At 36.7% G+C, this 144179-nt stretch overlaps 2 long non-coding RNA genes and 1 pseudogene across 2 annotated transcripts; 2 read left to right on the plus strand and 1 right to left on the minus strand.

Annotated features, from left to right (window-relative positions):
* The first annotated feature begins 30623 nt into the window (after positions 1-30623).
* On the plus strand, positions 30624-94925 carry LOC140498494 (uncharacterized). The gene is made up of 3 exons (XR_011965109.1): positions 30624-30776; positions 79156-79281; positions 94572-94925. It is a non-coding gene; the product is annotated as an uncharacterized lncRNA (long non-coding RNA).
* LOC140498492 (uncharacterized) lies at positions 50901-62534 on the minus strand. The gene is made up of 3 exons (XR_011965108.1): positions 62427-62534; positions 56522-56585; positions 50901-52014 (listed from the first exon to the last, which is right to left on the minus strand). It is a non-coding gene; the product is annotated as an uncharacterized lncRNA (long non-coding RNA).
* On the plus strand, positions 85460-85880 carry LOC140498493 (DNA polymerase epsilon subunit 3 pseudogene; annotated as a pseudogene).
* Positions 94926-144179: the final 49254 nt, after the last annotated feature.

Raw genomic sequence — 144179 nt, forward strand, 5'->3', positions numbered from 1 at the left:
AATGTAGCTAACAAAATAAGTTGAGATACAATACAACATAGATAATGTTAATTTGAAGTTTTCTAAGTCAATATGCAGCTCCTGGGGACTTATTTCTATTTGAGTCTCACACCACTATTCTGGAACATTATCATTGTTTTGATAACAGGCACTAATAGCATTCAATACTTGGTAAAGTTTTGTAGAGGAATTTCCTCAAGTCATCTGCCATGATGAGCCCCTTCCTATAGCAGGGACATACCTGACTCCCCATGCCTAGGCTGCCACAAAACTTAGATTTTAATTATCCAAGTTCACACAGGGAGCAAATTAGCAGAGTTCAAATTTGACCCTGCTGGTCTCAGATCTGGTCTCAGATTTGGTTTCAGATTTGACTTTCTTGTGTATCTACACTGGAGCTATTTCTACTTTATTCTATTCCATTTCCAGCTTTGGGTAGATCACCTTACTAGTCCATGCTTCATTTTGATGTTATATGAAACAGGTAGAATAAAACTTACAACTCCCAAAGTTAATTAGCCTTTTTAGACTCAGAGATATTAAGAATATTAATGTGAAGTTGTAGAGGGAAGATGGATTTAAATGAAGTATTGGAGCAGATGGATCCTAGAACAAAATCACTGAGGGACTCTGAAAAATGTCCTTCTAGGGAAATTTAAAAGAATAGGATGAATATTAATTTGCCTAGAATAATCCTTCCTTCTTGGATGCCAAGGGATGGGCCAGATGACCTGATAGTACACACTCACTCTTATAAATCATTGATGGGTGTGTGTGTGGTGTGCGTGCATGTGTGTGTGCATGGGTATGGGTGTATGCACATCCATACCCACCCACACCCACACCAATCAACGATTTATATATTTACTTATTACACACACAAATACACATACTTGTACATATACACATCTGTTTGTATTTAACCACTATATATAAAACAGCTGTATATACATGCATACATATGTATATATAGTATGTGTGTACACACACACACACACACACACACGCACACCACTGTACATGTGATTTGGTTAAGAGATGGTCCAACTAGGTGGTACAATAGATTGAGCACTGAATCTGAAGTCAGGAAGACCTGAGTTCAAATTTGGCTTTGGACACTAGCTGTATAATCCAGGGCAAGTCATTTCAGCTCTGTCTGCCTGCCTCAGTTTGCTCATTCATAAAATGGAGGTAATAATATCATTTACTTCCCACAGTTATTGTGAAGATCAAATAAGATAATGTTTGTACCACCTTATAAAACTTAAAGTGTTGAAATCAAGGGGATGCCCATCAGTTGGGTAATGGTTGAACAAATTGTGGTATATGAATGTAATGGAACCCTCTTTTGCTATGAGAAGTGATGAATAGGAGACTTCAGAGAGTCCTGGAAGGACTTACAGGAACTGACACAGAGTGAAAGGAGCAGAACCAGGAGAACTTTGTACACAGGAACAACCACAGTGTGCGAGGAATTTTTTGGGGAGACTTAATCCTTCACAGCAATGCAAGGACCTAAAAAATTTCCAATGGACTCGAGGCAAAACACCATCCACATACAGAGAAAGAACTATGGAAGTGGATCGCAGAATGAAGTGGAACATTTTCTCTTGTGTTATGCTTCGTTTTGTTTTGTTTTGTTTCATGGTTTCTCCCACTCATTTGATTCTTCTATGCAACATGACTAAGGTGAAAATGCATTTAGTAAGAATGTACGTGTGGAACCTATGTTAGATTGTACGCTGTCTAGGGGAGGAAGTGGGGAGGTAGTGGGGAAAGTGGAGGGCAGAGGAAAAAATCTAAGATACATGGAAATGATCATAGAAAACTGAAAACAAATACATTAATTAAAAAACTTAAAGTGTTATAGAAGTGCTAGTTATTGTTATTTTTAACAACCACATTCTGGTTAAGGTCTCTAGGAAGGGAGGAACAAGAGGCTGAGAGGCAGTGTTCTATAATGACAGAAACAGTGGATTTAAAACAAAGAAGACATCCCCTTGAATACCTACTCTGATACTTCCTGTCTATATGACTGAGTAATTCAGTTAACCTCTTTGCCCCTTAACTCTTCATTTGTAAAATGAAAGCTTTAGACTAGCTAGTCTCAAAGGGCTCTGAGGGCCATAAATCTATGATCCCATATACTACAGTAATACTGGCCTTTATATAGTGAGTGCTCTGAGATTACCAAGAACCTGTTGTACATTATCTCATTTGATCCTCAGAAAAATCCTTTGAGACAGGAATGGCAAATGTTATAATCTACATTTTGTAGATAAGGAAACTGCACATGAGACCACAATGAGCAATGGACCACATGACCTCTAATGTCCCTTTCAAATATATCACTCTGTGGTTAAATGAGTAGCCCAAGGTTATGTAACTAGTAAGAGGCAGAAAAAGGGCTCAAACCCAGAGGCCAGACATCTGACTCGAAGACAAATGCTAACTAATGACCCCAGTCTCCCTTTTACCACAGGCCTTGTGGTTGAAGATAAAGTACACCAAGATCAAAATCAAAACTTCATAACTAAGTCCTGCTTCCAACCTTTATTAGAAGCTGTCATCTGATCACTGAGTCTTGGTTTTTTTGTCAATAAAATGGGAATAGTAATGCTTTCACTACTCACCCTATACGGCTGTTTTGAATAAAGTCCTTGATAAATACAGCATGTCCCAGGAGTCTTAGCACTTCTACAACACTTTAAGTTTTTTAATTAAGATGTAGTAGTTTGCAACTGCACTAAGACTCTTGGGACACACTCTATTAAATTGGTACAGAATTAGAGGTACTATTATTACATCATTCTAGGCATTGTAGATAAAACACTAGACTTTGAGGCCTGAATTTGAATCCAGAATCCTACAACTTAGTAGTTTAGGGCTTGGACAAGGCATTTTCCCTCTCAAAGGCCCAATTTTCTCATCTCTAAGATGTGGTTAACATTGAATAAGGATTTGTTCCATGCGAGGCTGTTTGTGAGGAAGACTCATTGTAAATCTTAAAGCACCATACAGATTTGAGTTAGCATTATAATATTTTCATTATTAAGTGTTTTTCTACTTAACTTTAGAGCATCTTTCAACAATATTAAGGGTTATTGACTTGTTTAAGATTCTTAGTGCCTAAGGGTATGTCTGAACTGCTCAGTCCAGTTATGAAATAAAAATATGATTTCATGCCCTAATAAGACCTACCCCAGGAAAAATTCTCATTTAAAACAATTAGACTTCAATACAGAAAGCTGAGCAAAAAGATTAATTTTTTGTGTTTTATAATGTGACCACATTGTAGACATTGGCTAGTGTTCAGACTTTAGTCACAACAGATAGAAGAATTTTTTTTTTCAGTTACTGAAGTCATAGCATTCAGGGGCAGAAAGGATTTTCAAAATCTTCCAATTCAAGCTTTCATTTTATGGGTGGACGGGAGGGAGGTGGACTGAGGACCACAGAGATTAAGTGATGTACCCAAGGTCACACAGCAAACTTCAGACCCAGTGCCTTTTACACCCAATTTTTCCCTAATGTACCAGTGGGATACTTTCCTTGAATCTCAACAAAAGAAACCCGAAGCCACAACTTTGCATTCAACTTTTCTGCCAGTCCTTGAAGTCTCAGCTGATAAAATCAAAAAGTTAAAGAGCGATGGGTCTGTGGAATTAACTGTGTTTGAAGGTCATTCAGTTGTTTTTTAGATCCCTCTGCATGTTGTCACTGCTGCTATAAGCAGGGTCACTGGGTACTGTCCAGCCCAACAAGGACCGAGGAGCAACAGGATGCCACTGGTGGCTGCCAATTTGAGAAAAACAGATGTCTTCTCAAATGGACTCTCACTAGACTCCACTGTGTCTCCTTTGCTCTTTGCCCTCTCCCTCCCCTAAACAAAAATATTTAAAGAGACACTGGCAGTTTAAAACTCAATGCAGTTTAGTTTTTTGCTAATGAAAAATAATCATAATTACTTACGTTTGGAGAAGGCCCTCCCAAGCTCAGCTTAAGTATTACCTGTAATATAAGGCCTTTCCCAGTCCCCTAGCCCTGTTATTACTGATTCTCCCCTTCCAAATAATACTTTGTATTTACTTCATTTACATTTTGTATATATACCCACACACACATACACACATACATACACACACATATGCATATATTAGTTTCCTTGATAGAATATAAGCACCTAGGGGTTAGGGAATATTGAGTTTGTTTGTTTCTTGCATTCTCAGTACCTAGCACAGTGCCTGACATACAATTGGTGTTTAATTAATGCTTGTGGATTGACTCATTTGAAGAGCTCAAATATTTGTCAGAGAACATTTCTCTAAAGACTTCTCTAAGACTTAAAGCAAGGGAATACATAATCGCTATTAAAACCAATAATGTGTGATTTGAAACTCCAAGGAATATAATCTGTACAAGAAAAGAGCCAGCATAGGCACAGGCAAAACCAAATTTCATATTTGAATAGCTTTGAAAAGTTATTTGTCATCCTTTAATAATGTGTTATAGGAAGGATCCTTGTGACTTTATCCAAATGCTTTGCAATATATGTCTAGAGAGGGTCTTAAAATGTAGTGAAGCTTAGAGAGATGCAGGTTTGTTGGCTGACTAAAAATGCGGATGGAATGTAGTAATATAGTGTTTCTGTGATGATGTGAAGGCTATTTATAGGTCAAAGACCTATGGTACATTTGAACTATTCAACACTGGTGGACCCTCACTGATCCCAGACATGATCCTAGAGAGAAGGGTTGAACAGTCCCATAGTGTTTTCAACAGACCATCATCAACCAATGCTGAAGCCATTGGCCATAGACCTCAGGCTGAGGTCAACCTCTCTCTAGCTGAACTTAAAACTGCAGAAAAGGTTTTGAATGTCAGTATGCTCGCCTCCTGTGGCAAACCACCTGATACTGACTCCATTCCAGTAGACATCGACGAGGCAGGGAATCTCTGACTTATACAAAAACTGACTAAATCTTCCATATTTTATGAGAAGGCTATCCCTGAAGGTGATCAAGAATGCTTCTATTGTCCATCTCTATAAAGGAAAAGGAAATAGGTTGTCCTGTGACCCTGTGATAATTATGGTGGGGGTATGTGTGTTTCACTCTTAGTTATTGCAGTAAGAGTCTTGCCAGAGTCCTCCTTAAGAGCCTGATCCTTTATCTGGAAGATGATCATCTACCCAAGAGCCAGTGTGGCTTCTGAAAGGGGCAAGGAATGGTTGACATGGTGTTTGCTGCCTGACAACTTCAGCAGAAATGCCAGGAGCAGATTAGAGGTCTGCACATAACATTTGTCCAGTTGACCAAGGTCTTTGATAATGTCAATCATGAGGGCTTGTGGAAGATCTTGGCAAAATACGGTTGCCCAGAGAAGTTCATCAACATTGTACATCAGTTTCATGAAGGCATACTTACACATGTTCTGGATAATAGATGATGCTTTCATGCTTTCCTAGTCATAGGTGCAGTGAAGCAGGGCTATATCTTTGCTCCCATGTTTTTTAGCATGATGTTTTCAAGGTCAGCTACCACACTGATGGCGACTTTTTTCAAGCCAAGACTAAAGCAAAGGGAGAGTTGATGGGTGACTTTTTGTTTGCAGATGATTATGCACTCAGGGCAGGGCTGAAACATTTTATAGATATGTCCTAGTAGCGATACAATTCATATCCAATGAGTAGATTTGTAGAATCTTTGGTTTGAAAGGGACCTGAGGTTTAAAGGATGATTCATAAAGATCTAAGAAGGGATAGGATTTTTGCTTGGGGGGATGGGGGTCTGATAAATGACAACAGAGAGAGGGCAGAATTGTTCCACTCTTATGGCAGCTTTTTTTTTCCTGCAAAAGGCAATGATTTTACATTGGGAATTACAGAACAAAAATATTAAAAAAAGCTTTTTCAGAATTATAAGACAAATGGTAGAGCAGAAGATATTTTCATTAAATATTGCTGATAAAAGTTTAACATCAAAAATATACAAAGAATGTACACAAATACATAAGCGCTAGAACCATTCACTAATAATGATATGAACAGTTTTCAAAAGAAGTACAAGCTATGTGACCATATGAAAACATGCTCCAAACCACTAATAATGAGTCAAGTACAAATTAAAACCACTCTGAGATTTTACCTTATATTATCACATTAGCAAAAATGACAAAAGATGAAAGTCAATGGAAAGAGATTGAATTGGAAGGTATCTCAGAGTCCATCTTGTTCAATATATTCCTGAATAATGAATAATAAGTTATAACTAATAGTAATAATCATAATATAGTTAAAAATTAATCCCCTTTACAACATGTCAGAAAAAAGAATCATCCAGCCTTTGCTTGAAGATCTTCAGTGAGGCCTAAGATAAGTCATTTCACTTCTGAATGGCTATAATTGTTATTAATTATTTATTTACATCAAGCTTAAATTTGCCTCTTTGCAACTTATACCTACTTCTCTTACATTTGTCTTATGGAACCAAGCAGAATGAGTCAATCCTTTCCCAATGGGAAACCCCTTCAGATGTTTAGAAATAACTATTCTGTCCCACCTAAGTCTTCTCCTATATAGATAAAAAACACCCTTATTTTTTAAAATAATAAATAATTTATTTAAAATAATTTATTAAAAATAATATTTATTTAAATAAATATTTAAAAATAATAAAAATAATGTGCTTATTCTTGAGAACCTTCCTTGTTCTAGTTACCTTCCTGTGAATGATCTCCAGATTACCAATACCCTTTTCAGATTGTGGCAATCAGAATTGAATACTTCAAATATGATCTGATTAGGGAAGAGTACAATGTTATTACCTTCCAATGACTTTATACTGTATGTCTCTCAATGCAACCTATACTTGTCTTAATTTTCTTGGCTGCTGTAGCATTTGATTCACTCATCAATGTTGAATTTGCAACTCTCTAAAAAACCCAACTTTTATTTTCTGATGAACTTTTGTCGAGTCCTACTTCAGGTAGTATTTGTGAAGCTGATTTTTTGAACCCAAGCATAAAATTTACATTTACTCCTGTTAAAATTAATCCTCTTATTAAATTCATCCACTTTGATAAGGACACTTTTGCCTTTTCTGAAAATTGCTGATAAAAATGTTAAACAGCAGATGGCCACTCTTCTCACTCTTCCCTGAATCCAATATTATCATCTAGCCTGTGTATTTCAATCTTTTCAGTAAGTATAGCATGAGTTACTTTGTCAAATACTTTGAAAATATCTAGAGAAACCCTTCCTATAGCATTCATGTGATCTCCTAGTCCAGTCAAAAAAGGAAATAGGGTTAGTTGGCCATAAGCTGTGCTTGATGAAGCCATTCTGACTTCTTGTGATCTCTGTTCACTTTCCCAGATTTTCACTAATCATGTTTTTACAAACACATTCTAGAAAAAGGGTTAAATTCAGCCCCAACTAAGAATGGTTTTTACATTTTTGTATATAACAAAACTTTACTTTAAAATGTTAAAAAAAAAACAGGGGCAGGAGTTGGTCTGCAGGGTATAGTTTGCCTATCTCTGTTCTAGAATATAAACAAAAACGTAATTTAATCTCACTTAGAAGGTTCTATTCTCTTCCTTTCTGAGGAAATGTGTCCTACTCCAATACTTTTGCATTTTTCTATTATTTTATTTTATTTTTGAATTTTGTTCTATTTATTTTGTATTCTATTTTCCCCCAGTTATACATAAAAAGAACTGTAACAGCAAGCAAAGTGGGGTTTGTTTGTTTTCTTTTTGGAGTTCTTTCCCAGGCCTAGGCTAAATTGTGAGCATCTGAGGGTTCAGTCTCCTTTGAGCTCTGATGGTTCACAGCTGTGCTGAGTCATGTGGGTTTCATGTCTACTGAGTCAATCAGGAGCTGCTACTCACTCATAAATTGCTGCATACTGGGAGGTTGGTATTTTACTTTGGGGATTCACTTATGGGAAGGATCTTGTGATTGCTTGGTCAAGACTCTGAGTAGCTGTATGTTCAGAGCCCCCAGCTGCTCATATATAAAAGCTCTCTCAATCCAGAGATGTATGTAAAGTGCATAGCAATATTGCTTTGATTTAGGCAAGAGCCTTTTCTGTTGGTCTTTATCTCTCTGCTTATATTTTTCTATATGGTGAATGTAATTAAAGTTATTGTTGACCCCTCAAAAGTTGCCTTTCTTTTTATAGTTGCAGACAAGAATCTGTGATAGCAATCTCTCCCCTTCCCCCCATGTATGTCAAGGTGCTTACTGATACAACTTCCAACCTTCCTTCTTAAAACTTTAAGGTCCAGATTTTCTATATTTTCCCCTCCCCTTTGAGAAGTTAAGCAATTAGATATGTTATACATGTTATACACGTGTAGTCATGCAAAACATATAATAGTCATATTGTGGAAAAAAAAACATAGACAAGAAAAAAAAACTCAGGAAAAATAAAGTAAAAGACAAGTGTTTCGATCTGTATTCAGACACCACCAGTTCTTTCTCTGGGGATGGATAGTAGCTTTCACCATAAGTCCTATAGAGCTGTCTTGGATTGTTGCATCATTGAGAATAGTGAAGTCATTCACAGGGGATCATATTCCTACATTGCTGTTACTTTGTACATAATACATTTCACTTTGCATCAGCCCATGCGAGTCTTTCCAGGTTTTTCCGAGAGCATCCTGTTTATCATTTCTTATAGTACAATAGTATTCATCATAATCACATACCACAACTTGTTCAGCCATTCCCCAGTTGATGGGCATCCCTTCAACTTCCAATTCTTTGCCCCCAGAAAAGAGCTGCTATAAATATTCCTGTATGTATAGTTCCTTTTCCTTTTTTAAATCTCTTTGGGGATATAGACCTAGAAGTGCTATTGCTAGGTCAAAGGGTATATACAGTTTTATAGCTCTTTGAGTATGGTTCCAAATTATTCTACAGGACTGTTGAATCAGTTCACAAATCCACCAACAATGCAGTGATGTCTTTCTCCCACATCCCCTACAACATCTGTCATTTATCTTTTCTATCCTATTAGCCAATCTAAAAGGTATGAGGTAGTACTTCAGAATTGCTTTAGTTTGCAATTTTGAAATCAATAGAGTATTTTTCCATATGGCTATAGATGACTTTGAGTACTTCATCTGAAAACTGATAGTTTTGATCATTCATTAATTGAGGAATGGCTCTTGTTTTTATAATTTTGACTCAGTTCTTTATATGTTTGAGAAATGTAGGAATGTAAACAGTTTAACCTAAATAAGTCCCTTATGATTTCAATTTCCTGTTTACCTTTTTATGCTTCTCTTGAGTCTTTATTTGAAAGTCAAATTTTCTATTCAGCTCTGGTCTTTTCTTTGAGAATGCTTGAAGGTCTCATTGAATGTCCATTTTTCCCCCCATACTCAGTTTTGCTGGGTAGGTAATTCTTGCTTGTAATCCTAGCTCCTTTGCTCTCCTGACTATCATATTCTAAGTCTTTTAGTCATTTAATGTAGAATCTATTAAATCTTGTGTTATCCTGACTGTGACTCCACCATATTTTAATTGTTTCTTTCTGGCTGCTTTTAATATTTTTTCCTTGACCTGGGAACTCTGGAATTTGGCTGTAATATTCTTGGGAGTTTTCATTTTGGGATATCTTTCAGGAGGTGAGAGGTGGAGTCCTTCCATTTCTACTTTACCCTCTGGTTCTAGAATACCAGTACAATCTTCTTTGATAATTTCTTGAAAGATGATGTCTCTTTTTTTGATCATCGTTTTCAGATAGTCCAATAATTTTTAAATTTTCTCTCCTGAATTTATTTTGCAAGGTCAGCTGTTTTTCTAATGAGATATTTCACATTGTCTTCTAATTTTTCATTTTTTTGGTTTTGTTTTATTGTTTCTTGATTTCTAGTAAAGTCATCAAATTCCATTTGCTCCGTTCTAATTTTGAAGAAATTATTTTCCTCAGTGAGTTTTTTACCTCCTTTTTCCATTTGGCCACTTCTGCTTTTCCACTTTCTCTCGTGGCTTTTGGATCTCTTTTGCCACTTGGTGTAGTCTGGTTTTTAATTTTTTTTGGTGTCTCCTTTACCAAGCTGTTGACTGTTTTCTCATGAGTTTCTTGTATCACTCTCATTTCTCTTTCAATTTTTCCTCTAGCTCTCTTACTTGATTTTCAAAATCCTTTTTGAGATCTTCCGTAGCCTGAGACTAATTCATATTTTTCTTGGAGGCTTTGGATGTAGGAACTTTGATTTTGTTGTCTTCTTAGTGTATGTTTTGATCTTCCTTGTTATCATAATAGCTTTTTATAGACAAGTTTTTTTTTTTCCATTGCTTTCTCATTTCCCCAGCCTATTAGTTGACTTTTAACTGTTTCTTAAAGGAGGGTTCTCCTGGAGGGTGCACTGTCCCAAGCTTCAGGGATTTTGTGCAGCTGTTTTCAGAGATATTTCTTGGGACCTGTAAATTTCCAGTTCTTCCAAGGTGGTATGATCTAAGAAGAAGTGTTTTCTCTTCTTGTGGTTTGTGCTCTGGTCTGTGAGTGACCACAAGCACTCTTTTCTGCCCTGGAACTGAGAGGAGGGTCACCACTCCAATGCTGCTGTAAATTTTGTGGAAATGAATGTTGAAAACTTAAAATAAATAAATGAATAAATTTTTAAAAAAGAAAAAATAAAAGAACTGAATCCAATCCTGAATGGCAGCCCCAGGATGAGAGGGAGCACTAACACAGCAGAGCTTACAGCAGCAGGCCAGCCTCCACTGCCTGTTGCTGCTGCCTGGCCCGCTGCCACCTGGGGCTAGGACCCTGCTCCCTTGTAACGAAGTTGCAAAAGCTCTCTCACTGACCTTTGATGTGTCTTTGGTGCCTGTGGGTTGGGGGAATCTATGAACCTCCACTGCTGCTGAGGATTCCACCCAAGGCTGGGCTGCACTCTGCAGCCAGTGCAGTAGACCTTTCCCATCACCCTTCCAGGCCGCCCTGGCCTGGAAATCTCCTCTATTCCATCATTCTGTGGCTTCTGCTGCTCCAGAATTTGTTGAGAGTCTTTCTTTATGGGTATTTTATGGGCTGTGGGGGAAGAACTAGAGTATGTGTATCTTTCTTCTCCATCATCTTGGCTCCACCCCCTACCCAGTTCTGAGTATGGGTAAAGCAACAGCCCTGTCTCATTGCTAGCAAAAAGAAAAAACAAAAACAAAAAAACAAAAAAACCCAAGCCCCAGTAATCTTCTTCTGCCCAATTGTTCTACCCCCTTTACTGTCTGTGGGCTGAGAACTCTGGAAGCAGCAGCAGCTGCTGCTGCCACTATTGATTCAGTAGCTCCCAAGGTCTGTTCCTGGTTTGCTGGGCCAGGGCTGTGCTGGCCAAGCCTGTGCTGAACTGTGCTCCACTCTCACCTGGGTGCAGAAGATCTTTCCTGCTTACCTTCCAAGTTGTCTTAGGAGTCTGTGGGTTTCCAGGTCTGGAAACTGTCACTGCTGCCAGTGATTCAGTTGCCTTGAGATCCTGCTCTGGGTTTGCTGGAGTCTGGTCTGTGCTGGCTCAGCCCATGAGGGACTGAATTCCTGTCTCATCCTGGTGCAAAAGGCCTTTCTTGTCAAGCTTCCAAGTTGTCTTAGGCTGGAAATTTGTTTCACTACACCTTTTTGTGGGTTCTGCTGCTCTAGAACTTGTTTAGAGTCATTTTTAAAGGTATTTGAAAGAGTTTGGGGGAGAGCTCAGGTGAGTCCCTACTTTTACTGCATCTTGGCCCTTCCTCACATTTTTCTATTATTGATCTATGATCAAAATGATTGCTTTAAGAAATCATGCTTGCTAATTATTTCAGTACTATAAAATGTAGTATATCTGGGCTTGATGATTTCAACTCATCAAATCAAGTCAATAAGTTAGTAAGCATTTGTTAAGCACTTATGATGTACCAGGCACTGTGCTAAATACTGGGAATAAAAAGAAAGACATAAAATACTCTCTGCTCTCAAATAGCTCACAATCAAATAAGGGAGACAATATGTAAACAATTAGGCATGGTCCCTTTGGTGGAATCCATGATGGAATATTCTATGACCTTAGCACATGAGTGGGAGATGCCTTATTTGGAAAGTGTTTTTACAGATGAATTTCATTCAATTCTGAATTCTTCTTCTCACCGAGCGTCCTCATTTTACCTAGGCTACAAGTATATGGCTATTTATTGATTCAGTCCCACTGCTGATTGCAACAGGAGCTTTCACCTTCTCCATTTCCAATCTGAATTAGTTCCTCACTTCTTAGGCAACCTGGTATCCCACATCTCATTCCCCCCTTTCATACTGGCTTACCATATTGATGCTGAATTTAGTGTGTACACTCAGTTGGCATAGCCCATGGCTACTCAGAATTCCTAAGCTCAAGAGATCCACTAGCCTCAGCCTCCCTGGTAGCTGAGATTAAAGGTGTGGGCCAAGCAGTCTTATAGGATGGGCTTCTTGATGAAGATGGAGGTGAAGGAAGCTAAAGAGTCGGAGGTAAGAAAGGGAGTAACACATGGAGGGAAACATTTGTAACACATGCAGGGAAAGGCATGGAGAGTGAATGTTGAATTTAAAGATGAGTAAGTACATTAATATGGCAGGTTACTTGATTTACAATCAGTTTATATACATTGGCTATACCTTTGTGCATAACCTTTCAAAATGAGGGTAGAGACAAAGGAAAACAGATACATAGGCAGGAGAACCAGAGCTGGAAGTTACAACAGAGAGGAATTGATTGGACATATAAGGACTTGGTTGTCTAGAGATGTGTGACTCTTCCACAGAACTATGTACTTAAGGAATCAGGTGCAGCAGGACAGTAAATGGCCCCAGGAAAGGCAATAGGTGGAGTCAGTGTTGCTGGACCAAGGCAGAAGATACAGGAACAGCCTCTATCAACAGTGGAACAGTGGAAGAACAGTGATGGAGTCCCTGGACCAAACTTCCTGTATCCAGGCTCAAATGAAGAGTCTCTAGACTCCTTCAAAAAAGGAAACATAGCCAAAGAGTAATAGAGACTTGACTCTCAACAAGGTGTTACTCACAACAAGAATCAAACTCAGACTTGATGCTTTACAGGCATTACAAATCAGGAGCCTAGTGAGGGACTCTAACACTCTACCTAGAAAAAATATTTTGTTTTTGGAAGATATCAACCACAGGGCTGTACTATAAGCCTGGAGTTCTATATAAGCCTCTGCAAAGGTAAGACCAACCAGAGAGGGGAAGAACTATTTCCTTGACTACAGAGTGAGGAGAAAGAGTATCAGAGTTGGAGTCAGAAAGACCTGTGTTCAAATCCACCTCTGACAGCTTACTAGCTATGTGACCCTGGGCAGGTCACTCAACCTCTTTTAGCTTTGGTTACCTCTACTAATAGCACCTATCATCCAGAGTTCTGAGGATGAAATGACATAATGTATATAATATTACTAATAAACCTTAAAGTGCTATACAAATAATAGCACTTTGTTTTGGTCTGTTTATAGAATGACTAAGTTATGCCCTTATTCTAGCCTATATTTAGTATTTTCTTAGCTTGAGTACTTGAATGGGAGATGAAGCCCCTTTTATTTTGAAAACCTAACCATGAATTAAAGTCTAATATTATCATGACAATCTCTTTGTAGTTCCCTCCTCTGCCTCTACCTACTTGTATGTGATTACTCAATATTCCTGAAGAAACCAATGTAACCTAGAACATTAGTCATCAGATATGGGTTAACTAAGTAAACCAAACAAACAGCGAAATTGTATATTCTCCATATCTCTCAGTTAATTGTTTGACTATAAAGATGTAGTCTGTTAAAAGGCAGCCAGGTGGTCTGAAGTCAAGAAGATCTGAGTCTGAATCCTGCCCCAGACTCTTACTAGCTATGAATGACCCAGGGTAAGGCACAACCTCTGTTTGTTTCAGTTTACTCAACTATGAAATGGTGATAGTAATAGCACTTACCTCTCCAGGTTGTTGTTAGGATCAAAAGAAAAAAAAATTTGTCTTTTGAAAAAGTGCTTAGCAAAGTGGTTGGCACATAATAGGTATTATATAAATCCTTATTTCCTTCCCTGTACCTGGTATCCATCAATGAAAGCCTATTGTTCCCTTATAATTTCATCAAGCAGTTTCTATAGTGGTAAGAAAGAATTGCAGATAAATCAGAGAAATGAAAGGAAAGTGGAAGGACTGTGATGGGTGTTAGGCTCTAGCACATTGTAAATTGTAACTTCTCTACGAGAAGGGGCACAAAAGCCCTCATCAAAGACGTATAGGGAGGGTCAGACAAAGCTTAGTCAAATAGCAAGATTGAGGTATAACAGCTAGATATAATTGTTGTCATGTTATATACAAAGTTCTTTTAGGAAAATGGGAGTCTTCCAGAACATGGGTAGATCCTGACACGTATGAAAGGTATGCAACTGTCTGTACTGGTGAATCAAGTGAGTACCCATACCCTTGAAATCCCAGATATATTAGAATGTTGAAATATAAACTGTCCATTTCCAGGGAGATAATGATGACATTTCCTAGAGGGAGGAGGAAAATTAATCGTTCAACATTTATAAATCACCTATTATGTGCCAGACATTGTCCTAGGTGCAGGAAATAACAAAAACAAAAAAGACAAAATATTTCTCAAGGAAATTTATACTCCTAATTAGGAGAAACAGCATGCACATGGATTAGTAGTAGAAATAGTATGAATAAAGGTAAAAGCACTAATTTCTTCCAGGACTATCAGCTAACAAATGCAAATACAAGCTCACTCTCCATTTAAACCCTGCCATCATATATACTGTGTACTGGTTAAGACGTTAATGAGGGTTAGCAGTCTTGGGTCCATGCTGACTTATTCTGGGATTTCAAAGAAACTATGTAGCCTCCCCTGGTCTTTCTGTGGAGAAGGTATAATGACATTTCATATTTCTACTGAGCATTAATGGAAAGGATTATGGAATTCATGCTTGAGAAGACATTGAATAAGTACTGTTATTAAAAATGATCCCTGGCTCTGTTTGCCTCAATTGATTTCCCACTCAATTCTTCACTACTGATGTTCTAAAAATAATAAATGAAGATGTTATTAGACATGCCTGGCACTGTGCTTTTCTACATGCACATGTTTTCTTTTGGACTGATGTTCAATATGCATGTTTCATACATAATACAGCACTGCCGTCTATTTCCTTTTAACTTGTATCACTCCTAATTCAACTTGTCTCAGTTTATGGATGAAGTGGGCTTTCAGGATAAAGGCAAGAAACAGTCTTCTCCTTGCATGAGGTGGCTTGGAGCTTTTGAAGTCTGTGTGAAAATGTGACATTAAGGCCTTAATAGCTGGAATCCAGAGCATCAGGAAACTCAGCATGCAGAATTCTCCTTTTCTTTTGCAATTACAGAAGGGTATTTCCTAATCTTGAGCAGTTTTAAACTGCCCTTCCACCACAAGGCAGAATTAGTATGACCCTCTGAAGAAATTCCACTGTGGGTGATACATGTAATGAGCTTAAAGAGATTTGGCTTAGAGTCATCCTTAATTGACAGCATATGACTGCCTGGAATCACACAGCCGCTTTACAAACCATTTGAACAAGTAATTCCAAATTAATACACATCTAATTCATTATTTATGTAGCAAATTATCTTCTTTCACAGCAAGCAGAGGACTTTCCAAATGGTTCATCACTGTAGTTAACTGCAGATTGAGGGCAGGGGGGTTGTCCTTTGTTGGAGACAATGAGACCAAATGCTTACAGAATTGGTTTAGGCCTGTGGGCCATTCTGTTCTCTCCTTTCTATCCAGCCCACTGCAGAGCTAAGAGGAAGCAAAGCGTTGTGTGTTCCCACTGTTTTATCTACATTTCTCTACTGCTGTCCTGTCTAGGTGCCAATTGTGGCCTCATAGGATAGCGGAGTTAGAATTGACTTTGGGGATTAACTTGTCCAACTCCTTCATTTTAGAGGTGAGGAAACCTTTACCTGGAGAGATCAGATGACTCTATCTAGATTATAGAGATAGCTAGAGGCACAGCCATGATTTGAACTTACATTTTCTGACTTCTAGTTCGGTGTTCTCACCATAGTGCCAGCCTATAAAAATCTGTTTTCTTTCTCATTCTTGCTAGTAATAATTAAAACATTACTACTGAGTCCTAGGAGGATCTGTTTCTCTGATGAACAAAAGAGAATGCACTGACCATTTGGTATCTAATGGAATAATTCTGACTGTCAGAAGCTTAGTGGCTCACTTAGCTAAGGCTGTGGCAATGAGAGAGCTCTTGACATTGCCTCTCATCATTTTGCTGGTTTGACTTATAAAGAAACCAGCAGGCAGAACTAATGTTGATTATGAATCAATGTTATTTATCAGAGTCACAGAACGGCACCATGGCATAGTGGAGCCACAGCTGGTCTTGCAAAATTTCCAGGTTTAATACCTGCCTTTCTCACATATTGACTGTGTAACTCTGGGCTAGTCACTTAACCTCTTGGTATTTTAGACAGCTAAAACTGTCAGTTGCAGAGAATGTACTAACCTGTATTAGTAGAGGGACTTTTTTCACCTGGGACTTCCCTAAACCAAGAAAATCATAGATCCTGTCTATGTCACCTATGTTGTTGTTGTTTTTGGTCTTGAAGAAGGCCAATGACATAAGGAAGGTGATGTTGTGACTTTCAAGTGAACTGGACTTAAGTAAGGCAAAGCTGTGCAAAGGTACCAGCCTCATTCTCTCCTCTGGAGCCATCTCAATTAATAAAAGAATGCGAGGTGGTTTTTAAATATATGAAGGCTGGAGCATCTAGGTGGCATAGTGTATAGAGAGCACTGGCCCTGGAGTCAGGAAGACCTGAGTTCAAATCTGGTCTCAGATACTTACTAGTTGTGTGACCTTGGGCAAATCACTTAACCCTAGTAGCCTCTAGAAACAGTATGAAGGTTATCTGAAGAGAATGAATCTCAATAGTCCTTCTGTCACCTATGACATGAATCAGATACATGATTTCATCAGCAATGGAAAATCTCAGCTGTCTTGTTCACCAAGTCATCACTCAAACATTCTAACCTTAAAACAAAGACAGTGTCTCCAGGATTCTCTATTGGAAGACTCAGTGGGCTGGAAGTACTAGACATGGCATCATTAATGAATTGACTGAGGGCTTAGAAAACAGGTGTTTCCAGCAAGATAGAGAGGGAATTTTTAATCATAATTATCCTGTTTCCATTTTGTTATAATCTAGCCAGATCTGAATATTGTTAAAGAATTTTACTTTGCTCAATCAGAAGTCTTTTTCTTTCCCTCGATTTTTTTCTTCTGTGGCTAAAACTGCACAACTTTTCATGATTTTAGCTGGCAGTTTCTCTTTGGTTATTTAATACTCATATTTATTCCTTTGAGCTACTTCTATTTGCTCCATAATGCTTGTAATAATAACACTTTTAAAGGGAGTTTCCAAAATTGATTATGTTCTCAACTCAGTTGTGTTTTAGTTGTGAGCGTAATGAAGTCACTATATTTCTCTGGATCTCCATTTTGGGATGCTGAATTGAAAATCACTTGACATGGGACTTAACACCAGGGATTCTCCTGCGTTCATGTCTTTATGTCAAGAGAACGAGTTTAGGCCAAGTCATTTAGATTCTTCTATATAGTGGGTAGCCTAATTTGAAGTGGAATATAATATGTTAGAAGCTTCTCCAGGCTGCACTGCTGACTCATCTTCACAGGATGTTGTCTTTACACTGAAACTCACTCCATCCCTTCATCACTTCTCACACTGGAAATACATGAGCTCTGTCCCTGAGGCCTTACCTTCTAATAGGCTTGTTTCTTCCAGAACTAAGATTTTAAGAAGGAGCCTGAAGCACAGGATGTTTTCATTCTTCTCCAGGCTGCCTGCTGACTCATCTCTACAGGACTTTCTCTACAATACACCTATGCCAGTAGACCTCTTCAATCCCCCCCACCTTCTATCTTCCTATTATATGTTGTCTTCCCTCATTAGAATTTAAATTCCCTGAGGACTAAGACTAAATTTTTCTTTTTGCATTTGTATTCTCAGGATTTAGTACAGTGCCTAGAATATAGTAAGAGCTAAATAAATACTTGTTGACTGATTGACTGACATTATGCTTTAGTTCCTATATTTCTTTGCCTAATCACAGAAGGACTAGCTGTGGTAGTGAAGAGTGTCCTTCCTGGAATTTCTGAGTTCAGGACCTAGTTATCTATGTATCCTTTGAGGATGACTTGAGTCTAGGAGAATCTAAAGATTATAAATGTGGTCATGTAGTAGATTCTCTATCATGTACTGTTTTTTCTGTTAGTCAATTCTATGCAAAATGAAAAAAAAAAGGACTCCATCGTATTCAAGTATGCCTTCCTCTTCTCATGGAGGCCTAATTCCATTGAATTCCATTGTGCCATTTCTCATGATTAAGGCTCAATGAAATCTACTAGAATCATTGGAAGGTGAGATTTCTTTTTTTTTTTCTTTTTTTTTATTAATTTATTTAACTTTTAACATTCATTTCCACAAAATTTTGGGTTCCACATTTTCTCCCCTTTTGTCCCCTCCCCCCACCCCAAAACACCGAGCGTTCTAATTGCCCCTGTCTGCCAATCTGCCCTCCCTCCCTCCCCACCCCTTCCCTTTGGAAGGCAAGCAATTCAATATAGGCCAGATCTGTGTAGTTTTGCAAATGACTTCCATAATAGTAGTGTTGTGTAAGAACTAATTATATTTCCCTCCATCCTATCCTGTCCCCCATTACTTCTGTTCTCTCTTTTGATCCTGACCCTCCCCATGAGTGTTGACCTCAAATTGCTCCCTCCTCCCTGTGCCCTCCCTTCCATCATCCCCCCCACCCTGCTTGTCCCCTTATCCCCTACTTTCCTGTATTGTAAGATAGGTTTTCATACCAAAATGACTGTGCATTTTATTCCTTTCTTTAGTGGAATGTGATGGGAGTAACCTTCATGTTTTTCTCTCACCTCCCCTCTTTTTCCCTTCACTAAAAAGTCTTTTGCTTGCCTCTTTTATGAGAGATAATTTGCCCCATTCCATTTCTCCCTTTCTCCTCCCAATATATTTCTCTTTCACTGCTTGATTTCATTTTTTTTTTAAGATATGATCCCCTCCTCTTCAGTTCACTCTGTGCACTCTGTCTCTATGTGTGTGTGCGTGTGCATGTGCATGTGTGTGTGTGTTATCCCACCCTGTACCCAGATGCTGAATAGTTTCAAGAGTTACAAATATTGTCTTTCCATGTAGGAATGTAAACAATTCAACTTTTGTAAAGTCCCTCATGACTTCTCTTTGCTATTTACTTTTTCATGCTTCTCTTCATTCTTGTGTTTGAAAGTCAGATTTTCTTTTCAGCTCTGGTCTTTTCATCAAGAATGCTTGAAAGTCCTCTATTTCATTGAAAGACCAATTTTTCCCCTGAAGTATTATACTCAGTTTTGCTGGGTAGGTGATTCTTGGTTTTAGTCCTAGTTCCTTTGACTTCTGGAATATCCTATTCCACGCCCTTCGATCCCTTAATGTGGAAGCTTCTAGATCTTGTGTTATCCTGATTGTATTTCCACAATACTTGAATTGTTTCTTTCTAGCTGCTTGCAATATTTTCTCCTTGTTCTGGGAACTCTGGAATTTGGCCACAATGTTCCTAGGAGTTTCTCTTTTTGGATCTCTTTCAGACGGTGATCTGTGGATTCCTTGAATATTTATTTTGCCCTCTGGTTCTAGAATCTCAGGGCAGTTTTCCTTGATAATTTCATGAAACATGATGTCTAGGGTCTTTTTTTGATCCTGGCTTTCAGGTAGGCCCATAATTTTTAAATTGTCTCTCCTGGATTTATTCTCCAGGTTCGTTGTTTTTCCAATGAGATATTTCACATTATCTTCCATTTTTTCATTCTTTTGGTTTTGTTTTGTGATTTCTTGGTTTCTCATAAAGTCATTAGCCTCCATCTGTTCCATTCTAATTTTGAAAGAATTATTTTCTTCAGTGAGCTTTTGAATCTCCTTTTCCATCTGGCTAATTCTGCTTTTGAAAGCATTCTTCTCCTCATTGGCTTCTTGAACCTCTTTTGCCAATTGAGTTAGCCTATTTTTCAAGGTGTTATTTTCTTCAGCATTTTTTTGGGTCTCCTTTAGCAGGGAGCTGATCTGCTGTTCATGCTTTGACTGCATGTCTCTCATTTCTCTTCCCAGCTTTTCTTCCACCTCTCTAACTTGATTTTCTGTGAGCCCTTCTATGGCCTGAGCCCATTGAGTGGGCTGGGATATAGAGGCCTTGACTTCTGTGTCTTTGCCTGATGGTAAGCATTGTTCTTCCTCATCAGAAAGGGAGGGAGGAAATGCCTGTTCCCCAAGAAAGTAACCTTCTATAGTCTTATTTCTTTTCCCTTTTCTGGGCATTTTCCCAGCCAGTGATTTGACTTCTGAATATTCTCTTCACACCCACTTCGCCTCTGGATCCTCCCAGCTAGCGCTTGGGGTTTGAGATTTAAATGCTGCTTGCCAGCCTCAGGGCTTTTGGCGGGGGCAGAGCTGCTATTCAGTGTGTGATTAAGTTCAGGTGCTCAGGTTGGGGCAGGGCCGCCTCACGGGCTCAGTTCCCTCAGGAGGTTTATGCAGAGACCTTCAACAATGGATCCAGGCTCCTGCCTGCTTGGGGAGCCCTGATCTGCTCCCGTCTCCACTGTTGCCTCCCGAGGGGGCCTGAGTTATGGGGGCACCCCACTCCCCTCTTGACCCGCCAAAGAGACCCTCTCACCGACCCCTGTCACCTGTGGGTGGAGGGACCAGCATGGCCGCTGGAGATCCCATCCCTGAAGCCCACTTGGATCTTTTCCTCTCCGTGCCGCGGCCGTGGCAGGGCTGTACTCAGCTCCCAGTCCCGGCGCCCAGTCTGTGGCGCGAAGGACCTTTTGTGAGAGGTTTGCAGGTCTCTCTGGAACAGAAATCTCCCTTGCTCCAATGTTCTGTGGCCTCTGGGTGCAGAATTCGCCATGAGTTACTTCCCTGTAGCTGTTCTATGGGTTGTGGGTTCGGAGCTATGTGTATGTGCGTCTTTCTACTCCGCCATCTTCGAAGGTGAGATTTCTGATAGGTGGAGGCTCAAGAGCAAATTCTGTAAATCCATAATATTATACCTCTTAGAGTGTTAAGACAAATGTGAATGTTGAGAGAGAACGAGCCGGGGGACAAGAAGTCACCCATTCCCTGAGACTTATAAAGAACCTGGAACTTCTCTTACATTCTCCTTCAGTAGAATGATGGGCATCATTCCATATTGAATGTGGGACAACCTAGAGGCTGTTGAAAATGACCACATTGATGTTTATCAATTCCATCTGCTGGTGAAATAGCACCCATCTTATACAGAGTATGAGGCTGACTCACTTTGTGTTGCTTTCTGTGATATGCTAAAATACGCTATAATCAATAACAGCCAGTATTTACATAGTCCTTTAAGGACTATGTAAAGTGACACAGATATAGATATGTATATATAGATATATATGATATAGATATGTATCTATAGATAGATGTATAACTATATCACTTTGCAAATCTCAAAGGACTACACACACACACACACACACACACACACACATACACACACATACATACACATACACACATATAATGAGTGAGAACTATTCAGGAACAAAAACAACATCCCAGGGAAAAGGGGAGAAAGCTGATTCTCACTCCTATGTAGAACTTTTCATTTCAAAAATATATGTGTAAATGAATACTCAGAGGGAGTTAAGGGGACACAACTACTAAAGATGTGATTAACAGCTCATAATAACTAGCTCTGAGAATGATAGCTTGTCATTAAATTCAGTCTACCTTTGAAAGCTTTTTGTGCTTTTGTCTCTGAACTTGAATCCCAGCGAAATTTTTAAATTTTTTTTCACTCTACCAAAACAATTTTTAGAAATTCACTCATTCATTTCTAGGATTCTCCCTTTGAATTTAATCATAGATTTCCCCCTTGCTGGGAGGGAATCTCAAAGGCTAATTCTAGAATAGTAGCTCAGCACAAAGCCAGGAGGCTCAAGATCAATCAAAGGTCGCTAACAGTATGCTAACATAATTTGGCACCATCTCCTGGCAGCTCAACATAGTTAGGAAAAATGTGGTTCTTACAGTCAGAGGTTCATCCTTCATCTAAGATATTTAAATGGTTATGGACAGATCACTTAAAATCTTTTACTCTCTAGTTCTTTATCTGTCCAATGAGGAAAACACATTGATTACGGTAACACTGTGTGACAGCTGAGAAGTTAGTTGGGTTCTCACTTATGAAGGTAGACTTGAGGATTGCATGTTCGGAATCTTTGGAATCTGACACAACTGTAGTTCTTAGGTTCCCAGGAGATTGCCTTAGCCATAGACCCTTTCCTTTCCTTAGGTATGGGCAGAATTTGATTTAATCAAGGATATCATAGGGGTATAGTAAGCTATGGAGTCAAAAGACCTAGATTAAATTTTGGTTCAGCCCCCTACATTTTCAGTAATTTCATAAGTAATTTAGTGTGCAATTTAGGCCCCTGAAACTAAGGATTTGGATTAGATGATCTCTAAGACCCTTTCCATCTTTAAATATGGGATTCTATGGGTTCATATTTACATATCTTTTGCCCTCTTTCCAGCCCTAGACTTCTTTCATTACTTTACTCTGCTGTTTCTAATCATTTCCCATTCCAGAGAGACAATTTTTTAGATAAATTTAAATTTAGACTATTTAAATCAGCAAGGTTCCATTGAGGGCGTATTTCTTGTGTAATACCTATAGATATTTCCATCCTCAACTCAGAAGGCAGATCCCTTAGTCAAGTTATCCCAAGGTTCAAGGTACTGAATAGCTGACCACATTGTAGTTCACAAGTACTCACTGATATGTATATCTTTTTCTATATTATTTGTTAAAATGAAAGGCATTTAAAGAAATAATGCAGCAAGAAAAGGAACAATATAATATTTCTCCCATTTGCCTAGGGCATGCTTCCATAAATTCATATACTCTCATTGCAAACATGGAAAACATACATGGAGAGAAACAAATATTGGGAGTATCTGTAGCCAAAGCTCTCATATGGAGACATACTTCATGTCTTTGAAAGGAATGATGCATTTTGGCTTGACCCCTGTTGGTCTTCAGTTTTGTGTGATTTCTGTTGTACATGGTAGGTATCTTCTGTGTGTTACTACCTCCCCGTTGGTCACATGATTGTTGCCAGGCACAGCACCATGGCTATGAGGGTATGAGGCTCCTTCTTGTTTCTGTCTTCAGCTGGAGCGTGGATAAATAAATGAAATGAAAGGTAGAAACTCAGTCATAAATACCCTTGAATACCATTTTAAGGAATTTCATCTTAATTTAAGAGGCATGAGAGTTCCATGAAAGGTTTTTCAGTTCTAGAGTGAAAGTCATACTTGGACATTAAAATTAATATGTCTCTACCATTAACTTGGAAGAGTTGAGTATGAAGGACTATTGAATAGAACACTGTCAGGTAGAGACTGATAAAGAAGCTATTTCTATAGTCTTGATGAGAGACAATGAAGGTCTAAACTACAGTGCTTGCCAAAGAAAGAAAAATAAGGGAGAGAATTCAGAGATGTGAATTTGGATTTTCCAGTCTGATTAAACATGGAGGATAAAAAAAAGAAAAAATGCCTCAGAGGTTTCAAATCTGAGCGACTAAGATAATACAAGTACCATTAACAGAAATGAGAAACTTGGGAAGAATAAATGGTTTGGAGTAAAAAACGGTAAGGTTTATTTTGAACATTTTCAGTTTAACACAACAAACTTTAAATAAACACCTAAGGTATTGTGCTAGATATGAGGATACAAAAAGAAAACAGAAGCAATGATCATTCTCCAGGAATTTTTCACTCTCCTGGGGGTGGGGTGAAGAGGGGGGAATACAGTTTAACATTAAAAAAAAAGACTGTTGTAAACACTAAAAAGTTAGGTTTCTACAATGTGGTAGTTTTAAGATGTTACAAGATAACAAGCACCACTGACCAATCAGCTTTCAGGAAAAGCAGCTAGTCTAACTGCAAAGTTCTTCATAAAGGGGACCACACTTGAAACTGGCCTAAACTAGCTGGAGTCAGTGACTGAGAGAGTTTTTCTTCATCGTGCTTGCTTAAAGAGTTCATTGCATATTATTTGACACACCCCAGGAGTGGAGATAGCTGCCATTTTTGAGCATGGGATGCATGATGAGGGAGGGGAAACATAGGGGAACATATCAAGGGGCAACATGGGATGGGTGGTTCAGGGAGACTGTGACCAGAAGGGGTTCAGACCAATCAGGGCTCCGGAAGGAGGGGCTATAACAGAGTAATAAGGAGGGGCTATAACAGAGTAATGCTATAAAGCTTACTCTTACTTCTGTATCATAGTAGGGAATGTGCGTTCTTCTTGCAAGAACTGTAATAAACTATTCTTATTTCACCCTGGACTTTATTTTTGTTATTGGCCCGGGTGTGAACCTTGCTCTAGATGCTCAGAGAGGAGCCCTATTTATAACAAGTACTTTCAAATACTGTGGAATGTTATGGAATCATTACAAGAAGGAGCAAAACACTAAAAACTGGGAGGTGAAGGAAAGGCGTAAAGTAAGAGGGGCACCTAAACTGTCCTTTGTAGGAAGGTAGGTATTCTAACTGGTAGAGGTAGAAAGGGTACGTTCTAGACATCGGGCGCAGTAGTTGTGTCAAGTGAATGGTAAGCTATCCTACCTGACTGTGATGTAGAGTGCAAGAAAAGAATCACTATGAAGAAAATCAGAAAATAGACTACTTAGTGCATAGGCCCTGACATGCCAAGTAAGATATTCATAATGCAAGACTGAAATTAAGGTGAGACGTTAGGGTTATACAGATAAATTTAGGAAGCATTTGCATGCATGAGATGACAGCTGAACCCATGACGGAAGAGAGAGAGAAGAGGTAAGGAAAGGTGAGGAGAGGAGAGCACCACAGAGGACAGAGCTTGGAGAGTTTGTTAGCGGGAGAGAGAAGAATGATGATCTGGTAAGGAATACCAGAAAGAGGGGAAAATTGGAAGGAGTTGTGACATCAAAGTGCTGGCAAGACACATCTAGGTAGTTGTATGGCAGGTCATTGGAAGTGGGAATTTGTAGATCATGAGAGAGGTCTGTGCTGGAGAAATAGAATTTGAAGGTATCTGGATGGAGGGGCTAGATGAAATCGCAGGAGTGAACTAAATCACCTAATTCTAAAAAAAATGAGTTAGTCAAGTAAGGAACAAATACAAAAATAATAAATAATTTCATTACAGAGAATGGCATATACCAAAATTCGTGGGATGCTGCCAAAGTAGTGCTTAGAGGAAAATTTATATCTCTACATACTTAGATCAATAAAACAGAGAAAGATGAGATCAATGAATCAGCCATACCACTAAAAAAGAAATAAAAAGAACAAATTAAAAATCTCCAATTAAGTACCAAGTTGGAAGTCCTGAAAATCAAAGGAGAGATTAATAAAATTGAAAGTAAGAAAACTATTGAACTAAAAAATAAAAATAAGAGTTGGTTTTATGAAAAAAAATAAAATAGATAAACCATTGGATAATTTGATTTTAAAAAAAAGAAGAAAATCAAATCATCAGTATCCAAATAATGAAAAGTATGAATTCACCACCAGTTAAGATGAAATTAAGGCAATTATTAGAAGCTATTTTGCCCAATTATATGCCAATAAATCTAACAATCTAAGTGAAATGGATGAATATTTACAAAATGTAATTTGCCTAGATTAACAGAAGAGGAAATAGAACACTAAATAGAATGTATCATTAATACATAATACATTAGGTTAAAAATAACCTTATCTTAGAAAAAGAAATTAAACAAGTCATCAATGAGCTCCATTAACAAAAATCCCCAGGACCAGATGGATGCCTAAGTGAATTCTACCAAACATTTAAGGCACAATTAATTTGGATACTATATTAACTGTTAGGAAAACACGGAAGTGATTTGAAATGACTAAGGGAGGGAATATGGAATTAGCTATCAAAGAAAGGATAGATCCTTGGGAAATACAAAGAGGTAGAAGGAAATAGTCCAGAATTAGGCATTTTGGGACACTGTCAATGTAGTAATTTGTTTTGTTTGAGTATGTACGTTTGTTACTAGGGTTTTCTTTTTCAATGAGGAAGAGATGGAAGAGAGAATACACAGATTTTCATTTATTAAAAAAATTAATTTAAAAAAAGGAGACATGAGAATATAATGTGACAGAAACCAAGGGAAGAGTGAATATCAAGGAGGAAGTAATCCATCATATCTGGTTCTTCAGGGACAACAAGGAAAATGAGGACTGAAAAAAAACACCTTTGGTTATGGAGATTAGCAACCTTTGAGAAAATAGCTTCTGTTAAATGGTAGGGATAGCATTCAAATGGCAAGGGGTGATGAGAGAATGTTTGTAAGTATTTGAAGATATAAACTCTACTCTTTCTAACAGAGGTAATACTGGCCATTATATATGTCATTAGACTTTGACATTGATGGAGACTAGAAAGATGCATAATAAGATCAAGGAAATCTTCAAGAGGTGAAGATAACAGTAGTAATCATCCTAGGTACAGGGAGACATGAACATATTTGGAGTGTGGTAATGATCTAGTAGTCAGTGATCAAATGTGTAAGAGATAGAGGAGATGATGGATGCAGTAATACCTGGGAAGTAGGCAGGAGGAGATGTAAATAAGAGCACAGGTTAAGGAGTTAGCTTTGGAAAGGAGGCAAGTAACTATTCAATCTAGACAGAGGAGAAATAGGAATAGTGGCAACAGCAAAAATAATTAGCATTTCTAGTGTCTTAAGACTTGTAAAGTTCTCTTTATACATTATCTCATTTGATCCCTACAATCCCTGTGAGGTAGGTGCTATCTATTATTATCTTTTTTTTAAACAGATGAAGAAACTGAGATTAAGAAAATTAAGTGATTTGCTCCAGGTCACACAGTTAGTTTCAAACTCTGGCAGAGGGTTTGAAACAATAGCTTCTTGCCCCAAATCCATCACTATCTATTATACTATCTAGCTAGCTAATAGAGTGCTGCACCTAGAGTCAGGAAGACCTGTGTTCAAACACAATAGCTATGTGATCTTGGACAAGTTAGTTAACCTCTCTCTCCTTCAGTTTCCTCATGTGTAAAGTAAGGAAAATAACATCTATCTTCCAAGGTTTTTTTGTGAGGATCAAATGATATAATATTTATAAAGCACCTTTAAAAGCTTAATAGTGCTTTATTATTATTTATTATCATCACCACTGGAGAAGTTTTGGGGTATGAAAAAAGGAATTAAGGGATCTTATATTGGATGACCTAAATCCGAGTTAAATATGAGAGAATGTTGTTTGATAAGAATGTGGGGGGAGAGAGTAGAAATGGGAGTCTGAAAAAAGAGTTGAAATGGTTAGGAAGAGCAATTATGGGGGACAGCTTTGATACTTCAGTCAATCTAAAATTTCATCATTAATGTTTCCTTCATCTATGAAGTAAACAGATCACAACTCACCCCAGCCTTCTGCTGTGGGTGATTTGTCCATGCTGTCTGTAAATACTGCATAGGGGGTACTTACTTCTAGCTCTTTTGACATCAAATATATAAATGGAGCACACAGGCTGTTCCAGGCCTGTACAACCTGTGGTTCACCAAAAGGATTTCCTCTACATTTCCTCTGTGTTTTTCGTGGGCCACCCAAAATCCTTTGGGGTGCTGAAAGTGGCAATAGGTTGTACAGGCCTGGCCACTGCTCCATTGCTATCCATTCTTTCTGCTACATTGTAAGTCCACTTTTCTGAGAATACAGACCTTTTCTGGAATCCTGCCCCCCCACTTTTCTTGCCTAGTTCTTCATGGATAATATATTATAGCCCATTCCTTACTGCTGTGCCCATCACTGCTGCTCTTTGATTGACACTCTATTTTAATTCTTTGGATCTGGTATTCTATGACTGGTTGCCATGCAGCATCACTAAAAAAATTTTAATATTATAAAGATAAATTTTTGTTTCAGAAAATCATATCAATTTAGGAAATGAATAAGAGCAATATTAAGCAGCAGTTAAAGTGTAGTCAACTTGATAAATTCCATATTTGGCTGTATACACAATCAGTACCTGTCTTTTTCCACAGGACTGGAGAAAGCAGAATGTGAGAGTTTTGCAGGGTTAGATACTAGCAGAGCGAGAATTATGGGAAGTAAAAAGGGTAAACCTCTTGGATCTCCATTTACAAGACATTCCATCTCTTGGCTCAGAACATTTTCTCTGGATGAGTCTCATGCCTGGAATGTTCTGTCTCTTCAACTCCACCTATTGTTATCCCTGGTTTCCTTTAAGTCCCAATTATAACCCCACCTTCTGCAGGAAGCCTTTCCTAATCCCTCTTAATTCTAGTGTCTTCCCTCTGTTAATTTTTTGCTGTGTATCCTGTACATAATTTGTTTATATATATTTGACTGTATATTGGCTCTCTCATTGGGTTATGAGTTCCTTGAGGTCAGAGACTGTCTTTGATCTCTTTTTGTGTCTCCCACAGCTTAGTACAGTGCCTGGTGCTTTGTAATAGCTTAAAAATATTCCTTTATTTATTTATTGAATTGTAGGGTAGTGATGAGGATATTCCTGAACTGGACAATCATAATGCCTATGAGCAGAGGAGCAATTGGATCTAGAAAGGCAGGGTGTGAAGGGTTATGAACTGTGAAAATCAAGAGCCACCAAGGGACTTCATTGTGAAGATAAAGAGCCTGATGGGTATAAATAAAACAGTAGTAAGACAGGGAAGGAAGGGGATTGAAAGGAAAATAAGTATCTATATAGTATCTACTATGTGCTAGGCACTGTGCTAAGAAATTTTTACAAATATTGTCTCATTTGATCTTCACAGCAACCTTGTCATGTAATAGTTGAGGAAACTGAGGCAAACAGAGGTTAAGTGACTTGCCCAGAATCATTCAGTTAGTAACTGTCTGAGGCTGTATTTGAATTCAGGTCTTCATAAATCTAGGTCTATCACTCTATCCAGAAAGAATTAGAGATTGTGATCAAGGAGGGAGACTTAAGAGTTCAGGATTTTGGAGATGGAGAAATTCAGGATGATACTGATAACTTAAGTTCTGCTTTAGAGTTTGAAGATTGGATGGCGATAGCAATAATCCAATAATTCTGTGCCTCTACCCATGATATGAAGTGATAGCCCGTACCCAACCTGGGTATGGTATCTTGCTATAATAAGACACATCTTCTATCTTTTAAAATACTTTTTAGCTTTGAACACTAAAGGCAAGTGCCTGTCTTTGCCCATGATTTGGCTCTGGAAGATAGAAGTTATTGGAGTTTAGGTTTATCAAAACTATAAAGTCAAAGCATTAGAAATGTTATTGCCATGACAAAAGGGACATTTATAACTAAGAGCTGAGCTAGCTCCAATTCCCTGGTCTACTTCATGGGTTGGGTTATGATGAATAATAGTTTGTTTTATTAATTTATTCTTGACTGATTTAATGTGATGAGAAAAACAATGGATTTGGAGTCAAAAAACCTTAGTCTGAATACCACCAGTTTAGCCTCTGTGACTTTGGGGAAGTTGTTGTAGTTTTCAGTTTCCTTATCTGCAAATTGAAGGGTTCTAGGTCCAAAGGCTATCATCCTATTTGAATGAGTTAAAATTAATTGGAATTTTGCCTGAAAAGAAATTGATAGAAGTATTTTTCACAGTATTTTCCACAGTTGATGATGTATCAGTATTGATCAAAGAGCTAAATCCAACCACTTCTCAGTTTAGTTTTTGTTAGTGGGAGGATTTTTACATTTTATTTCTAAATTGCAAGCCATTCTTATGTCTGGGCCACACAAAAAAAAGGTGGTATAATGATTTGTCACTGATACTGGTCATTCACTTCTTTGTGCTTCAATTTACTCAATCAATTAATCAATAAATGTAAAACACTGTATTGATAATACATTTTTGCTTATTGTTAATGTGATTTTGTTTCTTAACAGGAAGATCTTTCCTATCCATTAATAGGACCGTGTGATCTGCTTAAGTCACATGGAAGCCTGAGTCACATGAATCAAATTACATGGAGCAGGAAGGGGTGGAGCAGGAAGGGTGAAACAGGAAGAGGCGGAGCTAGAGAAGAACTGAGAGAAAATTGGTCACAGTAGTCAGAGCTGCAAAGGACAGAGGAAGCAGGCAGCTAGGATAGTGAGTGTTTGTTTGTGGGAAGGTCTGATAATATGTCTAGACTTCTTGGTTACTATGATGTATTTCTTTGTTACTATGACAGATTTGGCTTTCTGGTATTGGGATTTGACTTTCTGGTGTCTGAATAAATGATTTTCTCCTGCCTTATTATGGAGAGTCTTTTTTTTTTTTTGGTGATTTAGAATTGTCCTAGCATATTCATAGTCACCATCAGTGCTGTGAATGTTGCCTTGGCAATACAATTGCCTATTATGTGCCAGATGCTGAGCTAAGCATTGAGGGTACAAAAAGAGACAAAAGATAGCCCTTGCCTTCGAGGAGCTTATGATCTAATGGGGGAGATGACTGGTAATCAGATGTACCAAGTAAACTATATACAAAATAAAGAGGAAATAATGGAAAGAAGTCTCCAGAATTAAGAGGGGCAGGAGAAGGATTACCAAAAAAAAATGAGATTTTAATTGAGACTTAAAGGAAACCTGGAAGGTAAGTAGTGGATATAGAGAAGGGAGATCATTGCCTGTTTAAATGTTGTGGATCATAACTACTGATGACAATTGAAAGCTCTTTGACATTTTTAGATGAAATATGCTATCAAAAATATCACACACATACACAATAACACACACGCACACAAACCTGTGACTTACTTGCCATTAATAAATAACACCTCATACTTCTGAGAATGAAAACTCAGAAAAAAATACTTGTTCTCTGAGAATCTCAAAAGTTTTGTGTTAAAAAAATTGTAGGGAAATAGTAATATTGTTTCTTTAATATATTCTCTTTGAAGCAGTATATTAATTGGTATTCAAAACACAACCATGTATATACAATAAAATGTTTATGTGTTCTTTATCAAATATACTGATAGTGACTTATCAAATTATAAAATTGTCCAATTGTTAGTAATGTGGTACAATAAAAAGCAGTGTTGGACAATAAAATAGTAATAAAGAATAAATGAAGCAATAGATAATAAACACCAAAACAAAGGTAAGTGATATTAATATACAGAGTTTAAAATTGTTTTTCAGGGAAGTTTTAAGCATTGTATACAAATATTTTACTCATGTCTGTTCTTTCATATTTTCTTCAAGAGTATGGTTTGAATTAATAAGATTCATAATGAAATACCAGCTTCACTTTATATACACTTAAAAGCTCAGTGATTTCTTTACCTTGTCAATACGGAGCTGCAGAAAGTTTCTGACAACAGGTAAGTCTGTGGAGTTGTTTGAGGTATAAAGAAGTTGGTGACTTGTTCAAACTCATAGAGCTAGTAAATGTTCAAGTAGGCTATGAAACAAATCTTCCTGATGCCAAACTCAGAATTCTATCCATTCACAGGTTGTGTGGTTTGAAGAGGACCATTGATATCAGGAAGATGATGCCATGGCTTGCAATTGAATTGGATTTAAGTGAGAGAGGGCTGTGAAAAGTCACCAGCCCCACTTTCTCCTCCAGAGTCATCTGGTTCTAGTGCTTAACAAAAGGCTTTTAGTAGATGGTTAGGCCTAAGTTTTTGTTTCCCAGAAATAGTGTGACTTTAAGTTTCATATTCCCAAAAGTCTCACTATTTCTGAGAAACCAAAACTTAGGCCTAATCATCTACTAAAAGTCTTTTGTTAAGCACTGAGAAGTCTTCACTAACTTCAATCCATTCAGCATGATACCCTATGTGGGGAGAGGAGAGGAAAAAAGATGAGAGGGGAGGAGTGGAAAGAAAAGCAGAGGAGAGAAAAGGAGAAAAGAAAAGAGGAGAAGAGAGGAGAGAAGAGAGGAGAATATGTTATATTCCTTTCTAAACCCATTTAATTTTCTCCAGATAGCTGTCATATCTACCTTTTCTAAAATTCTATTTACCTCCTTATCTTCTTTCTTGGACCTTCTATTCATGAATCAAAAGGCTATGGTGCATCACAACTACTCAGTGCTGATAGAACCACATTGATGAGCGATAAGGACATGATCCTAGAGAGATGGGCTGAACACTTCCATAGTGTTCTCAACAGACCATCATCAATCAGTGGTGAGACCACTGACCGTTTACCTCAGACTGACGTCAATACCCCCTTAGCTGAACTTCCAACTGAAGAAGAGGTTTTGAGGGCCATTAGGCTCCTTTCATGTGGCAAAATACCTGGTGCTGATTCTATTCCAGCTGAGATTTACAAGGTAGAGGGACCATTGCTCATACAAAAGATGACTGAAATATTCCAGGTTATATGGCAAGAGGAGGTTGTCCTCCAGGAGTTCAGAGATACCTCCATTGTCCATCTCTATAAAGGTAAAGGGAATAGATTGTCCTGCAACAATTGCAGGGGAGGTCTCTCTCTTAGTCATTGCTGGCAAAATTCTTGCTATAGTCCTTAATAGACTGATCCTTCACCTAGAAGATGATCATAAATCTGAGAGCCAGTGTGGCTTCAGAAAGGGTTGAGGAACAGTTGATATGGTGCTTGCTGCCTGACAACTGTAGGAGAAATGCCAGGATCATTACAGAGGTCTGTACACGATGTTTGTCGATCTGACCAAGGCCTTTGACACTGTCGTGAAGGCTTATGGAAAATTATGTCAAAATTTGGTTGCCTGGAGAAGTTCATCAATATTGTACATCAATTTCATGATGGCATGTTTGCCCAGGTTCTAGATAGTCAACAATACTCTCATGCCTTCCTGGTTACCAGTGGAGTGAAATAGGGCTGTGTGCTTGCTCCCATGGTTTTTGGCATAATGTTTTCAGTCATGCTGTCAAATGCTTTCAGTGAGGATGAACATGGCGTCAAGGTCAACTATCCTACTGATAGTAAGTTCTTCAATTTGAAAAGGTTATAATCCAAGACCAAAGTGGAAGGAGTTTTGGTGCATGATTTTCTGTTTGCAGATATACTCAATGCAGCCTCTGAAGCTGAAATGCAACAAAATATGGATCAATTCTCTGCTGCCTGTGCTAATTTTGACCTAATAATTAACACCAAGAAAACACAGGAGTTCTATCAGCCACCACCACACCATCCATACATGGAACCATCGATTGCAACAAATAGAGAAGTTTTGAATGCTGTGGATAAGTTCACTTACCTTGGTAGTGTACTTTCCAGGGATGTACACATTGACAATGAGGTTGATGCATACATTGCCAGAGCTAGCTCAGTGTTTAGGAGGCTCTGAAGAAAAGTTTGGGAGAGAAGAGGTATTGGACTTACTACTAAACTAAAGGTCTACAGAGCTGCTGTGCTGACCTCATTGTTGCATGCCTATGAAACATGGACAGTCTTCCAGTGCCATGCCAGGAAACTGAATCACTTCCATTTCAACTGTCTTAGGAAGATTCTGAGGATCACCTTGTAGGACAAGGTACGAGACACTGAAGTCCTTGCTCAAACTGAACTGCCAAACATTCAAACTATGCTTCAGAGAACTCAACTCCAATGGGCTGCCCACATTGTTCAAATGTAAACTGTACGCTTGCCAAAAAAGACTATTTTATGGAGAACTCACACAGGACAGGCGATCACATAGTGGTCAGAAGAAGCGAAACAAGGACACTCTGAAGGTCTTTCTCAAGAACTTTGGATTTGACTGTGCAACATGAGAGACACTGGCACAGGACTGCTCAGTATGGCGTGCCCACATCAGAAAGGGTACTGTCCTCTATGAGCAAAGCAGAATTGAGACAGAACAAAGTAAACATAGAATGTGTAAATTTGGGGTATCTACCCCAAATATTCACACAGACTATCTATGCCCGATCTGTGATAGAGCATTCTGAGCTTTTATTGGTCTGATCAACCACAGTCAAACACACTGAAATTTCACTTTATCATGGTGATGTCATTTTAGTCCTTTTAAAAAATGAAGGACAACAACCAACCAACCTCCTAGGGCTGTTGTAAAAATCACATGAGATAATGTTTGTAAATTTGTTATATTTGTAAATTTGTAAATATTTGCTCGATAAATACTTTCCTCCCTTCCCATTCCTAAAAACTAAAGTTTTATATATATTGCTTTAATCTTGATTACTTAATACAGATCATTTAATACAGTTACTTTAAAAAATCTTAAAATGTATCTATAATTTTAAGAAATTCTTTTAACTAGGGTTATAATTTTATCATGGTAGTGAGCAGATCAGCACTAAGGGCACTAAGAGGTTGAGTAACTTGTCTAGGGTTACATAGTTACCATAATATGTATAATATGCTGAACTTGACCCAGATTCTCCTGACTCCAAGGAAAGTCAGTTAACCTATCTGCTTTGCCAGACTTCTGTTCACATATCATTTTGTTCTTGATGTTATGTCTGATGCTTAGTGACCCCATAGACCATCACATGCCAGGTCCATCTATCTTCCATTATCTCTCAAAATCTATCCAAATTCATATTCATTGCTTGCATGACAATCTCTATCCATTTCATCCGCAGCCATCTCCTTTACTTTTTGCCTTCAATCTCCCAGTATCAGGCTGCGTCTTTTCCAATGAGTCCCATCTTTTCATTATGTGGCCAAAATAGTTAAGTTTCTTTTACTGCTCTGAAATAATCATTATAGTAATTGTTTCACACTAATGCAATGAATCTCTACTACATTTCTGAGAAATCTCTCAGGTAGAGAAAGCATCTCTTTTGTTCAACAGTAAGAGTTTAAGCTTAATTAAGTAACAGAGTCAATTGAACCTAGGGTTTCCAACTCCAGCCCTGTAGTAAAACCCAGCCTTCACTTTTCCCATCACTCTTTCAGGATCACTTATTAGGGTTACAGAGATGAGGCATTGAATGGCAGTGACCATTGGTAACTGAATAAAACATAGTCCGTTGGCTTCAGGAAATTGACATTAAACACATTAGTGTGTGTATTTGTATGTGTATATACATATATGCAAATTATGTATATGTATGTACATATAAATATTTATATGTATATACACATGTGTATTTGTGATTTCAACTCTGATAAGATAATTTTGCCTTCTGTATCCTCAGTACTTATCACAGGTAGATAGCACGTGCTTAATAAATGCTTGTTGACTTCAACAAACTAGCAAAAACTGATGGTTACAATTTATGCAGCCATCTCAATCATTACCCCTCAAACTGTAAGGGAAAGGAAGGCAGGACAGGAGTTTATCTCTGAAATTGCTTTGTAAAGTACTCTCATCGTAACTGTGAAGGCTGATAATACAGGTTTTTATTAATCCCATTTTACTGATGAAGAAATTCTGAGAGGCTAAATGATTTAGCTACAGTTATACATCTAGTAAGTGTCTAATACAAGATTAATGGCTAGCCCTCTTTCCACTTTGTCAGGTTGCCATGCAAATTAAAGTCCTTTATGTCTTTCAAACTGGGGTAAGTCACTTCAACAGGACACCTAAAAGCATTAATATGATCTCACCTAAAATCCAAGATTAGGAACTATGAAGAGAATGTGTTGGACCGCATTAGACTTGAGGACCCCAAGGATGTTGCCCTGTAAAGCTCTCAGTTTTCCTATCTGTAAAATAGGGATATGAAATCTTGCCCCTTCTCTCCCAAAAGATTTAGAGTACCAAAGTCATAATATGTTCAAAGCACTTCCTATTTACTGAAACAACGATTGAACAAGTTTTACCAGGCATTTTAGTACCTATCAGTTTACAATTGGCTCTCCCACAAGCTGTTAAATCCTTTATTTAGGAATTGAATGGTACTCAAAAAAGGTGTGAAATTCCTCCCTGCCTTTGAAAATATTAAAGGCATTTTGCCACCCTCCTCAGTCCGGGCAAGGCCAGACACAGGGACACCAGCTCTTTTGAGAAGTGTGTGTGTGTCACACACATGTATATGTATATGTGTATATATGTATGTGTATATATGTGTATGTGTATATATGTGTACATATATACATACACATATATACTTACAGATTTCATACATATATAGGAAAATATCTGTAATTATGTAAACATTGAGATTAAATGTACATATATATCGATATATGAAATCTAAACATTGAGAATAAGTATGTGTGTGTGTGTGTGTGTGTGTGTGTGTGTGTGTGTATGTATACGATCACTTCAGCATTGAGATTAAATTTCCTTCTAGATTACATTTGTTTTTGTTGACTGTTGAATGCTTTTGCTTAACCCTGTGTGTCTCAGTGAAGTTGACTTAAAAAAATAGAGGCCTTTTCTGGTAGAATCAAAATGGCACCTAAAGTTGGGAGATCAGAGTTCAGCAGCTGACTCTGCATTTATACCTCTACCTGAGCCCATGTTTCTCAAATTGGTGCAGCATTCCTGAGTGGGTGTGGGGGGATGGGAGCAGGGCAGGATTTCACATTTACCTAACACTCTAGGAATCTTTGCATTTTTATTCTGTGGTAGATAATAAAACACATGCAGGGAATCCAAGGACACCTTCTAGAGTTTGAGGAGGGGGAAGAAGTAGAAGAAGTACTTAATCAATCTATTGACATAATTTAGGATGAGGACTGGGAGGCTGTGTTAGGGATAATATACAATGACCACTTGGGAAAGACATAACCAAAGATCTATGAGGATCTGGACAAAAAAGAAAAATCTTAAAATGGTTAAAAAAGCAAAATTTCTTGTAAACCTGGGGAACGTGAATCAAAGAGCAAGAGGCAACAGCATAGATTGATTAATCTATAGAACTGTCCATAAAATGGACAGATTCAAAAGTGACCTGCTGAGGCCTAGCAAATTCTGAGGGAGCCTTCTGCCTATTCAGAGAAAGGTAAAGTCATACTGTACAATGAATTATCAAGAATTACACAAGCAATTAGCAAAGGCTTATAATTGTTGTACTGAGAGAGAGGGACTTTTCCAGAGCTGTCCAGGGCTGCAGTGAATAAAGTACCAAGAACTCCTTGCAATGATGCTAAATTTCTAGAAACACAACCAAATAAGTCTAGAGTTTATTGGGTGTAGGCTCCAGATTCTACACCCTTACCTAAGGATAAACAGTTGATAAGCTGGTATCACTGTAGAGGGCAGTATTTGGCTGAGTAAGGCCAAATTCCCTCCTCCCAACTGAAAAGGAATTGCTAAACAAGCATTATACCAGCTACCTGTATTTTTGGTCAATGAAACATTCCCCATCGATGAAATTTGTCTTGCATGCTTTTCACCATGGGTCCTGTCTGCCCTGGGGGAAAAAGAATATTCTCCTCTCACCTTCTGTTGTCAGCCTGCTTATGCCTCTCTGTCAGCTTGTCAGTCAGTCAATAAACATTTATTAAGCATCTATTATTTGCCAGGCATAGTGCTAAGTGAAGAGCACACAGAAAAACACCAAAGACAGCTCTAGCCCTCCAGGAGCTTATAGTCTAATTTATTTCTCTGTGTGTCCTTCCTGCTTTCCCTTTTGAGTGATTTAAAGGTTGAGGCTGTGGCAAAAAACGTCACCCTCTCATCACAGAATATATAATCAATAGCTCCCCATTCCCCCCTGCCCAGGTTGGAAAGAGAATGATGCTCCCTCTAGGAGTACTCATTTTCCAGTCCCCAAACCCTAGGGAGGATTTTGACTATTTTCTCTGTATGTACGCTAACTAGGTTGAACCCAAATAAATATCCCATTACATTTAGAATGAATGAATTATTACAAAAAAAAGTGTTGTACCTCACATTTAATTTAAAGGGCTAAGCAAGACAGGATGACACCAATATTAAAGACTTGTTTCTAATTACTATTTTAAGATAGAGATTCACAGGATTTAGAATTTCAACAGGGTCTGAAAGTCACTGAATGCTCAAGTTAGCCAACTTGGTTGAGTTAATATAGTACTCCAAATAGGTCTAAATTTCTCCATCTCTGAGAGAGAGAGAGAGAGAGAGAGAGAGAGAGAGAGAGAGAGAGAGAGAGAGAGAGAGAGAGAGAGAGAGACAGAGAGACAGAGAGAGACACGGAGACAGAGAGAGACACAGAGACAGAGAGACACAGAGACAGAGAGACAGAGACAGAAAGTAGATAGAAATAAATAGAAATCATACTACTGGGCAGTAGGTACAAAGCTATATACATATAGTATACACACATATCTACACACAGGGAAATCTGTCTATCCATCTATCCATTCATTTATCTGTCTATAATAATTTCCACGGTTGATGGAGAGAACTGTCTTATCTTTCTTTGAATTACAAGAATCATAGAAAAGAGGAATTGAACTTTCTCAGTCATCTCTGGGAGCTTAAGTCGTTTCCTGGAATCAGCCTACAGCACAGTGATAATTGCGTACAGTATTATTTCTCTGAAAAGGAAGAGTCCAAAAGGCCTCAGAGTCTTCCATCAATAATTGTGGCTACAATTCTTTAGATTTCAATGACATATCCACACCAGCAACATCTTCATTAGTCATCAACCCTGGACCTCACACCTCAGAGGCACCCTCTGTCCTTGGGCCCCCTTCCTCTAATTAAAAGGGCTCATCCAAGAATCTCCATTTAAAGAGGGTACCCAGGTCAACCATCTTCATTTCCCACTAGGCTAGCCTTCCCTGGGCTTCTTCTCCATTTTCTCTGACCTGAGTGTTTTCTCTTCCTCCCCCATTCCTGCCCCTGCCCTTTGAACTTGCTTTTGTATGTTGTCTATTTCATTAGAATGTAAGTTCTTTGAAGGCTTTTTGTTTTGTTTTTATTTATATTCATATTCCCAGCACTTAGACATTGTAAGAGTTTAAAAAGTGCTTTTAGTCTGACTAAATTGTAATCCTTTTCTATAAATATATAAGTCAAAATTTTGCTTTTTAGAGTCTCATAAACTTACCCTCTTTTCCCAACATACTTTTTTTCATAATTGCAATTAGAGGTGGCCCCAAGCATTTACGCCATCAAGGAATCCCAGTTTTTGACCTAAAACAGTATAATTGTTTTCTAGAATTGTCAACAGATTGGTTTGCATTGTCCTGGACATTGATAGTATATAGGTGTTAGGGGTGTGGGAAAATAGCAGAAAGTCCCCCCTTTTTCTACTATATTTCTCTTTCATTCATGATCTCCCTACACCGATTTCATCTCCTCTCCCCAGTATCCCATTTAGGCTTTAAATGGAAGAAAGGGAGAGAGAGGAGAGACTAATGAAGGGAGAGGAGAGGCCCTGGGGAGTAGTTTTCAAGTGCTTAGAGGTACAGAAATTGAATTAAAAGTTAAAAAAGGAGGATCTTCTCTTTTCTGCCTTCCTTCAACTCCTGATTCTATATTTCACTGTAGGGCTATGCTTTCAGGGTTTTACAGAGCCTCAGAGATAGGGGTGACACAAAGTCAGCTAATTTCCTCTATTTGTCTTTTCTTGAACCAGTCCATTTTCTCATTTGCAGTCACGCAGGACTCTTTAAAACATCCATTCCTTTCTGGGAGTGACACTGCACAAAGGCTGTCTCTGTATGTAATTTAGGATTACTTTTCTCTCCAACATATGACAGTCATCCGTATTAAGGCAAACAGCCTATAAAACCAGTTTGACACAAGGCAGCTTGTGATTCAAGGCTGCCACTGTCTCTTGACTGACTTTACTAGTTACTGCTTCAAAAGGCTCCTGAGGAGTACTGGGAGTTGCTTACTGAAAACATGATATCTGAACCAGCAATTTTATGGGTCAGAAGGGAAGCCTTTTGCCTGCTTCTGAGATTTCAATGTCAGTTCTCTATTGCCAGTTAAGAGAATTGGCGGCAGATTATTCTGACAGCAGCAATTAGATCGCCAGCCAGTGACTTTCCAATAAGACAACCCTGTTCAACCTATGTTCTTTAGACAATATGGAGCCTCACACGATGGGCTAACCTGAATATGTTATTAGCTTTTATCCATTTGACCACTGATGAAAACTGTATATCTTTTTTGGGGGGAGTGGGGAGGGGTTGGCAAGAATGGAAAAGCAATGGTAGAGAAGTTGAGAAAGAGGAAAGAGAAGAGAGGTAAATTAGGAGAGAATGATAGTGAAAGTAGAAGGGCTGATATCTTATTGAAGTCTTTAGGATCAATCAATAAGCATTAACCAATTGCCTATTACATATGAGACACTGTATTAGGTGCTACCAGTACAGAGATAACAATGAAAAAAATGTATTTAACTGCAAGAAGGTTATATTTTATCATGGTAAGCAGCATGTACATATATAAAAAAGGACTCGTGCATTATGTCAATTTGGTTGGGAAACCATGCTCCTGGACAGTAGATACACTGGCATCCATTACTCCTTTTCATTCAAATATTAGATTTATCCACTTTTCTATGAGCAAAATTTGAACAGTATGAGCCCCTGTGCAATGTGTCAACAGTAAAGCCACTAGCCATTTTCCAGATGTATACCCAAATAGTCATATGAGTATGTGCTCTTATCTATTGAAGGTCCCTTTAATGAAGAAAATAATAATAGCACTGATATAGCACTTAAATTTATTTGACTTATGTGAACCTCAAAACAGCCCTATGAATTAGATGGTATTCGTATCCCCATTTGGTGGTTGAGGAAACTGAGACAGAGAGAGGTCACATGGCTATTAAGAGTCAGAAGCTGCATTTGAATGCAGGTATTTCTGACTCCAGGTCTGGTGTCCTATTCACTGTGCTACCTAGTTTCTGATGCTATAGATCATAAGTGCCCATTCTATGCAGTTCACATCTCTGTCCTTCAATAAGGTCATCAAAGGAGATTAGCTCCCTGTGTTCTGGAAGCCCTTCTCCATTTTCTGATGTATAATCCTTTAGAATCCACCACTGCCTCTAGGGTCATGACAAATAAAATGGAAACATAGGAAGTTATTCCTTGACTAACACTGACCTGAATAAGCTAGTGATTTTGGAATCTCTAATACCTCCTCAGAATATGTCCAGGAGGCCTGTCAGGACTCAAGTGGCTATGGCAGTTACCTGTTAGACTTCTCAATTTTAAAAATGTTTTTGATGCTTTTTTAACATACAAAGGAAGATTTTGCTCTGCTCAGGTTGGTGGATGGGAAACTAATCTTTATTTCCTCTTCACTGTATGATATAAAACCAGCAATAAAGTCCTACTATAATACCTCATTTTTGCCTAGTGATATTTCTAGGGGTTCAAAGGCTATGCCAGTGGAATCTAAGCTCTAACATGTTCTGCCAAGTTGAGAAATAACAAAACAAGTTAACATACATGTAGCGCTTTGAAGTTTGCAAGTGCTTTGTGTGTGTATGTGTGTGCATATATGTGTGTATATATATTCATATATGTGTATGTCTGTATGTCTGTATGTATATTCTTAATTGCTCCTCACAACAACCCTATGAAGTAGGTATTATTGTCTTCATTTTATAAATGAAGAAACAGAAACTGAAAGAGGTTAAATGGTAGGGAAGGAAATACACATTTTTTTAAGTACCTACTACATTCCAGACATTATGCTAAGTGCTTTTACAAATATTATATCATTTGATGTTTACAACAATCCTGAGTGACACGTGTTATTTTTATTCTTATTTTGAAGTTGAAGAAAACTCAGGCAAATACGGAGGTTAAGCAACTTTCCTAAAGTCACATAGCTACTGTTAGAGGCCAGATATGAACTTAAGTCTTTTTGACTATAGGCACAGTGCTCTATCCACTGTACCACCAACTAGTTGGTAGTGACTTGCCAGGGATCATACAGCTTGTAAATGTCTGTGGCAGGATTTAAACTCAGTTTTTCCTAACTTCAAATTTAGGGCTTTATCTAGTACACCAACTGTCTATCTGAAAATGTTTCAAATATAGGCTCAGTGACAGTCTCTGTATTTCAATCATCTAGAAATACTTTCCTAAATTCACAGGGATATGCCGCAATATGAATTTATCTGTCAAGGAAGTCCTTTTGTCATGATCCACATCAAAGATCCATAGACTCTTGGAGATAAACATTCAAATTTCAATCTCAGAGTTGAAAGCTGCAAAGGAGTTGTAATCTTCATCGGTGGAGGGAGGACCCACACTTATTAATTGCAGGAGTAGTGAAATCCTCTCATACTCTACTCCCTTCCACACACTCTATGATGCAATTACACTGGACTATTTGATATTCCTCAAAAATGACAGTCTATCTTCTAACTCTGTGTCCTTACCCTGACTGTCTTCCATGCCTGGAACACCCTGCTTCCTTACCTCTACTTTTTTATTTCCCTTGTTTCCTTAAAGACTTACCTTAACTTGCTTCTATTGTAAGAAACCTTTCCAGGTCCCTCTAGAATCTAGTAGTTTCCTCTCTGAGATTACATTCCATCTCTTTATAGAATATCTCTAAAATCTTAGTGAAGTTTTAGGCTCCCAGAACTAGAAACTTCATTTGTATTCTTGGGACATCCTTATAGTCCCATTCATTCATTCATCTACCTCCCCATCTATTCATTTATTTTGTTCATTCATTCACCTACAAAATTATAACTTTATTTATTTCATTAAATGATTTTCAATTATATGTACAGTTTTAAAACATCCATTCTAAAATTTTTGAATTCCAAATTCTCTTTCTCCTTCTTTCCCTTCCCCTATCTGTTCAAAAGGCAAGCAACATGATATCAGTTATACAAGTTATGTAAAGCATATATACATATTAATCACAACACAAGAGATGAAAACAAGAAAAATAAATAAGAAAATGAAAAAGAAGTATGATTCAATCTGCACTCAGAGTTCATCATTTCTCTCTCTGGAGGTAGAGAGCATTTTTCATCATGGGTCATTTGGAAGTGTCTTGAATCGTTGTCTTGACCAAAGTGACTCAGTCTTTCACAGTTGATCATTATTACAATACTACTGTTTCTGCGTACTGTGTTCTGGTTCTGCTTCACGTTGTATCAGTTCATGTAGGTCTTTCCAAGTTTTTCTGAAGCTATCCTGTTCATCATTTCTTATAAGAATGATAGTATTTTATCACACTCATATACTACAATTTATTCAGCCATTTCCTAATTGATGGACATTCCTTCAATTTCCAATTTCCAGTTCTTTGCCACTGTAAAAAAGAGCTCCTATAAATATTTTTGTACAAACAAGACCTTTATGCTTTTCTTTGATGTCTTTGGAATACAGACCTAATAGTGGTATTTCTTAGTCAAAGCGTATGCAGAGTGTTATAACCCTCTTGGGTATAGCTCCAGATTATTCTCCAGAATGGTAATACCAGCTTTCAATTCCACCAACAGTTTCTTAGTTTACTTATTTTCTCTCATTCCATTTATTTCTAATAGGTGTTCTTTTAATGTGCATTTCTCTAATCAATAGTGATTTAGATTATATTTTTATATTACTTTTTTATATTACTATAGTTAAATTTGATTTCTTCTTCTGAAAACTGCCTTTTCATATCCTTTGACCGTCTAACAATCAAGGAACGATTCTTATTTTTATAAATTTGGTCCAGTTTTCTATATATCTGAAAAATGAGACCTTTATCAGAGAAACTTACTGTAAAAATCACCCCCCATTTTCCTGCTTTACTTTTAAATTTGGCTGCATTGATTTGTTTTGTGCAAAACCTTTTAAAAGTCTTGTAATAAAATTTTCCATTTTAATGTCTGATCCTATCCTATGAATCATAAACTTCCCATATTTGTAAATCTGAGAAGTAAATTTTTCTATGCTCCCCTTACTTATTCATGATATTTTCCTTGATGGCTAAATTTCTCCATTTTGATTTTACTGTGGCATGTGGTATGAAATGTTGGTCTATGAGGCAGTTGCAAGGGATAGAACACTGTCCCTGGAGTCAAGAAGATCTATGTTCAAATCTGACCTGAGATACTTGATACTTACCAGTTGTGTGTTACTGAGACAGTCACTTAATGAGAGAGACCGAGAGAGAGAGATACAGAGACAGAGAGAGATTGGTCTATACCTAGTATTTGTCAAAAAATGTTTTGCTTTTTTTTCCAGGAATTTTTGTCAGATGTTGAATTCTTTCTTCCAAAACTTGGATCGTTGGGTTTATCAAACAATAGATTATTATGGTCATTTCCTACTTTATGTTATGTACCCAATCTATACCACTGATTCACTACTCTATTTCTTGGGCAGCACCAGATATTTTTAGTTATTACAACTTTGTAATATTGTTTGAATCTGGTACTGATAGATTGCCATCCTTCATGTTTTTTTTGAGTGATTGCCTTGATAAGGTTTTGTTCTTCCAGATGGATTTTCTTATACTTTTTTTCTAGCTCTATAAAATAATCCTTTGGTAGTTCAATTGATATGGCATGAAAAGACCAAATTAACTCACGGTAAGTTGTCATTTTTTATTATATTGGCACAGTCCTAACCATTAGCAATGAATATTTCTCCAATTGTTTATATATGTCTTTATTTCAGTGAAAAGTGTTTTATGATTGTGTTCATATAGTCCATGGGTTTATCTTCTCAGGTAGAATCCCGAGTATTTCATACTGTCTGTAGTTATTTTAGATAGAATTTCTCTTTCTGCCTTTTTCTTTTGAGTTTTGTTGATAGCATAGAAATATTAAGGATTTATGTAGATTACTAAAGTTATAGATTATTTCAACTAGTTTTTTTTAGTTAACTTTTTAGGGTTCTCTAAGTCCATTATCAAATCATTGACAAGGAGTAATGGTTTTGTTTCCTCATTGCCAATTTTTGTTCTTTCAATTGCTTTCCCCTTTCTTATTGCCGTAGCTATAATTTCTAATACAATATTTACTCCCCTCCCTCAATAATAATAGTAAAAATGGACAGACATCCTTGCTTCATCCCTAGCATTATTAGTAAGATTTCTGGTTTATCCCTGTTACAGAGAGTGATTGCTCTTCATTTTAGATAGATGCTATTTATCATTTTAAGGAAGACCCCATTTATTCCTACCTTTATTATTGTTTTAAATTAGGAATGGGCAGTTCATTTTGTTAAAGATTTTTCTGTATCTATTGGTATAATTATGTAATTTTTGTTGTTTTTGATGTTGTTATGGTCAATTATGCTGATGATTTTCCTAATATTGAACTACCCTTGCATTTCTGATATAGATCTTCCCTGGTCATAGTGGATACAATCTTTGTGATATATTGTTGTATTCTCCTTGCTAGTGTTTTATTTAAAATTTTTGTGCTGGTATTCATGACAGAAATTGGTTTAAAGTTTTTCTTTCTGTGTTTTTTCTCTCTCTGGTTTAGGTATCAAAGTTATATTTGTGATATAAAAGAAATTTGGTAGGGTTGCTTTTTTTACCTATTTTTACCAAATATTTTATATGATATTGGGACAAATTTTTCTTTAAATGTTTGGTAGAATTCACTTGTAAATCGATCTAGTCGTGGGAATTTTTCTTAAGGAACTCATTGATGGTTTTTTCAGTTTGTTTTTCTAAGTTAGGGTTAATTAGGTGTGCTATGCCCACGTCTGTTATTCTGGGTTTTTTATAGTTTGGTAAATATTCACCCATTTTACTTAGATTATCAGTTTTACTGGCATATAATTAGGCAAAATCTCTCCTAAAAACCTCTTCAACTTCATCTTCACTGGTGATATATTCACCCTCTTTATTTTTGATACTAACAATTTGTTTTTCCTTTAATTAAAAAAAATTATTAACCAATAATTTACCTTTATTTTTTATCATAAAATCAGCTTCTAGTTTTAAGTCAATTTTTTTCTTTCAATTTTTTTTATCAGTTTCTCTTGATTTTCAGGATTTTTATTTTGGTGTTTAATTAGGGAATTCTAGTTTCTTGTTATATTTTTAGTTTTCAATTGCATGCCCAATTAATTGACCTGTTTTTTGCTTCTTTTGCTGGTATATATATTTAAAAATTTGAAATTTCCCAAAAATACTGCTTTGGCTGCACCCCACCATTTTGTTATGTTGTCTCATTGTTGACATTTACTATAAAATAGTAAATTATATAGTAGTATAGTAAATTATTGATCATTTCTATAATTTGTTTTTTGACTCATTCAGTCTCTAGGATTAGATTATTTAGTTTTCAATTAATTTTTAATCTATATTCTATGACCTTTTATTGAATCTAATTTTCATTGCATCATGGTCTGAATAGGATGTGTTAATATTTTTGTTATTTTGTAATTATGATTTCTTTATGGTTGGATACATGGTCAATTTTTGTGAAGATGCCATATATAGCTAAGAAAAAGATATACCCTTTGTCATTTGTAATTTTCCTCCCCAAAGGTCTATTATATCTAACTTTTCTAAAAATCTACTCATCTCCTGAACATCTTTCTTATTTATTTTATGGCTATATTTGCCTAGCTCTAAGAGGGGAAAGTTGAGTTTCCCCACTAGTATAGTTTTGTTGTCTATTCAACCCACCCCCCACCTTTCCTTTAAGAATTTGGATGCTACTCTGTTTGGTACATATATGTTTAGCATTGATATTGCTTTCTTGTCTATGATGGCATTTAGCAAGATACCATTTTTCTGCTTATCTCTTTTAGTTACATCAATTTTTGCTTTTGCTTTCTCTGAGATCATGACTGCTACCCTTGCCTATGTTACTTCAACTGAAGCATTATGGATTCTGCTCTAGTCTCTTATTTAAACTCTATGTGTGTCTCTCTTTTTCAAGTGTGTTTCTTGTAAACCACATATTGATGGATTCTGTTTTTTAATCCATTCTGGTATCTTCTTCAATTTTATGAGTGAATTCATCCCAGTTACATTCATAGTAATGATTGTTAACTGTGCATTTCCTTTGAACCTATTTTCTTCTCTTTATCTTTTTATTCTAAAATGTGTTTAACATCTGACCACTATCTTCTGTCTCTCTCTCTCTTTCTCCATATACATATATATGCATATATATGTATGTATATATGTATGTGTGTATGTATATAGAGAACATATCAATGAATTAAGCATGCAATTAAAAAAACTAGAAAAAGGACAAATTAAAAATATCCAATCAAACACCAAATAAAAAATCCTTAAAATCAAAGGAGAGATTAATAAATTTGAAACCAAGAAAATCACTGAACTAATAAATAAATTTAAGAGCTGGTTTTATAGGAAAAAAATCAATAAAATAGAGAAACATCTGGTCAATTTGATAAAAAAAAACCCAATTGCTAGTAGCAAAAATAACAAATAGTACTTAGGAGAAAATTTTTAACTCTAAATGCTTTACATCTCTCTCTCTCTCTCTCTCTCTCTCTCTCTCTCTCTCTCTCTCTCTCTCTCTCTCTCTCTCTCTCTCTCTCTCTCAGTACTATTTTGGCTGCATCCTAAAAATAAAAAGGGTAAATGCACCAGTAATAAAGATGAAATTAAATTAAGTATTAAGAGCTATTTTACCTAATTGTATGCCAAAAAATCTACCAATCTAAGTGAAATGGGTGAATAGTTACACAAAATATAAGCTGCTCAGATTAAAAGAAGAGGAAATAGAATGCTTAAATAACCCTACTTTTGAAAAAAAATTAAGCATGTCATCAATTAGCTCCCTAAGAAACAAATCCCCAAGACTACAAGGATTCACAAATAAATTCTACCAAACATTTAAAGAATAATTCATTCCAATACTATATAAACCATTTCAAAAAACAGGCAAATTGCCTTTATGACACAAATATGGTGCTGATACCTAAACCAGGAAGAGTAAAAAATAGAAAAAGAGCATGATAGACCAATTTCCCTAATGAATATTGATCACATATAAATAAATGCTCGTTGACCGACTGAAGTCCAAGACAAAAAATAATCAGTGTGTACCATCTAAATTGAATCCAACAAGATTTTATTAATTGGCTACTTTTTTTTAGGCACCTTACTAGGGGAGGAGATTATAAAAATAAATTTGAAACAGCCCCTGTCTCCAAGGACTTTACCTCATATTGTATAAGCTTATTACCTCTAAATTTGGGCAGACCTCAATGTTCTGTCCTAGATCCTTTTCTGTTGTATTCTATCAACTTTTCCATAGTGATAAAGATGAGTTCATTAGCCTGGCCTGCAGTAGGAAGGTAGGAGAGGAGAACAATGAAGGAAAATGATTCATTTAATTATCTATCATACAGTAAACAATTTAAAACTTGCATGACTGATACTTTAGAACTGTGTTCTGACTCTTAATGAGTTGATTAAAGTACATTAAAAGAAATATAGAATTTGAGAATGAGACAAAAATATTAGTAACTAAACTTCATGTTCCCAAATCATATCATTCACAATTCCATAGTGAAAGTTTTCACTGAGAGTCAGAATAAATCCTCCACGAAGGAGGACAAAAGATAATTTGCAATAGTAGCTATTATCATTAGAAGATGAAAACTGATGGATAGATAAATTACAAAAAGGATGAAGAGAAGCATGAGAACATAGCAACAGGAATCCATATCTAGTGGATTCTACCCCTTGTCTACAAATGTGCTTAGGTCTTTCTTATCATTGACTGAATACCCTTACCTTGAATCTTCTGTCTCCAGTTCTCATCCTTATCCATTCTTCCCTTCGCTGATAAATATTCAGAGTTATCTATACTACCTGCCTCAATTTCCTTAAAACTATGCATTCTTCTTTCCCTTGCTTCCATTACTTCATTTTGCTGAACCTGCTCAAAGGAAGGTTATTAATGATATATTACCCACTGTGAATTACAATGACCTTCTGAATTATAGTCTTCCATACCTTTTTTTGAACATCTGGTGTCATTACCCAATAATTCCAGCTCTATGACATTTCCTATTAACAACTGCTCTAACAGCACTGTGTTAAGATGTGAGTTGCCCACTTAACACAGTGTCTGGCACATAGTAGGAGATGAATAATTGCTTATTTACTCACTGACCAACTGAATCAGCAGACTGTGTTTCTAGCATCATCTCTATTTTAACTAGTTGTTTAATTTTAGGTAAGTCATACAACATCTCTTCACCATAGTTTACCTTTATAATATTGTTCTCCCTTAACTTCTATGCCCCCATTCTCTTCTATTAGACTATTCTTTTCAGGACTCTTTCACTGTTTCATTTTTTTCCTTTCACCACCCTAAATATGTTTCAAGGTTCTGCTCAGTTTCCTCTTCTTCCCCATTGCCCTTTCTCCTGAGACTCCCATTCATTCTCTTTGCTTTAATTATCACTTCTATGCAAGTTATACGTAATAGATTTAAAGTTTCATGTGCAATCATCTTTTTCCTAATTTTACTGCTATAGAAATACTTGCTTTATTTTATAAATTAAAAATAAAATTTTAAGAAAAGAGTCTACATCACAGAGTAGGTACTGATCTGCATTGGTATAGGGAGTTCTTCATTAGGAGCTTCTTATGCTAAGGAAATCACAGGTATGCTTAAGAAAAGAAATTTCTTCTAGGGACACAATTTAGTTATAAGACAAGGAATGTCACAGAGTTTGAGGATTCAAAATTATTCATGAACAAAAACCAAATTTAGAGATGAATGGTGAGTGTAAGTAGGCTTTGTGACATTACCAATGGCAGCTTGCAGGTAAAGAGTAGAATCAAAGATAATATCCATAATTCAGCTATACTAAACTATACATACTCCTTGTCCAAGTAATATCACTTCTAATCCTATATCAAAAAGATTAAAAATTTATAATTACAAACGTTTACAATAGTTCTTTTTGTGTAGCAACATTTGATGGGAAACTACAGGGAGTACTCATCACTTGAAGAATAGCTGAACAAAATATGGTATATAAAAACCATGATTCCAGGGGAGCAATGCTGAAGCATGCTACTCTCCTGATAGAGTTGATGGACTTCTGATAGCCAATGAGACATTTTTTGAACATGGTCAACGTGGAGATTTGTTTTCTTTGACTGCGTAGATTTGTTTCAAGGATTTTGTTTTTTTCTTTATATTAAATATTCAATACATCATATATTTTAAATAATCAGGACTGGGGTAGGAGAGAGAAAGAAAATGTTTGCTCATTGAAAAAGTGAAAAAAAATATTGTTCAGTAAGTGTATCATTGGAAACGAAACAAGGCATAACAGCCTAAGACAAGTGCTGCTCTGGTATCTATAGAATGCTAAAAATCTCATAGGAAAACATCCAGTTTATAAGGTAGATACCTTCCTATTCCCCTTACCCCTTGTGAGATTACCTTCTCTCCCCAATATTGTTTTGTGTCAAATTTTTATGTACCTAAATATTCACATTTTCTCCCTTTGCTTGAATGTTAACTCCAGGGCAGGAAATTGTTCCGCTTTTGTCTTTATATCTTCAGTAGGGGTTTGATAAATTCTTGTTGATTGATTTGAAGGATGAAAGAACACAGACAATGATCAAATAGAATGAGGTGTTGATGAGCTACAATCTGTTTAATTAGAGTACCTGCACATTAAGGAAATAATGAATCCATTGAAACTTTGAAGTAAATTTTTTATCTCAAACATTAGGTCATAAGCTCCCTGAGGGTAAGGGGTATGCCATTTTTCATCTTTGTTTTCCTCAAGACAGAATTGGAACTATGTCCCATCTCAAACATATACTAGCTGTAACATTCCACATAATTCAGTAATACTTATTACTGAACCTGACAGATGAAAAAATTGAGGCACAGACTCTCAGAGTTCCAAGAAAATTTCTAAGACTACATAGAGAAGGCACTGACCTGTATTGATAGAAGTTTCCTTATCTAATATTTCCCTTTTGTCAGTGAAATCACGGATTTAGTCCCTACTCTTTATCTCTATCCCTAGCATTATACACATCAAAGGCAATTCATAAACGCTTGGTGAACTGAATTCATGGACTTGTCAGGACTAAATGGGAGCTAAAATTTACCAAAAAGATGCTGTAGTGTCTTTCTAATATGCAAAATCACTTAAACTTACAGTAAATCCTCTGTACTTTGTACTCACAAGATAGCTCAGTTTAGGTATGGCTTTGGACATAATATTTATACCCTCCATTCTTCAGAAGGGAAGTTATAATAGGTTTAGGTAAGAGCATACTAAGACTACCTCTTTTTTTTCCCTCTGAACCATAATGCTCCTAGTTTGAATAATTCTAGCTCCATGACATCTCGCATTAACAGCCACTCAACTAGCAATGCTATATGGTATAAGAGAATGATCACTCAGCTGCATGCTTAGCAGTGTCATTCACATTATAGGAGCTTAGTAAATGTTTGTTTATTTATCGACTGAGTCAGGAGACTGAATTTCTTCTACTATTTGCTACTAACTAGTTATATAGTTTGGGGCAAGACAGACAGCATCTCTGTGTCTCAGTTTCTCATCTGTTAAATGAGGGGTTATACTAAATGCTTTCCAAGAGTCTTTATAGATTTAAAAATGTGCACATTTCTGAAATAGTGGCATATGAACTGATCCTACCCTCCAGAAGCTTGAATTGGAGCTTTGTGATTCAGGTCTATAATTCAGGAAGCTTTTATCAGATAGGATAGGTTCTCCATTATAGAATGTGTTGAATAAATCTCTCTTTAATAAGCATACACTACATAATTAAGATGCAAGAAATCATGCTACCCATGTCCTTGATTTGGATTTTTTTAACTAAGTCATATTAAGTAAAAAAGAACATAAACTTCTGAAAATCAATGATTTGTGATCTGTGATCTGTCTCATTCATTAATTCTTTGCAATAATATAGACGGCAGCTCCTCCATGTTTCCTCATTATCCATATAACCTCATAAATTTGACACAGAAGATCTACACGACATATTGAGGGTCCTCCTGGAGTTTTCTTGATATTGTATGGGTAAAAGTGGATCTTTAACACTGGTCCCGGGTTGTCTCTAACTAAAATACATAAAGAGTTATAGTTAAGAGCAAGAGAAAAAGAAAACACTACTTCTTTCTGCTTATTCAGTTTTGTTGTCTCTATCATTTGAATGACAAATGCTTAGACTCCCATGGAAGCTTTCAGGCCTGGGTCAGGATTGAATGAAAATAAAGACTTCCATGAGTATTCTAAGCAGTAGCAATCCAAAAGATAATTAAATAGTGGTTGATAGACAAATCATTTGCAATAGTTAGTCTAAGAAAATTGCCTGGGACTGAGAATTTAAGTGACTCATAGGTTGGCAAAATGATTTCCAAAATTTAAATAGTTCATGTATGTGTAATTATATTAATTTAAAGGCAGTTTATTGATAGACCATTCTTGGCATCCTATCTCTAACACTCACCACTTAATATCCTTGGGCCCCAGTCACATTTCCAGGACCCTAAGTAAGAGATGAGTTGTAGTCTGTTTGTTGGAGGAAATAGAAGCATAGGTCCTTGACATATTGATGTATTCTGAGTGTCAAAGAGGTCAGCTAAATCAGCATTATAGTTTGACCTTGATTTAGACAATCATCATATTCTGGAAAAGTTATTTATGAATTTGATTTTTGTAAATCAAATTATATTTTAAGATTAGTGTTTAAATGCATTCTATGTGATGTGCTTGTGAAGTGAAAGATCATTTTAAAAATTAAGGAATCACTTCCAAGTTTATCTTTTTATTGGAAATAAGGATTTTTCCATTAGGTTTATTTAAACTATATTGGATTTATTTAAAGTGAGGTAAGCCTGCACATGTGCCATTACAGAGCTGAAGAAAACAAGATGCAGAAAATAACTTGCCCAAGGCCTTGTTCTCTAATGCTTAGTATTCACGATCCCTTTATTTGACTCTTTGATCAAAGCTAAATTAGTAACAGCACTCCTCTGAGTGCTATTCAAAAATTAAAGCTCAGCCAGGATAAAGTGGAGCTCCATTATAGCATTATTATTTGGGGGATAAGATGAACTCTAACTTCATAGGCAAACTATGTTTTTAGACTTACGTAGGATGTTTTGATTTAACATGACAACCTGTTGTGTATACAAATTCATGTATTTATGAGTTACTTTATAGTGCAATTCTCTTCTATCACATGTGGCATCAAAGAGCTTATAATAAAAGCAATAGCACCAATGAATTACTTATTTTGGGAGGCAGTCTGGCAAAGTGCAAAAGGGGTTGGATTTGGAGTCAAAGGGCCTAACTGCAAAATCCCAATTCATCTGTTTGAGGCATTTATGTGTGTGTGTGTGTGTGTGTGTGTGTGTGTGTGTGTGTATGCACAATATGTGTACATAGTGTATGAATTGTGTATATACAAGCATATACATATATATGACATTTACATATATACAGGCATATTGAGACTTCTTCCTGCCTCCCCTTCTTGGGCAACATCGTCCATGTTCTCTCATAAGTTTGTCACAGAAGAGCCACATGACATGCTGAGGGCCTTCCTTGAGCTTTTGTGGTATCTTGTAGATAGCAATAGCACATAAATGCTGCCCACTGGGTGTCTCTAGTGTTTATTGGTGACACCCTAAAATGAGGAAATGACCAAAGAGTCATAGTTAAGAAGAAGAGAAAAAAAAGAAAGTCCTCCTTTTCCATTTCTAATTTTTAATTCTGTTTCACTATTTTTATATAACTTTCATTTGGATTATAATTACTTAGGACTTAAGTACATATATATATATACATATATATAATTACATTACATATATTATATTACATGTATATTACATTACATATATATTATATGTATATACACATGTACATACATACATAGCAGAACCACACACATATATATAGTAAACATGTAGATTATATATATTTATATGTAAATGTAAAATATTGTATATGTATATTTCTGCTACAAATTTACCTGTAGGACTTCAGCTAAGTCACCTAACCTCTCTTGGAACTCAGTTTCCTATTCTGTAAAAGGAAAAGGTTGGAAGAAATCTAGCATTAAAAGCTTATGAAATAAGCTAAGTCAGTAAGAATTAGTTTTGAGCTGTGCAGTAGCCCCAGAAGGAATCACTACTACCGCAGGTAATAGCAAAAACTGTTACTGCTACTACTTATTATTGTTAAATTTGGTTTAAAAAAGTTTTAAATTAAGGGTAAGTCCTTAGTAGTGTTAAGCTGTTCCAGCTACATAGGGCAAGGTAATTGCAATAAAGGTATAGACATAAGATTGGGAAGGGACTATAATTAAGGAAATAAATGGGAACAATTATCTTTCATAATAGCATTATGCTTTAAACAGAGGGTGAGGATCAAGAGCTCCAGTTTTTTGGATTAGAAAAGCACTGTTAATCGTCCAAATCATTCAACTATAATCACCAGAACTCAATGAACACATATTTATGAAGCACCTACTATGTTCCAGCCACTGTGTTAGGCACTGGAGATACAAATATAAAGAGTGAAAAAATCCCCATTCACAAGGAGTTCATATTATAGTAGGAGAGATAACAAGAATATCTAAATGTATACACTTGAGCATATCACTTAACTGCTGTTTGCCTCAGTTTCTTCAACTGAATAATGGAGCTTATTATAATTCCTACTTAACAAGGTTGTTGAGAGGATTAAATGAAGTAATATTTGTAAAAAACACTTAGTACAGTGCCTGGCACATAGAAGGTACTATATAAGTGCTTATCCCCTTCCTCCTTTATATGGCATAAATGTAGATATGTACAAAGTAGTGGGATAAAACATATTGGAGAGGGAGGTTGCTAGTAGTTGAGAGAATGAGGAAAGGCTTCGTGTAGAAGAAATTGCCTAATATGTATCTCAAAAGAAGAGAGACACTGTGAGGGGGAGATCAGGAAGGCATGCATTCTAGGGAAGAGGGATGACCAATCCCAAGGCAAAATAAGGCAACAGAGTGTCCTGAGTGTGAAAGAGAGAATGCCAGATGACTAGTACAATAATAAGGGTAATATCCAATGACTCTAGATAGATAATTTGGAGTTGGGTTGTTTAGGCTTTAAAAGCTGAACAGAGGAGTCTCTATTTGATAGAAGAGGCAACAGAAAGTCACTGGAGTTGAATAGGGAAGTCATGTGTTGACATATGTATTTAAGGAAAATTACTTTGATTGTGATATATAGGATTGACTGAAATCGTGAGAGTTTTGGAACAGGGAGACTGTTTGGAGACTTTTGAAATAATTTGGGAGGCTGTTGAAATAATTGAGAATGTATAATAAGAGAGACAGGAGAGTTGGTGAGTGTAGATATTTTTTTGAAATGAGTTTGACTGAGAGAGTGAGGAGTGATATAGAAAAAAATAGCTTGAAGGAATGCTAAAGTGTAGTGAAACTTTTTTTTGTTAAAGATGAAAGAATAACTTGGGCATATTTGAAGACAGTAGAGAAGCCAGTAAATAGGGAAGGTTACAGAAGGAATCAACTGATGAGGGAATTTAAAGATTTGAGAGAGGAGGATTGATTAAGAATTCAATAGACTGAAAAAGACAGCAGAGGGTGGAATGAAGTACATATTTAAAGGGGTTGATCTTGGCAAGGAAAAATCTCTTTGTTAGGGACTGGGGGAAATGAGGAGAGTGGGGATAATGCCAAAGGGCTTTGAGATATAAAGAAGATGATAAGAGGGAACTAATGTTGAATGGCTTCACTTTTTTTTTTTAAATAAAAGCAAAGTTCTTGACTGAGAGAGGGAGGAGGAAGTAGCTTTGGTAACTTAAGGAGGAAAGAGAAACTTTGGAAGAGTTTTCATGAGGAAATAGATAAGGAATCAAGGAGGAATAAAAGGCCAGAGTTTCCTTTAGCAAGAGCCCAGTTGAGGCAGCATAACACGAATATATGAAGTTTCCAAGTAAGCATGGTTGTTGGATTTTCTCCTTCACGTTTGTCCAATTATGGATGAGTAGGAGCAGAGTAGACAGATGGGGGGAGTAATTCAGAGCTGAGGTTTAGCTAGAGAAGAGTTGCAATAAGAGAAGGTGGTGATAGAAACTATGCTTCCCAATTATGGTTGAATGTTTTCTTCAATTTATTACTCTATTAGATAATCCCATTGTGTTAGATTATGCTGCATTCATATTCCTACCACATCCCAAACATTGAATTAGTCAAGGTATAATTAGATCATTTCAAACCTTATCTTCTCCCTTCAAGCTCCCCCCACCACTTCCTATTCTCTCACATGAAGTAGATGAATTTATCTCATGATAAAAAGACTGTAAGTTAAAACAATAAGAGCATGAGACAGTGTTGTGCATTGAAAGTCGTATTGTAGTAGAAATCTTAATTGAGAAGCATGAATTCTGTTGAATTTACCCAAAGTGAAACCTTTTAATTCTCCTTGTGCAACATTTTTATTGTCCATACACATTCTCTTCTCTTCTCCAGTCTCTAAGGAAGACGTGGTCATCCTTTTTGCCAAGGTAAATTTCTCCACTTGTACCCTGAATATCACCCTCTTTCAATTGACCCCTTACCTTGCAATGAAAATGAATCTGTCCTTTCCCTGGGCCAACAAGCATGCTCAGATCTTCCTTATCCCTAAAACAAAAGGAACAAAAAAGGAAAAAAATACAAAGCCCAAAATAATCCTTTGACATTGCCATATCCTCGTTTCATCCTATATATCTCCCTTTTTCTACTACCAACTTTTAAAAAAATTAATTTCCATTCAGTACCTCTACTTGTTTACCACACAAATTTAAAACTAGGGTAGACAAGTAAAGCTTTAGCCCACTAATACATTTCAAAGAAGTGTTGCCAACACTTTGAGTTCTTGACTAACACAAAAATAACAAAGTTTAGCATTTAGCTACCAAGAACTATTAGTTAAAATAGGAGCCTGCCAGATGACAGTTTCCATCTACCTGATGGCTGCATGCCAGATAAGGTTGACTGAATGGTGACCTTGCAGTGAACTGGAGTGTCGGACACCCCCTCTTCTCCAGACTGATGACATATTCTATCCTGCTTGTTCTGGATCAAAAAACTTCTAGTTATGGCTCTGCTACCACTCATTTATTCTTTTTTTTAAATTAAAATTTTTTTTCAGGAACCTTCCTATTGATTCTTCATCCTTTGGGATCTGACTTCAGTATCTACTATTTTCTGAAAATTGCCTTCTCTAAAGTCACTAATTTTTGTTACCAAATTCGAGATGTATAAAGCTGATTTGATAATTTAGAATCCTATTGAGATAAAGTTAACTGGGCTTGTCTGCCTTGACCAGACAGACAACCTGAGCAGCTCTGCACTTTTCTAGTTTAATTAAGCAAACTGATTGCCACCATAATAGCTTAACACGTTATCAATACCTCTTTGATGATGGTTGTGAGTGCCATTGCCTCATAAATTTGAGAACAGAAATGGATTCATGTAACAATAGGATGGTGAGCACTAGAAGGGAAGCACTTTATAGAGGAGTGGTTTCATGTGAGGTGTATGATTCCTAAAAAAGATTAAAGCCTGCCTACCAGAGAGATGAATTAGAGCAAGCATGAATTTTTCTTATGTGCTTCCTTGCTAGGCTTTTCTAAGCTTCTGCCCAATCTCCTATCAAGTTATTATGTATATTGGTGGGACAGTGTGACTTTAGTTTATATGTACTGTTCTACTTTACTTATTCCTGCATTTGCTTCATATTAAGTCATAGTGAAGTTGTTATTAATCTTGCTTTTGCCTCATTAAGTTTATGTTTTATGTTTGGTTTAATGGTAATTGATTTTATGTAAATGGGAAGTGCAAAGTTGAAATGTATCTTTCCTGCAGCAAAGTTGCCCCTAAGACACTGAGAGAATTTGAATCCTAACCATATGGTTGAGGTCTGTTTCTAAGAACTCCAGATATGCTGGTATAAAAACAGGTTGGGGTAAGCAAGCTAGCCCATAAAGGGAGGAAGTAGCTATGACATATATATTTAGATACTTGTATATATACATATATTTAATATACACCAAAACATGTATACAAGTGAATGAACACTTATACAAATATATGCGTACATATTCATAAGCCACAAGAAATTCAATGGTTTATTCTGGTTTATATGCAGCTGTCTGACAAGCTGTTGTTTACTCTTGCCTTTGTAAATGTCTATATGCCTAGCAAAATATTTGCTTCATTTAGCAAACTTCCTGGTCGTAATGCTTTCAACACCTTTAACTCCCTACCTGGAAGTTCTTCAGATTCACCTAGACACCTCAAGGGTGGGCAGAATATACAGTAAATGTGAGGAAAAAGAAGTTGGCCCAAGAAAAGAAACATTCCTGACTAATAAGAAGCAACTTGTGTGTATTCCTAATAACAAAAAATCCTTTGAACATCTTCCAGCCCTACAAATATATGGAGGAATGAATCCAGCTCTGAGGAGTATTATTATTTCCAGTCTTCCTCCTTAACCCTGTTTTACTGCATCTGGATGCATAAGGCCCATGATCTTGCAGTAGGGGGAGGGGTAACTGATTTTGGAAAAATTTAAATATAGAATTGCAAGTGGAAAAAATGACTACTCAAGAAGAAACACCCAATAACATTACGCTAGCAATGCATTATAGAGTATAAATGAATCTTTTCCTCTTGGGTCAGAAGATTCTAAGATTTAGAGATAGACCCAAGAGATGATCTAGTTTAAAGCCTTCATTATGTCAATGAAGAAACAGGTTCACTGAGGGAAAGTGATTTGTCCAAGTTTATCCAAGTAGTACAATAGCAAAGATAGAATTTGGACGAGGTCCTCTGACTCTAAACATCTTATCACACATTTTAACCCCAGTGTAAGAATGACCAATGGCTTTCAATTAACGTAACATATCAAAATATCCAATGAATTAGGAAGAGTACTGTCCTGGAAATCAGGAGACCTAAATGTGAATTCTGTCCCAGTCATTCAATCAGTGTATACATTCATCCCTACTTTTTCTCCTGAGCTCTAATCTCATATTGCTGGAAGACATTTCTAACCATATATCACGGCATCCATGTCAAATTTAACATGTTAAAAATACAATTCATTATTTTTTCTCAAAACCCATTCCTTTTCCTAACTACCCTATTTCCATTGAGGGTATAACCATTTTTTCTAGTTGTTCATGTTGGTAATCTAAGAATTAACATGAATGTCTCGCTCTCTCAACACCCATATTCCATTAGTCTTTTTTAAATACCTCTCACATCCATCCTCTATTCTGGGTTCTCGCAGTAACCATTCAAATTCAAACCATTATCATTTCTCACCTATACTGTTGTAATAACTTCTCAATTAACGGGTATCCTCACTTTAAATATCTCTGTTGGCTTTCTTTTGCCTCTGGGGTAAAATACAGACTTCTATATTTGACATTTAAAGCACTTTCCAATTTAGCTCCTGTCTAACTTTCCAGATACATTACACATTAATCCACTTCACAAGCTATGGTTCAGCTCTAGCAAAAATGGTTTACTTGCTAATCCTCACACAGGTCATTAAATCTATGATATCTGGGCCCTTGCTCCATGCTTACAATGCTCTCCTTCCTCATCCCCACCTCTTAGAATCTCAAATTTCTTTCAAAAATCATCTTAGGCACCACTGCTTTTATAAGGCCTTTCCTGATCCTAGGAACAGCTGCTATCTCATCTACCCCACCACCCCTTCAATTACCTTGGCCTTACTTTATATTTATTTTGCAGATTTATCCTTTAGAATATAAACTTTTAGAAGACAGAGATTGCTTCGTATTCATCTTTGTATCCTTAGTGCGTAGAAAAACTTAAAATATAGTAGACCTTTAATCAGTGTTTATTGAGAGAGAAAATAAGACCTCAGTTTCTTCATTTATAAAATGAGGTATTTGGATTAGCCTTTCATTTAATTTATTACTATTTTTAGAAGTCTGCAACAAATATTGAACTGCGAAAAACATTTGTCCTCCTTGAGGTCACTATATTATTAGAATGTTTAAAATATGAAAAGGACAACATTTATTTTAAATATTTCAATAATACTCCTTCAATGTAAGTAAATAAAAAAACAGAACATGGTTCTCAGTGTTTAGTAACTTATTCTGGTATCTTTTTTCTGTCTTTTAAAAAAATAATTTTCATTTGACAGTCTTGTAACATAAGGATAAAATATACCTATCTGTATTTATAGTTCCTTTGGTAACTTTCATCTATTTGGCTTTAAATAACCTTTGACTATGAATGTCAAATTTATATTAAAGACAAATGAGAGGAGGGTACTATTCACCTTATCAAAGAATACTTTGCTTAGCTAGAGGATTCATAATAGCAATATTTTAGTTTTCTTTCCTAGTATCTTTTAAAAATATGATTTATTTAAATCTGTTTACATACAACTTTCCAGAAGCAGATTTATTACATAAAGGGGAATACACTGATATCTGTAATTGAAAGTGCTATAGAATATCATGATTTTCATAAAATTATAAACAAATTTATGAAACTTATTAATTCATTTTCCTTCCCCAAATTTGAATTTCATGTAACCATTTTTTAATATGAGAATTATATTTTGGAGGGCAGATTGAGGGAGAATGTCCCTATGAACTGGTGTACTAGGCCAGGATTAGTTTGAAACTATCATCTGAATAGCTGAAATAAATTGTCAGACCACTATGGTTGAAATGACTATGGGATAGTTCTAACTGACTATGAAAATCACTGAAATGAAAGATAGGAACAAGCTATAGTCCAAAGGTAAAACATAGATCTATGAAGAAAGAACTTGCTATTAAAGGACTTTTTAAAAGTTTAGGACTATTTTAAAATGAAATGCAGGAGACACATGGGAAAGGGAATAATCTACTATTTGTCAAGAACTGTGCTAAATGTTTTTACAAATATTATTTCATTTGATCTCATGTATAACCTATTTAAAAGAATACACTATTTTAAGGCATTTGATTCATTAATTTTATATAAATAGTATATGTTATACATTGTTCTTATATAACATGGATACAAACCATTTTTTAAAAGAAAGAAATCATTATTTCTTTTAGTTTTTAATTTTTTAAATTAATAACGTTTATAAAAATAACTTTAATGTGGCATGTGTTAAAGCCAAAAAAATAACATCATCAACAGACCATAACTTCTAACTAAATAACATGTGATAGACATTTTTAGAAGCAAAGTAAAACCTTAATTATTAAAGAAGAGTTGGTCATGTCTTAGGCATCTATCAATCATTCCTCTATAATGTGCCAATTATGCCAAATTTCTAGAAATAAGCACATATAGAAATGACTTTTACCTTGGATTCATCAAACACTAAAAAGCTTATTTAGTAGTCATACTACAAGTATAGAAAATTAATTTTCTTTCTTGGGATTAATTCATTCCAAACTGATAAAAAAATAATTTGCAAGTTGGAAGAACAAAAAAGAAAATTTGCATTTTCTTTCTGGTAAGTAAAGAACGAAGAGTATATAAAGCTTGAAATTTAAGACATTGACCTGGATGCCACTTATAAGTAAAAGAGTGACTTATATTAACATTTGCTAAACACATGTTGTTGTTTTTTTTTTTTTTTTTTGTGAAAATAGTTGTTCTTAAAAAGAAACAATCAGAATACCTAAGCTTGCTTGTTGATTCAGTTAAAAACCAAGAAAGTGAAACTCAATTGGAACATCTGTTGTTTTGGTAATATTTGCTGTCTTCCTAATTCAGAAGATCAAAGATACCCTCCCACCCACCCAACATATCTATGGCTAACCTTTTTTTTTTAAAAAATCAATTCCTCCAGAATGACTTCAAAATTATATCTAATTTAATTTTGGTAAATAAAAATAGAGTCATTTTTATCTTACAGTTCATCAGAGAACTAAATCTAAAAATTATGAAAATAATTACTTAAAATGTCTTGTGCATATTTTTAAAGAAACAACTTTCATCTGTGTCTGGATTCTTAGAAATATTAATGTTCAAACAACAAGCCTGTCCTTGGGTAGAAAAAATTGAATAAAGACTTTCCATATAAAAATAATTTTTAATAAAGGGAATTTTTTTAACAATCTGAAAACATCATTGTATCAAAAACAAAGTTTGTTTTTAATCTAAAAGTTTTCACCCAGACCATGATTATCTCTAACCTTTATAAGAGGGTGTACTTATTTGAAAATAGGCATTCTCCTTAATGAACCTTTGTGTCTCTAGAAGGAAGTCCAAGACACAGCATAACATAAAGAAGTCACGTTAAAAAATCCAGGTAAAGTCAACTAAAGAGACTTCTGTTTGCCTACCATAGGAGGATGAATGATTGAGTCAGTTTTTCAAACTCTCAACCTGTAGTTCCTGAGAATAGAATTGTGCAAAACTTTGGATTTCAACAATAAATTATGCAGTTGGCATACAAATGATTAAACACATGGAGTGTATTACCTGTAGGCAAATTCAGCAGTCATTGAATACACAGCAGTAGCTCTCCAAGACAGGGAATGTTCACTGAGACACTGAGGTCATCCTGTTTCGAAAAACTGCCATGGGATTCTTAATGCATAACTTGAGAATGCCAGAGATGGGTGATAAGAACTTTGGTTTGATGTCCTGTTTCCAGGGCAACGCTTCTAATAATGCTACATTCTCCTGGAAATAAAAATGATACCTGGGGAACATGGGGGCACTGACAGCATTGTACTTTCAATATATCTTGGTACTTTAAAACTTCAAATCATGTTTCCAGAAGGCCTTGGATAGAATGCAGTATAGTCAGAAAGCCATAAAATGTTAGTGAATAAACAATGCATATATCAATGTTTCACCAGTCTCATTGCTATAGTAGTGGCAGTAATGAATGGCAACTAAAGAAACCCTAATGAAAGAACTTTTTAAAGAAATGTGTTGGGTGTTTCTTCCTCTAGCATTACCATATTTGAGATACCTCCTTTTGAAACAAAAGGGAGAGAAAGATTAAGGGGAGTGGAAATTACGTATGACAATGAGGCGGGGGGATAGAAGTTTAGAACTATAGGCTTGCTTTATTTGATACAGATCAAAAAATTTTATTTTGGGGTTCATGAAGATGAATGGATGAATAAAAATATTCAGTAAGCAACTGTTATATGCAGAATGCTGACAAATTTCAGGGATATAAAAAGAAAAGCAAGTCATATATTGATAAATATTTAACAACTGACTCAAAAAATTACGCATAGCACACTTTCAGATTTAATCCACATTAATAGTATTTGTAATCATCATTTTCTCAAGTCCAGACAATCAATAAAACAATAAAGCAAATCCAGTTTTATAGCATTTGCTGATTTTTGAGGCATATTTGTTCACATTGAAAATGGACCCAGCTCCAGCACAACCCTGGTTGTTGGGTTATAGAAGTAGAGAGACCAGAGTGTGGTTTATTGTTGGGGGAAGTTGGGCAAAGATCATTAGCCTTTTCAGTCTTTTCTAAACAAGTTAGTCCTTGTTGTCTTTATAGAACAGGATAACATGAAAGGGGAATTTGAAAGAAATTTCCTCACCAGTTTCACTATTGCTTTGTCTATTTGAGGAAGTGGCACCGGGTAATATTTGTCTTATCCAGGGAATATGATAAGGATCAAATGAGTGTATGATCATATCTGGTAAGGATTACACTGAGGGATTCAGAGGAGATATTAAAGGAAAGGTTCTTCAGATATAAGATAATATTTCATTCTAGTCATATGTTATAATCTGAATAGCCTAGTTAAAGGAAGAAACATGTTTGTGATCTATTGAAGGAATGGAGAAAAGCTACAGTACTTCATTTCAGAGGAGAGACTTGTTTACCACACACCCATCATTGGATGGATAAGATAGTAGGTGGCCTTGAAAATAACATTTGAGCTGAAGACTATAGCGAATGCCCATTGGGAGTGTGAATGAGCTGGCTGAAAGGGATATAGCTCATCCTTTCATGGGACTTCTTTACTAATCATGACATTCCCAGTGTATATTATGGTATTTGGTGTCATTATAGGTAACTAGATCACTGCAGATGAACTGATGCAGAAATATAACATCCACGGGTAGAAGCAAAAAAAAAAAGATCATACTTGATAGAGAGCAGTGAGGAATGCAAAGATGTAGCCAGAAGACACTAGCAGTTCTATAGATCAGCGGCATGAGTAATCTTTCCATGCTTATATTCTGGACATGTATGTTCTCTCTCTGTGTGTAACCCTCCTGTGTGTACCTTGACTATGCATGGTCCTAATGTATATACGTGCCTTATGAGTGATCTCAATGCATATCCAACCTTCCCCTTGAGAGTATGTATGTTTGTGGGAAAGTGAGGTCAAGGTTTATGGGGAAATATTCTGTTCTCTTATTACTATGCAATTTCATTAAGTATTTCTGAATTAAGTCTGTTGAATAGTAAAAATACATACATTGATGGGATTTCATAAGTAATCATTTGGAGAATATTATCAGCTGCATCATCTCTAGGACTTGGGGTAACTTCCTTGGAGTATCAGGTTCAGAGGTTCAGAGGTGCTACAGAGATAGAGTGATTTAGTTAAAATTCTGAAAAGGCTCATTCATTTAATGTAAAAACTAAGCATCCTAAATCTAGCTGTTTCTAAGACAATCCAAAACAAATAAAGAAACAAGGACTGAATCAACTAGAAATGACAATTGGAGAAATATAGCTGAAGGTGGGCTAATCTCTGCTTTCTGAATAGAGCTCTACAGAACATTTGTGAAATGGGATGAAGACATGAGGGCAGCAGTGAAACACCACAAGTGAAATTGACCACAGTCATTTCCGCAAGCTCCTAGATATTGTATCAACTCCTTAAGCATTCTCTTCTGTAGGTTAAACATCCCTTATTTCTTTATTTTAAAAAATCATATGACGGTCATTCCAGACTATTCACCATGCTGGAGAGTTTCCCTTGGCCTTGAAAAGTTACCTACCCTCACTGAAATTCAGTTCCCTCAACTGTAAAATGAGAACATTGAACTAGAAGTACTCTGTAGTTTCTTCCAGCTTCAAACCTATGAGTTTATCATAATTTGTATGAGTCTAACATAATTTGTATCATAATTTTAAAAATTTAAGGAGATAAAACAATAGGTATTTGAGTGTCTAGGGAAATCTTCCTCCATGAGGAATTGATACTGGTACTGAACCTAGACGGATAGGCATGATTGAGTTAGTAGGGGAAAGAGGGAAAGGCAACTGAGTCAACAAACAAGCAGAATTGCAGAGGTGGAATTAGGCAGGGTGTATTTGTTGAAGAGTGAGCATAAAAGCCTGAGTAAACTGTGGGATGGGTGTTGAGGAGTGAGGCTACCACATGGTATAGTGATGTGAAGTTCTAGATTTGAAGCCAGACACTGTAATCCTATACACTTTAGCAAAAAGATCCCATGAGTTTCTGTGGTTGAAATAATTCATCACCTTTGAGTGTCTCTGAACTTGACTAATGTGGTCTGTGCTTGTCAAGAATGGAGAGTATTGCCAAGTCCATGCTCACAGTCTTTTCAGTTTTGCAGAACCTGCCAGAACTTGCACTCTAATGGCACAGCCTTTAAGAAACCGTAGTCACCCCCAGGTCATGCTGAGGCATCATAGAAGGACTTTAGTAAAGGCAAATATGACTGCTAAATAATCATTGCAAAATGTTGTATTGAACAGATTAAGAAAGTTTGTCTAATACATATTTAATGTCCATTTGCCACTTAACCTTAACATACCCTATTTTTACCCAGGGAATATATGGATGTTACTTCTATTTTTCATTAGGGGTAAGAACTTAGACCATTGGGATGCCTGGTGAGGATTTAAGCTCTCTGGCCATTTATGTTGAGGATTAATGAGGTACTTTGAGCTCTTTAGTAAACAAGTGGTATGCAAATACGTGGAATGATTCTACTGCTGTTATTATAGCTTCTTGCCCTTCCCCTGATTATCCTCAGGTGCCAGGTCAGGTGGAAAATGAGCTCAAAGCAAGCATCACTGTTTTAGGTGGTGGCCAATAAAAGCAGGTATACATTATGACTGAATCAAAATGAATCACTCATTGCTGCTGGTGCATTGAAACATAAACCTTACAAGACTAATCTGCTGAACCTGGCAGAGAGAGTGCTTTCCAGCTAATTGTCCATAAAGTCATGGAATGATTCTGCCCTCACTACCCTGAGAATTCTCCCGCCAGCTAGTTCAGTGAAGTTGTACTTTAACTGAAATGGTAATGTCAGCTCAATTGGGGCCACAAATTGCCATATCTACTTGTTGACTAATGCCACCATTGGGGTAAAACAGGACATGCTTACATCAGCAGGATTCACATTTGAACTGCTCCATTTCAAAGACTAAATCTGCCCTTGTATTTTCACAGTCAACAGCAATTGATTTAAATGAAAGATTTGTGCCCACATCCAAGGACAAAATCTAACCCTAAGGGTCAGTCTTAAGTAATCAGCTTAACCAGAAAAAACCTCACAATATGCATTCCCTGACATTTAGAAAACTCTGGACTCTACCGATGTGTCAATCAATAGCTTGTGGCTGATGAATCATGAAACAGATATTCTAGAGCATGGAGAAAAAATCTGAAGCCTGCCAAAGTGCCAGTAAGTCAGTCAGAGTTTGCTTGATGACTCGTAAAACACAAATACTCTCAGAAACATATGAAACCTTTCTAGGTTCTGCCAGCACAATGGGTCAATCAATTGAGGGGAGCCTGATGAATGATGAAATGTCCTCTTTGACATGTCAGTGCACATTCACAGTTGGCACCACCACTCTCATCATCTGGAGTTTGTGTTGCTATTAGATTGACTGAAGGAGAGTTGAAGAAATGTCATTTCCTTCACCTGCTGAACCTTCCCATCTTAGTTTGTCATTGGTTAGAGAACAAGATTGTAGATAAGGACTTGGGAAAGTATGAGCATCATACATAGTTACCTATGTCCAACAGGTAATACCAGTAATGCACTTGCTGAATAAAGGTACTAAAATAGATTCTGTAGGGATAGTTCTTGAAATGTCCTCCATTTTGGTCAACAGAAATTTATTAAGTGGAGTAAAGAGATCCATGAGGCCTCTTCAACATCTCCTCAAAAATACCTATTCATTTAGTTTTCTCAATTAATTCAATGCAGTTTTCTTGTTTTCTTGGTTTGAAGAGAGATGCCACTTATCTTGAAACCACAAGGTGTCTCCTTTCCCTTAAACAATCTCCATGTTATACTTATGTTATAATGATATCATTCAATGAAGATTATTGATCAATCAGTTATAGTATGATGAAATCAATAAATTAATCAACTATGTGCCAGGCACTGTTCTGGCTCTATGACTAACACACAATGAATGAAATGCTCCCTCCTCATGAGAAGGGAGAAATACTCCCTACTAATGATGAAGATAAGTACATATATAAATATACACAGGATAAATATAAAGAGATTGTGTGCAAATATATACAAAACAGTTCAATACAAGTTAGTTTACGAGGGATGGCACTAGTAGTTGGGGGTCAGGACAGACTTCATACGGAAGATGTTGCCTAAGCTGCAACTTAAAATAATAGAATGATGTTCTGCAACAGAGGTAAGGAACAGTATATTCTAGGCTAGGGGATGTTCAGCACAAAGGCATGGAGCTGAGGAATTCAGTGGATTGTATGAGGAAAAGAGGTCAATTTGACTAGCTGGCAAAGTGTGTGTGTGTGTGTGTGTGTGTGTGTGCATGCGTGCGCATGTGTGTGTGCATGTGTGCACGTGCGTGTGTGTGCATGTGTGTGCATGTGTGTGAAACTAGATAGTTTAGGGTGAGGTTATGTAGAATTGTAAACACAACTCAAAGCCATTGAAATTTGTTCAGTAAGGACATTTTGTGGTCAGATCTTCACTTAATGAATATTACTTAAGCCTGAGTGTGTACTAGAATCAGAAACAGGAAATATAGTAAAGGTATAAATATAAAGATTTGATTACAGATTAGATATGGGAATATTGAATGTTTGTTGGAATGATCAAGGATATAGATGTTGGCATAAGTGTGAAATTTATTTCAGTTTTCCCTCTTATGAAGGCACTCCTTCCTACATATATATTCCTGGTTCCTATTCTAAGCAACTTATTCAAGGACTACCCATTCCCTAAATCTAACTCCTATCTTTTCCCCCTTGAAAGTTTCTTGTCAGATCTTATCCACTAGGACTCTACTTGACAGTTAATCAGGTAATATAATTCAAGCCAAAGTGTTATAGAAAGAGGTCCAAAAGAGAAGCTGAGAATGCTCCTACTCTCTCCATGTAAAGTATACTTTATAAGACATTGTGAAGAGGATGACTCTACTTTTGTTAAATATTCCAGCTTAATGACTAACATGGTGGACATCTCAAACTCGGTAAGAAAGGAGGAAAATGTCAATCTGCAGTGGAAGATACTTTTAGAGATAAATATTTTAGAACAAGTTGAGTCCCCTAAGTCACACCTTTTAAACACTTGATTTTCTATTAGAAGGGCTGACTCTGCTTTACTATTTTTAATTAATTTTAAAACTTAATAAAATCTATTTTTCTTCTTCCTACCTTCCCTTCCCAATTAAAAAGCAAAAGAAAACTCTAGTAACAAAATGCGTATTCAAGCAAAACAAATTCACATATTTGCCAAATCCAAAAATATGTCTCATTCTCCACTGATTCTCTTGAATCCACCAACTCTCTGTCAGGCAACATATTTCGTTCCCCACCCCACCTCTACTTTGAAACCATGTTTAGACATTTCATTGGTCAGAGTTCTTAAGTCTTTCGAAGCTATGTGTCATTACAATGTCGTTGTAATTGAATAAATTATTTTCTTGGGTCTACTCACTTCATTGCATATCAGTTCATACAAGTCTGCTCAGGTTTCTCTAAAACTGTACCTTTCATCATTTCTGATCGCACAATAGTATTCCATTACATTCACATGCCACAACGTATTCAGTCATTTCCCAGCCAATGAGTGTGCCTTATTTTTCAGCTCATTGTCACCAGAAAAGACATACTATAAACGTCTTTGTACATATGCTGATTCTCCTCTTAAACATGTCATTTCATCTGTCTCCTCAAATATGAAAACAGCATAATGTAGTGAGAAGGGTACGTTGATTATGTATTATTAGTGCAACCGTAGGCAAGACCCATAAGGTTTCTAGAGCTCAGGTTCTTCATTTGTCAAATAAAGATGTTTGAGTAGGTAACTTCTGAGCTCCCAAAGTTTAATTTTCTTATGAAGTAGATTTTTTCTTTTTAGATAACTAACTAAATAAAAGAGAAAAAGAAGAGAAAAAGGCCAACTTTCTCACACCAGATCTTTTCAGAAATATTATTTAGCCTTATTCAGCAATTTTAAATAAATTTTATTTTGAAATTCAATAGGAACATAGTCAAAATGTTCAGGATGGTAGGCTTTCTAATTGTAGGGATGTGAGCATAGCATTCTAAGGGATTTGCCCCAAATCACACAGCCTGTTCATGTAAGAGGCAGGAGTTAAGTCCAGGTTATCAGCTATATCACAATTGTCTCTCTCCCAATAGAGTTCATAGCTGGTTAAATAAGAATTTTTAAAAGTCTGAGTTTTAAAAGTTCACAGGATTTTAGAATGATGGTTATGTAATTTATATGTTGGTCTCTATTTTCACCTTTTAGTTGTGCAATGATAACGCTAACTAAATAATCATACATTTAGTAAGCATTTGATGCTAAATGTAGGGGAAAATGATCAGATTGCTAGTTTCTGAATTAGGCTTTTGAGTATAAGATGCTAAGTAGCATACCAGCTATCAGAAACCCAGGCTAGCAAGCAGGATCAAAAAAGGGTCCATGCAATAGGCTCAGGGCACTAGAATCAAGAATGAGCCTCAATATTGAATCAGAGGACTGAGACTAGAATTTGTCTCAAAGTATATGTTAGCTTGATCATGAAGGTAGAGCAGGTAGAAGGGTATGGAGTAAGAGAACAGTGGAAGAAGAAAGCCTGTAGCAAAGTAATTCCTAATATCAAGAGTAATGTCATTTTCTAATAATATTACAGCTTAGTTTTAAAAAAGAGTCGAGAGGTCGGACTGGCACTTTGGTAAATGGTAACCTCTCTTATAATTCAGGTACCAGTCAACTCCCTAGCAGGATATTGGCAGATGTTACTTTGCTAGAGGTTTTTTGTAAATACTATCAATCCTGATGTTGGTGTACTTTACAATCACTTGCTAGCCAGTATCCTGGAAGAAGGTGTATTTTTTCAGAAGAGTAACATAGTGAGACACAATGAGAAGGACTTTAAGGTAGGCCTTTCATGATAAAAGAGTAAGTAACATTCTGCTTCTCCCATGACGAATAAAAAAGGGACAGTTTTCTAGTCTCTCCACCCCAAAAGACCATTGTACAGAACCATGCATCACTAAAAAGCACTGAGAAAATCCGAATGGATGAAGAGAAGAAAAAGACAATAAAATTAATTTCAAATTGCTTTATGATGTGTTCAAACATTTTCAGAATAACACATAGAATTATACTAATTGTGTTTTGTTGTTGTTTATTCATTCTGAAAGAGAATCATGATATCAGGGAGGTGATGTCATGATATGCAATTGAATTGAAGTGAGGGAGGGCTGTGCACAATCACCAGCCTCACTTTCTCCTCTGCAGTCATTTGGGTCCAGTGGTTAGATATAGATCAGGATGACTGGAGATGACCCAGGATGCAGTAGGAGACCTTGGCCTTTTTAAACTTAGTTCTTTAATAGGTCTAGGTATGATTGAGGCAACACCCATTTCAGTGATTAAGGCTAGGTAAGAAATGAGGCAGAGAATGGCAATTATGTAGCAGTAGTAGTCATTACCCTGGTTGTTTAATTTCATGAACCAGATCTCAAAGTACAACTTCTTGTTCTCTCTGCCTCTTTTTGAAACTTACTCTTTGCTCTCATTATGAATTTCTATTATTCCACCTTTCTTTTTTTCCTTAATCTATCATGCCTTTTTCTTTCCCTTGAATTCATGATCCTATAGTGAACCAGTTCAGCCTACGCTCAGCCTTCTGTTGTTGAATTCTTTGCCATATTTTCTTATCAACACCCATTCCTTTCCAAACCCCTCAAAGGCCTCAGTTGCCATCATCCACCTTTTTTGTTCCCATTCTTATGATGTTCAATGGAGTTAAAAAAAGTTATAAAACATGCTATTTGTTTCTACTATAATTTTATTATCTAATCTCAACCAGTCCCTTATTACTGATATTATTTTTCAATCCTCATCCTTTATGCTGGGTTTTTATGACATTGTTCTCTTATGGTTTCTCTCCTATCTGTCTGATTTTGCTCCTTCCAAGTCTGCTTTGACAAATTATCGTACATATATTGTCCCCATTGTATAGTCACTCTCTTCCCCCCAGATTCTCTTAAGGTCTGTCTTCTATTTTCTTTACATATTATTTTTCTTGTTGATATCACCAAGTCCCATGGGTTCAACTATCAGCTTTATGCAGAAGACTATCAAATGTACATCCTCATCACCTGCAGTACTCCAGACATCTGTACCTCGATATCCCAGAGGTATTACAAATTTAATATATCTAAATTGAGTTCATTAGCCATCTCGTAAACTCAACTCTATTCCTAAAGTCTGCATTTCAATTTAAGGTCATAACACAGGTTCACAAACTCAGAGTCATTTCAAGTCTTTAATCTTTCTCATCTCTTGCATTCAGTCTGGAAATAAATCCAGCCAATTCCCATTCTCTTTCTTTCTCTCTCTCTCTCTCTCTCTCTCTCTCTCTCTCTCTCTCTCTCTCTCTCTCTCTCATCACTTGGCCACCACCTTCGTTCTTGGCTTCACTACCTTTCATTTCGTTTATTATAATAATCTCCTAATCATCAGTCAACAATCCAGTCAACAAGATTCATTAAGTGCTTAAATATCAGACTCTGTGCTAAGTATTAGGGATACAAAAAAGTGCAAAAACATGATTCCCATCCTTAAGGAGTTCTCTTTCTAATATTCTCCCTGCTATGAATTTTTCCTCCCTCCAACTAATATATAGCACACAGTTAGCAAAGTGATATTCCTAAAGCACAGATCTGACCACATTGCTTTCCTGTGGCTTCAAAGATACAATACAAACTCTTTTATTTGGCATTTCAACTCCTTCACAATCTGACCCCACCCTATTTTCCAACCTGATTTTATATTATATTCATGTACTTGACATTCCACTTAAACGGGCCACCACAAAGTTCCCCAAGTATGATGTTCCATCTTTCACCTCAGTGCCTTTGAATAGGCTCTCCCCACTGACTAAAATGATCTCCCTTCTCATCTCCACCTCTGGAATTCCCAGCTTCCATCTAGGCTCAGCTAAAATACAACCAGAATTCTGCCCAATACCTTTTCTTATATCTCTAGTTTTAAGTGGTTACTCCCCACCCTCAACAAAACAAAACATTACTTTTTATTTACTTATTTTTTGTGCAAATTGTGCTCCTTATCTCATCGAAGGAATGTAAATTCCTCGAGGGCAGGGCATGTTTTATCTTTCTCTTAGAATCTAACAAGTTGTCATGTACGTAAGTGCTTGATAAATATTTGCTGAATTGAATTGGATTAAAGGGAATTGAATTGGACTAGATTAGAGATGTAGAGATCAGAAGCTAGAAAGCCAGTCTGGAGACCATTGAAATAATCCAGGTGACATGTGGTGAGGGCCTGAAGCAGAGTCATCACTGTGTGAGTAGAGAGAGGGGGATGCATATGAGAAATATTATAGAGGTTCAATTAACAAAATTTGGTAGGGACTTGAATATATGCAATGATGGATAGGGAAGAGATGACTATGAGGTTGTAGGACTGAGTAACTTTGGCTGAAAGAAAGGATGATGATACTTTTGAATAAAATAATGAAGTTTTGAGGAAGGATAGATTTTGGCAGGAAATTTGAGTTCCAGTTAGGACTTTTTTTTTTTATGAACCATCCAGAAATGATGCTTAGCAGGTATTTGGTTATATACAACTAAATTTCAGTGGAAAGAATCAGAATAGGTGTGGTAGACATCTCCGTAGAGATTATAATTTGAACCCTGTGAGCCACTGAGGTCATTGTGAGTAAGTAGAAAAATAGTAAAGAAGGGGGCATAGGATTTGGAGACCACACATATTTAACAGATGGTGATCCCACAAAAGAGAATGGATTTGATAGGTTGTTTACTTAGGCTGAGTGACTTGAATTCATCAAGGACAAAGTGGTGCTCTTTTGTTCATTTTTACTTATTCTAACTTATTTTGGGTATCAGCTCTGTGTTCCTCATTTTTTGTTCTGTCATTACTAATACAAAGATCATTTTACCTGGTGTAGAAAAGAATCTTTTTTTCTTTTTCCTTCCTTCCTTCCTTCCTTCCTTCCTTCCTTCCTTCCTTCCTTCCTTCCTTCCTTCCTTCCTTCCTTTTTTCTTTCCTTCCTTCCTTCATTAGTTTGTTTCCTTTTATAACCTAATACTAATTATAACTAATACTAATACTTTTGGTTCGTAATTGGAACAAAATAATATGCTCATAGAAAGCATCTACCAGCCATCGTAAGGAGAGTTAGTTATATTACAGAATAGATACTCAGCAATTATATATCACTTATTTTAAACAAGCAATGTAAGGAGCGGTAAGTAGTTAAGAGAGCCCCAAGAAAAGTGTCATAGAAGCCAAGAAAGTGGCATGTCATATTACAAGGTTTTGATATAAAATGTCCTGGCAGCATGAACACAGAGCAATGACCTTGTATGGCAAGGCTCCAGAGTATTCTTCTTCCTGTTTTCAGACTATTAAAATAAGATCTTGAAAACTCTGCAAAACTTGCTCACTTACCCAACAAGAGACAAAAATGTCAGTCCCATATTAACATTATAAGTGCCTCCTCAAAATGTCATATTTATGCTAATATATCCCTATTCTCTTTTTATTTCCATGATCATTCAAATATCACTGACAGTGGCTCAGTAATCTCACCTGCCCTTTTTTTCTGTATCAGAGGATATCTAAAAGAGGGGGCTTGAGTTCAACAAGGATAGCTACTTGCATTTTTAACTTTCCTTATACTTATACTTAACTTGAGAGTCAACCTGATGGTAGACATTTTTGGTTTATATTTGTGCCAGAGTTCAAAGGTCATTCTCCTTGACAGAGAAGAAACTTTTTTTTTTAAACCAATTTAGTTCTTTGTGCTAGGAATGATATTTAGACCATTCTGCTGCTTGTTTAAGAACTGGAACCAAATAATACATTTATTGAGCAGCTAACAGTTAACAGAAAGAGGTTGACTTAGTTATATAATAGAATGGATACTCAACAAGGAGTCCCTACTTAGTTCAGGTAGACAAGACCTCCCTTAGCTCTATAAAGAAACATGGTGGTCAGCAGGATAAGATGTACTGATTCATGTGGTGTTTGCCAATTATATCTGCAAGTTTGGAAGGCCATGGGTCCATGTTGTAGTCCATGATGCCTGAAGTAAAGAGGAAGCCCCAATCAATATCTGAGTCTTAGTTCCCTGAATCAATCAAATCTTGAAGGAACTTCTTAATAGCTTTCAAGGAAAAGCTAGAGTAACTTGCATGAGGTGGCAGTATTAGAGAAAAGCTAGGCCAGCTCCAGTGGCACAAGACTCTGACAGATAACCTGGTTTCTTGGCACAAAAGATAAAAATATCTTAGAGAATCATTAATCCTATAATGAAATTTTAGTGGTTAGATGGGAGTCTTACTTCCTGTGAGCTAATCCACTGATAGCCAGGCATCAAGCACAGTTTTGCATGCTTTAGTAGGCAGCTTTGCTCTTTCTCTTTGCCTTTACTCTTCTCAAACATTTCCTATTAGTCCACAAAACCCAGTACCCAAATTATTTTTGTGATAATCCAACCCTGACCTTTTATTTTTACATAGGGAGAGAAAAAGGGATTAGGTTAACCACCACTTTATCAAGGATGCTTTCTCAAAACAGAGTGATCATCTATTTTTAACTTATAAGCAAACACACATAGATCCTTTGTAATTCATGGTATATATCCAATGTGCAAAAATGTGGCTATGTTCTGCACCTTAAGGTCTACCGAATGAGCTTAGCATCTCTCTTCTCTGGTGCAATAAAGAATTTTTTCTTTAAAAAGTCAAATGTGTAAAACACAAAAGTTACATTTTCTCATGGTTTCCTTTGTTTAGTTTGTTTAATATAATCATCCGAGCAACTGTTACTTCAGGTGACAGCTCAAGTGTTAAAGTATGAAATAGTCCCTTCTAGGCACAGTTGTTTTTTTTTTCTTTCTTTTTTCATATAAATTTATTTATTTTCAGTTTTCAATATTCATTTCCACAAAATTTTGAATTTCAAATTTTCTCCCCATCTCCCCTCCACCACTATCCCAGGACAACATGTGTTCTTATTTCCCTTTCCTCCAATTTGCCCTTGCTTCTACCCCCTCCTTCTCCTTCCCTTCTATTTTCCTGTAGGGTAAGATAGATTTCTATATCCCTCTGCCTATATATCTTATTTCCTAGTTGCATGTAAAAGCAACCTCTAACATTAATTTTTAAAGCTTTGACTTCCACATTGTCTCTCTTCCCCCATCCCCACCCACCCTCATTGAGAAGGCAAGCATTTCAATAAAGGTTATATATGTGGCCTTGCAAAACACTTCTATAACAGTCATGCTGAGAAAGACTAACTATATTTTCGTCTATCCTGTCCTGCCCTACATTTATTCAGTTCTCTGCTTTAACATTTCCCTCTTACCAAAGTATTTGCTTCTGATTACCTCTTCCCCCAGTGTGCTATGACTTCTATTATGCCCCCTCTCTTATCCCCTTCTCCCACTGCTTTCCTGTAGAGTAAGATAAACTTCCATATCCAATTGAGTGTGTATGTCATTCCTTCCTGAAGTGAAATCCAATGAAAGGAAGGCTCACTTATTCCCTCTCACCTTTCCTTTCTTCCCCTCCATTGTGAAAACATTTTCTTGCCTCTTTTATGTGAGATGATGTACTATATTCTACTTCTTCCTTTCTCTTTCTCCTAGTATATTCCTTTCAACCCTTAATTTTCTTTTTTAGATATCATTCCTTTATATTCAGCTCACCCTGTGCCCTCTCTCTCTCTCTCTGATATATATATTCCCTCCCAACTATCCTAATACTGAGAAAGGTCTCATGAGTTACAAATATCTTTTCATGCAGGGATGCAAACAGTTCAACTTTAATCATTCCTTATGATTTCTCTTTCCTATTTACCTTTTCATGCTTATCTTGATTATTGTATCTGAAAGTCAAATTTTCTATTCAACTCTGGTCTTTTCAACAAGAATTCTTGGAAGTCCTCTATTTCATTGAAGTTCCATTTTTTTTTCCCTTGAAGTATGATGCTTGGTTTGCTGGTTAGGTGATTCTTGGTTTTAATCCTATCTCCTTTGACCTCTAGAATATCATATTCTAAGCCCTTTCATCCCTTAGTGTAGAAGCTGCTCAGTCCTATGGTTATTCTGATTGTGTTTCCACAGTACTTGAATTGTCTCTTCTGTATGCTTGAAATAGTTTCTCCTTGATTTGGGAACTCTGGAATTTGGCTACTTCCTAGGAGTTTTTCTTTTGGGATATCTTTCAGGAGGTGATTAGGTGATTCTTTCATTTCTATTTTACTCTCTGGTTCTAGAATATCAGGGAAATTTTCCTTGACAATTTCTTGAAAGATGATGTCTAGGCTATTTTTTTGATCATGGCTTTCAGGTAGTTCAATAATTTTTAAATTATCTCTCCTAGATCCATTTTCCAGGTCAATTGCTTTGCCAGTGAGATAACTTCACATTGTCTTCTATTTTTTCATTCTTTTTATTTTGTTTTATAATTTCTTGATTTCTCATAAAGTCAGTTTCCATTTACTCCATTCTAATTTTTAAAAAAAATTATTTTCTTCAGTGAGCTTTTGGACCTCTTTTTCCATCTGGCCCATTCTGCTTGTTAAAGAATTCTTCTCCTCATTGACTTTTTGGGCCTCTTTTTCTGTTTGGGTTAGTCTAATTTTAAAGGTGTTATTTTCTTCAGCATTTTTTTTTTGGTTCCCTTTAGCAAGCTGTTGACTTATTTTTTCATTATTTTCTTGCATCACTCTCATTTCTCTCCCTAACTTTTCTTCTTCTTCTCTTACTTGATTTTCAAAATCATTTTTGAGCTCTTCCATGGCCTGAAATGAGTTCATATTTTTCTTAGAGGCTTTGGATGCAGGAGATTTGACTTTGTTGTCTTCTTTCTGGCTGTATGTTTTGATCTTCCTGGTCAGCAATGACATAAGAAAATACCTCTTCACTGAAAAAGTAAGAATCTCTAGTCTGTTTCTTTATCCCTTATTTGCTCATTTTCCCAGTCAAGTATTTGACTTTTGAGATTTATTAAGTGGAGGGCTCCAGAAGCAGCCTCTGTTTCAACATTGGCTGCAGTCGCCCTGGGGCTAGGGCAGGCCTGGGGCTGGGGTCCAGGGCTAGGGTCTGACCACTGCTCACCTCTCAGCGGGTTGATAGACCCTTCCCTCTGACCTTTGAAGCTGTCTTTAGCATTTGTGGGTTGAGAAGTCTAGAATCCACAGCAGCTGCCAGTGATTCAGTACACTAAGGTTCATGCTGGCTGACCCACACCAAACTGCACTGTGCTCCCAGCCCAGTGTGATAGATCCTTCCCATCAACCTTCCAGATTGTCTTGGTCTGAAAATTTGCTTCCCTCTGTCATATTCTGGCTTCTTTTGCTCTAGAATTTGTATAGAGTCATTTTTTACAGATTTTTTGAGGGTTTGGGGGAAGGGCTATAGAAAGTCTTTGCTTCTACTCCACAATCTTGACTCTGCCCTCTCCTCCCCACATAGTTGTTTTCACTCATATTAGTGGCCTTTTTTCCCCCCAGCTGACTATGACATCAGCTTTTTTACTTAAAATCTTCCATCACAAGTGCTCACATGTCACTCTTCCTGTTAAGTTCTTTTCAGTATGGGATTTTTACCACTATACCCCACTTATTCCTGTCTCCATTGTCTATTTCATAGACACTACAAGACTGTACATGGCCATCAGTCCCCACCTCTGCCAAAGATATTATTAGGGCCTATGTCCAGTAAGAATATTTTAACCACTTCTTTCTCTATTCTAATTTGACATTTAAGTCTGCATTGCAATTGACAATGACTTTTATTAAATGATTTTTCCGTATTTTAAAGACTATAGAAAATAAAATATCAAATTCTCAGTCTGGTTTTCATTGGATTGGAACATCTTTAGAGCTCATCTAGACTGCCCTCTACCCTGAATGAACTACTTCTAAAAATCTGTAACAGGAAGTCATTAAGCCTTGACTTTGATAATTCTTGGGATGGAGAGCCTATTACCTCTAGGTCACACCATTCCATTTTTGAACAGGTTTAATTCTTGATTTGTTAGCTGAAAAGAAAGAAAAACTGAGTGCTGAAGCAGAAATGATGAGTAGTAAGTAAAAGCTTTATCTTAGAATTCATATGAAAGAAAGGGAAAGGATAATATTCACCCTGCATTTGTGGATAATAGGATTTAAAGTGTTTTGAGGCTTCAAAACTAAATAACCATATCCAAAAAGTAGGTACTAATGGCTTGATGTCAACTTGAAGAGAGATCACTCACTAATAAAGTGTCATCTGGAGTATTCTTAGGGTCTGTTCTGTTCAACATTTTAATCAATAATTTGGATGAATTTATAGATGGAAGGCTTATCAAATTACCTAATAGTGCAACGTCTAATCCTGATGGGATAGCTAACATGTTCGATAATGGAGTTAGGATTAAAAGGATGTGGGCAGACTAGACTCTAGCCATTCATACTATGGGCTGAATTCTATAAGATTAAACTTAATTGACATAAATACAAATAATTCAAATTCACAAGTACAGGTTGGGAGAGATATGGATAACAGATAATAGTAACAGACTGTAAGAAAAAGACCTAGAAGTTTTGACTGCAAGCTCAATTGGACTCAACAGTTGAGATAACAGTAAAAATAGCAAAAGTAACCTTTGGTTGCTCAGAAAGGCATTTTATCTAGGGCATGAGTAATATTAATCATCCCACTTCATTTTTCTCTGTTCAGGTCACATCTGAAATCTTCTGCTCTGTTCTGGGCACCCCATTTCAAGGATACTAACAAGCTGAAGAGTATTCAGAAGGGAGTAATCAGGCTGTGATGAACTTTGGGACCATGTCATCCAAGAAATGGGTGAGTCTGAATTCAGAGAATGTAGAAAATAGGGCAATGGGACTGTGATATGTCTTAAGTATTTGAAGGATCATCATATGGAAGACAGATTGGACTTGCCTTGCTTGACTCCAGAAGGCAGAACTACAAATGGGAAATGAAGAGAAGCAGATGTTAGCTGATTGTAAAGAAAATCTTCCTAAAAGTGATAGCTATCTAAATGGAATGGGTTGCTTCTGGAGATAATGATCTCCACTTAACTAGAAGGTTTCAAATGAATGCTATTGTTAGGTATGGTCTAGAAGGAATTTCTGGTCATACATGAGTTGATCTTCCATAGCCTATTAGGTACCTTAAATTGGGCCCACTTCATTTCCCTTTATAGTATTTAATTTCATGATCTCACCAACTTTCATGATGATGTAGATTATCCCAAATTGCGAAAAGCCAGCTTTAGTTTTCCCCCTAAGCTACAGTTCCTATATCACCATCTTTTGGACATCTTGAACTGGATGTACCATAAGCATTCAGAATGTTCAAACTAGAATTTGTTCCTTCCCATTCCCTCTGAGTCTCTTCCTTTTCCAAACTACTACAAACTACCAACCTCCCAGGCACTCACAGTCTGGTGTCATCTTGATTCCCTACTTTCATTCACTCAAGGTATGTTATTATTCAATTGCTTTTCAGTCCCATCTGACTGAATCTTTGTGACCCCATTTGGGGTTTTCTTGGCAAATATACTAGAGTGGTTTGACATTTCCTTTGCCAGATCATTTTACAGATGAGGAAATGGAACTAAATAGGGTTAAATGACTTGCCCAGGGTCACACAGTTAGTAAGAGTCAGAGGCCAGATTTGAACTCAGGAAGACCTTGTCTTCCTGACTCCAGGCTCAGCATTCTCTCCACTGAGCCACCTCGCTGCCTTCATCCAACAGAACTCACCCATTGCTAACTATTCTTATTTGAATCTACGTCTATATATCAATCTTCTATAATTTTATCTACTTAGATATTTAGTTGTTTACATGCCTTCCAGCTTCCCTCATCAGAATATGACTTCCAGGAGAGTAGGAACAATGTCTTTGCCTTTCTTTGCCTCAGCACTTAACACAGTGCTTGGTAAATTGTAAGCGTTTGACAAATAGTTGTTGACTGATTACTAACCTCATGATAATTCCCTGGTTCGTCATGACCCGACCACTGACAATGGTTCATCAATCACAACTACAAGTTCCTTCAATATTTTGGGATGTGGTTAGTGAAGGACAGGAAATTTAACTCACTTTGCATATTTGGGTTTAGTTTGCTATAATCCACTTTTGTTTTCTTTCCAATCTGAGGATTTTTTCCTGGAAAGAGAAAATAAGAGCAGTAGAGCAGCTGAGTGACCAGTTCTGCGTTTTTTCCTGCTGTTATCTTTGCATTCAATCTAAGTAGAAATACTTTCCTTTTCTTGTCCTTGCTCTTTCTCCCAACACAGCTAAATAAGTTTGTTTTTATCACATACATAATTTATATTATGTGTGCATATTATATGTGTATATATGTTTACATGTACATGTGAACTGTATATGACAAGGGCAGGTAGTGGTGATGTGAATAGAATGCTGCTTCTGGAATCAGGAAACTTAAGTTCACATCTGGCCTTAGACATTTGCTAGTTTTTTGACTGTGGGAAAGTCATTGAACCTCTGTAAGCCTCAGTTTTCTCATCTGCCTCCCAGGATTATGGCGAAGATCAAATGAGATAATATTTGTAATCACAGTGCCTGCCACATAGTAGGTGCTTCATGCTCATTACTTTCTTTATCATACAATAATAAAGGTGGAAGGAACTTTGGAGGTCATCTATGTCATATCCCACCAAATTCAGAAGGAATCACTTCTATCATATGTGTAGTGTTTGTCTTATCAACTTGATGATCACATACATGATCTGGGACTCCATTTACACTTTCCTGTGAATTGTATTGAACATGATCATTGGCATCCCCATCAACGATAGTAGCATCTCCCTTTGTCTGACTTGGGGAAGAAATGATTGGGTTGGAGGTTTGTGAACCAAAAAAAGAATGAATTTATTGACTTATATTGTGAGGGAAGTTGATTCCTTTACCTTTTTGAAGAAACCCAGAGAGAACTAGGCATAGGTCAGAGATTCAAGACAGGTCTTTGTTCCTGATAAGAGAGGAGGTCTGTACATTGTCACAGTGTCCCCTTGATCCTCAATTCCTTTCTCCTTCCTCCAAGAATTGAGCAACTACTCTATACCTACCAGAGATGGTAGTCTCTGGTCAACAGAACAAATCAGAGAGGCAAGGGCAAAATAGGAAGAGAGACTGGATCCGGAGTTTCTAGACACCAAACTCATGTGTCCAGCCTTGGTGAGGGGATAGGAGAGACACATTGTAATTGTATGTGTTCCTAATCACATGGCCCCAGGATATTAAACATACAAGAGACAGTAATAGGAGAGGAATGTAGGTGGCACAGGAGATAGAGTGCTGGACCTGGAGTCAGGAATGCCGGAATTCAAATCTGGCCTCAGATAGTAATTGTGTAACCTTGGACAAGTCACTTAATCTTTGTCTGCCTCAGTTTCTCACATGTAAAATGGAAATAACAATAACAGTTACAACATCTTAGGGCTGTTGTGAGGATCAGCTGAGATAATATTTGGAAAGTGCTTGCCATGGTGCATGACACATATTAATGCTTAATAAATGCTTATTTCTATCATTCCTTCCTTCCTTCCTTCCTTCCTTCCTTCCTTCCTTCCTTCCTTCCTTCCTTCCTTCCTTCCTTCCTTCCTTCCTTCCTTCCTTCCTTCTCCTGTCTGTCTCTCCCTCCCCTTGCTTGTCCTTTCCAAAGGAAAGTAAATTTGGATGGCCAAAAGTTGCCTAGTTGATGGGTTTTACTGGTCCCTTCCCTTCCCTTCCCTTCCCTTCCCTTCCCTTCCCTTCCCTTCCCCTGTGCTGTCTTCTCTCCAGTCTTCTCCCAAAACCCTAAACCTACTGCTCTCTGAAACTGGGACCCCAATGGACCCCTGCCAAGGGCCCCTAGACCCTCCTTGCTTTAGAGTGATTATCAACAGTAACTGTTGCTATTTCCCACCCAACCTGATGTCTTTGTTTTTCTTGACCTCATTAAAGGGGTCATGCCCTAGTGACTTCTTAAACAGGCCTATTCAATGAATGGGTATTGCCTCACCCTAAGTGAGTACCTGCAAAGACCTTGACCTAAAGGACCCAAGGTCTCTCAGTGCATCCTGGGCCATTTCTAGTCATCCTGAGGATTATCAGGCCACTGGATTCAGATGGCTCTGGAGGAGAAGTGAGGCTGGTGACCTGCACAGCCCTCCCTCACTCAAAACAAAGTCAAGTGCAAATCATGTCATCACTTCTCTGATGGCATGGTCTTCTTCAGCAATGAAGGATGAACACGATCTTCCTCCCTCTCTCCCTCCATCCCTCCCTTCCTTCTATCCTTCTTTCCTGCAAGCTCAATTTCTTATGTAAAAGAGAGGGATTTTCTGGATGAAGACAAATTCCTGGAGATGTCAAGTACCTGTTCTTCTAGAATAAGAAGCACGAGTGATCCTGGGCAACACTCCTCTTCTGCAGAGAAGACCATGTGTGCCATACTAGAGGTGAAAAAGTAATAAGTCCAGTAGAGGGATGGTTGCTTCTCACAATCCTAAGCTTGTTTCCTTCTTGAGGAAAGCCTTTAGGTTAGTACCATAAAACTGGAGGTCTGTGTACATTGCTGGGTTAGAGCAAAGGGTGTCAGATTGTTTCTCCTCTGGAAAACTCTAAGTTTATTTTCTTTCTACATTGAGTCTGAATGTGTATCATGATATGAGTCTTATGGACTATACAGGGCTATGGAGGGAAGGTAGAACTTCCCAGAGAGGGAGGATAATTTTATTGTTTATGTATTATTATAATTGCTTTATGTGCATTCTACATTTTCCGTGGAATAACATGTTTATCTCTACCTAATATCCTTTGTCGCCTTGAATGCTTCCATAAGAGTTGGATACCCCTTTGTCTATATGTGTGGATACTTGGATGTGAATCATATTCAAGCTGTCTTCTAAGGTTTTCAGTGGAAACACTGGGTAGAATCAAAGAAGCCCAATGAATATGATTTGTGGAGTTTTTTCCAAGGTTGGATCTAGTCTGGGTAAGCCCACAGATGTTATATGGTGTCATGATGGTTGGTCCTGTAACTTGTCTGAACACTTGAATGACTGGAAACTAGGTAATCAATTCTACTTTTAAGTAGTTTTAATGAAAAAGGTCTTAATATTAATCTGAAATTCTCTTACTATAACTTACATATTTAGGGCCTAGTTCCTCTCTCTGGATTTATACAATCAATCTAATCCATCTTCCCCACAAGAGAGAGGTCAGGTCCTCACTGTCAGTCTATGTTCTATGATTACTTGTGAGACATTTACCTTGTGTTACCTTCAGTAACAATTAGTTAAAAGCAGAATAATTTTATGTCAAATTCTTCTTATGTCTAATTCTTCTCTCAGCTTTCTAATCCTCTAAAACATTACAGAGAAGGATGCTGAATATTGTGAGCAGATTATAAATAGTAGAAGGAAAAATAATGTTACAGGAAGTTTTCATTGAGGGTATCCTTAACTAAAATATGAATTAGGATCAGATATTTAGGACTGGGAGGGACATTAGAGACCATCTAATCCAACCCCCTCACTTTACAGACAAGTAGACTGAGGCCAGAGAGAGCTGGGAGTAATTAGTAGAACTAGAATTTCAATCCAGATCCACATGACTCCAACTTCAGTGTTCTTTCCATGACAACATGCTGCCCCAAAGGAAGCAATGATCTTTTAATTAAGCCTTTAAAAATAATAGCACCTACCTCCCTTGGTTGTAGTGCAGATAAAATGAGATAATGCTTGTAAAATGATTTGCAAAACTTAATGTTCTATATAAATGTTAGTTATTGTTATTATTGTTGTTTTATATTTTTGTGCTATTCCACATCTCTACAGTCTTAATGCGATAGAGAATTCAAGATTTTATTGTATTTATTGGATTAAGTTATTCATTTGACTGCATAGAACAAAAGGAAGACTTAAAGGCTCTCCAGAATCACTCATGTATATATTAAAAATCATACAATATTCCTTGCTAAATGTAACCATCAAAATAACTTTGTTCACTGACTCTGATTATTGACATAATGCAATGCATAACATAGGGAGATGTATACTTAGGAATAATATTCAGCACTATCATGGGAGATGTCCTGAACAAAGCTGGACTAGAAGAGAGCTTTTTGATAGATGTTAAGATGTTCTAGATGGTTCTGATTCTGAGTGATATTGTCTTGATTAAATCAGTCCTAAGAACATCACTGAGTTGCTTCTATGGGATTAGTGATCACTCAAAGGTTATCAACCTGATTATAGATTATCAGCCTGATTATAGATCCAACAAATAGATAGATAATAATACCTATTGCATAGGTTCTCCCTTGCAGTTGACTGGCCAGTCCATTGAACAGCAGGGCATATCTTTGCAAATGGACGATGCGTCAGACCCAGAATTGAATCCAAGAAAGGGAATGGGAATGGATGGAATTTGGATAGTTCTGCAATACTCTTGATGATCCCAAGAAGCTATCTGGTTCAATCTCCGTCCCCAGCCCCCCAATCCCTTTAAAAAAGCAGAAATGTTCTTCCATTGATACTATATCGAAGTGTTGTAACATCACAATCTCTGGACAATTAAAAATTGCAGATGAGTTAAAGGGCTGTGGGAATGGTTGCTCTTTTAAATTCTTTTTCATATAGAAATATTTAGTGCTTTAAAAAGGCAGAAAAAGTGTTTTTGTGTAAAAGAATATATAATACATTAACTGTTAAAGGATACAAGAGCTTGCTGTTGATATATACACATATATTTTATATACAGTTTCTTTGCTTACTTCTTTCAAGCATCAAAATGATTCTATCTCTACCCCTACTTCTACGTTGTTATTTTTCAATTATAAAAATCCATACAAACACATGTCTGAAAGAAATAGGAAAATAATGTTAGTTTAATAAAAGCTGCTAAGGGGGAGGGGAGGCAGGTGTATGAAGGCAGGACACGTGACTACCGCCCTGTCTCAGAGGCCTGTGGCTCCCCGGGGAGATGAGGGGCAAGGTGGCTATGGTAGAACGGTCAGTGGACCTGATCCTTCCCAAGGTGGTCCTCACCAGGATCATCAAGGAGGCATTCTCTGAGGTGTCATTCCCATTTTCCAGGCTGCCAGCGTGTTGCTATTGTACACCACGTCTTGTGCAAGCAACTTTGCGATGAAAGGAAAATGGAAACCTCTCAGTGCTGATGATAGACTGTCAGCCATGGAAGAGGTAGAATTTCAACGATTCCTTTCCCCCTTTGAAAGAAACACCAGATATATTGCCTGTGAACAGAAAGGTAAAAAGGAAGCTTCAGAGCAAAAAAAAAAAGATAAAGACAAAAGAACAGATTCTGAGGAGCAAGACAAGAGCAGGGAGGACGATAATGATGAGGATAATGAAAGAATGGAAAGGAGGAACAGAATGATGAAGAAGAGATTGACAATTGAGGTTCCTGGAAGGAACAGTCGAGTCAGATGGTAAGATATTTGGGTTTCAACGCTGTAGCCTACATTGTACTGCTGGACAGAGAATTCTATGGCCTTTTTCTCCACTGCTAAGAATGCTTATATATGAGGATCTGAGAATACTTCTTGAATAATCCTCAAACAAGAGTTTTTCTGAATAAGATCTTTCCAGTTTCATTTTATGCAATCCATAAATTGTGACCTTTTAACTGGATGGGATTAATCAAAATTTTATGGGAAAAATATAGAAGATTCATATATTTAACTTCCTGTTTTATGATGTAAATTTCATACTATCTTATTTAGGGGCTGTAGAGGCAGCTGAAAATTGGAGAAGTTTGAACTCTGAGCATGAGCCGCCTGTGATAGATTGACTATAGCTAATTGAAAGAGTAGTTGAAGCACTCTGAATTTGGAGGACTATCCCAAAAAGTCCAGGGCAAAGAACACAACTCTCATCCCTTTGAAAGTAACTTTCAGCAAAGTTCTGCTTTCTTTGGTTTGTAATTTTCTCTTCCTGAGGCTTCCTTCATATAGTCTCTTGCCCAGTTTGGAGCTTGGTCCCTATTTCCCCCACCCTACTTAGCACTTCGTATGTGTTTTGAAGTTTGCACTTCACCATATTAGGGAATGTAAAGTAGGTATTTCATCTAGAAATTCTCTTCCCTTTCCCCTGCCTACTGAACCAAAGTTTGGAAACAGACTCTTTTGTATGCATAGTCCCTTTACTTTCAGTTTTGTAGTGAACTTCACAGGTATCCTATCCTTTTAGGGATTGGCTTTTTTATTTAAAAATTGACAAGCTCCAAAATTCATTTCATCCAGGTACTACACAGTCACTCTCTCCAGACTGTTCTTTGCTGTGCTAACTTGTGACCTTCAATCCAACTTAATTTAAAAAATGGAAGGGTTTCTTCCAATTCCACAGTATTGGCTCTTGTCTTTTAAAGACAGCTTGATAGAATAACTGTTAATGGAACATAATAATGCTGAGGAATATAATTCTAATAGACCCCTTTTCTAAAGTGCTTTTGATGAGGCCTTCATCTTTTATTAGGCTCCCTTTCCATTTGCTTGAGTTCTTTTGTATTCAATTCAAGTGGTTATTTCTGAAGGTTGGAAGCTCCTAGAAGACCTTTGTCCCCACGACAAGCAAAATCTATGTTCAAATAGAGGGGGCTCCCACAATAACCACATTCACTCCCTCTATTAAAAACTACCTTGAGAATTGGAAGTAAAGATTCTTGCCCACTTCTCCCCTTAGTCACTCAATTATTTTGGTCTATGGAGTATCACAGGTAAAAATATAGTCTGCTACCATTGACTCATTAATGGATTATAGGTACAAACTTGTACCTACAAGTTTGTTGGCAAATGAGGGAAGAATCTCACTTGGGTGAGGGAAATACAATGCTTTGTATAAATAAAAGTGTTGTTAAAATGGAAGAAAAATAAAAACTGCTAAAATATTTATATGAATAATAACATTTCAGGTGAGATTTGAGCATCCAGGGACAGAAAAACTATAGTTTCAACATAAAGACTTAAATCATCTTGTGAAAGATGTAGAATGATACCTTATTTTTATGTGAATTGATTAATGGTTTAAAATGGAGCAGAGAAAGAATTTTTATTTATTAAAAATTGGAAGAAATGAGTATAAAGAAACAGTTTCAAAGAAATAAGATGAAGCACCATGCTGAAAACTTTAGAGATGCTTATCATGGTCTCTTAGCAAATCTGCATGGAACCATTTCAAGAGAAAAGGCAATGCAATTGAAAAGTGAGAAATCATAAATATTTAAAGAGTGATATATGATTTTAAAATGAATTCTGATTCATTGGGGCAGCAGAATGAATCTTTACCTTTTAAGTGAAAGGTGACTCACTGAGATCGAAGAGGATTTAAGCCACCAAAGTGGTATAGGAGTCTGAGGCTAGTGTGGTAGAAAAACTGAATAACGCGACAGAGGCAACTAGGTTGTGCAATGTTAGGTCAGGAGGAAAACATGTTCAAATCTGGCCTTATACACTTACTTAGTTAACCTCTCTTTGCCTCAGTTTCCTTAACTAAAATAGGTACAATAATAGCAGCCATCTCACAGAGTTGTTTTCAAGATTAAATGAAAAAAATTTTTAAAGCATTTAGTAGAATACTTAGCATGTAGCAGTTGCTATAGAAATGCTTATTCTCCCAAAAGAGAAAGACCCAGCAGGGGTAAGATCATCTTGTGGTAAATATTTGGAAAGACTAGCAGCAAGAGTGGTCACCTGACATTAAGACTTTGGCTGCTAGCTCCTCATTCATTGAATAAAAAGTCATAAGGGGAAAAGACAGAATCTTTGCTATTTAAGAAGACTTATCTTTTTCTTGACCAGAGAGTTGACCTGATCTGTTTACTATGTATGAGCTGTCTTTGGATCAGATGATAGAGCATGCTCATGAGTTCACAGTTAGGTTGTTTTGTACAGGTCTGTAGTTGACTGGATTGACTTTGCAGTTGTCTGGCTTGAAGGAAACTTTCATTCACATGAAGAGATGATACTTTCTAAACAGTATTTCAAAGGGGATTGGTAAAGTGAAACAGCTTGTAAATTCTATGTTGATTTAAATATAAAAAAGAATTTATCCAGTTGGGGAACAGTGAGCACCAAGAGACAAGCTGATAATAGAGAAGTAGCTTCATGTGGTGCAGATATTCCTAAATGACATTAAAGCCTACAATCTATCCTATAAGGCCTCTTATTTAAATAAGTGGTTATGTTTAACATACAAATATGCTATTATTTTGAGTGAATGAATTGTGTAAATAGAAGCATAATGGTAGGGACTTGAGAGCTAGAGTGATGGATAAAGAGAATACATTTCCCCTCGAGAGAGAGTTAACCCTAACTAACCACTTGGTGGTGGTCTCTCTGTGGGAACCTAGACTTATCAGTATGAATAAAAGTTGGTAAAAGCAAACCAGTTCAGAGAATTAAGTCCAGACACCTAAGTGAAAAGTATGAGGCTCCTGTAGTGTGCTACAGAGACACCCTATCAGTGTCACAAAGAGATGCATGATGGATACAAGTAGTCTGTAGTATATGTCCAATGATTGTTTTTGTTAAAAATGAGCATAAATGACCCCACTGAGAAAATGTATCATAAGAAAAAAAGGTGGTCCTATCAAGAGGCAAGATCAAAGCTTTTCAAGGATCAATTAATAAGAATTAATAGGACAGCCTGAATATTCCACTGGTACCCACAAAATGTAAAAAGACATAAAGAAATGCCCTCGATTTTGTACTAGTGCCCAGAAAATATGAGAAGATATAGAGCAAGGCTTCAATATTGAGAAGAACCCAGCCACAGGGTAGATCTGTAAGAGAACAGAATTCACACAGGACGAGAAAGTATGGATGGTTTGCCACCTCAACCAATGGAATTAGTAGACATATCAAAGATCATGGATCTATTAAGTAACAGCACTAATACCATTATTCTGTCAGCACCACATTTTTATCTACTTTCAATTTAATTTCTTCTTTTTTTTAAATTAAATTTATTTATTTAACTTTTAACATTCATTTTCACAAAATTTTGGGTTACAAATTTTCTCCCCTTTTATCCCCTCCCCCCCCCAAACACCAAGCATTCTAATTGCCCCTATGACCAATCTGCTCTCTCTTCTATCATCCCTCTCTGCCCTTGTCTCCATCTTCTCTTTTGTCCTGTAGGGTCAGATAGCTTTCTATACCCCTTTACCTGTATTTCTTATTTCCTAGTGGCAAGAACATTACTCCACAGTTGATCCTAACACTTTGAGTTCCAACTTCTTTACCTCCCTCCCTCTCCACCCCTTCCCTTTGGAAGGCAAGCAATTCAATATAGGCCAAATCTGTGTAGTTTTGCAAATGACTTCCATAATAGTTGTGTTGTATAGGACTAACTATATTTCCCTCTATCCTATCCTGTCCCCCATTACTTCTATTCTCTTTTGATCCTATCCCTCCCCATGAGTGTCGACCTTGAATTGCACTCTCCTCCCCATGCCCTCCCTTCTATCATCCCCCCCACCCTGCTTGTCCCCTTATCCCCCACTTTCCTGTATTGTGAGATAGGTTTTCCTACCAAAATGAGTGTGCATTTTATTCTTTCCTTTAGTGGAATGTGATGAGAGTAGACTTCATGTTTTTCTCTCACCTCCCCTCTTTATCCCTCCACTAATGAGTCTTTTGCTTGCCTCTTTTATGAGAGATAATTTGCCCCATTCCATTTCTCCCTTTCTCCTCCCAATATATTTCTCTCTCACTTCTTGATTTCATTTTTTTTTTAAGATATGATCCCCTCCTCTTCAATTCACTCTGTGCACTCTGTCTCTATGTATGTGTGCATGTGTGCATGTGTGTGTGTGTAATCCCACCCAGTACCCAGATACTGAAATGTTTCAAGAGTTACAAATATTGTCTTTCCATGTAGGAATGTAAACAGTTCAACTTTAGTAAGTCCCTTATGACTTCTCTTTGCTGTTCACCTTTTCATGGTTCTCTTCATTCTTGTGTTTGAAAGTCAAATTTTCTTTTCAGCTCTGGTCTTTTTATCAAGAATGCTTGAAAATCCTCTATTTCATTGAAAGACCAATTTTTCCCCTGAAGTATTATACTCAGTTTTGCTGGGTAGGTGATTCTTGGTTTTAGTCCTAGTTCCTTTGACTTCTGGAATATCCTATTCCATGCCCTTTGATCCCTTAACGTAGAGGGTGCTAGATCTTGTGTTATCCTGATTGTATTTCCACAATACTTGAATTGTTTCTTTCTAGCTGCTTGCAATATTTTCTCCTTGACCTGGGAACTCTGGAATTTGGCCACAATGTTCCTAGGAGTTTCTCTTTTTGGATCTCTTTCAGACGGTGATCTGTGGATTCCTTGAATACTTATTTTGCCCTCTGGTTCTAGAATCTCAGGGCAGTTTTCCTTGATAATTTCATGAAAGATGATGTCTAGGCTCTTCTTTTGATCATGGCTTTCAGGTAGTCCCATAATTTATAAATTGTCTCTCCTGGATCTATTTTCCAGGTCAGTTGTTTTTCCAATGAGATATTTCACATTATCTTCCATTTTTCCATTCTTCTCACTTTGTTCTGTGATTTCTTGCTTTCTCATAAAGTCCTTAGCCTCCATCTGTGCCATTCTAATTTTGAAAGAACTATTTTCTTCAGTGAGCTTTTGAATCTCCTTTTCCATTTGGCTAATTCTGCTTTTGAAAGCATTCTTCTCCTCATTGGCTTTTTGAACCTCTTTTGCCAATTGAGTTAGGCTACTTTTCAAGGTGTTAATTTCTTCACCATTTTTTTGGGTCTCCTTTAGCAGGGAGCTGATCTGCTGTTCATGCTTTGACTTCATGTCTCTCATTTCTCTTCCCAGCTTTTCCTCTACCTCTCTAACTTGATTTTCAAAATTCTTTTTGAGTTCTTCCATGGCTTGAGCCCATTGGGTGGGCTGGGACACAGAAGCCTTGATTTCTGTGTCTTTGCTTGATGGTTAGCATTGTTCTTCCTCATCAGAAAGGAAGGGAGGAAATGCCTGTTCACCAAGAAAGTAACCTTCTATAGTCTTATTTCTTTTCCCTTTTCTGGGCATTTTCACAGCCAGTGACTTGACCTCTGAATATTCTCCTTACACCCACCTTGCCTCCTGATCCTCCCAGCCAGCGTTTGGGGTCTGAGATTCAAATGCTTCTTCCAGCCTCAGGGCTTTGGGCGGGGGCAGGGCTGCTATTCAGTGTGAGATTAAGTCCAGGTGCTCAGGTCAGGGCAGGGCCACCTCTCAGGCTCAGTTCCCTCAGGGGTTTATGCACAGACCTTCCACAATGGATTCAGGCTCCCTCCCGCTTGGGGAGCCCCTGTCTGTAGCCACCTCTCAGCTTCTACCTCCCGGGGGGGCCTGAGTTATTGGGGCACCCCACTCCCCTCTCGACCGGCCAAAGAGACTCTCTCACTGACCCCTGTCACCTGTGGGTGGAGGGACCCGCGTTGGAGATCCCATCCCTGAAGCCCACTCGGATCTTTTCCTCTCGGTGCCGCAGCCGCTGCAGGGCTGCACTCAGCTCCCAGTCCTGGTGCCCAGTCCGCAGCACAAAGGACCCCCCGCGAGAGGTTTGCAGGTCTCTCCTGAACAGAAATCTCCCTCGCTCCAATGTTCCGTGGCCTCTGGGTGCAGAATTCGCCATGAGTTACTTCCCTGTAGCTGTTCTATGGGTTGTGGGTTCGGAGCTATGTGTATGTGCGTCTTTCTACTCTGCCATCTTGGCTCCGCCCTTAATTTCTTTTTTTTAAATGAGCTTTAGCCTGAAGATTCTACTGTGATCTTTAAGCCTTCTATACTTAATTATCTCATATTATCTAACCTTGTTAGATGTTCTTATCAGTTTTTTCCCCCAACTCTGGATAAGAACTTTCATGGCCAGATAACCTAAACCATCTTTGCTAGGCTGACTAGAATATAAATTCACTCCCTGAGGTGGAGGACTGTTTTTACTTTTGTCTTTGCATAGTAGGAACTTAATAAATGCTTGGTGATTGATTCATTGGGCAAAGAAGGCCTTTTCTAATGTTTGGAAAAAACATTACTTTTGGGTTTATTGCCCATTTGGAGAAGAAGTGACTCCACCCCTACCAGATTAGTAATTTACGTTTTTGAGTCTCATAACTAATTCTAGGTTGCATATGAACAAAATTCCAATATGTGACCTGGGTTAGAGGTAAATATTGAAATACTTTTTCTTGAATTCCTTTATTTTCCCTTTGGTCAGTTGGGCCAAGGTACTGTCTGGGGATTCCCTATTTCTTAGTCTTTGTATTAGGTAGCAATCCTTAATGTAGAAAGAAAACTGTCATTTCTTGTGTCCCATTGTCCTCCAGCAACTTTTGTCCTTTTAACCCAGCACTCAAAACATTTGTAACATCCCACAACTCATGAACTGATTTGAAATGGAGCAAAATCATCATATTTCCTAAAACTACTGAACCAGATAGACCTCAAGAAACTTTAGTACCTCAAGCATCTGTGATATCTCATGAATACTCACTCCACTGACAGATGCCAACCCATAACTTAGCAGATGGTCTTTATATGTTATTATGCCTGAAAAAGAAATTATAATCAGTCTATCCAAGTTTCATGTGGTTGGCCTTACATAAGAGACAGATATTCAGTCACTAGGTTCCCCCTGAAAGCCTTCCCAACTTGGTAGACCCTTCCAGAACTTGTGCTGTGTTGGCATAACCTTTAAAAAATATATTTATTTAATATTTTATTTTTTCCCCTAATTGCACGTAAAAACAATTTTAACATTCATTAAAAAATGTTAAGTTCCAAATTCTCTCTTTACCTTCTCTCCTCCCCATAGAGAAGGTAACTAATTTTATATAGGATATACATGTGCAGTCATATAAAACATTTCTATATTAGTCATATTGTCAGAGAAAAAGACCAAAAAACCTCTAAGAAAAATAAAGCATACTTAAAAAAGTATGCTTTAATCTGCATTCAGATGCCTTTCTCTGGAGATGGTTATCATTTTTCATCATAAGTCCTTTAGAATTGTCTTGGATCATTGCATTGCTCAGAATCACTAAGTCATTCATACTTAATCATGATACAACATTGCTTCTGCTTTGTACAGTGTTCTCCTTTTTTGCTCATTTAGCTTTGTATCAGTTCACATAAGTTTTCCGGCTTTTTCTGAGAGCACTCTGCTCATCATTTCTCATAGAGCGTAATTTTTCAAAACTCAGAAGCCTCTCTGAGCCTTGAGATTTTGGAGCAGTATTTTAGTAGAAGTTGGTACACCTCGTGCAACATGGTATCATAGGGAGTACGCAAAGTAGGGAGGCAGAGGACCTTGGTGCAACTCTCATCCCTGACCCTTGTTTCATGTCACTTAACTTTTCTGGGTCTCAGTTTCCTCATCTATAAAATGGGAGTGGACCAGACTGCCTATAAGTTCTATGATGCTATGCCATTGTATAATATTAAGTTTCTATAATCCTTTACAGCATTGTTTAACCCACCCAGTTTAGTTCTGGAGAAAGTGCTTGAACTTGTTTGTGTGATACAAATCTGTATGGTGTTAGGAAAGGAATGAACTAAGAATCAAGAGCCCTGAATCTGAATCTTGACCTTTCCAATAACTAATTGTATGACTTTGCTTGCTCCAGGTTCCTTCTTTGTAAAATAAGGGGGGTTGGACTGTATGATCTCCATAGACGTTTCCTATTATGAAATTCTATGACCAAATGACCTCAGAGGAAGGGCATATAATAAAGTCACATAAAATGAAAGTAAACTGGGAGGCTTAGTTTATTGTATTATACATGATATTTATTTCCCTTACATATGAAAATATTGAATGCTTTTCAAAAGTTGCAGTCAGAAAAATCACTGATTAATTTTGAATAACAAAGCTCTGGTGACAGTGAGTTATTTGTAGTATCCAAAGCATGGGAATATCTGCTAATTAATATTATTGAATGAATGATCCATTATTTTTGGACAGAAGGAAATAAGGTATACTTGCAGAGTAGCTGTCGGTAGCTAACTGAAACCCAGGCACCAGAAAGTTGGTACATGCTTGTGGCTCTAGTTTTTGGTTCATTTCTGGCTTCCCATTTCTTTTTTTTTCCTCCACAGGGATGAAGCTCAGGTATGCAAATGTATTATCCCACAGTATCTGAAAGAATGGAGCCTTCTGCATCTCTAAAAAGGCCGCAATCTGCCTCAGTCTCTCTGTGTTTCTGTCTCTCTGTCTCTCTCTATCTCCATCTCTCTCTCTGTCTCTCTCTGTCTGTCTGTCTGTCTCTGTCTGTCTGTCTGTCTTTCTCTGTCTGTCTGTCTGTCTCTCTCATCAGATGGAAGATGGATGGCAGGGACTGCATCACCAGTGAAACAAAGAAACCTTCTTGTTCTAGCTGCCCATGCGGCAAGAATGACTTTATCAGAATTTCCCCAAATTCCAGTCCTGTAGACATGTCTCTTAGAATCTTGTCTACTCTCTAGGATCTGTTCTTTTTCTTAGAATGTCTGTGCAAACCCAACTAAACACTATCAAAGATCTTTATAGGCACAAGGAATAATATTGGACATCTTAATTATATTGGTATAGGGAACACCCTCCACCAAAGCAGGCCAGCTTTGTCTTTGTAATTATAATCTTAGACAATTCCTGACAGTATTGAGAGATTAAATAATTTGTCCGGGATCATTCGGGACAAATGTGAGAGGTGGAACTTTAGCTGAGGTGGGACTTTAGCCTAGGTGCTCCTGATTCCAAATCTGGTGCTTTATTTATTGCATCATGCTGCTTCTCAGTGAGAGATGTTTATACTCTGTAAGAGTGAACTGTTTTGTTCAAAGTTTCATTCCTCCCACTTCTTTAGAAGCATTGCAACTTGGACTAGAAATCTCTATTTCTTCAGATTTTCTGGTTTTGATCTCTGAATGGTTCTGGCTTTGCTGGAAATATTATAAAAGTCATTTTGAAAACTTTTATTTTCACTTTTGGGAAGAAGCCAGTTCTGTGGCACAAACATTCACTGTCTGTCTATCTTTCTGTTATGCTATCTTCTCTCAACATGAGTCCAATTTATTTTAAAGCCAGAAAACCCATTTAGTTTTCCTGCCCTCTTGGGAACTGAAAATTCACTGTGGTTTTCCTGTCTGGGTGATTATTTAATTAACATGCCACTCCATCCTAGTGCTGGACCTCAATTATATTACAACTTTAAAATAAATTAACCTTCGTGTCTCTTCACCTGGTCTTTCTGAAGAAAGCTGCATCTACTAGCAAGGAAGAGGGGCCAAAAACCACCTCTGATTCAAATGAAATGTCTTTTATCTGTGCTCAAAACATTTAAAATTCTAGAAACATGTCCGAAACTCACTCCCTGCTAAGTGCTGAGCTTTTCCCCTTAGTTATGTGTAATTAGTGACAAAATCCAACAGGTGGCACAAATGTATTTGAATTTTATATTGATTCATGGTTTGTGCCAGGAAATTACTGCAGTGCCAGGGATGTCAGTAAAGATCCGCCATGGCTGTTAAGTGCAGAGGGAATGTCTGCATTCCCAAGGACCTGGGAAAAGTTTGAAATCTCTGTCACAGACTCTCAAACCAAGGGTTAATGATATGAAAGCCTCTGGGCTTAGGGTCTGATGCAAACACTGATCTTTCCCTTGGTCCAGTTCCTCCTGGAAAAAGAGGAAAAAACAACAAAAAACAAAGGAAAAGCCAAAAAGGACACACACGCACGCACGCACACACACGCATACACATACGCACAGCCACGCAAGCCTTGAGTTCTTGTGGCCACTTGTTCTCTTTCAGCAGTGGGAGCTTGCTTTCAGCTATGATCGGGAAACAGAAAGGCTTGCAGCAGACAGATCCAAAGTCTGCAAACTCTCCCCAGCCAGGCTCTCAGCGCATGCCCTAGCCAGGCTGGCCCAGGTTCCTCTACCTGCCTCCAGTGCCTCCCCTAGCCAGGCTGGCAGGTAGAGGAACCTGGGCTGCACCCTTCATCTCCAGCGTTGAAAGGGTCGGGAGACCTGAGCAACGAGGCAGGCGCCCTCTGCTGGCAACTCTACAGATTTCACAAGGTTCTGGGAGTGAACTTCGCAAACCTGACCATCTTTACCCAACCTGACCATCTTTACGCGACCTGCCCCGCAGACCTACTTTGTGTTCTAAGAGGATCCGGGGCCCTGGGCTCCCAGTCAACTGCAGCCGCAGCATTGGCAGCTGCCAGGGCGGTGGCTGCATCAGTGTTTCGCCATGGCGCCCAGGGGCTGCCTCTGCAGCTTTCAGACACCACCCCTCTCTGTGAGATGGTTAATTTTGACCATGAGGATGGCTGACATTTCTATAGCGCTTTAAATTTTGCAAAGTTCCTGACATGCATTATCTCATTTCAGAGGAGGGCAAGGTTCCCTTTCTTCCTCCCTCTCCCCTTTTTATTCATAAAGAGGAATCCCCACCAAAGAGCCAAGAGGGACCAAGAGAGAGAAAACAACACCTGCTGACTCACTTCCCCAGAATGAGAAAGAAATAAACCCTTGCAAATCAATAAAATATGGGAAAATACTCAAGTGCCTTGCCCCTTCTCCTTTGACAAGTGTGAAGAGATGGGTGTGGGGTGAGCAGAAAGAGGATCTGTCAGCTCAGTAGTTTAAATTCGCTGGAGATGTGCTTCCCATGCACTGGTTTTAATGTGTCATATCACCAAGTCATTTCCCTCAGTAAGGTGTGAAGGGGTTACAGCTTCCCAGAGGCTCTTGGAGGAGGCCGTGTAGGGAGCTTGTTTTCCTTTTATACCTTGAAGAGTGACAGGTCTCTTTCTACCCTGAACCAGATATGTAAACGCAGAATTTTTTTTTAAACACACAGCCAACAATTATTGAGAATACCCATGTGCCTAGCACTCTGCCCTGCTCTGCTCCTTCAGGGTTGCACAGAAAATTCAGAAACTTCATCCCAAATCATAAAATAGCAGAGATAGAATGCATCTTAGAGTTCATTCTGTCCAACAGCTTCATTTTATAGATGAGTAACCTGAAGCCCAGGTAGGGAAAATGACTTGCCCAAGGATCATAAGTGGCAAAGCCAGAAGTCTAAGCCAGGCATTCTGCTTCCAAATTTAGTGCTTATTCCACTGTAATAATTTTCTACCTTTCAAATTCCTTTTTGCTCTTCCCCATAAACATTCCCATATTATTTCCATTCATTTTTTAGAAGCAGAGAACCTAAGAAAGGAAAAGCTCTTTAAATGGATTTTTCATGGGTTATGTGACAAAGCATGTCTTAGAACATAGGACTCAGAATTTTCTTGCTGTACCTGCATCCTGAAAGCCAGCTCAGGTTTGTCTTACACTGGAAAGTACTGGCAAAAATCACTCTGTCCATGAGGACACAGCATCCTTGGAGAGAAATAGGTCTTTGTTGTTACTTTTTAGTTCTCTAAAAAAGCAATAGTGGATTTCTGTACTCATGTCTGGGCATCAAAACTATGAGAACAGTCATTAACCATACCTCAGGAAATATGGCATCGAAGATGATTTAATACAGTTTTGTAGTTAAGAACAGAGCCAGAAATATGCAGTTAAATATTGTGGAGAGGGTGCTCAGGGCTATTCCCAGCTTTCTTTTCTGCCTCAGCCTCTTTAACTTCAAAGTATAGACAAATTTGGATGGTATTTGAAACTTTTTGGTAATAGAAACAGAAGGATAGAAAAAGATTTTGGATTGGGAGGCATTTTTATGGCCCCAGAATTCAAGAAGCATAGTTTCACTCTTTCAAGAAGAATGACTTATTTTAATGACAAATGTAATTTACCAGATAGTAGAAATAAACAGCTCTTCTAATCAATATTTCTAAGTTGTAAATGCTGTGCAGATGCAGGAAAGTAGCTATATGCCATAGTTCATATGTTTGGTTAGGAAATCATTTAGAGAAGTACAATGAGAAAGAGGATTCTGGAAAGACTGTAGAGTAGGTAAGAAAATTCCAAGCTCAAGATTCCCACCCCACCCCCAACAAAAGAGATGAAATAGCACCTTAGGGCTAACAAAATGTCAGAAAAAATAAATAATAGTGGGACCACAGGCATCTTTCTGGGACAATTCGAGATGATCAGAAGGAAAATCCAAGGACCTGGTTTGGTCCCTATGAAAGGTAAACACCTCCAGGCTAGGGTCCTGGCTTAACAACTAGTGACAAGCTGCTTAAACCACAAACAGCAAGCCCTGCAGATAGCTGGGTTAGGAGACCACCTCTGCCAACAGAGGTGGCACCAGAACTTGTGCCAGAACTTCACTCTCCCCCAAACTTTTACCCCCAGATAGTAAGAGGAATTGGGCATCTGAGCTGGGGAGGATCAAGGGAACCTCTGCTTATAAGGAACAGAGAGTAGCAGAGGAGAGAAGGAACTAGTCCATGTTTGGTGAGTGCAGAAATAGTGGGGCAGCACACCCCTGGCTGTGGGCACTTACAGGAGTTTGGAGGTTTGGCTTTGGTTTCAGGCTAGAGGGGAGAATTGAAGATCTGGGGCAAGAAGCACCCCCCCCCCCCATACCCTAGAGCTAGAGGTGATTACAAAAATTAAGCTATTACCATAAAAATTGCACAGGCAAAGGAGAAAGAATCCAACCATAGAAAGTTATGGGAAAAGAGAAGATGGGGATTCATCTTCAGGGGAAGATACTGACGCAAAGAAACCCTCTTCTACATTAAAGAGGAACGTCAAATGGTCACCTGTCCAAAAATAATTCATAGAAAAATGCAAAACAAGACTTTAAAAATCAAATGAGATGGAGGAAAAGCTAAAAAAAAAAATAATCCAGGGAAAACAAGAAGATTATGAAAAGAAAGTCAACCAGTTAGAAAAGGAGATACAGAATCTTAAGTAAGAAAATGACACCTTGAAAATCAAATTTGGGCAAGGGGAAGCTGGCAAAGTTATAAGAGAGCAAGAAATGATTAAATAAAATATGAAGAATGAAAAAATGGAAGAGAAAGTGAAACATCTTATACGAAAAATAATTGATCTGGAGAACAGATCAAAGAGAGAAAATATAAGAATAATAGGACTACCTTAAAGTTATGATCAGTAAAAGAATCTTGATACAATAATGCATGAAACAAAGAAAATTGTCCTGAAGCATTAGAACAAGGGGGAAAAGTAGAAATAGGAAAAAATCCATCAAACACCACTAGGACAAGATTCTATGAGGAAAACTCATAGGAATATTATAGTCAAATTCCCAAACCCCCAATTAAAGGACAAAATATTAAAAGCAACAAGAAAAATCAATTTAAATGTAATAGTGCCACAATTAGAATCACACAAGATTCTAGCAGCAAAAACACTAAAGGACCACGGGTCTTGAAACACTGTATATCAAAAAGCAAAAGAACTGAGGCTCTGGTTGAAAATATCATGCCCAGCAATGTTAAGCACAACTCTGAATGAAAAGAAAATTGACATTTGATCAACTTTCAAATTTTTAAAACTATTTAAAAAACCCTCAAAACCTGAACTTAATAGAAGATTTGACATACAATATTCAAGAGAAACATAAGGTACATACCAAAGACTTATTACAAGGGATTCAATAAGGACAGACTGGTTACTTTTTATATATATCTAAGACTGTCATTAGTAATTGGGTAGTTCATGAGAAAGATTGGGGTAGACCTGAGTATGATATGACTTTAAAAAGTAAAACCATTTAGAAACAGCTCAAAACAATAATTATTTTATACAAATGAGGTACAAAAGGAAGAACTGATACAGAAGAACTGGATAGAGGAGGAGGGCTGGTAGTTCAGGTAACCTACTTTTATCAGGAATAGGTTTAAGAGGAAACTGAATATGTATCTAGAAGAGTGTGTCTTCTAAATTCAGAAGAAATAAAATGGTAAGGGAATATGAAGGGGGTGGGGACAAGGAAGAAATCTCTAGAAGAGAGGGTGAAGCAATAGGTTAAAGCAGGGTATACAAGGGTGCTTAGATCAATGGCAATGGGAGGATAAGGGAGGGACCTCTAGAGGGGAGAAAGAGGGAATAGGTTATAGGGGTTGTAGAAGGGTGTTTAGATTTATGGGAATGGGAGGATAGGGGAGGAATCCTTGGAGGAAGGTAAGCTAAGTAATAGGAAGGCAGGGTAGCAGGTAGAAGTAAAGTCAAGACCAGTGGTCCTTTAGTGTCTTTGCTGCTAGAATCTTGTGTGATTCTAATTGTGGAACTATTATATTTAAAGTAGAGGAAGAATAGGAAACACAAGATATGGACAAATGTAAAAGCAGAAGTCAGGAGTAGAATATATTAAGGAAAGTAGATGTCTATATATGTGTATGTATGTACATAAGTCTGTGTACATATCTGTATATATATTAATATAGTCGCACTTATTTGTAGAGAGATGAAGGGTGAAAAAAAGAACAAAGTAAAAAGTGCACAGCAGAGAACAAAAGAAAATTTACAAGGAAGAAAAGGACAGCTCTCAACATAATGTATAATATTTATCACACAGGTTTTCTTGAAATGAAAATTTATCATTTCATGTTTTGAATCCTGTCCTATGTTCTGCTATACACATGGCATGCTATTTTTTTCTTTTCTTACTTTGCGTATATTTTTTTTTTCTTTTCCCTAATCTGTATTTGTATTCTGGTATTTGAGCTTAAAATAAAATTAAGAGAAATAAGAAAGAAAAGAAATACAAGGAGTCAGGTTATAGTCAATGAAATAGTAGATTAATAGAAAACATCTCAGATCTTCCATGGATTAGCACTGGGACACTGAGGAAATAACTTAAAACTTTCTGAGCCTCAGTTTTCTCATCTGTTAAATAAGTATAATAATACTTGTGGTGATTTCTCCACAGGATTGGTATAAGGAAGGCATTTTGTAAGCTTTAAAGTATTATAAAATGTGTATCATCATAATAATTATCATTATGGTGAATATCAGTAGTAGTAGCAATCTTAACCATTCTACAAGATTATTGGCATCTTGAGAGCAGAGACCATCCCTTCTACAAACTGTTAAAATGCCATGCAATGCTAGGCATTCAAGTAATATTTTATAATTTTTATTAATGCTTTTTGTTTTTATTATCTTCTATATTTCTAATCTATGCCTCTCTTCTCTCCCAAGGATCCATCTCTTATAATAAAGACTATTAAAATGTAATATAAAATATAACAAAATCTAAAAAAAGAGAAGGAGAAGTTTAGTTCTTCATAGTCCCTCATATATACCATGATGGGCTTCAGACTGCATATTTTCTGTCTTCTATAGGTCGTTTGGTTATTTAAATTTCAGAGAATTCAATTTTTATTTTGCTGTTTTCCTTTCCCGAACAAAGGGTAACAACCAACCTATCAATTGATAACACAGTAATATTCCTCAGTGAATATATTTTGCTTGTTCATTGAAAAAATAATTTTATTGATGCTGCTACGCTTTATATTATTCTTACATTAAAATTATTTAATTGAAACTTGCTTTTATATAATAATATGTAAACTATTGGCAAATTCCTGAAATTTTTTTGAAGCTTTTGACTGTACTTTGTCCAATTTTGCAAGAAGTGTTGGTCTTTTTGAATGTTTTATATGAGGACGGTCTTAGGTGCCTTCAATAAGCACATTTATTTTTAATTGACACTATTTAAAAGAAATTGATAAATAAAGACTTCTTATGTACAAGTTACATGCCAGTTTCAGTGATGGGTGCTGGAGATACAGGTATGAAAGTAAGATACACCCCACCCTGAAGGAGGATATATTCTACTTGAACGCTAAATATAAATTATGTAATACTATGCAAATGCTATAAAGTTTGCTGAAATTAATGGTGAATTCTGAAAGACAAGAAATAGTTTGCATGTGATGACTATACAATATGATTATGTGTTTTCATATTTCTTTTGGTGAAATCTAGAAGCTTTTTCTTCTATGTGTGGGTCACACAAATCACTCCACATGCAAGGAAATAAACTTGAAGGACTTCAATGTCCAGGGTTGCCCTTCTCCAAAGTTGTACTTGGTACAGAGGTGATTTAAAGGTTCCTGCCAATCTACTATGTTTAATATCATGTTTCTGTATAGTACAAGAGCACCTTGTAATTAGCTGGGATCAATCATTTAGTTAAAGTCACACATAGCATTTTAGAGAGTCCCAACCTCAGGAAAAGGAAATAAAAATAATGCTTGAACTGCTGGTAACTGACTGCATTGTGCTGAAATGTTGACAAGAAGGTCACCTTTGGAGGGTAAAGAAGCAAGTACATTTATTTACCTAATTGGTATATTTTTTTAACTGAAAAAAAAAAAACAAATGAGGAAGGGAAAAATATATATTTGCAATTAAACCATCCTAGCTATGCATTCATCTTAGAATCACAGAAGTTGAGGGTCAGAAGGGAACCTAAGAAAGGTTATTTAGTCCAGCCTTAAACACAGTTCAGGCATCCTTCTGTAATATTCTTGACAGATGGTTCCCCAGTCCCTGCTTGAATGCTTCCTGTAATCAAATATTAAGTGCTTCGTAAGCAGCCTGTTCCAGTTTTGGATTTCTAGCAGATTTCTAGCAAATTCATTCTTATATGAAGAAAATCTTCCCCCTGTTAATTTCTATTTATTAATCCTAGTTCTATTCTTGAGTACTAAGGTTGCCACATGTACTTCCTATACGAATCTTCGCTCGACTCACTTTCCTCATCTGTAAAATGGAGAGGTCACAAGATAGGGTTGTAGTGAAGATCAAGTGACAATGCATGTAAAGTTTACGAATCATAGAGCTCTCTATGTGTCTAATTTTTTCAGACTGGATCTGTGTGATTCAGCGACATTTTCTTGCCTTGCTTTGTATTCACAGTGTATTAGCCCAGTGGATGGCACAGATGAAGTACTTAAATGCTTTCTGTCCAACTGAGATGTCAGAAACTTTGAGTGAGGAAGTTTTCCCTGCTTATTGGCAACTGCTCAACTTAAAAACCTAGATAGTTGTCCGAGGTACTGAGAGGTTAAGTTGACTTGCCTAGGGTCTTATGGCCATGGTTTGATTTACTCTAAGGTGTTCCTGATGCTCAGGCTTGTTCTAACTTGCAATACCAGATGTCAATATTATTATTGTTACTTTGGCTGCAAGCCAAGACTAAAGTGCAAGGAGAATTGGTTTAGAACTTTTTGTTCACAGATGATTGTGCACTCCATGTAGCCCTGGAGGCCAAGATACAACAAAGTATGGATCAGTTCTCTGCTGCTTGTTCTAATTTTGACCTAACAATTAACATTAAGAAAACAGAGGTCTCCACTAGCCAGAACCTCACTATCCATATTTAGAACAATCGGTTACAGCAAATGAGGAAATTTTGAATGTCGTGAATAAATTCACTTACCTTGGCAATATACTTTCTAGAGATGTACACATAGATGATGAAGTTGAAGTATGCATTACCAGAATTCACTCAGTGTTTTTCATAGGCTCTGAAGGAAAGCATGGGAGAAAAGAGACATTAGTCTGAAGGTTTGCAGAGCCCTTGTACCAACCTCATTGTTATATATCTGTGAAATCTGGACAGTCTACCAGTGACATTTCAGGGAATTGAATCACTTCCATTTGAATTGTTTTAGGAAGATTCTGAAGATCAGCTGTCAAGACGAGGTATCTGTCACTGAGGTCTTTTCTGGAGCTGAAGTACCAAACATTCAAGTTCTATTGAAGAGAGAGCAACTCTGATGGTTTCGCTATGTTGTTTGAACACCAAATGTATGTTTGCTTAAAAAATATTTTGTGGAAAACTCACAATGGCAGGCAGTCAGATGGAGTTAAGAAGAAGTGATATAAAGACACTCTCAAGGTCTCTCTGAAGAACTTTGGAATGGATTGTGAGACATGGGAGACACCAGCATAGGACTGCCCAGTATGGAGTCCCCACATCAAAGAAGGTACTATGTTCTATGAGCAAAGCAGAATTGAAAAAGAAATGTGAGACACCCAAGTTCAGAGACATCTTCACTTTAAATGTTCATATGGACTATTTGTGCTTGATTTGTGGTAAAGCCTTCTCAGCTCCTATTGGTCTGATTAGCCACACACTGTCCTTTGACCCCAACATAGTGATGTCATTTTGGTCCTCTTCAATAATGAAGGACAGCAACCAACTGTCACTGATAATTATTATTGGTAATGACATGGAATACATATACTCTAATCTATATACCAACTATTCAGATATTTGAATATAAACTAAAATATGTCCTTTTATCTTCTTTTTTGCAAGCATAACATTTTCAGTCACAGTTCTTCATGTGACATTTCAAGTCCCACCATCATCTTAATTATCCTCAGCTGAACATATGCCAGCATATCTACGTCCTGCTAAAAATGAGATGCCCATCTTTAAAGATACACCAATAGCCCTTAGGGAGCAACTGACTATGTCTGATAAAGGTGTTTCCACATAGTTATTAGTACTTATCATTCAGTCAAATAATCAATATTTATTGAGCATCCGTGTTGTGTCAGACACCATGCTGAACACCAGAGATGCAAAAAGAGGTAAATGACAGTCTCCAACCAGGAGTTCACAACATATTGGCCAATGCATCGCCCATGGCAAGTTCTCAAAACATGGTTATTGCTGTGTCAATGGTATAATTTCAGACACTATGGCAAACTAGAAGAAGAAATAATTTGGGACAGCAGTGTGTCTTCTAATGTCTTAAAAATTTAATTAATTATACTTTCCTCTGTTTTCTCAATAGGGAAACAGTGGCTTTTTGTGGAAGAGGGAACTGGAAAGAAACTATGTTGTTATTGTCTCTGTATTTCCAGTGCCTAGGACCATGCCTGGTACATACTAGTCGTTTAATAGATGCTTATTCAGTTGAATGTTATTTTAGAATGATTAATGAGATAGATATGAACACTAGATTAGAGAGATGTGAAGACTGGAGGCAGAGCGAACAGTGAGACTTTTAATTTGACTGGAGCTGAGTTAACTCCCCAAGTCTAAATATTTTTGGGAATTCTTGGTCTAGAAATTTAACTCATTTACTGTCTTTTTCCTGTTGACCTCTGCAAACTTTCTTTTACTAATTACCTACATGGATCTTTCATTTCAGTCATATTGTCCACATCTCTATTTCCCAAAATATATGCATTGTTGCCTTGAAGTCCTTACTTATAACATTCCTAAATGCCCTTCTTCTTTTTCTATATTAAAGCTCTATCAATTCCCCAAGACCCATCTCAATTTCAGAAAAAATTCCTACTTTAGTCCCTAATAATTAATGTAACCTCTAAACTCCTTCTTATTCACCCTTAACACATACTACCTTAGAGTGTCACTGTTTCTTCATTAGCTGGATAAGTTCTATCTTTCCAACTAGGCTGTAAGTCACTTAAGGGCAGAGATCATGCCTTAATTCTAATAAGATCATAAGATTACAAATTTATTTTTTATTTTTTGTAATTATCTTTGGTTTTCAACATTCACTTCCATAAGATTTTGAGTTTTGAATTTTCTCTCTCCACTTCACCTTCCCCCCTCCACAAGACAGCACATAATCTTATATTGGCTCTACCTGTATGTTTATATTAAATATAATTTCACATTATTAATGATCTAAAGAAGAATTGGAACTAATGGGAGGAACCATGAGAAGAAACAAAACAAAACAACAAAAGAAAAGGAGAGCAAATAGTGTGCTTCCATCTGCATTCAGTTCCTTTTATGGATGTGGATAGCATTTTCCATTGCAAGTCTTTTGGGATTGTCTTAGATCCTTGTATTGCTGAGAAGAGCCAACTCTATCTAGGTCAGTCATCCTTGTGGATGTTACTATGTACAAGTTCTCCTGGTTCTGCTCATTTCACTCAGTATCAGTTCATATAAATGTTTCTAGGTTTTTCTAAAGTCTACCTGCTCATCATTTTTTATATCACAATAGTATTCCATTACATTCTACATTACATACTAACAAAAGAACTGATATAGTCTTTATGCAGAGGCAGTGTTCCAAAAGAATAACAAAACTCTATTTTTTGAAAGAAGAAATCTTCAAAGATAAAAAAAAAGCTTCAACAGATGGCAGCATCTCAATTCAAATAAGCACAATAACATGTGACAGATTGCATTTATGGAGAAGAAACTCAGCCAGAGATGACAGGAGCACACCCTTTGGAGAAAGAGAAAGAATTTTGGGGGAAATTAATTAGTATTGTTATCATCTCATTCTAGTCTTTTCTGTTTAGATAGAAATGGTCCAGGGATGATGATGATGACAATGATGATGAGAATAGCAGTAATAATACTAATAGCTAATATTTATATAGTCTTTACAAAGTGGCTCACATAATTCTATCTCACGACTGTCACTCTCCTGCCATTATTATATTATTATTTATTGTTAGTTTACATGTAATGTTCTATGGATCCCTGCATAGGTGGATAAAAATGAATGCATTTGAGAGTTGGATAAATATATCAGGATATAAGCTTATCTTAGCTAGGTGTTGTATTGGAGAGAATACCAAGTTTTGAGTCAGATAGACCTGAGTTTGAATTCTGTCTTGAAAACTTAATAGCGGTTTCCTTGGGCAAATCATTTAGCTTCTTTATGCCTCATGTATAAATGTTATCTTATCTATAAAACAGGGATGGTAAAAGCATCTACATTACAGAATTGTTGTGAGATTAAAAAGAGATACTACAGATAGGTCTGGAGACAAAATGGCAGAGTAGAAACAGAGATTTGCTAGTGCTCTCCCCACAAGCCCAGCCAAATACCTATAAAAATGACTCTAAACAAATTCTGAAGCTACAGAACCCAGAGAATGATGGAGTGAAGCAAATTTCCAGCCCAAGACAACCTGAAAAGTCTATTGCACTGTGCTGGGAGCCAAGCATACCGCAACATGGGCAGCACCATCATAGACAGGACCTGAATAGGCTGAGTGGGGACCTGTGGTGGCTTCCAGACTTTACAACCCCAAAATACTGAGGACAAATTAGAACGTCAATGGAAAAAAACCTGTCTGACCTGTGTGAGAGAGTAGAGTGGTCTTGCCTCAGCCCTAGGGTGGCAGAGTGAAGCAGAGGAGTCTGTGGCAGCAACAGGGACAATGGTTGTTTCTGGACCTGTACACCCATAGATTGTGGGGGGACCGAGTAGCTGATAGTGCACCCTCCCACCCCCACTGGAAGCATAGAAATATTTAGACAAAGAACTCAAAAGTCAAGTAATTGGCTGGGGAAGTGAGCAAAAACAGGAAAAAAATCAGACTATAGAATCTTACTTTGGTCACAAGGAAGACCAAAAGATACAAACAGAAGAAAACAAAGTCAAAGCTTCTACATTCAATGTCTCCAAGAAAAATATGAGTTAGTCTCAGGCCACAGAAGAGCTCAAAAACGATTTTGAAAAATCAAGTAAGAGAAGTAGAGGATATATTTGGAAAACAAATGAGAATGATGCAAGAAAATCATGAAAAATGAGTCAACTTCCTGCAAAAGGAGACTCCCAAAAATTCTGAAGAAAATACACCTGAAAAAAAGCTAACCTGAGGGTTGGAGCCAAATTGGCAAAGTAGAAAGATGGACCTACTCAAGCTCTACCCCCGTAGCCCATAAAATACCTATAAAAAATGAATCTAAACAGATTCTAGAGGAGCAGAAGCCACAAAATGACAGAGTGAAAGAGATTTCCAGCCTAAGACAGTATTGGAAGGCCAACAGGAAAGTTCTATTGCACCAGGCTCAGAGCAGAGTACAGATCAGCCTTGGCTGCATGGTGTGGCATGGACAGGACTCAAGCAGGCTTCAGGGTATGGAATCATGGGCAGCAGCTATGGTTCCCAGATTTCTCAACCCACAAATGTTGAAGATAGCTTCAAAGGTCAGTGAGAAAGCTCTTTCACCTGGGTGAGAAGGGAGCAGAGTCTGACCCTAGCCTTGGCCCCAAAGTGGCAGGAGCATCCATTTTTGGAGCCCTCCACCTAAAGACCTTAGAGGAATTGAGCAACAATCTAGGTCTCAGTTATGAGTGGCAGTCCTGGGGTGAGGGGGAGTGCTGGCATGGTGGAGCTGGTAGAGGCTCTAGACGGAGAATCCTACTCACAGATCCTGGGCAGAAAAGCTTGTGCTTGCTCCCAGACCAGAGTTCAGGCCAGGAGAGGAGTAAACTCCTCTTCCTTTATTGTGCTACCTTGGAGGAACTGAGAACTTACAGGTCTCTAGAGTATACCCACCACTTGACAAAGGACTCAAAAGTCAAGTAACTGGCTGAGAAAATGTCCCAAAAAGGGAAAATAAGACTATAGAAGGTTACTTTCTTGATGAATAGGTATTTTCTTCCATCCTTTTGGAAGAGGAAGAACAAAGCCTACCATCAGAGAAAGGCAAAAAAGTCAAGTCTTCTACATCTAAAACCTCCAAAAAAATATCCAATGGTCTCAGGCCATGGAAGAGCTCTAAAAGGATTTTGAAAATCAAGTAAGAGAGATGGAGGAAAAATTAGGAAGAGAAATGAGAATGATGCAAGAAAAATCATGAAAAGCAAGTCAACAGCTTGCTAAAGGAGACCCAAAAAATGCTGAAGAAAATAAGACCTTTAAAAATAGACTAACCTGAAAGGCAAAAGAGAGAGGAGAATAGATGGGAATCAGAATAGGATGGAGGGAAATATAATTAGTCTTTCACATCATGACTGTTATGGAAGTGTTTTGTAAGACTACACATGTATAACCTATATCAAATTACTTGCCTTCTCAATGTGTAACAGGAGGGGAGGGAGGAAAGGAGAGTAGTTGCAACTCAAAGTTTTAGAAACCTACGTAAAAAACTTTTTATGTGCACCTGGGAAATAAGAGATACATGCAATGCGGTATAGAAATCTATCTTGCACTACAAGAAGATAGAGGGGAAGAGGATGCGAGAAAGGAGAGGTGTGATAGAAGGGAGGGCAGATTAAGGGAAGGGGTAATTGGAATGCATGATGTCTTGGGGTGAGTGGAGGGGAGAGATGAGGCAAAATTTGGAATTCAAAATCTTATGTGAGTCAATGTTGAAAACTAAAAATAAATAAATTTTAAAGAGATGCTATATAAAGTTTTTTTTTTTGTTTGTTTTATGGTAAACTATATGTACCATTCAAATGTTAGTTATTGTCATTGTCCTCTTTGGTTCAATTCTAGTAGGAAAGCAGACATTGAGATATAGCTTCATCCTGTTCCCACATAATCCTCTAGTAGATCTGTATATCTTTTTGTTTCTTGTAGCTTAGAGATTATGACTATTTAGAATGGCAAAAACATAACAATTTTTTGTTTATGTGGAATAATTATTATTTATTATGGAACAATGTTGTTTTGGGGCAATTTTAGATGAGTTTGGTTTATGAAAATGGTTTGGGTCCAGTATGGATAATTTGAATTTTCCAAGGTGCTCTGAGGTCTATCTTTATAAGAATGTGAGAATGTGTTGTCTATTCATACAGCAAACTTCCTCTGTATAATTTTATCCACTATAAAATTTAGCTGTAATTTAGCCAACTACCACTAAGAATGTGCTAAATTTTTATAGCCTGCAATGATATGTGGCAAATTTTCTGCTTTTTCTTTGAATAATCTACATTGATCACTAAGCCTATGCTTTTTAAGTATAACCCTTCTGTAATTTTTGGTAGAAATGACTTGGTCTTGAATTGCCATCATAAACACTACTGTTTCCATGAATGAATAAATGGATGGATATGAATAAATGAATAAAGCATTTATTACATATTCTCTTTGTATGAAGTCCTATGCTAAATTCTTGGGATACAAACAAAAAAAAAACTTGTCAAAGAGCTCACATTCTGATACAGACAACTTATATGGTTAGTCATATGGAAAGACCTAATAGACCTTAGAGTGAAGCTACAAAACTGATGTTAGCACTTCTTCATTGATGTCATTTCTATTAACACAACCATATTGATTTCTGATACTGAAATATTTGATAGTTCCAGTGATGTTGGGGGTCTGGGTCATTAGATTGTGACTGTTGAGGCTGAAGGGACTATATGAAGTTTTTAGGTCTAATCTTCACAAGGTTTGCTTCTGTGAGCCATGGCTATGGGAGCTAATTTGGAAGCACATCCAATGATTAGGAATTGTTGTTATTCTCAGGGCTCTTAGGCTTACCTCTTTGTGTGTTGTAGTTGCTTGGTAGTAGATGCTGTTGACGTTGATGGTAGGACAATCAACAGGGAATGTTCTCTTTTATTATGTCTTCAAGGTTCAATCTGGAAAGCAGGCTGGTAGTCCAAGGGCCAATGCTCTTCTAGGGATTCTTGGATTCTGCATTCTGGTCCATCTCTACAAAGATGCAAGGGGAGGTAGTAGTTGAGATGGTTAGAATTATTTGGAATGTTATGTGTCTCTCTCAGCTAAGCTGTCTCACCTGCCAAGTCAAGCACAATAAATGAGCAGTTGTTGCTCACAGTGGCGATTCAGATGGTCAAGTCCTTCTGACAAGTTTCCTACCTCATTAATGACTATTAAAGTTGAACAGAATCAAGGTTGGTGTTACTCAGGGATATTACCTCCCTTAGGGATCTCTTTGGCTGCCCTGCCCATAGATAGCAGTTCTTTGTTGCTAAGGGAGTGAGGTTGGAATATCCCTGATCCATAAGGGTTATTCCTTTTATTATTGCTTTTAATCTTTTATCAGTAAACAGTGAGAACACTATACAAGTAGAACCCAAATAACATTTTGATATGATTGGAGAAAGATATATTTGATAACACTTTTGTGTGTGTGTGTGTGTGTGTGTGTGTGTATGTGTATTTTGGGAGAATGAGAAATAAATACAACTCTTCATTGGTGGAAATTGACATCTAGTCTATAACTTATCAGTTTTAGAGGTTGACTCAGAGCATTGAGAGATTAAGCCACTTCTCCAGACTCATACAACTAGTAAGCTTCACCAGAAGAATTTGAACCATGTGCTCCTGATTCCAAGGCCTGAATCCTGTTCACTACACCACACTCCCTCTCACTGTTATTTTTATTATTTATGATTATTAGGATCATTCGCTCTAACCTAACTTGGTCAGTTAGTGCATAAAAACACGTAGCAAAATGAGGGAGACTGGCATAAAAGTTATTGCAAAGTTTACACTCCTCCCATACACATACACATATATTTCAAGTCTTGGTAGTTTTGGGGCAATTCTTGCCATGCCTCCCCCCCCCCACCTCAGTGTAAATTTGAGCATGATTCTATATATTTCTTGACCATGTTAGACCACATTAGATGATGAATTAGTGAAAAGTCACCGCTAATTTGTGCCTGAAATAACTGTCCTTAAAGTGGACTAGACCAGACCATCTCTCAGCAGCTAATTTTCTATCATCTGGAAGATTTTTATGGAGAAATTGTCTATTTTGACACCAATGACAGTGAAATATTTTAAAAGGAAGTAAATGGCTAATGGCATAGTTGGTGACATGTTTTACACTCAATCCTGTCATTGAAAAGCCCTCTGTAATAATACATTGTCTGATTTATGGCCTCTGCCTCTTCAGTCCACAATATTACATAATTAAACCTGATTATAATTACTCTCATTAAAACCACATCTCCTGATAAAATCCAAACTCCTTGGTTCCCCAGGATAATGTTATAACAAGGATGTTCAATTCTATATTTGGTTTCTAACAAATGAGTTGCTTTCCCCAAACTACAGAATTGGATCCAATGAAGCACTATGGCACAAATCTGTCTCAAAGCCAAAGATAGAAGTCGGGATGTAGCAAAGCCCTGTGTGCTCTGTTTTTGGACACAAAGCTTGACAGCATATTATGGCAAATAGATAAACTTGTCATTTTAGTGAATATTTAATAGTCCTTCCAGCTAATTAGGCAGTCAGAAAATTGACCACTCTTCATCATTAGCGTGAAAATTTTGAAATTAAACATTCTGTTACTCGAAAATAGTGCTAGCAATTCTTGTGGGGTCAATGGACTTTTCAAAAAGTCTTTTATATCTAAAAGTGCTCTTTTATAGTTTAAAATTTGTTTTGAAAAACTATAATTAAGGAGACTCATTGATTGAGATTATTTTGTTGGATATTTTCTGTTGTCTACAACAGTTATTATTGGGGAACTTGGTGGAGGAATGGATAGAGTAAAAGACTTGGAGTCAGGAAGATCTGAGTTCAAATCCAACCTCAAACAATGATTACTTGCTGTGTGACAGTGTGCAAATCACTTAACTACTCTGTGCCTCAGTTTCCCAATCTATAAGAGGGAGATAAGATTAGCATTTACTCACAGGGTTGGTGTGAAGATCAAATGAAATCACATATATCCTATTCTTTACAAACCCTAAGGTCCAATCTAAATGCTATTTTTTTATTAGCAGGTACCTAAAATTGCAGTGAACCTTACATGCAACTCTGGGTTACACAGTTTTCCACTTCGTGAATCTGAGACAAATGTTTAGGACAGTGTTCCTAGGAGGTAAAACAGGTCAGTCAATCAAAAATGTGTCAAGAACCTAGTATTTACCAAAGCATTTTGCTAGCTACTGGTGAAACAAAGATAAAAATCAAAGAGGAGCTGCCCTAAACAAACTTACATTGACAAACTAGAATATGGTAGGGTACTATCATCTTTCTAAAACTCTGGGTTTTAGAAATCTGGCTTCACCAATAAAAAGAAGATTTAAATGAGTTGGCTACTGCCCCAACCTTAAGCCTGCCTAACCCAACCCCTCTGTAGCAGAGGGATTTTTATACTCAAAAGGAGGGCTAGATGTCGAAGTATTTGCAGCAAGGTCCTGATTGCCATTTTAGATTTGTATCAACTGATAGAACACCAAGTGAACAGAGCCAAGAGAAATATTTATGCCATAACAATAACATTATAAAGCCAAACAACTCTGACAGACCTCAGGACTCAGATCAACTCAGTGATCAGAGGACCACTACTGAAAAATGCTACAGATCTCCTGATATGATGAACTAAATATGCAGAATGAGACACATTTTTAGAAATGACCCGTATGGAAATTTCATTATTTGACTTTACATATTTCTTATAAGACTCATTCTCTATTCTTTTGTTCCTGGTACTCATGAATTTGAAAAAAAAAATTATTTAAAAAGAGACACTTGGGAAAGACAGAGGATGCATAAAAATTTCTCACCCCATCTATATCACTTAATCTCACTGTGCCTCAGTTTCTCTATCCATAAAATAAGGGTATTAGACTATATAGATTCTCCAGTCCCTTCCAACTCCAAATCTATGATTCAATCTCTGGGATCAGGATGGAGGGGTTGAGGACAATTGTGTAGCCTCCTCTGTTTGTGGCTATGGACTCAGACTTCCGAGTCAATCTAGAATTTACTTATTCTTTTGACAACACAATGCTAGCTCATCTGTTTTTGAAGTTAAAAAGCTCTCTGTCCTTCAATCAATTCTCAAATTACATGGAAATAACATAATTTTGAATTCCCTCACCCTATAGGGTGCCCTCCTATTGACACACTGCAGTTATTAAGGACTAAGACTTTAATGATAAAAGGTTATTGACTGACTGAATGAATGGATGAATGAGTATTTGAGGCTCAGTATGAACTAACGGAATTAAAATTCTGCATCTGAAAATATGACTTAAAAAAGATTCTGAACTTTATAATTTGGAAGATTTCTCCCTTAAACTCATGCTTTTACAACTTTATAAAATCAGGTAACAAAACGGTTTCAAAAGACTGATCTCTGCCCACCAGATACCACTTCATCCTACCTTTTCCCTAAATATGGACCCAGGATATTTTAAGTCTTAACACCTTTGCTGGTGGCATAAGTTGGATTTCTAATTTCTAGGATCCCAAGCTGACAGATTGTATTTTAAAATAGCTTGAGTGTGCATTTTCGACCAATTCCGAGGGAATTTATTTTTAAAACAAAAATGCAGTATGAGTCAGCCAGTGTGGGAAAAGGTATGTATGTGTGTATGGAGGGAAGGGGGGAAAGTTAGAGCCAAAGATAAGAGAGAGAGAGAAAAAGAGAGAGAGAGAGAGAGAGAGAGAGAGAGAGAGAGAGAGAGAGAGAGAGAGAGAGAAGCAGACAGAGACCCACAAAGAACGGTAGGTAATGACCTGTTTTGTTTCATCTGATTGCTTTAGTACCTCACAATTTCCTCCACCTCCAGCCATCCTGTGGTGCTCAGCTCTGAAAATCAGAAAAAGCCAGTGAAGTAATTTGATGCTGTCCATTTTCTTATGTGCTTTGGCAGCACACTGTGAAAATGTTCAAGAATGTTTGCAAGTGGTCAGAATGAATATGTGGAAAGATGTGGATCTGAAGTCCTCTTTTAAAATAAAATAAAAAATCTCTTAACATGGGAAGAGCTTTTTATGTTTCCCTGATGTGAAAATTATTAGCAGCTAGTCCTAGTCCCCAAATGGGAATTCAGAGTCGACTGCCTAGCTTTCGAATTTGATTAGTGGATGATTTTAAGATGAACTGTGCTTAATTTTTACCAGCAAAAATCAGAATCTGAGAAGTATGTGATTCAAAGAAGGAAGGACTTGATTGAAGCCTGCCTTTCTCATCCTTTCTGTTTTGATTATTTTGACATTCTCCTTTCAATTTTTGTAATGGGGATATACTAGTCATTTTAAAATCCAATTTATTATATGTTAATCAGATTTTTATCATTTCTTTAATTTTCCAGAAATGATTTTGAAAATAATAGGTTAAGAAAAACCAAATAACTCACTGAAACTTATCTTTAAAAAATCGAGAAAGAAGAAGGTTTGTAAGATATCACTTTATTTGAAACTTTTATTTGGAATTTAAAAAATATACTCAAGGCCTCATTCAGTGAATGATTTAGCAGATCATCAGTGGCCTCATAGCCACATTTAAGTACATTTTTCGTGGAAAATTTCAGTTTTAAAATGTTATCTTCTTTAGTTCAGAACTTATTCCTTGGTTATAGTCTTATTCATTTGTTAAAATAAAGAAATTGTCATTCCTTTCTGAAATTTAGTGGTACAGTAAGAACATGTTTCAGGAGAGGAGGAGGTCAGGACTTGTGATTTCACTCATATGGAGAACTCTCAATGTGAAAAAATCCCTCCACTGATCAGTAAATTATCTGTAATTGTAGGCCTGGGGCCTGGGACACTAATAGGTCAGTGACTTGCCCAGTGTCAGCTACTTAGCATACATAAAAGCCATTTCTTTTACTTTCTAAGGCTGACCAGGTATTCACTAGGCCAAGATATAATGGTAACTAAATATGCTGTTAGTTCAAATTGCTATTATTAGACCTTGTGTTTATTTTTTATTTCTTATTTAACAAAGTACTTTAATATATTTATGATTTCATTTGATTTTCATAGCAGTTCTATGAAGACAAAGACGTGAAGATTACATTCTCCATTTTATAGATGAAGAAATAGAGGATCAGAAACATTAAATAATTTTTTCAAAATAATAGCAACAGAGATAGAATTAGAACCCACTGGAGCAAAGCAAGTAGTATCTGAACATGAGATATAAAGGTTTAGTTCTCAGTGTCAAAGCAGAGTTTTCTGAGAAAATACAGATTTTTCACTTGTTAGGAGCTATAAGAAAATAACAGAAACAATTTTGACATTGTAACAATATAGATCATACAGATTCTTTAAAAGTATGCCTGTCCAATATTAGTTAATGCTCATTACAAAATTAATGTCAGTCTGAGTATTGTTTATACTACTATTTTGAGGGATAAGTAATTGTTTTCCCTTACGTGAGTGTGTCTCTTTTGAATACAGTAGTAATTAGTGTAGATTAAAAAAAGTGATTGAACCTAGACTCCTCTTTCAATATATAGTTTAGATATATCCTGTAGAGTCAAGGATATGTTAGCAAAAATTATTGAAAAAAGTAAAAAAATAGTAGCTAAAACCAATATATGATTAGTGTTCCTAACACAAGTGTACATTAGATCCTAATGAATGAACTCTCTCATTGTTCTGCTAAGTTCTATCTATTAGTAATATTGAACTTATTACTGTACTGTAGGGAGATGAGTTGTTTTGGGATGGTACATTTATTTTATAAAAGCAGGGTAACCTATTCCTTTATTAGCCTGGAGTGAGATCAGTAAAAAGCTGAACATTTGTGCTGGGCAAATCAAGTACCCTCTTGAGTTGTAAGAGAACTGGATTCTGTCAGAGGAATTGCCAGGTCATAAAGAAAGTATGTAATAGCAAGGATATGATGAAGCCTTGAACAGAAAACAAAACTGTGGGTCTTAAACCAAGTTAAAAACAATGGTTGAGCTAGAGTTGAAAGTGGACAATCAGGAAATCAGAGTGATAAACCTGCAAGAGATCAAAATGAAAATCTAGAATGTAGACAGCTAAGGCTCAATTTGCTTTAGGAAGCATTATCTAAGACACTAAAGAGATGGAAAGTAAGGAGTTAGTCACAACTCCCTTTTCTCTCTAATCTGAGGAGGCTGAGGAGGCAGCCTGGGCAGAGGAGAAATCCAACCCTAGAGTGAATACATACCTTCAGCAGGACTCCATTGCTTGTGGAAGCATCAATCAGTGAATTCGCAGATGTATGCTGACAACTCTAGTTATTTTTCTCTCTCTTCTTAAACTATGTGAAAGTTTGCTTCCTGTAAAAGGAAAATAATGTGATCTGTTTTATAACTCACTCCATCCCTCTACACCACACCCCCCACCCCCAACTAAGTTTATCTCAATTGACAGGAAGAGGGAAACTTTAATGAAATACTTCCCTTTGCTTGGTAGGCTACCTAATGGTTTTCTGTAAAAACTAAAATTTGGAGTCACTGTCATTGAAGAATGTCAATATTAAAGGGTAGCTATTCTCCACTCTAACATTTTATGCACTTATTCTTGATCCTGCCAAATGGGGGGATACATAGATAGAAGATATCCAAGCAAGAACTAAAATAAGAACTATTTTTGAAAACAAGAATGTATTTCTTCCTCCCCTACAAAATGAAAATGAAGAGAAATGAGACCAGTGTGGCATCAGAAGGACCAATTACAAGTCGTGTTTCTTGTGGAAATAAATAGATATGTCAACTAGTTTCTTCTCTTCCTCTCCTTTTCTTCTCACCACTCTGCAATTTCCTCAGTATAGGGAATTCCATAGATTTAAAATAACTCTACTAATGAAGGTTAGCAACTATTCTGCCATTGTTTTTTTTTAGAGGGTTACCCCGAAAGCACTGAGAAATGAAATGACATACCCATGATCATACACTGACTGAACTTTAAAGACAGGATTTGAATCTAGGTCTTTTGTATTCAGAGGTCTTCTCATTACTGTCAGATTTCCTTTTAAATCAATAGTACCAATCCAAAATTTCTTGCACGTTAGCAATTTAGAAGAATTCCAAACATAGGAGGAATGAGAAGGAACACTCAGAAATAAAGGTAAAATAAAGACAAAAACACCAATAAACATTACACAAAGAAACAAAAAAATAAATAAAGCCTAGAACAAGGAATTAGGCATTAGAATTTTTCAGTCTGAATTTACTTCTTCAAATGTATTATCCTTATGTCATTTAAAATAATACATATTCATAGTTTAAAATTGTTTGAAACTCTTATTTTCTTAATAGCTTCTGTTTATTAGATATTTAGACCTCACTTGCTCTCTTATTGCAACTGCTGCTTTGATTCAAAGTCTGATTTTTTTGTATAAGCTCCCTGATTTAATTTGAACCTTTCCCCCACTGTTTTAAGAGATAAGTTCTTTCCAGTGAGACAGTCACTGAAAAATCCTACTGAACAATGATCTCCAGGATGACCTTTGGTGGCCAACCTTCCAAGTGGCAATGGACCTTCTTCTTGAATATAATATCTTCTATGAGTGCTAACTGATTAGTGCAGTGGTTCCTTATTATTAAATTTTTTTAGTTTGGCAAACACTTAAAAAAAGACAACAATAACATTTTTGTAAACTCATAGGTTAATTTAACATATTATCCATAATAATATTTAAAATTTGTTCATTAACTACAAAGATAACTTTTAACTTCAAATCAACATTTACATTATGAAATTATAAAATATAAATTTTTGTTCTACTTTTATTTATGAAAATCTTAAGTATAAAATTATGAAACTCTAAATATATAATAAATATAAATATTACATAGAGGATATTTTGCAATAATTAAAAGAAGTACTCTAGAAAGATCACATATGCTCACTATTATCTATAAAACTCCATATTAAATTTCATTATTTTGTAATGCTAGTAATACTTTAATGAAATAAATCACAATTCACAAAATGTTTAACACAATATAATAATATGTAAAGTTAGTTTTGATATTGAATTTTTTATTTTAACAAAGGTTTGCAATTTATGGCTCAAAACCAGAAAAACACTATTTTGAATCTAGTTTTACTAGTTTATTTTTGTATTTTGATTCAAAACAAGAATAAACTGATAATGCTAATCACAGAAATATGTGATGGAAAGTGAAAAAAAGTTTTACAAGCTCTTGTTGAAAGATGAAATTTATTTTTAAAAATTGTAAGTCACTTAACCAACTTAAAAATGCACAGTTATGATATGAAAAAACTATTTGCATATTGGCTAATAACAAGTCTTTTATTAAATGAAAAATTTACTTAAAGTTCAATTACTTATAGCTTCATTTTAATAATGCTTGTATTTAAAATAACCACTGTAAAGAAAGTATCTCTTAATATATGGCTTCTTTTTCTCTTCTACTATTAGTACACTGTCTATACTCTTATAGAAGCTGAACAACTGATCAGTGTTGCCAATGATTTCCTTTGAACATCAACCAGAGAGAAGAATACTAGCATTAATTAGCTTTGATACTGCAATGAGGCAATATATCTTGTAATGCATATTACAAATCATCTGGAAACCAGCACAGACCATCACAAATATTCTGCAAAGACAATACTAATATTGCTTCTCAGTGATCATGTTTTTCAACCCAGCTGATATTTATGTTGCAAGAAGTTACATGTTCAGAACATTTTGATCACATGATTACACAGCTGATAAGAGGGGCATGAAAGAACTATTCTGTCATAGTGTACGGAACAAAAAGAGTATTTGTATGCACCTGACCATGCATTCTAAATATGTTTTAAATTGAATGTAGAACATAAGTGCTTTGAAAACTATTTGATCATAGGTTGAGAAAGTAGAAAAATATTTTATACTTAGTCAGAAGTAGTTAGAGTTTGATGTAATTACTACATCCCCTCCCCACCAAAAAATCATAGCCTTGTTGATACAACTCAACATAAGTTTGCCCATCCATTACTGTCTGCCTAGAAAGCTTTTAAGGTTCTCATATGTCTTAGGAAGTTCTAGCAGTTTCGGGAGTCAAAGGAAGTTTTACAAAAGAATCGGATGAGCCTTTACATATTTAAAGCAATGGTGCATATTGAGAAAAGAATGAACTGAGCAAGGACATGGTGGTACTTTTGCAAACACTTAGCAAAGGATTGTATATATATATATATATATATACATGCCCACGTATACACACACACACATACACACACACACATACACACACACACACATATATATGGAGAGAGAGGGAAACAGAGACAGAGATAGAGAGACAGAGTCAGAAAGAGACACAGAGAGAGACACACACTGAGACAGAGAGACAGAGAGACACAGACAGTGACAGAGACAAAGAGTGACAAAAAGACAGTCATGTAAATGTAAAAAGGAAAAAGGCAGAGACAGAAACAGATAAGCAAAAAAACAGAGAGAGAGGTATTGTAGTAGAAAACATACTGACACTAGAGTCAGAGGACCTAGGTTTATATCGGACCTTTACTCTTACTACCTATGTAACCTTTGACAAGTTACTTAAGTATCCTAAAAAAAGTTTTCTCATCTGTAGAATGAAGAAGTTGGAATAGAAGTCCTTTCAGCTCTAAATCGGTCAGTTCATATTGACTTATCAAGTATTTCTTATGTGCCAGGCACTTTGCTCACCACTGGGGATACAAAGAAGGCAAAAGACAGTTTCTGTTGTCAAGAAACTCACAGCCTAATGGGAAGATAATGTGTAAACAACTACGAACAAGAAAGCTATATACAAGATAAATTGGAAATAATCAATAGGAGAAAGGCACTGGAACTAAAGGAACTTGAGAAAGCTTTTCTGTAGAAAGCTGGATTTTAGCTAGGATTTGAAAAAGCAGAGGAAAATCAGGAGGGAGAGATGAGGAGGCAGAGCATCCTTGGCTTAGGGAATAGGCAGGGAAAATGCTCTGAATCAGGAGATGGAGTTTTTTATTCTGTATTCAGTGTTACTGGATTGCAGAGCATTTTGGGTATGATGTGGGGGCAATATAAGGTACAAGAAGACTGGAAAAATCAGGTTAGAAAGGACTTTGTATGTCAAACAAAGCATTTTATATTTAATCTAGAGGTGATCGACAGTCACTGGATCAATCACGTTCTTATATGAAAGCAAGAGTGAGAGTGACTTGAACATTGTGAATCTATGTAACCTGAGGAACAGTGATAGAGAAATATGCATATTTTGACGAGGGGAGGCTTTGAGATAAATATAACGAGTGCTGTTCAGAACATGTTGAACTTAAAAAGTTAACATTGTTATAAATAATACATTAAACCTAAATTAGCAGGATTTAATAGTCATATCCATTGAACTATCACACAGCTTTTGGGCTATCTAAATATAGTTAACCAATATTGAATTTCAGCAATGTACACCATAGACTGTCAATGAGAAGAAACTAAAGGAAGGGACCTGAGCTTATTCAAGATCAATATGTGTTTTCCAGTTTTTTGTTTTATGGATTTTTTTTTTTTTTGGTATAGGGAAAAGACTTTGCCTAGAGAAGATAAGAAAGAATGCCATGGCACTTGTGTTCATTCTGTTGCTTGAGACTATTTAAGACTCATTATACTATTTATTTCAGAGCAAATTGCCAGCACTGGTTTAGTTAAAAATTTGCAATCCAAAAATTTAGAGACATACATTTAATGTTAATTTAGAAACACAGATTTATATTAGCACCCACACTGTAATTGAAATTTAAATTCAAATATGATCTTGTGTCAAATTATAACATTATATTAATACCAAAAAATAAAGAATAAGCTCATTGTTATATATAGATAAATTCTGGACAAGATGGCTGCTAGCAAAAGTTCTACGCAACTACTCCAGCAAAAATATGAAATTCACACCAAGCTGAATAACGACAAAGAGCCAAAATAAGTGATTTCTTCTACCTCAGAATTATACATAAAGCTAGACAGAAGCCCAGTCAATAGGAAATGAAAACACCAGTAGTACTGGCAGCAACAGAGAGCTTCATGATTCTGATAAGAGATGGGTCAGCTATGGATTTAACATGAAGATTTCTGCTTATAGAGACAACAAGAAGAGAGGGCTCCCCATGACAGCCTCAGAGAGGTGAGAAAGTCCAAAGGTAGGGACCTTAGAAGCCTGAAGGAGTAGTAGCCATGAGTGTAGCATGGCAGTGCTTAACTTTGGACAGCCCAGGTTCCTAGATCCTCTGAGGTCCCTAACACTCTGTCCCTAGATATCATGGAGGACGTTGAAGATCCTTTTCTCTGAACCTCAAAGATCAAGGTCAATACAGCAATCTAGGTGATACAGGAGAAGATCAAGTAGGGCCATCCACACATCCCAAAAACACACCAGGGGTCAGAAATGGCATAAAGCTTCCAATCAGGAAGATTGTGAATAAACCAAATAAAACATTGACTAGTATAAAGCTTCTTTGTATATCTAGTGATGCCTCTAAACAAGGAGAGAGTAACTTCACAATACCTGTAAACAGAGATGCAAAGGGGGAACATAGATTTTCCACAAAAATGACATACATTCCTAGGAGAAATGAAGCAAATGATAAAAAAAAATGAAATTAAAGCTCTGGAGGAAATAATTAGAATGTCAAAGAATAGCTTAAAAGAGAAAATGGTAAGCCTTTCTCAAGAAATGTACTTTTTGAAAAGGAGGCTACATCAAACACATATGAATGACTCTATGAAATAGCAGAGAAATATTAGAACAAAATCCTAAAATATTAACAATGAAGAATACGTAAGCTATCCCATATCAAAAATTGACCTGGAAAATAGGTCAAAGTGGTAACTAGAAAATCATCATACTTCTTGAAAATCATGACATAAAAAACCTTTGATAATTTATTTTTTAAAAAAGAATCACAAATAAAAATTGCTTTGTCTTTTTAGAATCTCAAAACAAAGTGAAGATAGAAAAAAATCTACTAATCACCTCCTGAAAGGAACTCAGAAGAGATTCCCACAAATGTCATATCAAAAATTCACAGCTCTCACATCAAAGAAAATGTAAATACCCCAAAATGAGTTCAATTACTGTTGAACCACAATCAGAATCTTATAAGTTATAGCAGCTTTACTATAAAAAGCAAGGAATAGAAGTATAGGGGCTTGGAATACAGTTTTCCAGAAGGCAGATGATTCAGGATTATAACCAAAAATACTTTGCCTTGTAAAGCTGAGTACGATCCTACTGGAGAAAAATGGGCCTTTAATGGAATAGAAGACTTTCAACTATGTCCGATGAAAAGACTAAAGCTAAGTAGGAATTTGAAATGAAAAAAATAATTCCAGAGAAACTTTGAAAAGTAAATTTATTTGAGCAATTGAAGAGAGCTACATGTTAGTGTAGGGCTAACCCTCTGAATAGGGGGAAAGAAACAAGAATTCTTTCAAAACTTCAATGTCCTCAAAGAATATTGAGACTTTAATATATGGTGTGGACTTGTTCTGTTCTCAGAGGTTGTTTTTTAGGAATAAAGAGAAAGTAAAAGTAGTAGCCCTAATGTAGAAGGAATGAATAATAGACATGAAACTTGCTATTTCTCATAATTTGGATGAATGAGAAGAATTGTACAAATATGGAGGAACAAAAGCATGCATAAATGAATTTCATTCTTATTTGAGACTGATGAAGGAGGCTTGAACATGCACACATACACAGTTTGATGTAAAAAATACATCATACTCAAGAGGGAAACGAGCAGGACTGGTGAGGGCAGGTATGGTAACAAGGAGAATAATGCCAACAGAAAAGAGTAACAAATGAAGCAAATATCCTGATCCTGAAGGGAAGAAAAATATAAAAATATAAGAAAAGAAGACAAAATAAAAATACAAGCCATGTCCATCAGTTGCTTGAAGGCTGAACAAATCTCAATACATGAATGTAATGGGATGTTATATTCTATAAGAAATTACAGAAGATTATTTTAGAAAATGCTAGGTAATGTCAGCTGATAAGAACCAGAACACACCATTGTAAAGAAAAAAAATAATACCTCTGAAAGACAGTGCTGATAAATACAATGGCCATCTAAACTTCTGGAGAAGCTTTGATGAAATTGTTACCCACATCCTGACAGAGAGGTGATGTTCTCAAAATACAGAAAAAAAACCATACGTTTTTAGACATGGTCACTATGTGAATTTCTTTTCCTTCATGATTGTTATTTATTACAAAGTTGTTTTTGTTTGTCTTTCAGTTTTTTAAAAGGAAAAACAAGGGGGAATTAATAGTAGTAAACTCTTACCCTCCCCCTCAAAAAAAGTACCCCAAACAAACCAGGATCATGAAATTTTTTTAAATAAAAAGAATAGAACAGACAGAATTTCAGAAAGAAATACAGATACATAAGGTTGTTTAGAAAGTAATATGCTGTTTACTTTATAATTTCAAATAAAAATAAAGCAATAGAAATGGAATTTCACACTTTCATACATAATGCTTTTTTGCATTCTACTGTGAATATGGAAATGTTCTTTTTTCACATTTAAGCTCAGATTGAAGATTAATTTTTACAACATTATACTTAGGAAGGTCACAGTATTTACAATAATAATTAAAGCAATGAAAGCTAGCTGTACTTTATACAAATCTATAAATATTCCAGTCAATTCTTACTTGTCAGCATATCAGCTTTGCATCAAAAGTTCTTGCAGGCAGCTTTTCCTTTGTTTATGGGTTGTTGTTTGTTTGGTTTTTTTGGCAATAGCTCTTCTTAATCCTAGCAGCTAGGTAACACAGTATATGTTAGGAAGTCTGGAGTCAGGAAGACCTGAGTTCAAATGCAGTTCAAGACTCAGTGTAACGTTGGACAAGTTACTTACATTTGGCTCAGTTTCCTCATCTGTGAAATGTGCATCATAATTATAGTACATTAGGATATTGATAGTCTAAATGTTATAGAAATGAAAGGGGATATAAAGGCTTCCAAGCAATTCAAATTGCAAATATTACAAAAATTGTTATCAAAATATATTAAAAATATTAACAATCAGTAGGATACTCTTTAGAATCTGGGTTTATATTTCATCTTCTTAGATGAAGCCTTACTTAGGATGTCGTTCTTACAACCAGCTGCTCATGATGGAAGTAAAATGCAATTTTAAAAATACCATAATATAGAAAGGAATTATGCCCCATCACCCAGTGAGAAGCTATTATTTCCAGGATTTTTTATTTATTCTTATTTTAATAATTTCTTTTGTGGGATTTACAGTTTGATACACTTTTGTCATTTTTTATGTCAAGTAGCAGTGGAGAAGTCCCCTTCCCCCAAGTGCTGGTGGATCAGCAGGGGTCCCTTGTTCTGCTATATGGAACAGGATTGTAAGGTTTCCCACCACATCTCTGCTTCAAGCCTAGAGATTTCCCAGGCTGATAGCACTGCCAGTGAATTCCATTTATGCTGTCCTTGTCTCAGGACCCTGCTGTTAAGGAGTGGTTGCTAGCCTGGCTAGATCCTAAGCTAAGTGTGTTAACAGAGTTTAAAGAAATGTTCAGATTACCTCCCAATGGTTCCAACATACCCCTTGCCAATGGCACTTGAGAAGCTGCAGTGCTGTTTCAGGGGCATGTCTTTGAAAATCAAAACTCTGCACAGCTTAACTTGAAGTATATAGTAGCAGGATGGGTGTATGTGGATATAGCTAGTACTTTCTGTAATCAGGCAGCTCATTTCCATCACATACATCCAAAATCAAGATAGAACTGAAAGATCTATTTGCTTTTCCTTTATCTCCTCTACTGGTAGCAGAAAATAAGAATGTCTCTATGTTGTGAGACTGAGTTTCCTTTTTTTACACAAAAAAAGAGAAACTAAATAAGTGGGCACTGAATAGGTAAGAAAAGAATACCAACAACCCGCCAACTCCTTACATCAAAGGAAACAGGAGTTACTTCTCTGGCATCTGGTTGCAGACCCAGGTCAGACAGCAATCGATAACAAAATGGACAGCACCCCCGACTGCACATATTTCACTCTGAGTGTCAGCTTGGAGATCTTTCATGGGGATTAATAGCTGTACCAAGTGGCTCTCTCAGCAATAGAGTGCTTTTCACATGAACCTTTTCTCCAGTGACTTCTGAGAGCCAAGCCTGCTATCTGATTGGTGGAAGCTTCTGAAACCAGGCACTGAAACAGATTGTCCACTAAGGGTTGAAATTCCCTAGTTGCTCTTTATATTTCAAACTCAATTTTGCTGACGTATAGATCTAAGACTAATGACTTTCCGGTGCTTTGACTATTCTCATGGAACTATATAGGGCAGCAGCCCTTCTGAAAATCTTGTTTGAAATTGTAATAACATTTTTATTTATAAGATTAAGGGGCCTCTATTCCAAGGAAATAAAAGGCAATACTTAAAGCTGTTTGAGCCATTGCATAAAGAAATAAAATGAAAAGATACTTAAGAACCCAATGAAATATTCATCCACTTCTCTCCTTTAGCCCCTCTGTCTCTTTGGTTTTATGTCTCCAATAAATATTAGGCTAGATCTAATTTTTCTTTCAAAGGAAGATTTACATTTGGGTTTCTGACTTTAAAACATTGTTATTCTTGACTCGTTTATTTAAAAAAAATCACTGTAGAATGTGATATATTGAAATAATTGTAGACACATTTCTATATTTCTGCTAATACTGTCTTTTCCACAATATTTTGGAGACTGGGTAATTCAGTTCTAATGATAATATGACAATTGTATAATAATTCCTACAGACTTAAGTTCATAATGCTTCTTTTGTATGGAGATTGGGATGAATCACTGCATACATGGCATTACTAGTGCTTGAGTAGGGAGGGAGCTGAGAATTCCTCTGTTCCAACCACTTTGTTTTGCAGATGAGAAAACAGAAGCATAGAAAGATGAGACAATTTACCTAATATTACTCAGCTCATTAGTTGAAGAGCTGGGAACAATCTAAAAGTACTTTCTAGTATCCCATACTGCCTTCCCCTGGATAAAAGCTCCAAATACAATAAGACTTCTTTCCCTCCAGGCTTAAAACCTTGAAGCAACTTTCTGCTCCTTTCCACTTAGATTCCAATTTCTGGTTCATTACAAAATCTGGCCAATTATCTCTTTACAGTGTCTCCCAGATCTTTTCATTCCTTCCTGGTACATGGAAAGAGGGCTGGATTTGGAGTCAAAGGGCATGAGTTAAAATCCAAGTTTTCCTACTTATTTTAGCTTGAGTAAGTCACTTTATAAGTCATCTATAAAATTAGGAAGTTGGACTAGATGACATTTAAGGTCTCTTTCATTTCCATAGATATGATCCAATGTTTAAAATGAATAAATTAATTCTAAAAATTACTTATCAAACACTTTCTGCCACTGAGGATCGTTTTCCATTTTCATCTTCAGTTTGTTTTACAGATGAAGGAACTGAGGCAAACAGGATTAATTGACTTGCCCAGGGTCATAGAGGTAGTAAGTGTCTGAGACCAGATTTGAACTGCAAGATGAGTCTTCCTGAGGCTAAGCCTGGGACTTTATTTGCTGTGCTACCAAGCTGCTGGAATGGTGGATACAGTACTGGATTTTGGAGTAAGGAATTTGCATTCCTTCTCAGATATTTACTGTTTAAATGATGCTAGGAATGTCACTTAATCTTTCTCAGTCTCAGTTTCGTCATCTGCAAAATGGAGAAATAGTAACATCTACCTCACAAGGTTGTTGTGAAGATTACATGAAGCAATGCCTACAAAATTGCTTGCAAACTTCAAATCACCATGTACATGTGGACTATAATGGTTATTCTGCCAAACCCTAGATTTTTCCACCAGTTGGTCCTCTCTAGTGAAATCATTTTTAAAGTTGTCTATTAACTCATAACATTTGAAACATCTATTATTCTGCTTTTGTCCTTTGAAAATGAATTGAACATCCCTACCTCCCTTTTTAATTTTTTGTATTTTAAATCCTATCCTCTAAAACTTCTCTTCTGTTTTAAACAGTCCATGCTCAATATTCCCTTCAATGCCAGGCTTACTATTTCTATTGGAATGTGTGTGTGTGTGTGTGTGTGTGTGTGTTTTCATTTTTATTTCTAGGAAGCATCACTCAGTTTTGTCCATGCCTTATAAGTAGACTGTCCAGTGGTATCCCCAAGATGTGAATGTTAGGAAAATAGCAAGGAAATAAAAGGGTCTGGTAGGACCATACAGAGATAAGTAGGAAGACACATATTCTGCTGTCTTCATCCCTCCCTAGAACAAAATCACACAAATGGTGGGAAGGATAATGGTTCATATTTGCTTCTCGTGCTAAGATTCTTGCACCCTGATATCAATAGAAGTCATGCAGTATCATTGTGTCAGAACTAATCATCTAACTTATCAAATCATCTCTCCCTTCCCATCATAGCCACTTTAGAAAGTGGGCACAAAAGGGATTAGGACTTGGAATTCCAATTTAACTTCCTTTGCATTATTTCTTGAATATACTGGCATTTGGTTAGGGGCGCCAGGAATAGTTGCTTATCCAGACACATTTGTAAGGCTTAGAGAGTCACCCTGGAAGGACACCCCTTCCTGCTTTGGCCACCACACTTTGGGTCCATCAGGGTAACATGGTCATGCTTTTGTGGAGCCTTCAATCTTAGTACAATCCTAGAATCACCACCTATGTTGACTGGAAACTATATGGCCTGAAACTGTTAAAGCTAGCGTAGTCAGGGCCATGTGGTAGAAGTTCCTGAATTTTCCTGAATTTTTATTTCTCCAAATAATAAGTTGGCTTGGCTAGAAGAAATAAAAATCTCATATTGTTTCCTGAAGTGATTTCACTTGTTATATAGAAGCCTGGTTCTGAGTATAACAGATTTAAGAAAGAGAAAGAATGAGACAATTAAACTCAATTAGAGAAATATTTGAGAGGAAGCCTGATGTGGTGGCTCCAGAGTCAACCTCAGAGTCAGGAAGACCTAGGTTGAAGTACCACCTCTGACACATACTAATTGTATGATCGTAGGTAAATCACATAATTTTCACTACCTCCAGGCTACTCTTGAGACTTGAAATGGTAAAACAGATTAATATTTGCATCTGGAGAGGGAATTTCCTCATGAGGAATTCCTTATAAAAATAAAATCACAAATCTGGTTCTCCCTTCTCCTCAACCAAGAAAGTGTGTTTGTTAAACACACACATTGTAGTATCTTATTGACAGTCCATGTCTAAGAACATAAAAGGACATGTATGTAAAAAGACATCCTGTACAAAGAATGACAACTATTCAAGAGATCTTTGTTAAATGTGTTGTTGGCCCAGTACTGTGCCAGGGTGGGGTGAGGGTGGGGCAAGGATGATCTGATGAAGACATGCTCTTTTCTCTCTAGGCCCTTACTCTCCAGTTAGGGAAATAAGACTAATGGACATGAAAAAACAAAACAAAACAGGAAACATAATCAGAGTTATGGACCAGATATCCATAATGAAATGTTAAATTATAGGGAACAACGTAGAAATGTTGGAAGTTCAGAGAAGACAGAAACAAGTATGACTTGACACTGAGCAGCTCCAAGGTATTTTACATGTCTGAATCTGACTTTACTCAAAATCAATGTTCACAAATTTTTAGAAACAGTATGGCATAATTGGATTACTTTCCAGTGATTCATTAATTAATCAATCAGCATTTATTAAATTCCTAAAGGAAAAGGCATTAAGGGTCACTCCAAAATTATCATTAAGAAAAATATATAGTTTTTTCTCCCTTCATGCTACTTGCAATACTGTATTTGGGCAGAAACTCATTCAGGGGTATTGACACACTGACTTATCTGGTATCCCAACTCCTGGGAATATATATACTCTAGGAAGCCAATCAGCTAAGTCTTTGATTATTGCTACTGAAATGTTGGGTGGATGCCTTATTGCTCATTCATTGGAAGAGAGGGAGAAGAGCTTCTCAGGATAGGCAGGTATAAATAGATTGCTGTATTGATCATTGTAGGCGATAATCTCCTTGATGAAATTAAAGATTAATTGGTTTTTGGAGTAATATGCTAATGAATATTAGTGTTTTAAACTATTATGGCTTGCAGGTAATATCTGAGCAACTGCGCAACTGTTTGTCTTGTTCTCCTCCATGGAAATACATGTCTTATATATATATCATATATATTTTATATATATACATACTATATATGTGTGTGTGTGTATTTAAAATTTAGCTATGAATTCTGGGATTTGTAGTCCAAAGAGAGTCTTCTCTCCTCATCCTAAGAGAGCCTGGGATTATTGTAAGGCTCTTTGGAGGGGTGGTGGTGAGGCATAGACTTTTTTTTGAAGTGGAGAAAGAAGAAAGCTGACAAAAAAATACCAAAACAGTGGAGTGGACAGCAGTAGAGGCAGCCACAACAATAGGTGACTGGAGAGAAGCATCTACAAATATTTGCATTGTTGTCATCAAGACCGCCTTTTTATGTGACTGTAAAAGGTCAATTTCCTCTCACTATTCCTCTATATTGCCTTTTTTTCTGGACTGGTGTTTGTGATTTTCTTTTTCTTTAAGTTGATTTTTATTTTATATATAATAATTATGATTTATCATAACTTTTGTGATGCAAATTTTTAACTATTTAAATGCAAGGGTTGGGGAAGGAGTGCAAATGTAATATTCCAGTAGCTAATTTGGTATTCCCAAAATTTAAATAAAATGAAGGTCTGTACCCCTAAAATAGTCATGATTTTATTTTGATTTGGGGTAATAGCCAATTGTTAGAGAATTCTCATGAATATGATTTTATTAATCTTTTGTATTAGTTCCTAAATAACACAGAAATGATTCATGAAAGCAGGACTATTTTTTCCTCTAGACTAATGGCATGGTTTGAACCAGATTCAAATTGCCAGAACACAGGAACCCCAGGGAAAAATTCCATCTCCTAATCAATGACTGACCAAGAGAAGTCATGTATCTCACAATCACCTAATAGGGGAAAAGAGGTATTTTGTGGAAATAACCCACCCCTCACCATTTATCAGTTGGGATCTAGGACTCCGGAAAGTGACTATCTCTTACCAAACCTAGCCTTACAATACCACCATTTGATTCTATCTGTGTTTTAACTGGGATTTTCAGCATTTTAAGTCAAGGACCCTCTTGTCTCCAACCGCAGAAATTTAAGATGTATACTGTTTTATGTTCTGATGATGCCTAAATATAATCTTCTAAGCAGATTGAACCAGCAGCTATACATTAATTTATTGAATTCTGTTGTTAATGCCTGCTTGTAATACTTTTATCATTTCTTGTGCTGTCATATTGCACAATGCCTATTTTTTCATTTTTCTTTCCTCTTTTTATGGAGAGGGGGAGGCCCAAGCTATGAGTAAAATCATACCAGGGAGGTGGATGCAATGAGTCAAAGAAAGGGAAAAAAGTGACCCTAACTATTCTCATTTGAGAGCAGCTCCCGAGGACAGAACCTGATCTAAAGCACGTGTCTTAGTACAGACCAGGAAGATACAGTACTCCACCCTAGCAGCGGTGAATTATCAAGGCTAAATTTGCAAGTGTTTCATAAATCTTTGTTAAATCAAACCTAAGCCTCCTATTTCCAAAACTGGAATTCTTCCTATTAGCTCTAGGCATAAACAAATGGGTAGATCTTCTGTCCTGTAAAAACCCACTGAATTTGTGATCAGAAAACTAGAATTTAAATACCCTCTCTGTGCTTACTAGTTCTATGACTTTGGAAAAGACATTAAGTAAATGTATTGAATGGATGTGTTCTAAGTTTGCTTCTTAGTTTATATCTAGGTAAGATCTTGTAAATCCCATCAACTACAGTTAAAACCTGCTAGAGACTGCTCATGGAGTTATAGATATAATTCTGGATCTGAAAGAGACTGTCTGAGATCATCTATTTCAGCTCCTTCATTTGACAGATAAGGAAATTTAGTTGCATAATGTCTCATAGGTAGAGAGTGGCTATGTCTTGACCTATGCTCCTCTTTCATTGGTAGCCTTCTTCTACACCATGCTTCCTCCTCCTTTTCCAGGAGTGTGCTGGAGCCAGTTCAAAACAGCTGGCAAACTGATTATTAAATTTCCAAGTGAGAATTTACATCTCTGAAATGAGCAAATCAGGGTTTGATTTACTGTTTTGTTAATTGTCTAAAGTTAAGAAAGTAATGAAAAATGTTAATAATGCAGATTAAATTAAAAAAAAAAAACATGCTATGGGTATATATTCCCCCACTCCCTTGCAGAGCTGGTTGTTAAATATTTACCAGCACATCCCTAAAAGCTCTTCAGATCAAGTGAGTTTTCCAGAAAGAGCTTTGTACAGAGACTGTCTGGGATGCTGTAAGTAGCTGGTGTCAGCTCAACATCACGCAGGGATGGCCATCTTAATTACTTTTTTTTAGGTGCTCTAGGTTCAGCAGGGACTCTTTAAGCAGAGGAAAAGCTATCTGATTGAGGAAGCAGAGTAATTATACTTGAGACCTCCAAGAAGGTTCATCTTTGTTGATTGAGGGAATGCTGATAAGAAGTACCACATAAACATGTCTAGGCTGTTCTTTGGTCACTGGCAAGGGAAGTTCCACTTTGGTAAAAGACTGTGGAGCTAAGGCAGAACTGGATAGCTTTTGTGCAGTTTGATTCCTTATTGAGACTCCGTCCAACTTATCACCTGGCTTCATTCTCCCTGACACATCATCCAGATGGATATCTGTGGGGAGTTACCAGGGCAGTTCCCTCTTGGTACTGTTACCTTGTTTTTGATTTATGACCTCCACTCAGAATGCCCTGAGGTCATCTTGTTAGTAACTGGTAACTTTGGAGTGACTAAGTCTCCCCTGGAACATTTTATTTGCCAGATGGGGGCTGCTTGCCCCAGGCGGTTACCATAGACAACAGCCTCCAATTTATCTCAGAGGGCCTTGACCCTTTCCTAGCCTGACATGGTGTCAAATGTGTCACCATGCACATTGCTCTGCTCCCCAATAAAAGTGGAGTTAGGTTAGGATGCACATTCTTAACACAATGGCCAGATTGCCACCTTTAGCCCAGGCCAATGGATGCATATTATTTTTCTTGGCTGGCATATCCAAAATGGAGTGAAATACATCCCAGAATATGCCAGTGTCCTTAATTCAAAGGGAAAATGAAACAAACTGAGAGTATTAAGACTGCAAAAATTCTGTTTAGTTTGCAAGATTCATATCATAGCTACTCATATTTGCAAATGCTTTTCTTACCTTATCTGCTTGAGAGAAGGTGATATTTGTTTGCAAACACAAACTGAGAAATTTCCCTCAAAGGGAATGCTACACAGCCAAACTCAAAGGGAAGAAGGATCACAAAGTGTCTTTAGCTCTTCTGCCTTCCTTTCTCTTGGTTTGCCCTTGTTGTCATTGTTGATTTTATTGGAGCTTATTTTGGGGGACAGGACTTCTTTTTGTGATAGTTCTCTAAGATATTGGCTTATTTTTGTGATAGTTCTCTAAGATATTGGCCAATCTTTTCTGTGAGGATTAAATATACAGTCCCTGAGGGACACCAGGCTCCATTTCTGGTGCTATCACCATCCAGCATTAGGGCTTGGAAGGACATGGCTGACATTGTCCTTAGCTTGAAAACCATCAGGTTCCTTCATGGGTTATGTCAGAGAATATGCAAAGATATGGAATCAGAGGATTTGGATTTAAGGCTGAAAATTTCTGCTCATTTTTTTCTGACTACCTTGGTCAGGTTATATAACCTCTCTAAGATCAATTTTCTATGGAAACGAGCCCCCTTTTGAATTCAAATATTTGCATTATGATGAACTAAGTGTCATAATAAAATTTTCAGGCAGTTTACAGAGACAGAAAAAGACAGAGGCAATATAGTATAATATGACATTCATAAACTCTGGGTTTTAATATTTTTTTTTGCTACTACCTAATGCTGTGATCTTTGGTAAAACATTATTTGTAATTGGTACATAAAATGTTGGGTTAGATGATCATTGAGTGTCCTCTAAGTTCTAAATGTCAACGAATATTCCTGATGAAAGATTATTTTAACAAATCATAAATAGATATGGGATTGGATATCAGGGGAAAAGAGGGAGGGAGTTGCATTGTACATCTCACTTCTACTCATTGTAGATAAAATGAAAATAATTGTAACCATGTTGGATGATTGTCACTGGCTGGGGTGTGAATTTGGAAGATGTTAAAACTTGTTCTCTAACGAAGATGGACCCAAGTTTTTGTTTTCATCTTCTTGAGCTGTCATTAGGTTGTTTTGAAGTCACTTTTGAATCAATATTACTAGATGAAGCTGAATAAAATGGTTAACCAACTGTTGATAGCACCTTTTGAAACCAAAGGCTTACTATCTAAATGGTTTAAAGAAATTTTATTGTCATTTCAAGTGCTGAACTAAAATTTAACCAACTTCCAAAGTTATAATTTGGGGCATTCAATAAGCTAGAATATTAGCTGATAATGATGTACATGACTTTAGTTCTTTACATTTCCTCAGAGAAAATATTCAGCTTCCTTGAAGATGGGTGGATCCCCACATGAGTCTTTTACAGCTGTTGTATGAAGCAGATAAATTATACAAATATTAAGTAATACATAAAAGTCGCATGGAGATCTGTGTCATAATTATTTGAATTCTGAATATTTTTCTGACCTCTTAGATGATTCATTGGGTAAATGAATTCATCAGTGTTTTCATAAGTTTCTTCCTCCGTGATGTGCAGAAAGCATGCAGGGATACTGATATCATTTGTTAATGCTGAATATCAAATCAAAATGATTGAAAGCACATTTGTTCATTCCTTCATCCCATTTACTAAAGGCCCATGACAATTACATGATCAAATCGTCTGATTAACCAGAATCCCAGTACATTACAATATCTTTCTCTCTTTAAACAATATAGGAAAGATGATAAAGTTAAAGCTGGAATTTTTGTGTCTGACATAAAACAGAAGGCAGGCATTATAAGTGGGTTTCTATAGAAGTTCCCCTGGTGAGGATCTTCTTGTAGGGGTGAGGTTCCTGTGGCCTTAGGGTGAAATGTTGCCTTCTAGGACCTTTAGTATGGCCTTTTGACTGAATCCAAAGGTAAAAGGCTGAACTTAAAGGACCTACAAGGTCACAGGTTTACCATCTCTATAATCTGTACCAGTGATTTAGGATCATATTGTGGACAAATTCTAAATTTTGGCCTCCTGGGACACGTCTCTGGTTGTCCTGCTTTAGTTTCAGTTCTTACTTTATCTCTTGTGGGCCATTATGAAAGCCCAGAGCTCCTCAGCTCTTCCAGCGTATCTTTCCAGTATTTTGTCAAACTGATGATAATTTAAAGTGAAAATTAACAACATAAATTGCCAATATGTATTTTTTAGGGCAGATGGCCATCTTGCCAGGAAAATTTCAGGAGTGTCAGGAAGATTCTTCAACTAAAAATAATAAACTTTTTTTCACCTGCTCACTGGTGCTTGAAATTTCTGAAGGCAAGGAATGAAGTCTTTTGTTCCGCACTTAGACAAAAAGTTCAAAATGCAAATATCCCCAAGAGGAGTAATGCATTGATTTATATTCACTCAGAAGTATAAACAATTAATAAAGCTTTCCCTGAAAGTCAGTTTTAGTGGAGGAAGAGTTCAGAAAGGGCCTTTTCTGATTCCCTACTACAAAGCTCACCTTTCTCAAACAAGTACAAAAAAGTACCTTAGTGAGAAGATTGAGCAAGACAGATCATTTTTTTGACATGGAAGCTCTACTTGCTCAGAAATCAGAGTTTGCCATGGAGATATCTCTTCCTAAGTCTCTGTTCCAGAACTTAGGAGTCTAATTTCTCAAAGTAAAAAGGAGAGAACATCTAGAAAAGAAAACTTACGGGAGCATTAGGCAAATATCAATATTATCAATTCTATTTAAAACTCTGGGGTTATCTCTTTGAGTCCTTTATCAGAAGAGTATGATACATTGGCCCATCATCTATTGTACTTTCTCACCAATCTTCGTGAGAGCTTTGGTATCTTGGTCTTTGGTACAAGTTGTATGTCTGGAGCACTCTATCCAAAAGCCCCACTCTTCCTCTAACTTCTTTTGGTTTTCCCCAGTGCCAAGTCAGCGCAGTTAGCCTACTGCTTAGTGAGTCCATTCTATCCAAGCTTCCTTTCATATCCTTTTATTAATGGAAATATAACTCTTGGCTGAGGACACCATGTTCCTTGCAAACATCCAATGGAGGCAACTCTTCCCATTCCTCCAGTTTGCACGGTGAGGAGGATATGTAGAACAATTCCTTGCTTCCCCACTGTTGCTTTCTGACCTTTTTCCTACTATTGTACTTCATTGACCACTCCAATTTTGTGATCCAGTCAATCAACCTTCACAACCTTTCCCTATGCTTATTGTGATCATATAATGACCTCTAAGACTTTTCTCAAACTTTTTCGATGATCTTTATACCTGGCTCCCCATAATCCTTGCACTATATTATCTACCATTAACCTTGGGTATTTCAATATTCCACACTGAAATCAGTATAAGGCTATAAATTATAATTGGGCTCATCTATTTTTATTGGAATGAGTTCCCCATATGCTGACATATTAGCATATTTTAATATGAGGCAGCTAAGTGGTGCAATGGCTAGAGTACTGGGTCTAGAGTTAGAAAGACCTAAGGTCGAGTCTGGCTTCAGATAACTTACTAGCTGTCTGATTTTGGTCACTAAATCTCTGTCTGATTCAGTTTCATCAACTGTAAAATGGGGATAGTTATAGCACTACCTCCCATGGTTGTTATAAAGATCAAATGGATGATGCTTATAAAATGCCTAGCAGTACATCTGGAACATAACAGGCATTTAATGAATGTTTGTTTCTTTCTCCTTCATACTGACAATTTGTCTGACAATCTATACGTACACTTCTTTTGTTCTCTTAGGGATTGATTGTCTGCAAATTTTGCTCATCAGAAAGCAAAAGAATGAGCAATCTTTAAATCCTGCTCCTATTGTACTGTTAGCATTTGGTCCGTGAAAACTTCTGAAGGTACAAACAGGCAACAAATTCTAAATCATTTTCTTTAATAAGTTCCCTAGCCCTAGCCAAAGGAAGCACTCTCAAAGTTACTTTTGGTTGAAATGTCATGGTACTGGAGATTCTTTTTCCTATGTAAGACAGTGGATTTTACCTTGAATTTCTGTCCTTAATATCCACTGTGTTGCCACACATTCCACAATTGGAATATTTTCACATACTTGCTCCAGGTCTCTTCCATTCTTGTAAATAACTCTCCATGTTACATCAAACATTGTAATGGCACACTGAACTTAGACATAAGAGCCTCTTTCAGACTGTCGAATTTCCCTTATCCAGTTGTATCCCTGAAGTTGAATTTAATAGTACCTCTATTCATATGAAAACAAGGGAATGGACTTCAATCCCAAAGGTAGCTTCTACCTCTTTCAAATGACACTTTACAAATATGGCTTTTCAAATAGCTCCATCAACAACTTATAAAGCTTAAATTGAACTTGGGGTTTGCACTGAGTAGCTATTGTGATTTTTTTCCCTAAAATCCTCTCCATTGCCACCTGGCTAAAGGATCCCACACAATTCTTTAATATATTCAACTTTGACAACATCCTTCCCACCTTACTCTACAGATGGCTACATGGTCATTTGTTAGACCTCATTGTGTCTCAGAGTTGATACCATCTTCAATATGCAAAAACATGAAAATCTACTCTCCTACTGGAACCTCTAGTTCTATCACTCTCACTCCTGAATTCACTCTAAACCTACTCTATCCTTAGGTAGGACTCTCAGTTCCTTAACCACCTCTGCTCCAATCTTTTCCACTTTGGCATCACTTACATTTATACCTATTTTTCATCCCATAGTCAGTAGCTTGAATCCCTTGCTGTCTGATCATTTACTATTACCTACATGAAAATTCTCATTCTTCGGTAATTTCTCTGCCACGGTTAATTTCTCTGCTCCTGCTTCCAGAATGCTAAGGATGGTTGAAAAAATAATGAACATGAGCTGATTTTTTAAAGTCCAAATTCATGATATATAATGTCAGATGGGCTGTTGCTGCTGTTTAACAGTCTTTAATTGACTATTTCACTGCTCACAGTGACTAGTGCAAACTTTCCTTCCCATTATCCCTCATTAGTCTATTCCCCAAACTTAACTTCTGACTTCACTGAGAATTCCACTGAATGTGACATCTCTCAGTTCCCCTCTTCCATTAGTCAATCCACTGGCAGGACTATTCTCTTTCTCCACCTTCCAACAAGTCACAGAAGAAGAGTTCTCTCTTCCAAATAAAATTAATCTTCTTGTAGCACTGATTTGATCCTCTTCTGCCTCTTTAGAGCCATTGTACCCATTGTCAGCTGTCTCCCACGTATCTTCATTTTCTCCTTCACCCTTGATTCCACCCTATGTGCCTGCTAATATGTTGTTTCTCAACTTAGAAAAATCCCAGATTTTAGCTTTCTAACTGTTTGGTAGACTTTCTCACATGTGTAGATATATGTATTTTAATGAAAACCTATTATTATTTTGCTCCTATTCTCTCCTGGTTCTCCAGTGATAAGTTAATGGGTGCATCTGAGTACCTGACTCTACTTGTCTGATTACCATTTCAACAGAGTTCAGCAACCTAGGAATTGATGAGGCTTATGTCTTGCCTTCCTGCCTTATTGCCCTACATTGACACTTAAGATTCTCTATGTTCTTCTTTACTCATCAAAAAAGGAGGCATAGGAAGTATTCATAGAGTGTGTCAGGGGCTTTCTAGAATCTTTCTGTCCTTGAAAAAAAACGTTGTTAGGAGAAAGCCATGTTCTGCAGGATTTTACTTACTTAAGATGAAAAGTGTTTAAGTGCTGATCATTTTCAGTGTTTACTTGATCAATGAATGCTTCTCACATTTTCTCTCTGCTTTTCCCAGAGGTAGATACTGTCCATCTTCAGGTTCATCTTACACCCTGTTGTGTGGAGAGTGAGATCATAGTACACAGACATTCCCTTTTGAATATTACCTTTCATGATAGAACCTCTTTAGCCCTAGTTCTGGGACACTTAAAATTGGCTTCATGACCTCTGGACTCCCTGATCTCTTTCCTGCAGATGAAGCATATTTGTAAGGAGCTTAAACTATTAAAAAGCAAAAACAAACCAAAAAAATCTTGTTTCAGACTCTTCAGGGATATTGAAACCAACCTTCATTTTGAAAAAATATTTCATTACAACAGTAGAAACAAAAAATATAGGTAGCTAAATGAATCACATGTACATATCAAATTTATTTTTAAAAAGTCATTAAGGCTGATTAGTTGATGAGAAATTCTAAAGAAAAATGCTATTTTTACTTCAGATAATCATTACATCTTGATATAGTCAAAAGGAAAAATATACACATAATTTATCATTTTCTTAATAAGTTATAATGATCTTATTTAAAAGGTATATTGATAGCATATCATATTGCATAGCGGCTGATCTCATAACAAAGAACTTTGGGTTCAAGTTCTCTCTCTATGTTACAAACTTATATGGTCATGGGAAAGACATCAAACCTCCTTCTTGCCATTTCTCATAATAAGAAAACATGTACTGCAAAATTATTAAAGCTTCAGAGCATCACCTATTTGTTAAGTGCCTATTGTGTGCAAAGCATTGTGCTAAGTGCTGGAGAAGGTTCAGAAGTTGCCTAAGCTATTAGAATCAATGAAGAAAACTATTTCCTTATGAAATATGCCTGGATATGGAACAGGTCTTTGTTATACTTCCCTTCAGAAGAAACAAAGATGATATTTATGAACACAGCAACATCATTTGACATGTCTCATCAGGGTTAGTTCATTATAATGAATATTTGCAAGAAATCTTCATTGACTAGCTACTCTATTGGGAATAGGTATCAATGCTACCAATCTAATTGTAAATGCTTTATTTCATTGAGTTCAAGGTCACACTGTTTTAGTCAGAGATATTGTATCTAACCGGTAGAGTGTGCCCTCTCCATTGCTAAATTCATGGATATCCACTGAATAATGTGAGTGATCAAACTTCATCTTTGAGGGTGTAATCTGATCACTTGTGACTGCCAGGAAGGAACTATCTAAGGTTTTCCAAACTATCTGAGTGTCTTGTTTCTGCACATTTTAGTTGGAAATCTCATGAAAGAAGTGCTTCTCCTGAGAGTTTCTGTTACCTCCTGATGGTTGGATATATGACAAAAACAGCCTTCCTTAATATTTTGACTTTTTGGTTTCCTGTCTTGGCTGAGAGCTGGAAGAGTAGAAATGGATCTTAAAATGAGAACTAGTAGGGGAAAAAGCAACAAAAATAGCCCTTCTTTAGCTTCATGACTTAAAAATTCACAAGGAACTTCATTTTGGGTTAAGCCCCTGTTTGAAACTGTTTGTGTGTAATTCAAGGCTTCTATCTTTTCCCTAGTTTGAGAAAAGGACTTTTAGTTTGAGAAGAGAACTTTGAGAGTCTGCTTGCTCAAAAAGGAATGCAATGTTTGGCTTCCAGGATATGGTATCCAAAAGCCAACCTGAGCTTTAACCATAGTCACTCATAACAAAACATTGTGCTTTCCAGATCATGTTTTCCACCCATGATGAATAGAAATTTTTATATTAAGTAGCTCTTCTATTCACTATGGCTTACTAGCAAGCTTTGCAACCTAAGAGATCTAGGGTATTACAGAATCATGTAGAGAAATTATAGATAATCCAAAACAAATCATACAATAAGCAATTTTTTCTTAAGTGTTGAGGGAGGAGTCTTTCAGCAGCATTTAGTAGAGAACAGAAGTTAATTAATAAATAGCTTCTCAAGTTAATGTGCCTCCTACAGTAAGTTTCTTGAGAAATCATATAAACACACACACTTACATACATCTATATTCATATGATTTGTCAAGATATTAGTAGATACCCTGTTTTCCAGAGTTTAGGCCCAGCAAGCAAGCTGCGGCCTGAGCTTGGCATAACAACAATCCTTTGCGCTCACCCTCTGGATGATCTCAGGTGCAGCAAAATGTCAGAATTGTTTTTGGTCATGAAGACCTGCTATGAATCAAATTTCTGTCATTGTTGTTATTACCTCTCATTATCAGGGCTCCTATTTAGTCACAGGTATGAGTATTGAGATCTCCTCACGCTGCCTTGGACCCTCTCCCGCTAGGGACAGGGTTCTGGCACATGCATCATTGATTGCAAGTCATTCCCCTCATTTTGAAAGTAAACTTCTGTTTAATTCCTGACTTTTCTGTCTCTAGCCTGTTTTGTTCAGCTCTGGTCACCCACAGGTTAGAGACCAGTTCTGGTCTAGTTGACAGTCTCAAGAAAAAGAAATAAGGTGCAAAGTTTGTAGATTATATAATAAATACTTTCTTCAAGAGGAGAGTTTGGAAGTCCTAGACCTGCAGAGACAATTGAATAATGAACATCACAAGAAAATAATTATGTTTAAGTAGACAAGAAACTGCTTGTTATTAATGACAAAGTCACTTCCAAAACAGATTCCTGTGTAAGGTCAAGCCACACTAAAACAAAAATAAAACTTACTACCATTAAAAAGCACACCCGAAACTGTGATTAAAATTACTTTAATGTAGAATTTACTTGCTGTGCAACTTATAGTCTTGGACAGTTGCCTAGCTCTGAGAAATTAAATACCTGGGCCGAGGTCACATACCTAATTTGTGACAGAGATGGATTGAACGTTGGTCTTTTTGACACCATGGTTGTCTATTTGCTATACCATATTACTTTTCACCAAATTAGAAGAATAATCATGAAAGAATATGATATATAATTGAAACACTTCCAGCTTGATCAGTTTAAATAATCTGTAGCACAAAAATATAAGAAATGGATAATAGAATAGAAATCACCATAAATTATCATGATTTTTCACAAATGAATGAGTATATTGAGGGGAATGATGGAGTCCAGCAATAGTTCTGTCAACAAATATTTGATCCCTCATCCAAGCAGTGAGATATGTAAGTTCACTTGTAAAAATCTTACAGGGAAGAATAATGTGAGATTATGGGCAACATTCCCTCATTAAATAACAAGGTGCTGTGGAAGGAAAAAATAGGTTTATGGAAGCCAAAGGGAAAAATCAATCCAATCAGCAGATCCAATCCAAGCAGATCATTCCAACAGAAAATAACAATGAAAGTGGAAGGATAGTATCCTCATAAAGAGAAAAAATCTGTAAAGATTTTGACAATTTTCACAAACTTTTCTCTATCCATAAGCAAAAGCTATCAGTAAATCAATTAATCCCTCCACATCAGCTGCTTACCATGTTCCAATCACTGTGGCAAATGCCCCAAAAAGAGGCAGAAAACCCATCCCCTCCCTCCAAAGAGTTTACCCTCTAATGGGGGAGACAGTATGCAAACAAATATTTGAAAGGCATGCTATATATAGGATACATATGGAATAATTAACAGAGGAAAGATACTAGAATTAAATGAGGTTTGGAAAGGCTTCTTGTAAAAAAATCAGAGTTTATTTTGAACTTAAAGGAAACATGGAATTCAGTAGGCAGAGCTGAAAAGGGAGAATATTCTGGGCATGGTAGATAATCAGAGAATTTTCCCCAACTTGAGAAATGAATGGAGTGTTGTTTGTGGAACTGCCAGGAGACCGGTGATGCTAGATAAAAGAATATGTGGCAGGGAGTAATATGCAAGAAGACTGGCAAGACAGGATGGGACTATGTTATGAAGGGCTTTGAATGCCAAGCAGAGCATTTTGTATGTGATCCTGGAAGAGTTTATTGAATAGTAAGTGACATGGTTGAATCTGTGTTTTAGAGAAAAGCTATTAAATTTACGCCATAGCAACACAGTACTGACTCCTACATGAGAAAATAGAAATGGCACTAAAGGAATCAAATATGGAAAGAACAGAGACACCAGATCAAACCTACATATAGAAGATTTAGTTTAGAAATATCCTGTCTTCAAATACATATAAAAATAGCTTAGGATTCCTATAGAATCTACCTCACAAAATTGGGAAGCTCTAATGGGATAAGGTTTGTTAAGTGTTTTGTGTATGTCAAAACTTCAGAGTATAGTAATTATTATCATTAGAATTTGGGATAGGGGAATATTTCAAAGGCTGATGAAGTCATCATCATCACTACTACCACCACTGCTGTCAACACCACCGCCACCAACACAACCACCACCATCACCATCACCATCATCACCATCATTATCAGTAGTAGTGGTAGCAGCAGCAGGAGTACTAGTATCTTGCATTTTTATAGCATTTTGTGGGAAGGGAGTTGACGTCTTACCAATTACATCCTCTCAGCCATAATCCCATTGATATAATCACTAAGTGGGCTAAAAACACAAGTATCTGCGTGAATGATATGATTCATGAAAATAAATGTAAACATGTAGTAAACTCTGTAGTAAATGGGAAATAGTTTCTCCATTGGAACTGTAAATGGAGCCTTGCCTTGGCTGGAAAAAGATAGAAAAAGATTGACTTCTATCATTCCAGAGAAAGCAAAGCAAAATGAAAATCGTGTGGAGTTGCCGTCTCTCTTTCATCAAATATTATCACATTATATCTGCTACAGTGCTTCTATCCCTTCTGGGCTCTACCTATTTTCCTAAATATAGCCAAAACACCATTAGTTTGGGCTTATGTTTCCTCAATTACTTTCTCTAAAACTCAAAGGGGTAATAGTCATTTCAGTCCAAAGTTCTCACAATTTCTACCTCAGCAACCACTTCTCTCAGAATCCCATCTTGAAAAGAATTTCCCTTTGTCAATTCTTTTGTATTTTGAAAAATAAAATTGTCATTAGGGCAAAGTAAGTCAAGATGTAATTTTCTGCCCTGATTTTTTTTGGCAGAGAAAATTTTGCAAATATTTGAATAATACTACTGTAGTATTATACTGTAGGATAATTACTACTGTAGTATACTTCTGTGCAGGCATATCGTTTGTCTCTGAAATGCCTCTATTTCCAAATGTCTTTTGTATTCTTCCAAGGACAAAATAACTTCCCTTTGTTGCACTGATGTTTAATTTTATTTTTTATTATGAACTTATAAAACCTCAAATGAAATGAACATTTCTAAATACAAAGTGGGATAAAAAAAAAAGAGGATTAGACATGAAACTGCCTATCTCTATTACTTAGTTTTCTTCCCCCACATTGCTCTTTAATACGTGATGTCATCCATCCTTTGACCCCCTCTAGTTAGAGGATTTGTGTATATGAGCATACTGTTTAATATACCATAATACAGAATTCCCTTTTACTTGCC

The sequence above is a fragment of the Notamacropus eugenii genome, chromosome 4 (genome assembly GCF_028372415.1).
Source record: "Notamacropus eugenii isolate mMacEug1 chromosome 4, mMacEug1.pri_v2, whole genome shotgun sequence".
Lineage (NCBI taxonomy): Eukaryota > Metazoa > Chordata > Mammalia > Diprotodontia > Macropodidae > Notamacropus > Notamacropus eugenii.